Here is a 141,763-nt window from a genome sequence, read left to right on the forward strand (position 1 = left end):
CAAGCATTTAAAAACATAATTCTTTATTTACATACAATGTCTGTACTATTGCCCTGAAAAGATTCTCTTACTGTAAAATAAGCATTATTTGGGATTAAAAGAAAATGTCTATACTGCATAGCTTTAGCTGTGATGAGTGGAAGATATGCTTGACTATTTGCATGTCTTATCTATTTATGCCAATCAGGCAATAAAATCCCTTTCAAATTTCTATTAAAAATGGTAAGATATAGATGGCTTTCAATGAGATCAAGATACACTATCCAAATGAATGCAATCCTTGTTGCAAAGGAATACAAATAACAGTGTCAATGATACTCAGGAGGACAGAAGGTGATGGCATTTGTAACAATAGGTTTTGAGTAAGCCGAGGAGGAAACAGATAGCCAAAGCCATTCAGAAAGAAGGATGAGCGACTGAAGGAATGCAGATCAAATACTCAAGAAAAGGACTATCCTTATTTATAAAGAAAAAAGGACAGATTTGTTGTACTGGAAACAAACTTAAAACCGATAAGGTAGATCCTGCCAATTTCACAAGTGCAAGTGGCAGCATTTAGGATCTGTTTACTGGTTTATTGTTGGTATATATTTGATTTGGACTTTACAATGATGGAAAATCCAATTAGGCTACATAGGTATCAAGCATTGTGTGAAAACGTGTGTGAGTACACTAAACATGGAAAAGGAGAATCATGGATAGCAAAGCTCTTGTAATAGTATGGTAAACCACTTATTAAGGGGTTGATTAAAAAAAACTTGTAATCTAAATGGAATAAGTACAAAAAATAAGGGGAATTGAGAAGTCTTAGCTAAAATTGATCAATTAATTCTTGAAAAAAAGGCACAAAATACATTCAGGCCCTTGCAAGTCCTATGTAGGCTTTGAACATTAAACTGGATTCTTTGGCACAAAGAGAGTACACAGGGCTACACATAGTTATTTGAACTTTATGGACTTTTATGGCTTTTTTAAGATTGGATGACATCACATCATTTTACATATGCACTTTTTTCCCTGATTGCTGAAAAGGAAATACAAGTGTCAGATGTTTGAGTTAATGTTTGTCTATTAATATTTATTGTTTATTAATGCATTTCCTGAAACACTAGACATTACAGAAGAAACCGTTCATTTTATAAACAAGAAAAAATCTGTCTTGGCAGTCAGAAGTGAATGCAGCGTGAACTGGATGCATTTTATATAATCCCGCAACACATGCTACCCTTATTCAGCCTCGAAAGCACATCACAGGAGACAGGTATCCACGTCTCCTAAAATTCTACCGATGGGACCTTATTGTGCTGTTTGTCAATGAGTTCTTTGACTGCAACTCTTTCCTGGCTACTAAGCACAACCACTGTTATTTTTTTTCTGGCTCGTAAATTTTGGATGGTGTTGTCCTGAGTTATAGTGAACAATCTAAAAAAGCAAGCAACATAAGCACGAGCGAAGCTAGCATAGTATATTAATTTGTATAGGATGCATGGAATAGATGTGTTAGGAGGTAGGCACAGAACAGTTCGGAGCAGGAAAGTCAGCTACGAAGTTGCTTTTTGATATAATACTAATAGTAATAATAATTTAATTATATATTTAAGGTTTCTATTTTATTTAATTTAGATTTATAACATTTTTCCAGCCTAGATTGTTTTCTGCTATGGAGATTGCTTTGCTGCTGAAGTAATGAAAGGACAGGTTAGAATGGACAGTTGTTAATCATTATGTTAATGTTTTAGTTCTGCATCTGTTGTAAGTTTGTGTGTGCTAAAATGATTATAGTAAAAAAATAAAGAAGAAACAAGGGTAAAAAGGATACAGCAATGGCGGCAGATGATCACTGAAGCTCAGTTGTTTCTTAAAATGTAAAGTCATTGGAACTCAATGAAGAGCATATGAAGGCTAAGTTTATGATGTGTGGGTGAGGTTATGGTCACAGAATGTGAAAAAAAACCAGAGCACTGGTTAGTAAATGCAAGGTTGGAAAAGTGGCTGACTTTGTGGGTGCTGGAAATAATCCATTGGGTGGAGGCTTAAAGGGGATGTGAGAGGGAGGAGGCAGTGTCGGTGGACATATTTCATCACCGTTGTAGCTTAAGTCCCTCAAGAGAAGAATGGGTGAGTCAGAAGACGGAAAAATATAACCAGGATCCCAAAGAAATAATGTAATAACACAGAGTAAGAGAGTTGCTACGGGAAAAAATCTATTCTGACATATATTCTAGGTGCAAATCCACATGTCTTAACATGTCCCTCACATGCTTAATTTTACCTTATATTTACATAAATAAAGCTATGAGCATTATAACTAATATATCTCGGTGAGTTCACATAACTGCATACCTCATGGCATAGTGATATTAAGAGCTTGCAGTAGGATTAACTACTTGTAAGTTTGATAAGTATGTTGCCTTACATAAATTATCAGTTTCCTCAGTGCGAAGTGGGAGGCTTTTTTCCTCTGGTTGGTGTTGGTGAAGAGTAAAAAAAAACTAGCTATAGAAGACTAGTTATATTAGGGCTCTAGAAACCCCAGACACCAGGTTGCCATGGCCACTTGGCTTCCTGGCACCTAGTGTCTTACCTGGTGGACACTATAAAGAGCTGATTTTTAGGTCTAGCTGATGGCTCTATACAGATCCAAAAGCATTAGTAGTCAGATTAGTAGTAGTACAGCTCATGGTTTCTAGATTTTGTCATAAACTCCTACATGAGATTGTCATCCGTTGAGTACACAGCAGTGTGGATTAGTCTAGATGGAAATAGAATAAAAATGGAGGTGGGTGATCTTTCAGGGAAGTTAAGGAATATAGATTAGTTTTGTGCTCCTGAAGACCTTGCAAACATGCTAAAACTGATGGAGCCACCATAGGACCCCAATTTTAGCTCTTGCCACCAGAGCTGCTCTTTCTACAAAACCCCTCAATTTAAAGGTAAGTCTAGAATTACATCTCTGTTGAAAATGAAACAATTGTTGGTGTAGAGTTGCTAGATGGGTATCTGAAATTTGCAATAAATATCTCAGAAGCCTTCAAGATTACAGCTTCTGACTTGGCATTGTAACGTGGTTGTTGCGTTTTATTGTTTTATTACAAAGTCAAACTGTGCATAGCCCAGCAATTCCCACCATTGATTAAACTCACAGCCCACAGCTGCCGCTGTTAACACATACATTGCTGTGCAAGTCATAGTATCATACAATGCATGAGTATACAGAGAGGGTAGACTCCCTAGTAAGTTCAATAAAGTGTAAAAAGTAACAAGGTAATGCATAGTACAAAATAATTTCTAGCAGGGGTGGTGCTAAAAATGGATGAAGATTTCAAGTGCACAATATATTTTAATCTAGATATATATAAAAGGGACATTTGTGGATATATGTGTGTCTGTTTGAAATGTTTAGCATACCTCCCCACATGCTACAAACTTGAAATGTGGCATTTGGGTAGGTTCCATAGTGTAGACAATGTAAAACGTATAAAAATAGATATTTTTTTAAAAATTTGGGGGAGGAGATGACCATGAAATATGTGGCTTCAACCTGCAACCCTCCTGCAATTCTTACCCCTCTTCTTGCCACAGTTCCACCAGCTGATAACAGCATGGCTGGAGATTTTAGCTGGTGCTTCCTCCTAGTTGATAAACCTTCTCGGAGTTTTAATAGTTAACATCACACAAATACGCTGACACACAACAAAGTGGCAGATAAATTTCAGGGATTTAAATATCAGCATGCCAGTTGGAAAGAATAGTAGAGGGCAGTGCGTATGTGCATGTGTATGTCATTGATTCAACTTTATACCTTCTTTTGGCCCACCCTGTATGATAGCTCTGTGGTTATCATTTGATCTATACACTGGGGGCTATTCACTAAAGAGGGTGTTAGTGGGAGAGCTAAATGTTTCCACCTTTGATACCACTAAACACTACAAGGGCTTCTCCTGTAAGCATGGCTGAGCTGGTCTTACAAATGTATTAAGAAAACCACCTTCCTACTGTTTGTTTATGCAGGACCAGCTCAGCTATTCTTATAAGAATACAGTTTGTGGAGTTTGAAGTTTTTCAGGTAACAAAAATTACTGTGCAACATGTATGATCATGTATATTCCTTCATTGAATTAACTTAAAACTAGGACTAAACTATGAATTTCCATGTGAAGAATGGGTACACCTGCTAGTAAAAGAATATATTATTTAGTGATTTTTTTGCTTGCATCATGTGCAGATCAGGAAAAGATCATGAAAAGAGAATATTTTGTTTGTTGTTATTATACAGCTTTGCATGCAAACTCGTTTTTAAGACCACATATACATGACACAAAGAGCGAATAGATGTTAAGCAAATGAATTGATCTGTACATATCCTTGGGATTCGGCTAGCATATTGTATGGATCATGAAGAACAAACTTGTACAGGTGCCGCTCATGACGTCTTTGGCTGGCCATAGTTGTGGAAGATCATGGGATTATAGTTCTTGTGCAACAGAAAAGCTACAGTACCTTCTTTGCCTTTCCAATTTCCAGAGTTGTCTAGAGACATGGCTATGTGACTTTATGACCTATTGATAGCTGTGTTGTGTATGCAGTTGGGTTAGACATTTACAAGAACAGTGATATATTTCATTTACACAATTTAATTTCTAAACACATTCCCGCTGCTTCTATTAAAAAAAATGACCTTTAAGGCTGAGGAGCACTTTGATGCACGCATAACCACCAAAATTCTTGATATTGGAAAGAGGGGCATCAGGGGATGAAAAAAGGGCAGCAGCTACTGGGTCCTAAAAAGGGATACCTGTATTAAGAATCCTGCATTGCGCCCCCTGACTTTGTCTAGTCCATACCAAGACATATTAATAAAGCTCTAATTAAGATTCTTATGGTTCTAAAAAACATTATTAGCTCAAGCATTCCTATTTAGTGAACTCCGAGTGTGTCTGTTAGGCTTGTAGCTGCAGTATATAGACACAAGGACAGAAAATAATATCCTTCCCTTCGTGTAAAATAGTTTGTTAAAAAAATGTGTAAATGTCAGCTCCTTCAGAGTTGTATCAGATAGTGCTGAATTATATTCTTACAATGGGCAATTGATTGCAGCATGCTTAGAAATATGTTGCTGCTCAAGTTACTTCCGCTGTGAACAGATGTATGACTGTGTAAAATCCACATGTGAACAGAGCCTTTCCAAAAATGTAGATGTGTCAACATTTAACTGTTCAAATTCCCCCAAATAATCTTCTTCCTTCTGTTCTCTCCTCTTCAAGTAGCACATCATTGTTGGGCCAAATGGTATTATTATAATTGCTGTGCTTATTATTTTATAGTATATATTTATTATTAGAAAAGAGAAAAAATAAATGTTGAGTCATAAATATTTAGCAAATCATTACAGTTTCATACATGACAAGGAATCTGTTATAAATGCTTAAAGTTATTTTGGAAAAGGTTCAAATTCTTCTCATTCTTTAAGGCAAATAACAATTTTCCTTGGTTTGACAATAAAAAAAAGCAAAACACAGAATTCAACTTATATTTCTATGACTATTTTGACTGTTGCCAAAGCACCCACTGTATTTGTGGAGGTGAATTTCATATCTTTACTGTTCTTACTGTAAAGTATGAATTCTTAGCATGAGTGAAATCAATTCATTACAAAATATACAAAACTGAAAAAGGCTGAGGGGGCCCTTCAACCCAATAAAAAAACACTCAGGGACCCTTGCCCTACATGATGCTACTGTATTCTGCAGTGTCTCGAAGTGTCAGAATTAGAATGATTTAAAGAATATGACATCATTGCCTCAAGCAATATTAGATGATGTCATATGGGATGGCATGTTCCATTTTGACTCAGTGACAATGCAGCTCTGTGTCCTTTATGCGAAGCTGGCATGGTTTGAAAGAAAAATGATCAAACCAAAACTGACCAAAAATCTGAAGATCAGAAAAATCTGAAGAAAACGGATATAAACATTAAAAAACTGGGCATTAGCCCTTACTGATCCTTTAATGTGATTTTACTGAATAATCCAAAGAAAACAAACTGAATGTTAGCTGCCTTGGTCTGTTTGAATTGGCAGTACAGACAGTTCTATCAAATTGTACCATCCAGAAACCACCGATAATAATCATGTATTGTCATGCAGTAGCAACACCATCTATTCTGAAACATGGCAGCTGACAAATATGCCCTTCAATGTATTCAGCATTCATTGATGTGTTTCATGGAATCTATTGACCGTTCTAAACATAAAAAGTCATTTTACTGGTATGTGGTGATGCTTTGTTTATTGGAGCAAAGCTATATGAGAGAAGTCAAATATTCTGTCCCATTTTTCACTTATTTTAAGGGAAATTGCTCAAGGTCCAAATAACCGGAGTATGTAGGAACAGATCCGTGAGGGATGATGTTTCATACACCTAAATCATGTCTACAACTGGTAGTTAAAACTACTTTGGAGTCCTCCTACATCCAATTGTATAATGGAAGACTCTCTTCTTTGGAAGATACTTTTGTAACATGAAAACCCCTTTTACGTCATATAGGGTTTCTTAATACTCTTATTACATGGTTGACCACCTTGAGGTTTAACCCACCCATAGAGTCTGGCCCACCAACACAGGAAACTAAATGTTTGCTTTTCACCACAAGACATATTTATTAATGGGAATGTTATAATATCTTTCTAAAAAGCTTAGTAAGTATATCATCAAATCAATTGATGACATGGGATTTCTAAAGCAGTCTGTTCCCTTAACCAACCTCATATAAATCCATTGAAATACCCAAGGGGATATTATTATGTGACCAAATACATTTTTCACATCTGCCAGTTACCACAACTAGATTTGCATTTGATATTAAATTATGTGATCTCGAAAGGGTTTTTAACAAAATAGTTGTTTTAGATAGCATATTTTATTATTGAATAGTTGAGGGTATTTTTTTTACGTTCTTGAGTTATGTATACTGTATGTAACTGCTTCAATAATGAGTTCCTCTAGAACTCATTATTGAAAAGGGTTCAATGTAGATTGTAGAGTGGGTTATGTGAAACACATATTTCATTGGGTTGGGACAGGAACATGGTTACGGAATGAGCAATCGTATCGGTGTGGAGAATGGATAGAACATGACCACATATTGACAGAGAATGGGTTGAATATAGATGAATCTGGAGGAGAATTGAGTCTTTAATAACTGTGCAGTCCCCAGAAGTGAATTTTTGGTTCTCCTGACAAATCCATCAGTCGGAAAAACTCATTTTTATCACATGTGTGACCTCGAAAAGTAGGCGGCACATGCTATTGCACTGAAAGGATATTACACATTTAGTTGGTCAGACCAAGCTAATAGATATAGTGTAGGAGACCCTGCTTAATATAATTTTTGTCAAGTGACAAAATATATTGCGAAAACAGATTATTCCCAAATGGCCGTAATAAAAATAAGTAAATATTAATAACAAAAATTCTCAATTTACCCTTTGTTTAAACGTCTTTTGCAGCATGTTTAAGGAAAAGGACTAGTATGTATATTTGATTTTCCCTATGTTAACTTGCAATCTGTCTGTCTGGCTTGTTCCTAGAAATGTACTTTTTTGTTCACTCTAACATGCAATTGAACAGTTTAACAAACAGACAAAGTGACAATTTCCAGACTATTTGTTCCTCGGTCAACCAGCTGTGTACATTCTTCTTGGTCTTGCTCATGTCTCAAACGATTTATTTTCCGTAAGAGCGCTCATTATTACCTTGTCAAGCAAGCCATGGCGTAACCTAGATTTCCATAATGAAATGTCTTATAAATGTATTATTTCTTTTTTTTTTATGTAATTTTTTTCAGCAGTTGGAGAATCGTTACACTTTTTGAAAATGTTTTCATTAAAAATGCTATTATGTTTTACTTTCTCGACGATCTAGTTGGGAAATGTATTTTTGGTCCAAAGCGTAGTGACATAACACATGGTCAAATATGCCATTATTATGTGTAAGTCACATTGTGTGTGTGCCGTGGGGCTGTTCTCATGCAAACTAATAGGCGTAAATATCTAATATACATTATTTTAATGTTTCTAGGAAGGCAGCTGAGGAAAATTCTCCATGAATGTACGTCACAATGATGATGACCGACCAAATCCCACTGGAGCTGCCACCCTTGCTGAATGGGGAGGTGGCAATGATGCCACATATAGTGAACGGAGATGGTTCACAGCAGGTGCGTTGAGATGGTTTGAAATAGTTTTACACCAGAATTATAATTGATAAAGTATACATACAAAAAAACAAAAAGGAGGTTGAGGTTGCATGAGTATGTAGATTCCAAAGAACGGATGGTTTGCACTTGCTCTAATTTGTCCTGTTGGCCTATTTGTGTTCTAAATTAGAACAATGAAAACTATAGCAAACTGGAGTCCAATTATTACGGAGTTATTACAGTTACAGGAGAAAGATGGGATTGAATGCTGTACTTTGGTATACAGAAAAGCTGGAAGTACAAAGAATCACGTTGTAAATAGTGCAGGAATGCTATAATTTCATCCACATATTTGGTCTGGCCTTAGTTTATTTTGGCCTGTATAATAAACCTTGAACATTATGCCTGACTATGGTCCTTTTCTGCTCTTTCTTCATATAGGTTTAGGCGTTTCTTTGTTCATGTCTGAAAAATGTTACCGACCACAATATTAAATCATTTTATGGTTGTTTGATCCCATTAATAATTCGAAGGTATTCATTTAATGCTGCAGTTTCCAGTTCCAAGAACTGAGTATGAATTAAAAGGCGAATTATATTTTTTAAGTCGTCAAAACTAGATGCTTCAAACGGCAACTATGCCTGATCTTATTGATCAGTACGTTATATAGACTGTATATATAGCTACTTATAACTGTGAACCCTAATAAAGGGATATACCTGACCATTTTTTTTTAAAACTGGTTGCATGTTTCTATATTTTTAGTTTTTTTTTTTTTTTTATTTAACTTGATTTATCTCTAGTCCAAGGGGAAAAATCCAAGTTTCTAGACACCATATGTATTCGCCCCTTTCCATTCCTCTCAAATATTTGCCGTTACTTAACACCAAGCAGCCCCAGTGCTGTCTCTACAAGTGTTCTGGTGGGATCTAACAAGATCCCCGATGGTGCATGCACAGAAAGTGCTGCCATTGACTTAATTGGGACCACTTTCATGCAACTGGCTGCTTCAGGTAAGTGATGTATTTATTCTCTGTATAAAGAATGCATATTAAGTTCTTAGAAAGTACATTAATTTGCATTATTTGTCCCGGAGGCTGCCTGGGACACTGGAGTGACCATTTTATTTTATTACGTCCTCTCCGCTCAAGTGTCAGATAAAATCTCATCTAAATCCAACATCTTGTAGCAGGGATCTTGCTACTAAACTGAGATAGAGAGGGACCACGTGTGCTAATCTTTAACCAGCTTCATGTCTGCAAATACCAGGTCCACCATGATGTTCTCGGTCACCACACACTCTGAACGGCTATTAATTAGGTTGCAACGCTGGTCTTCTTATTTCCCAGAATATTAAAATAATACTTCGAAGGTGACGGGCATATGTCCCTTCAAAGTGACCAATAGATTAACACCTATTTTCAGTGGGAGAGTTGGTGGATGCCTTATGGCCCCCCCAGCTTTTCCTTATGGTTACAGTGGTTCCCATCCTTGGTCCCCCACCAAGTACAAGAATATCCAGCCCTTCTGCAGGCCTTTCGGCCAGGGAGAGAAGGAGGACAAGGCATATCTTGTCAGAAGATTCGCGGAGGTTCTAGCTTCTGCTGCGGCTCTTAACTAAGCACACAGAGTCTCTCACAGAGAAGCACGGCACCTCAGGCATCAGAAAAAAAAAATATTGATACCTAGGCAGGTGGGACACGGGAAGCTGGGGAGACACCAAGGGCTCTCTGGAAAAATGAAACACGAATATACAGTGAGCATTACATAAAGCATACGGTATAAACAACCCAAACAAACAGAGAAACTATGATCAAATTGAAATAACTTAAATAATCACATATTAACAGGACTGTGTGATAACGTTTGGGTTGTTACTTGGCCTTTGTTGAATAGCCCACTATTAGAAATAAACTATGGGGTAATCGGCAAGCATACTTTATCTTTCCACCATCATTACATTTTACATATACTCATATCCATCCATCCATCCATCCACCCAATCGTTGTCTGTTTCAGCATGGGTGTTTTCCAGTTGAAAGCATTGATTAGCTATAATGAGAAGACTGTCACAGACTGGGTCCAAACAGATGACTGAAAGGACCCAGCGCACCCGAAGATTGTATGCAGGAGTTACAGTGCAGTAGTGGAGTTGAACAGGGCCTGGTTGCAGGGGGACCACACTCACCCAGGTGTTGAGTATCTAGGGATGTGCAGCCAAACACCAGTGCCCTGATATAGCAGCGGATGTAGTCCAGAACAAAGTCAAATCCTGCAGGCACCCTGGAACAGGCATGAGACATCACACAAGACATCACACATCACACTCTTATGCAGGATGCTGCAGGCTGGGAGTATGGAAGCTAAGCAGAGAAATATAGCAGACACATAACAAGCAAGGGACAAGGAGACCAGGCACGAAACATAACCAGACAAGACATACATGTTACAGGGCACTACAGTGAACCAAACAAGGAATAAACATTACTAGACAAGATATACATGATACAGGGCACAACAAAGGACAGGGAACAAGGCAAGGAACACAGGGGAAGGAGTGAGGAGCCAGAATCCTCGGACGCTTCTCCTTTAAGCAAGGATAGGCCATATTAACTAGGACATAGGGAGAGGAGAGAGGAACCAGAATCCACAGATGATACAGGGAAGGATGGCAAAGGTACATAAGAGACAGACAAACATGAATACAGGAACTAGCCTAGGACTATATGATAACAATTGGATATTCCGTCACATCATATGGCCATAGTATGCTTATCCCACCACTACGCCAAAGTACTCCAATGACGGTGGGTCCTAATCCTAGTCCTAATCCCTGCTGACAGTGGTACGAAACAAACCAAACATGTAAACCAAACACATAGCACGGAGACATACCTTAGACTGTAGACTGAGACAAACAGAACACACAGGTGTGGCACACCTTATAAAGGAAACAGAGCTGAAGCAAAGAGCTGAAGCAGAAGCAAGGAATGGAAGATCAGAACAGAGCAAAAGGAAATCCAGGAATGGATTGAAGCAAAACAGGGAAATTTAAACAAGAGCGAGATATGCAGCTCCGCAGCCTGGGAAGGACGTGACAAAGACACAACGTTTTGTTGTTGCCTGCATTAACTGGCTTGTGGGTGTTATTAGGAAAAGCTGTTGTGTGTTTTGCCATATAGTGCATGCAGAATACTTGCCAAGTGTGGTGATCATTAAAACATTTCCTTTCTATCTTTCTGTGCATTTGGGGATGCGGGGTGGGGACTGAGCATTCTTTTTTCGTTAAATAATTTAATTGCTAAACGTTATGCACCAAGGAGGTACTAAGGGTGCTGTTTTACTTACTTTGCTGAGTTTAACACTTTTGTTATTCAGGATTAGAAGCTTAATTCCCAGTACTTGTGAATGCCCTAACCCTTCCCACAAATAATTCTTTCATTATGTAAAAATTTACGTCACCTGACACAAAAGCAGACACTGATAAGCCATTGCCATAGAAACGGAAAATGTTTCTTAAGTATTTCTGTTGATTTATGTAATAAATCCCTGAGACCCCCACTACAGAAGAATGCATATTATGGTACTTTAATATACATTTGTCCAAAATAAAAATTAAGCACTTACTTGACCTACCCTTACAAAAAAAATACTGCAGTTTTTCTGAAGTAATACTGCAGTTTTTGGGACATGAAAAAACTGCAATACTGCACTTTTACTGCAGTATTACTGCACATTTACTGCATTTGTACTTCACTGTACTGCAGTTTTACTGCAGTTATTTTTGTACGGAAGTACAAATGCAATAAAGCTGCAGCACATTGAAGTACAACTGTAGGTTTGCAATATAAAAAAAAAGTGCAGTAAATGTCCAGTAAAACTGCAGTACAGTGAAGTACAAATGCAGTAAAACTGCAGTAAATGTGCAGTAATACTGCAGTAAAAGTGCAGTATTGCAGTTTTTTCATGTCCAAGAAACTGCAGTATTACTTCAGAAAAACTGCAGTAATTTTTCGTAAGGGTAGAAGCTGCAGTCCTGCTGCAGAAGCTTCCACCTCCTCCAAGGCCTGACATTTCTTGTCACTGATTGGCTGCATGGTGCAGCCATTCAGTGACTATAAAGTGCTCCCATTGAAATAAATGGGAGGGCTTTCCATGCATGTGCAGGGGCTACTCTGCCTGCAATGTTCCTGAAGCCAGAACTGGAGCTGACTGGAGGTGAGTACGGTATGTTATATGCAGGTACATATTTAAAGGGACCACACAGCTGTCATATGGAGAGTTCTGAGTGAGGGGAATATAATTTCTAATCAGAAATTGAATATAATTGAATTGAATGGTTTTACTTCTCTGGTGTGATTATTCTACTCTATGTTTGTCCTTTGCCAATACTAGATCATTGAGGATAAACCCATTGGAAAATGTTGATCGTTTCTTGGCACACAAACAATTCTGTTTGTATAGCGCGCCCCTGAACAATATATTTTCTTCCTGCTCTGACATCACCCTGCGGTACTATATGGAAATCAGTCAATGCTCGGAAGTCGCATTATCTAAATGGTCCTGGATTAACTGCGCAGGATTCCACTTGCTCTATTTTTAAGATCACAGTGGTTTTTTAGTTACAGTGACAAGTGTGATGCAAAATGCAAAGTGTCTGCCAGCGGCTGACTCATCCTACTGTAGTCTGCCATGTTACACAAGGACAAGTTTTTTTTCTCCACCTTGACTCATAAAAGCACATTTCATAGGCTACGTTACCTCTGTAGAATAAAAATAATTAGTTGCACCCTTACATATCCATCATTGTCTAGGTACATATTGATGTAATGATTTATATATGAATGTATCCTTCTTTTCTTTGTATTTAAGTGATAGATGAAACAGGATACATTAGAGCTGTGTTGCCTTATTCCATTTATTTGCCTTGAAAGGTGTTTTTCTTCTCCATGTGAACCAGTTTAAGAAGATATGGTTGATATTTGTAGCTGTTTGAAAAGCAGACATGGTTTTTAGAGCAGACTATAAGTAATAGTGAGCAAAGAAGGTTGATAAGAAGCACAGGATGTAAAAGCAATAAGATCAGAAGGAACCACGAGGTCGCTCATTAAAATATGATGGAACACAGCTAAGTACTAAGCTACGCAGCTAGCTGCTCTTTAAATGATAAATTAGCAGCCGTCTTAATGCCTTTTTATAACATTACACTGCACAGTCGATCATTTTTTTTATATTCATGTAAGGCTCTTGATTATAATAAATCAGGCTATGGTATTAACACTTTATAATAATTTGACTCAGTGTACTTCATTAATCCATTTAATTTTTCACTCTCTGACCCTATTTATTATATTGGACAAGTAGTATTGAGAATAAAATATGGCTTTGTATTTAGAGACTAAAATATAAGCTCATTATCTTTGAATCATCTGTTATTAACACTAATCAAAATGGTGCTATGGGTTGATTGGGCACCGTCAACAGCACCGTACTTAAATTGGGAATGATACTTTAATTGCTACTTTGATAATGTTACATATTTAGCTTGTTGTGGACAAAAAACTGTGCCGACTCCTATTGTTCCCATTGCGCGCTGATCTAAGATTTAAACATCTGTATAATTGATATGCAGAAACATTAAGTCAACTGTTGACTGGGTACTTGCATAGTACAGAGGAGAATGTAATTGTAATGTCTTGATTTGTCCTGTAGAATATACAGTATAGTGTATGTGAAGCTCGAGGTGGGTGTCCACATCTTGGGCTATCCATACAACTTCTTCAAGTGTAGCTACAAGCTTATGTCTAAGAGTACAACTTTGACCCCAGCCCCAGTGAGCTTCAACATCAGAAATAGCTTGGATGGTCCTGTATAATCCATAGTTAAAGCAGTAAGATTTCTTGGAAGTCACTTCACTGATTGAACAATTCATTATGCAGGGCCAACTCATTCTGGCAAAGGAACTTGGGATAGCCCTTATAATGCACTGCTTCCATTTATACCGTAAAGTGACGTTTAATCAGACATTAGTCCTGACATCTCATTATAATTACAACATATATTCTAACACCAATTCTTATATTTACTTCTATGTCTATTACTGTTCAGTCCACAAAAAGGCATCACAATTGTTTAGTAAGGATACTATGGGTATTACGGCCAGATTTTGCCATTAGTACTTTTCTGGTTTAAGGGAATTAAGCTAGTTTTGTCCATGTATTACATAATTTGTATGATTCACCTCAAGGAACAAGCCTTTTAAAGGTCTGTGTTAGATAGACCAATATCACTAATCTCTTGTAAAATTTGATGGGAACACTTTGAATGATGAACATTTAGGATTTACCTAGGTACTGACTTGCTGCATTAAGTGAGATTTGTCAAACTATGACATCATCCATGAGACCAACATCCTTTCTCCAATAGAAATACCAGATGTCATCTTGTTCTGAAATACTTTCTTTTCCTTTATTCTCACAGGTCATACTAGTTCAGGTTAACCCAGGAGAAACCTTCACAATAAGAGCAGAAGATGGGACTCTGCAGTGCATCCCAGGTAAAATAAATAAACACATACATAAAAAGTTTCAAAAATACTATGTTTTTGCACAAGGATCTCGGTTTTAGGCCTTTACACATGCGCTTAGGTCTTGCGAGTTGCGGTGCTACACCAGCTGCCATGAAACAGGCTGTTCCACTGTTTCATAGATGTCTATACCATAATGACAAGAAAATCTATTATGTAGAGTGAGTTCATAAGGACGTAACAGGTTTTGAACAATTTTACATACATTTCATAAAATAACTGTTATATATATATATATATATATATATATATATATGTGTGTATATGAGAGAGAAGAGTGAACACTTTGTGTATATCATGCTCAATAAACTGGCAAATTATATGGATGGCATCCTTTAACGGTGGCAAAGAAAACAAAAACCATATGCACATAGGCTATATTTTTTTGTTTCCTGGGAAAGGCATTAAGTAGCCTCAAGTTTTATGAACCGAGAAGCTCAGCTTTCTTAAACAGTCCTCTTAGTACCATAAGCTGGCTGGCGGTCAGGGGGACTGGCAAAAGTCTATTAAATTATATGAGCGAGAAACTGATTACCTATTTCAGCATGAAGCAAGTATACGGCACTGTATTATCTAAGCCTAAGGAGCAATAAGCAAGAGAGCTATCTGGTTGTACAATTCAGAGGCTCATTTTCATGATTTAGTGAAGAGGCTTCACGAAATCAGGTTATCTGCCTGGTATCGATGTTCATGATATAGACCGTCTTTTCCTTAGAGAAAATCTGGAATCTATTACCAAATAGATAAATGATCCACAAATCACTTCTTTTATGCCAAATCTTTGGTGAAAGTATAACAGAAAATATAACTAAAAGGAAATGTTATGATAGGGAGAAACATTTAGATAATATACTATGCTGATGATATAGAAATGAAAAACTCCAAATTTGATGGCTGTGCGAGTTTACTTTTCCCACAGCACTGTTTGCTCTGTCATAGACTGCAGTGCTTGGGAATCCACGCTTGCAACAAAAGTGTGACAGAGCACACAACATTGTGGGTGCGTAAATGTAGACACACGGCTAGAAGAGGGGAGCGACAGGTAATTTTCACTTTTTAACCCGACATGTGCTAGTAATTAGGCAAATGGACCATGCGATCGGCATGCGGTGGATGGCAAGTCCGCTTTAATGTTTTCTTTCTTGTCTTTTCTCTATTGGTATAATAGTTTACAGATTGTGCATGTATTCGGGGTAATAGGACCTCAACACAGGTCAATCTTGCATCTTCTTGTGTCTTAGGTAATGAATCCTTTGGAACGGTTTAGTCATCTGTCCCTAGTTTAGGAGATACAGCATATCGGTTTTCACCAATGCAGTAAATGAATATGTAGGGTTAATTATGGAAATTAGGTCAAGATGTATGGATTCTGTTAGGTAATAAACCCAGTTATAGGGATTAGAGGCAGCGGTAGCATATTGCACATCTTACTTGGCAAACCTTAAGACTTTTGATCTGAAGTATGATATAGTCCACTGTAATATGTTTCCTAACACAAACTGAAGTTCGATGAGGTTAACCCTTCATACTGTAAAGTAAAGCCAGTGAGGTGAAACCATAACTGAAGTGTATGCTCTCCTGCAAACTTCCTTTTTAGTGAATATGCCCAATTGTGAATCGATTTTTTTTTTTCATTGAGACCCACATCGTTTACAGAAGCTTTCTCTCCATGAGAAGGATGCCACCAATCTTGAAGCAAGCCACCAGATTACACCAAGCCACCAGAAAAGCATGCACAAATGTTTGGCACACTTACGCACGTAAAATATCCCGTCACATTTGTTAACTAACAAAAGCAGGATGGAGTCGGGAGATCAACACTATGGCAGAGTTTCTTAGAGATGTCATGTGTAAAACTTGAGAGTGTTCCTTAAAAACTATCTTTATTGCAGTTTGTTAGAATTAAATAAAAATGTATCCACTGAATACATGATAAAAGTATTTAGTGTAAATATCATCGGTATGCACGTCAGATACGGAGGTCTGCTTTTCTTTTGGTGGCAAATGACAGCATTCATTCCTTTTTTCACTAACCAGCACTAGAGATCTGCTATTTTTATCATACTTGACCTGTCTACATTTGTTTGTGTCGCTTCTTATCTTCTGTTTCCAGAGCTACCCAGCCTGGGTTTCTCTGGACACCATCTTGCTTTGTTCCAAAAACACGTGCCAAGTAATTGTTTGCCGCTCAACCTCTTTAAACCAGTGTGTCAACTCTTGCCTCCAGGTCACGCACATACCTCTACTTAAGTGAATCGTGGCAAGCTTCTTGACATAACACGCATGCTTTTTTTACCTTTGTGAGACGTGATACCTGGAAGGTACGTATTCTGATTTTCACAGGTCTCGCTATTCTTACCACACCTGATTGAATAATTCCTAATTACAACCTGGGCATTATATATGCTTCTTCATCTCATTTGATTTTAGAAGAAATTTTGCGGTTTCTATTAATAAAAGTTTCTATCTATTATTGATAGGTAATCCCATTAACAAACAATACCCCATTTTTATTATTTGAGGACACACAATGGTTAACCGTAGACTTCTTTCTGTACATAGACACAGATATTTATTTTACATGCTATTATTCTCTTCATTGTCTAGAAGGCTACGAAAACTTTCACCCCGAAGGCAAGCCCAGCTAAATCAAGCAGTCATTTAGTATCTCAAAGCACTTTGGCTGACAACATTAAAATGCACCGGATATTGCTCTGTCTCACACATTTGCACTGAAAATCTATAAAGAGAGCAAAGAAAGGACCCAGTCAAGGTATAAGTGGTGTCTACATTTAGTCCAGACACTCTGGTGGCAAATATACAAATAAGGGGCCCAAAATATTCACATAACAGTGGACTAGGGGTTATTTCCCCCTCCCTCCGTTGGAGTTTGGATGGCGTACATGGACAAATAAGTAATATTTTTGTTTTGTTTCTTACAGTGGACATGCTATTAAACAGATAAGTGCTTGGGCAGTTAGGAGGTTCATAGGAAGTCAATAAGTTCAAAGGAATGCGGCCGTACTCATTCCAGATGTGGTTGCATAACAGGGAAAATCGTTTATATGGAGAATTTTATGGGGAAAATCACTTCTAAATGTGTTTCTAATTTTCCCAATCAACCCATTTGCTTTCTACGGAACATTTCTGGAAGCTGGGTTACCCATGTCACAGCTTAGAAAACAGTTATTATTTATAAAAAGGTGTTTAGTGCAGCATAAAATAGAATAAATACAGGGGCCAGTGCAATTTTCTTTTTCATACTCTCCCTTTCCCAACTTTACCATCTCTTACTCAAACCCTGATCATGTTATTGAATCCTAGTCAATATAACACCCACTGTTATAATGCTTCTCTATTTCTCTTGTTCTTTCACGACCCCCCATTTATTATTGTCCTCCGTCTGCACCTTGTCCATTTGTATATTCTGCCTAGGTATGTTTGCCCTATTCCCCCCAATTGTATATTTTTGCTCCCTCTCTCCTGCCCATTTCTCATTCACTTCTGCCCCTTTTATGAATTCCTGCCCCCTTCTTTCCCGTTTGCATCTCTAGGTCCTGTGGTGGATCCTACAGTATATACTATCCCCCATATGTAGCCCTGTTTAGTATAACATATCTTTTGATCTTCCTTTTGCCCCTTTCCACGAGAATACGTAAATATTTTCTGTTTAATCGGAGGAGGGGAAGAAGACCTATTTTTAAGTTGGATTAAAATGGTATGCAAAATTAACGTAAATGTGCATTTTAGCACCCTGTACTGCTGGACAGGATTACATTGATTACATACAATCCGGGGCACATCATTTTGGTGACTAGAGCCTAGAAACTTTAGGTTATTTATATCATCAAATTTTCCGAAATAACAGTAACATTACCCAAATCACCCATCTTCCCTTTTTGTCGTTTTTACAACACTTTTGTGTATTACTAAATTATACATTCATGGGCATTAATATCACTTAAATCCAGTTTACAAAAACGCTACGTAAAAGCAAATAAAACAACAACTGGTGTATTTCCACTTTGAGCTAAGAGGTTGTCTGGAGTTTGTTGGAACAGCAAGATGTCTGCTCCCAGAGACATAACAATGGCCAGTTTAGTCCAGAAGGTGTGGATGCTGAAGGACCGGCGCGCTGTATAAAGGTATTTTACGTGTGATTTCCTTTTAGCATTATATTAGGATTCCCAGCTCAGTTCGTGTATATCTCTGGCCTTTGCTTGTTTTTAGGCTTGGAGCGTTTGCAGAAACCAACAGCGGTGGATTGCGCTGCTTGCTGGCTGCTCCAGACGGTTATGAATGTGACCTGGCAGCCAGCAGGGTTTCCTGCCGACGTGGCCTCCCACTACCCGAGCAGAACAGAGCAGCCTCAGTATATAGCACAGGAGACGGTTAAAAGATGAATCACTACTGCTAAGGAAAAAAAAGAAATAAGGCTGAGACAGAGTGTTTGAATCCTGAAAAACAAAGAAAATCCCCAACCTCAGCAAAATGTAGAAAACGTATGCTTTTATTTATATTCCCGGCTAAACATATTTGGTTATTTAAATGACACTGATTATAAGTGTTGTCGAAAATAAGTTTTTTAACTTGACATTGTCAAAACTTTCATGGCTTAACTTAACCCTTTGTGCGCCTTTAAATCAAAGGGTGTGCTAATCATAAAACTTTTAACACAACAGTCTAAAATGGCATAGATTACATTTGTATGGTTGAGATATTAGTATCCTAGTTTTCATAAATAAAACGACTGTTTCATATCTACAGATAAGTATGGATTTAATCCATTTTACATTTTTCACAGCTTTGAACCAATAACATGGAACAGGTGGTGTTCTTAAATAGGGTCCAATCATGACCCTATCCTACCATAATTACGATTTATTGAGTTATATACCACCATCATATTTTGCAGTGCTGTCCCCCACCTATTTTCTAATTTCTCTGCCGAATATTTGACATAACTTCCAGTCTCCCCATACAAAAACTGTAAAAAAAATTCTGACACTTGTGTTCCATGCTGAAGGTGAAGAGGTTAGGTTAAGGTGGTGGGAGCATAAAGTCAACCTCTCCAAAATGTAACTTGAAGAATGACCCAGATACGGGTTCTCTTTTTTGCTTACTCAGTTTAAGTATTTCATTGCCAAAGTGTGAGAAATGCACAGCTCAACACTTAAGTGATAAATAAAAGAATGTCTGTAAAAGAATAATAAAATAAGAATTATTGGAAAATAGTTCTTCTTTCTCATTAATGGAAATTATTTCATTATATTAGCATTAATATTATGAAGCATTGTGCATCTATACCCTTTTTAAAATACACATTCAACTGTGGTTTACCTATTTCCTAGAAAGAACACTTTAAAACAGACTTCTTTACTTTTAAATATCTTGACCTGTGGGGCATCATCAAATATTTGTTACTAAAGTTCTTCTATAACATGATCTTTCTTCCCCATGTGGTTATTTACCTGCTTACATGGTACCCAGTTTAGCTCAGTACTTAAAATACCAAATGCTGCATTCTTATTGTGGAAATTCCACAACTGTCACTTGGTCCAGTGTAATCTGTTTATCTAACTATGGTCATTAGTCTACTTCACCTCTGTGGTCTTTTAAAGTTTCCTATGTTTGCTTGACCTATGACATTAGGGTCAAAGCTGCTCAGATTACTGTTCAGAATTATTGCCATTATGCATTTTGAAGGGCCAACCACAGTGAACCCCTCTTGGAAGAAGTGGTAATGGGACACATTTGGACAGCTTACCTTTAAACCATTAGGGTCCAAAACAGCTACTTATTTAGAAACGTCAATGTTGTATTACAGTGCTGTCTTAGGTTTGTCTTAGGGCAGCTCAACCTACCATCCTCCAGAACCAGCCTCTGAGGCCATTTTCCTCTCTATCACTACTAAAGGAATGGACCTCCATAATGTGAATGGTCCTATTGAACAGATACATATGGAGAAGCCTGAAACCCTTTTATTTGTGGCAAAGAGGTTGCTGATCCCCTTAGTCCAGTATTTGCCACTGGTTGTCACATTGTCAGATGTTTATGTGTATGTAATAGCACAAGTGCAAACACAAAAACAGAGATACACAACAAAAGCTTTCACAGGGGCACATACCACGCAGCTCCGAGGATGGTTGTAATGTTTTGGCCGGAGAGAGAATGTCTTTTCCCTAGCAATTTCAGGACAGTACCCAGCATTAAATGGCTATAGGATACAGAAGTGCACACATTCACATCAGTTTGTATATTCTTGGTTGAAATCACATAAGCTCACCCCAGTCGGGTGAAATGAGTTCACTGGCAATAGGGAGGAGGGAGACACAAGTCCACACAACGAAATCTGAAATCGCATTACTTTCCTACTCTAGCACCGAAACCTCCTTACAGAGCACAGACTTGTGGAAATTTCCAGCCTTGGTCTCAAGGTCTCACAACTACAAAGTGGCTTTTATCACCAGAATGCCACTTAGGGAAATGTGTGTTTCCTTATTCATAGCTATATGACCTCCCTAGGAATGCGACAGACTGAATGAAAGTGTGAAATGGAGATGGGGCTTCTTTTAAATGCATTCCTTTCATCCTTTAAGCCTGAACCTTAAAAGACCTTTTTCCAGGGGACTCTCTCATTTTTTCAGCTCTGCAAAGGCCATTTGAAAGACAAATTGTAACTATTGTTAGTTAAACCTGCATTTAACAACACGGTTAGTTAAATCTGCTCCCAAAGCAGGAAAATTATTGTAATTGTTTCATTATTTATACATCTTGTGAACTGTGATGTGCAATTAGAGTTTTCTTTTAATGATTTGCAAAATGAAGCTCATGCTTCTACATTTCTCTTAATGACAAGATGTATCATATACTTGCCAGTGGCCCGATTCCCTGCAAATGAGTAGATCAAAGGATGTTTTTACTTTACTTACCTCTGGGTAAAACTATGCCATTATTCGTTTAAATGCCCCTGCTTAAAGTGTACCAGTTTTCAACTCACTGTGGGGGTTTTAATTGAACCTAGCGCAAAGTACGCAAATTGGTCTTGTCATTTTAGCAACCCAGGGATTCTTTCTACTCAGTGGACCATTCCATTGGTTGCTATAGTTATAAGAATCACTTTTTTATACAAAACCACCATTGTGCTCTGCACATTTTAAGTGTGCCACTGGTGGATTTTGGGAACACATGGGCTAACTGCTCAACAAACTCATCATTCTTTATTGATGTGCAAAACCTAGCTTCGGTAGGTTGTTCTGCAATCCAGCTGTGTATCAGTGTCGGGGGCAGATTCTGATAAAATAGCCCCAATAAGCTCTGTGATGAATCTGCAAGAGGGGATCCTGAGATTTTACCCATATATATAAATATATGTATACACACATACCCATTTCTCATATTTCTGGGAAAACATAGCTTAATGCCGTTCAGTATATGAGATGCATATGAGAAGCATCAGTGATGGATCAGTGACTGATTCCACTGTGTTAGTTTATATAGTTACATACTGCAGGCCAACACTCTACATGTGTCCTGGGAAAATGGCTGGTACTAGTCTCCCTAGTACCAATATTGCAAAAGTATATAATATCCAACTTCAACTGCCATCGTATAGGATGTGATATGATCTAGATGAAGGTAAGTGGATTTAACAAAGAAATGGCCCATCTGTTCTACCCATTTTTCTTGATGTAAAGACTCAGACCTTAATCAGTCCCTGGTCTTGTCTTAAAATTGGGATCTGCCTATTTCTTGCATTTTAACCTTGCTATTTTATCCTCTACCACTTCCAATAGTGAGCTAGTAGAATCTTTAAGATGTCCACCACCTTTTAAGCCATGTAATTAATGATATTCCTAGCTTTACTTAAAATTACATATGTTTCTCTTTTTTCACTTGGCCTGAAAATAATTGTGATGTTTGGCTATGAAGCTGCTCACTGGATTGTGAAACCTTGGGACAGTTTTGGAAAGTAATAAAATAAAAATATTTCATGAAAACCAGCATAAACAGCAATTAGGATATATTTTTTTAAAAGATGTCTTTAAACAAAGCTCAAATAAGACTTTCTAATTTACTCAAGAGTGACCCAGGTGGCCAGAGAGTCTGACTGTTATAGTTACAGACAGGAGCTACTGAAAACCACACTGAAAGCGAATATATATATTCCAGCTTTTATACTAAAATGAGGATGTTTTATATTGGAATGGAATGTCCTGTTTACATTTTTCCTTCCAAAGAGTCTATGACTGCCTGTGTCGTCTTTGCCACAAGTGCAGCCATTATCATTATTTGTTCTATTTGGGGAGCACATGAATTATTAAACTTGGCCTCTGTAATGCGTCTGCAGGAGGATCATGGGATTTTATAATGCGCGGAACTAGTGCCATCTCGACTGAAAATTTCACTCCGTTTCCCCATCAACATATTAGTTGTTGCATGTCCCTTTCATATGATTGCTGTACAATTTATACAACTCAAAAGCTATACCAGTCGGAAAGAGTATTTGGTGACATTCAGAATTCTGAACAGAAAATTACACATGACAATCCAAAAAGTGCTTACCCAAACAATGGGCAAACAACAAACTTGATTAAGACACAGGGTATCGCTACTTGTGTTCATCGTCCATGATCACTCAAAGCACTTTTAGAAATGCACGGTGATTATCTGCTAAATTCATTATCCAGTAGCAGTGTTGATATTACTTTAGGGGCCAGATACAGAATGTTCTTGGATCATATTGGGGAAAGCTTTTGAAGTGAGGGTAGTAAAGCAAAAAGGAGAGGCAGTGCAGCCTCATAACAGCAGTAGACCTTTGCTTACAGCAAAATAGAATGGGTCAAAAATAATAATATTCATTCTAAGCTTTACTTGTTGGGGGGTTGAGCCCACATATATAGGGGATATAGTTCTACAGAAATTGTATTATTGAATGGCCCTATGGCTAGATGTTTGGGCCCTGTTATATTAGTATGGGTAGGCACCAACATTGTTCATGGTGGGCCTTTACAGGGTATGGGGGACAATTTAATGATGTTCTATGGACCTTTACAAACCTTGCCACGGACATTGGTGCATTGTACAGACATTTTACTTATCCCTGAATACTAGCTGAAGTCCCGTACATAGGGTGTGCAATTGTCCGGCCAAACAAGACATGATCACATATCCAGTTTGGTAATGATCAAGTGTAGCCTCTCATAGTACAGATGTCATTAAAGTGAACACTCACTTGGGTAGAAAGAATAATGTGCAACGTGACTAAAAGATCGAGTGCTGCGTACAACAAATTAATATGGAAAAAATGGTGAATATTAATGGGGGTACTTTCCATACTGAAGACGCAAGGATCCCACACTTAAAGGGGAAGTACCCCCATTAATAGCTACATTTTTTTTTTTCACGTATTAATTTGTTGTGCGCAAAACTCAATCTTTTGGTCACATTATACATGCTTATCTACTATACCCATGCATGATTGAAAAGATTCTAATGTAGCTCTATAGTATATATATTTCCTGCTGGCATCCACAGTAAAAAAAAAAATATGGTCATTCTTACTTAGATACCTCTCCAAAAACAGGCATCTAGTTCTAACTTGCCACAGCTATAGAGCTGATGTCAGCAAGGTTATAAATCCCATTAGATTTGACATGAATGAATACAAAGTTCTGAAAAGGAACCTCTCTTTAACCTTGCCATTGCCAGAAGGCTGTATAACACATCGCAGTGTCAGTCACCCCTCCACCCTGGAAAGGTCTAAACGGTATAGCAAGTAAAACGCGGTAGTTTCCGATACCTGCTGAAAGCTGAAAAACACATACAGAGATTGCAGACTGTATGAAAGGAGGTCTCATTGAGGGACAGAGGGGTTTTTGAATAACAGCAAGGATTAATCTCTGTAGACTGAGTGCACAAAGAGCTTCTGTGTATGTCTTCCGTAGCTTGACAAAGGCTGTCAGCCAAGCTCCCTGTGGAGTTTACATACTATAAAAAATATTTACAATTTCCCATGTGTTTACGTTATTAAATCTCTAACTTTTGTGCATCGAGTTTGTATTATTAGCATTATTTTGTGTGATTGACATCATATTTAAAAAATAATAGGAACTGAACATATGTATTTTTTCTAGTATTTTCTGGAGATTGTAGTGAATAGTAAACCTTTTGATATACCAAAATCAGGTCTATGAATGTATCTATCTATCTATCTATCTTATCTATCTATCTATCTATCCATCTATATGTCAATTTTTTTCTCCTTGTCCCATTAAGTAACAGGCAGACATGCAGTTTTAGTTTTAAGAGCTAAACTAATTTTTGTTTTGTGTAGCATCTTCATTAAAAGCATCAGAAGAATGTACTTTAAGTTTAATGGATTGTGCGCCATTGTACATCCTTCTGGCACTTGAACGGTAAACGCACATAAATGTTCATTATTGGAGGTCCAGACCAGCTACTCCAATTGCAGTGATGGAACCCAAATGTCTTCATGACAGTTCTGACTGTAGGATGTAAGAAGCTTCTTTAGTTCTTTTATATCCTAAAGATCTTTCATTGTGTTCATTTTGATGAAACAGAATCCCATAAGATAATTCATCAGAATACAGCAGCAATTTTGAAAATGTCCTGTAATATTCACAATATATATATATATATATATATATTTATAAATATATATATATATATATATCTGTCTCAACAATGCTTATCGGCCATTAAAGTTAAGGCATTAGCTCTCATTTATTACTAACTTGCATCTATGGTAATTAAAATTAGACATGATGAAATAACTGATGTGGAGGTCTTTAACATTTCAATTGACCAAAGGGACACATTTTAGGGGTGTGCAGTTAAGTGACCTGTTAGTAGCAATTTATGTAGTGGAGGAAGAATAATGTATTTTACTTACAGCCCGTGATTCCTTCTTTTTTTAGTACACATTGTGACTTTTAGGGATGTAGAACACTGTGATACACTCATGCCCACCAAACATTCTGCGATCCTAGGAAAGAAAGACGTTTAATTCCCAAATAAATAGTGTGTCCTTCATAGAGAGAGACACATGGAGGTATGGAATAATAATATAGAAAAACATAGGATTTGATTATTCTTTTATACCAGTAGGCAAAGGATGATTTAATAGCTGCCTGCCAGTAAGCACTGTAACTTAAATAATAATGTGAATAGGGTTGTCAAGCAAATAACGGGAAATACCTGTTTGGTTAAAATTGAAAATATAGTAATATTTGAGTACTGATCCGGTGCTTTCCGCTCACAGCTCTCAATAACATGCCAATCTGAGAGTCATTTCCATGTAGAGGTTGACTTTACCCTGCAATCGGGCCCCCTTGTTAGTTAAAGGGTCAATGGCAAACATGATGCAGGCCATATGGCCACATAGCCAGTGTACTCTGTAAATAAACCACAGCTAAGTTGTGTTTAACCCATTCATTCCCAGAACTTAGTTCCTCCACTATGAATGCTATTGTATACAGTGCATAAGACCCCCCACATAAGAGGAGCGAGGATTCGTTTTTGGTAAATTGATTGAGTGCAACTAGAAAGAATATTTATGCACTTTTTATGTCTTTTTTTGAAAATCTATTAATTGCGTAGGTTTTGTTAAAGGTGGTGCAGCTGGGTGACACATATAAACTGAGGCTTGTATTTTGAAGTTTTCTGTAAAGAATAATGCATGTTGTACCTCCTTATATAAATATAGTCTTGATCACTCAACTAATGCTTCACAAACTTTGTAATCTATCCTTTTCTTGTAAGGATAATGTTTCGGATACCTTGAAATCACATATGGTTTCTAGTAATGTGGAATGCCTCTTTCCCAATAGGTGTAACCCTTAGAGTGCCAGGGGTGATTTGCTTGTTCCTTTGTTTTTTTCATAGGCCCCTTGCGTCCTCCGCATTGCAGGGGGCCTAAGGGCTATGTGCCATATGATATTGGAACTCCTGCTAAAGATTTAGTTGATTATTGTTTGTAGGTGTTTTGATGGCTTCATATCAATGTATTATTTTTTATTTAGAGCTTTGTGGAAATCTACACACACCAGTTCCAAATGCATGCTCACACGTTGACTTTCTACAAGACTCTTTAAATCCTCAACGTGAGGTAACCACGGGGAAGCTGCAGTCTCAAAAAAAGCATTTTGTGTTACTCAAACAGACCTTTTCTGCAGTACAACTGCCTGGTGCCGAGGGTATCACAATAGAGACAATGTTTTTATGTCACAATAGAAGTAAGTATTGCTTTCAATTTTGTGAATTCTATGAATCCTGAAACTACTTATCCTGCTTAGTTTTTCTAATGTTCATAAAGTATAAATATCGGAACCAACTCTTCCAAATCCTTACAAAAGAGAGGAAATACAGAGATGCAAAGTCTTTCACACTGTGAGCTTCTGAAAGAACAATTGATTTTGCAAGAATTAACAGAAAACTGTTATTCTCTGAAAGTACCACATATAGCTCACACAACATCTTAATGTTCTTACTTTTTATTTTGTTCTAAATAAAAGAACACCTTTTAGCTGACTTTGCAGAATCATGGGTTAATGGCTTTGTTGCTATTGTGATCTTTACCGAATGGTAACAAATACTTATATGTGCTTCATACAGTGTCTCCCCTGTTGTATTCTTTCTTGGAATTTTCTTCTTTTTGGAGATGTTGTTAAAATGCTGGCAAGACATGCAGGTAAATGCCAAGGTTCAGACACAATGTCTGTCTGCGGTTTGGCCAGTAACCTTGAATTCCTGAGATTGTGTCGTCTTTGCTACTCTTTGACCTTGAAAGATTGGCATGTTAATACCCTGTCTGTCCTCAAGTTTCCCATTGCGTAGCTTCGTTTTTATGTCAGTGGTTTGTCTTCTTTTTTTTCAGAAATGGAAAATGTCCCAAATAATGAGCCCTAAATATGCACTACATTGATACGCACAATGTAGTTGACTAATCTAGAACCCTAAGCTAATTTGCTTGGAAGAGATGGCATATTTAATTGATATAAGTAGAGGGAATAACTAGTTCACGTTACTCGATGGTGCCTGATATGCTATCAAGAAATTAATAATGACACTCCTTGAGAAAATATAATATAGGATATGCAATATAGGTTTCTTAGCAACATCTTGACCAAAGGTAAATTAAAAAATATGATCAATGGATCCTTAAGCCAAAAACCAGGTCTCCATTGGTAGGTCATTTTAGTTGGGTTGCCTAAACAATTCTCAGTGTTAGAGGTTAAGTGCATAGGAACTTCATGCCCCATGATGCTTTGCTCAGACATTGACACTGTCCGCTTGATGTATAATGTCGAATAAGAATCTTTAGAGGTGTCGTTTCAAAACTTGTAGGGAGTCCTACTGAAACTGAGAAAGGGCTTACATGGGCAGTGTTTGGCTGCAGAGCTGTTGTAGATCATTAATTGAAAAATATAGAAATAAAGAAAATGTTTTAAACCCTATGATGTACACTTGTGTTTACAGAGCTGTGATATGTACTGCATTTGTTAGTCAAGTTTTGATTTTAGCCTACGGGTTGTTTGATAATACTTGAGTTTTTTGGACACACCATACAACCAGGGAGTTCCTGATTACGAAAATATGTAAATGTTGTTTTTTCTTTCACACAGATGGAAATACTTAGAGGGAAATTATCACCTTGCTACAAATTATTTTAATTGGATCTAACAGCCCATGAAATGTTCTATGACAATCCTCAGACTTAGAAGGGAATCGTACATGAGAAATGTATATATTTCTTTCTTGTATAAGTAACTGTTATGTACCAAAAAACAGATTTGCTGATGTTGCAACACCAGGATGCATGTCTGTCTGCGCCGCACAAATTGTTTGTCTTTGGGCTGTAGCTGGATATGCCGTATAACATCCCATTTATACTAGGAACTGTTCTTATATGGTTAGATAGCTTCTTTTAATGACATATTTTACATTACATAGAACCACAATAGCCAACCATCTCATGTTCAATCATTATTAATATCATAGTTAATAACAAATGGTAACAAATGGATATCTTTAAATGTATTTTTATAGTCTAGCGCTAAATTGGTAAACCTTGTTTTGCTCTCTAACTCCAGATATTAGTATAGGACAGAGAATTTGGCTTCATAATTGTTATATTGTCAGTGAAATCATCAAGCACTGTACTTCATTTGACTTGCAGATATATCTTGTCCCTTTGTCAAGAGCTCAATGGAAGACTTCCTTTAAACTAATCCATATGCGCATGATGTCATCAGAGATGAAAAAATGGTATATACAAGGGAAAAATTATATTGGACTATACATCCACCCTGAAAATTGTTTAAACTAGAATAAATCCAACCGGTATGAGGTCTCGATCGAAATATCTATAAATTACCAGATGTTAATCAAGAACTCTGAATTTCAAGTATACAATGCACAAAGATTACCAAATTTTAGATTGAACAAGGGAACATCGGTTTTGAAAGGCACAAATGACACTAAACAAAAGCTTATTAGAAACCCTCTGGGCTCCTATTCAGCAGACATTTTATTTCCATGCTAATCCTCTTTTTTTAATGTTAATCTTCTCTTTGCCAAATTGCTTGAATTTTATGTAGCAACCAGTAGAATACAGATTAAATGTAAAATAGATGAGCATATTTAAACAGTTAATTGAAAACTAGAAAATTAAACTTAAAATGCATGTCTTTTAGTTCGCATATATAGTCTTGAATGTAACCCTTCCAGTATTTACCATCATTTTTCTATCAAATAAATGAATTAAAAATAAATTAAAATAGACGCACATCTGTTAGTGAACACTTGAAGGATGTCCTGTAAATCACATCATGCAAAACTGGATGTAAGTTTTCCTGCTCTTCTGCTTAAAATAACCAAAACTTACCTAGCACACATTGCTAGGTACCCTACTGACACTAATTGTTGGATATATATTTAAGTCATTCTGCAGCATTTGTCCATATCCTGACTTGGGGGTCTTCTTGGGCCGCAATAAAAATCTCATACTTTCCTTGTTCTTTACCAAGGACATTAATATATTCTGTGCTGCTTGTTTACAATGCTTGCGAAAATGTCCAAAGAGTACCGTGCTCCAGTCGTAATCTACTTTTTTGGAACTCCTTTTTGTGGAACAGGGAACTCCTGGAATTCCTCCAGAAAATCTTCTGCATTTTCTTGGTCAATCTTGATCTGAACTTAAATATCATGTGGACCTAAGAGCCAATTCATTATTGATCATCATCTTTTATCCTTATAACCTATCCCTAAGACCCACCCTTGGGCACAAATATTGATGCCAGCGCCTGAAGGCACCTTGTGGTATTCAACCTGGGAACAGCACTGCTGGAACAATTACAATATAAGAGATTTCGTCTTCTATGGTTTCAAGATGTGTTTTATTTGGAATTGATTTTCTCTACATTAACTTAATGGCACAAATGGACTATTGTCCAAGCTGATGCAGCATACCAAACAAGTCAAAATGGTTAAAACCACAATCTTTGCTCACAAGCTGGTGGGGATTTTCAAGTAAGCGTTTCTCAATTTTCTCCAGTGCCAGTTACACACCAAGAGTCTCTGTGAACTATGAATAGACACACAGACTTGTTTATGTGAATGGCTTATACAGTAGCACCTGTATGCCTTTTCTGAAACTCAAAGAAATGAGAAAACATCCCCACGATCAGGAGTTTTAGGTAATTATGCATATATGAAAGTATAATGCTGACATTTATATTTGCTATAAAACCTCTCTATGTAAGTCTAGCACAAGAAAGAACCTAATAGAATGTATGTAATGAAGGCAATTATATTAAATCTATGAACAATAATCAGTGATATGGTCATATGATCTATGTAATAAGAATATGATTAAATTTTTGTATTTATTAGCAATATCTGGGATGTGGTAATTCCATGTTACGAGATTGCTATTTTCTTTGAATTGCCATCAAACTGCACTCAAAAGCCTCCCATGATTTTCTAAATTGTTCTTTATGAGCAAATTAAACATCAATACATTAGGCTATCCATAGATGCGCAGTAGGATAGAGAATGGATCTGATTGAGCCCTTTGGGTTCCTGTAGTCCCTTATGTCTGCAGGTCCCTTCCCTGGCTATTCTGCTAGTATTTCTACCCATGGACCTTTACGATATTGTTATTCCAGGTGAGCTCAGTGATGTCAGGTGTTTTTGCTTTACATCTTCTGATATTCTGATCGATATTTATAACATACAAAGCAATGGTGGCGTACCTGAGTATAATACTTCTACAGTTGAGTTTTTAGATAGTTGCCATCTAGCCGCTAAATCAGAGCAGTGCTTTACAGATGGATAAACTACATTCTACAAATATATTATTATTGATGCTTTTTATTTAAAATACAGCTATATAAATTACTTAGACATGCACGAGAACGGATAAGAATGGTAAATTAAAGACAAAGAGCTTGCTTGTCTGAATTCTGTCCTGATGTGGGAACGCAGTCTGCTTCTTCTTTCTGTGGGCTAACGGGAATCCTGATGTTTGCTGAGTGGATGGCTGGACATACTGTCCAAACAGAGCTATGTTTGCCAACTGAGAACATATTGCAATCTCTGTGAGGCTCCCTATCATAGATTGAATAGGTTCTGTTGTGCTCAACGGGTTGACTGTCAAAAGGAAATAACTTTTTTTTTCTGCTTGAAACCTTCACTGTTGCTTGTCTGAGAATTTGAGAGTGGAGACCTGTGAAAAGCATTGCAGGACATAGCCATCGGAAGGCTTCCATAATTAACCCCCTGGGCACCACAGGGTTGCACCTTTCTACCAGTATGCATACATGTTACCGTATCACTCCTGCTTATACTTATTATTAGTGACCAGTGGTGTACTTGGGGGGGTCCACCCCATGTGACACTGATCAGGTGGGTGCCACACTGACACACACAGGCCCCAAGTCTGCCAAAAAATTCCCTCTCAGTGTCTCAATACCTTCTCCACTGAACGTTTCAATGTTACTCTCTACTTTCCCACAGCTCTACTTCTTATCTTCTTGTTCTTCTGCCAGACCGGTCAAGGCTTTGTGCATCTTAAGCATCTATAACGTCTTTCATGCTCTGATTGCCTGGCCTTAATTGGCCATTGAAATGCCTTGTAGTCTGGTCGCCAATGTAAGATTGGTGGCTGGTGGCAGGTCCTATTCTTGATACACAAAGATACACATGCAGATATATAAGAACGTAGACTGTGGCCAAGTGTATCCAGCAGTCGGCCTCACGTACGGCCTCACGTACATGCCAGAGCCAATTTTCATCTACAGTCTGGCCCTGTTTATTGGCTCTTCATAAAAGCAGGCAACCACAAGAAAGGTAAATGGCTATCACTATTTATAGCTCATAAGGAAAGATCATTGGTATGAGAATCTCATGAGTCTGTTAAAGGCACAGTAATGTAATTCTTATGTTAGTATAATTGTTTTGTGTCAGAAAAGTATTTTTATAATCACGTATTACGTTGTAAAGATTATATAGATTGTAAGAACAACTTGAGCTTTGAAAACAGAATTAGTTATTGATCAGGTAGAAATATAAAGAAATTCAAAGGTATATTTTAACAGTAGGTTTATGCTATTGACACTATTTACCCAGGGATTTTCTTATATTAGTTCACAAGCTGGTCATATGTGCTGCCATAAGTGTCAGGGAACTAATTTTCCATTCAATTTTTGTGTGATGTCTTTATTATTCTACCGTTATTTTTATAAAGTATATATGGATTTGGAATTTTTGACAACATTGCATTTATTACCTGTTGCACAATTCATGCCAAAGCAGGCAAGGCTTGATTGAGCAACAATCCCCTGAAGTAATATTAATTCAAACTTCAGAGCGGCCGAATTGGGGCAGTATAAACACTGCTGTGCCTGGTGTCACTAGACCCTACATAGAAAATATTAGTTTTTCTGCTTCAATGACATTTGAAAAGTCCCAAGGGTATCTCTATATTAACACAGAGAATGTGATTTAATATATGTAAAATGCATTTTTTATTACAGTATATTTATCTTCTGTTAAGTCGCATAGAATTTTATACATTTACACTAGATAGATGGTGTAGACAAGACAGCTGAAAAATTACCTTTCTGGCTGTTGTTGAACTACGTCCGGTGATCCTGATGCATTTTCCATCCCATTTTGTCTTTTGTTATCAAGGTATTAAAAATGTCTTGGTATGCATTTGTAAGATAGTTTTTCTTTTCTTTCTTCGTTTGCCAAACGAAGTAAATACATTAAAGGATCTGTTTGCTGAAGATTAAGCAGTTTTATCTTAAAGAATAATACATACCATTGGTGGACATTACTCGATATAATCTGGTGAGCAAATGGAACTTACAAATGAGAGGTGCCTCTAGACAATAAGTAAAATTCTTGCAATCATATGAAAAGAATGTAATGGTCATAAAAGAAGGGAAAACGTTTCTGGAATATGTAATTGGTGTAGAATATATAAATCACACTTAGGGAAATTGTAATGAAATATTATATGTTGCTCTGTAAAGGTAAAAAAAAAATACTGTTGAATACTCCCAGTTGGGAATCTCAGACGTCTCTGCAAGCCTTGAACCAAAACTGAAGGACCATAAACGGAACTGGCTTTAAACTTTTTGTCAGGACTGGGTTGAGAGCTTTAAGGCAGGAGGAGTAGAAACCCACAAGCAGGCATCCCTAAAACACAATATAAACAAAAGCAAGGACATAAGGGGAATGATGAGTGTAAAAAGACACCACAGCTTGGGAACACTCGATGGGGCAAGGGCTAGCAGCACTTATATAGGGCTACAGGTGATCGGCACCTCCCAGTACCTTCAAGGTAACTGGTTTCCTCAGAGGAGGATTGACCAGGTATTGAATTTTAACCAATGAGGAAAGTCTGGGATAACATGCCATGCCCCCCGCCAGCTGCAGTTTAATCACTCCACTACATGTAAAGTTTGGAGAGTTCTGGGTCAGGGATGTGGTCTATTCCATACAACTGGAGGCCGGGGATGCGGCCTTTTCCGGGACAGCACTGTGAATGCGACGTGCACACCGCTTGAGACTAGGGATGTGGCCTGTTCCGCAACTATGCGGCCATATCGGGAGTGCAAGGGGAGCTCAGGGTAAATTACCCCTGTGCCATGCTGACCTCAGGGCCTAACACTTTTTAATACAATGTTCTCATCCCTCTTACAAGCACAGACCAAATCCTATATTTTGGTTATGGTGGAATCATCGGCATAAGATACATGTTTAGGGAAACTTGGACACTAGGTAGTACCTAAGTAACTAGGTAGTTTGGACCTGAAACATGGTTTTCATTTGATATCCTGTAGACCTTTGAGCAAAACAGTTTGCAATACTGTCCATGAAAATGCCTTAAAAGTTCCACTCAGACAAAACCTTTTCGGAAGCTTTTGTATGCTACTTTGAATACAAAGCCATAGTTGAGAATTATGTGCCATGGTTGGAAAATGCATTAGGTGCAAGCACTTGTGTGATCAGAAGGCAGCAGTAAAGCAACAAAGTAAACAGTGTTTCACCTAGAAACTTCTTCTGGAACCCTTTAGGAAATGGAGAATGTAAATAGGGCTTTTTTCACATGGGTTGTCTTTCCTGACACAGGCAGCAGCAACATATTCTGGCTTAGGTCACGGGTGGTATTTCCAGGAGGGTGGTAGTGCCCCTGCAGCAAAATCAGGGGGCAGATTGATTTTAAAGTCAGCACAGCCTCCATAGGATGCAGTAAAAGGCACTGCATGCCATTAAGACATGGAGCAGCATAGTGAGGACAACGGCTGGGGTTGTGCTCTTTGTCAGGCCATGGGCAGCACCCCAGGTAAATAAGCAACTGACAGCCACAAGCTATTATGTAACGTGCTAATATGTAGCTAATAATTCACAATATGTGTCAATTAGTATTAGTACCTAGTATGGGTTAAGATGGAGACAAATTAACACATAACATACAGAGTGCTCTGTTCGCAAGCCTAAAACGTTTTCTCTCTTCCCTTTATTTCAACAGTTAAATATTTCTTTCTCTGTTTAAAACCCCATATAACGCTCATATTTATCTTAAAGTACTTAAGATAATTGTATGTTAAGTTATAAACATGATTATAAAAGCAGAAAATGTGATTCTATTAATTTTCTGTGCAATGTATTTACTTTACTGCAAGTCAAATATTTTCCAGACAAAGAGAGGATACCCAACACTATTTAGTCTGAACAATTGGTCTTGATTTATAAGTTGTATAAATATTTGTGACACTGTTTTTCTACAATTAGAGGAGGAAGAATTACTTGGTCCTCTTAAAAAGCCTACTGTTACTTCTTCTCTGAACGAGGATACACATTATCTATCAATCCAGGTTTTCAATCAGGGGTAGCAGTATTGTTGGTGCAGTGTCCTCAGATCCTATTATGGAATGAATGAATGTTTCAAAGGTAGCTAATTAAGACAATAATCATAGTGTATTTGTAATTTGTGGTTATAGTGTTCCTTTTTATCACTTTCATATATAGATTTATCTAATAAGCTTTGTTTTTGTTGTAGGTCCTGCAGAGGTTCCTATGATGTCTCCTAATGGATCCATCCCCCCAATACATGTTCCTCCTGGTTATATCTCACAGGTATGAGCTGAGTTTTGCTGACACGTAATGTCCAGCTATACCAACAATTTAACATTTTAAGAGTCTTTCCTTCTTGGATGTTGGACTCCAAGCCTCATGGGCCACAAAGCAACCAGGATTTGGGGAAATCCTTGCATTTACAAAAGTAATTTTATCAGTTCCAACCTAACTAAAAAATATGGTTGTAGCTCAAAGGCCTGGAGCTTAACACCTCACTTTACTCTGATATCAGTACTGATTAAATTTATTATTATCAGTTTGATCCTGCAACACTAAAGTGTAGCATTAGCGTATCTAGATCACTAAGCAGGTATCTTTGCTCTCCAGCTAAAGCTGAGTTATAGCATCTATCGCCATTCGTCAAACAGGTGTCAGGTTTAGCATGTTGGGATGCTCCAGTAATGTCCATGGCTTGCGTGATCCAGCTTTAATCACTTTTGCTGTTATGGAAATTAGGGTAAGGCAATCATTTCTGGCGTAATGGTAAGTTCACGTAAACAGAGCAGCAGACTTCTGGAAATCCGCATGTAATTGCAAGTTTCCGTAGTAACCATCGCTGGCGTGATATGCTTCTGTAGAACAGGAAAAGGGAGGAACAATCGTTTTGTTGTTGCAAATCAGACAGAAATAACATAAGCAAATTAGGAAATTTTGAGAATACTGAACAGGTAATCAAGAAAATACTAATTCATAAGATAAATTTTTTGCTAACAAATAGGTTTACTTATGGCATTATTTGTCGATGTAAGTAAAGTAAGAAAAATCTGTTTTGATATCTCATGCTGCTCTACTTTCACTCGCTAATATCTTTTACAAATACATTGAAGCAGATCTGCCATTTAATGTTTTCCTGTGCAGGTTTTAAGATGGTTCTTCCAGTTTCTATGACAACAGCCTATCGGTGCATGCTTTTATACCACATGATAATTAAGTCTCCCCAGCAAAAATTATGAATTAAGGCAAACATTTACTTGATTCAAGAAACATTCTGGGAACGCTTAGATCATTTAGCAGTACTAGGAATGACGTTTCTAAAATTACATTTAGTTACAAAATTGTTCTATTGAACTGTTTAGATGCAACCTTTAAATGCAATTTAAAATACACAGAAATGAACTAGCCCTTAACTAGCCATTCATAATGTCGACTTGGGTGTTTTGGCTAGTTCGTTTCAGAGCTTTTAGCATCTGTAACAAAATCTATATTATTGGTCAATTGACAAATTTAACATTTTGCTAAGTGCACATGAGGTCATCTAATGTAAAGCACAACGTGTCCTTAAAATACAGTAAGTATATGCATATATATTCAGTGGTCAACCAGGTGTCATGTTACTTGCAAAAATCATACTTACACTGATGAATAGTAAAATTCAGCAAATTGGACTGTTTCCCAGTTGCGAAGAACTGCACAAACCTTTGGCATTCAAGAGGAGTTTGCCTCATGTGTATAATAGTCAAATAGCTGTGACTGATATTAAAGCGGGAGTTAATTTTAGAAATTGTTTATTTGAAAAAGGTTTCTTTTTAGAAACCTTTCCTTCATTTGCTTTAAGAATATATCAACGAAGATATATTTAATGTAAAGGGTACATTGGTCATGTACTCAGCATGCAGTACTCAGGAGGGCCAAGCTTTGGGACAACCTTGAAAGATCCAGTGAGTTTTTGGCTTTTATGACTTGGTGGAGCTATACATTTGCCCCAGATATTGCCTCCAGTAAATGGCAAGCCTCTATACATTGACTACATATTAAGAACACAGAAAGGTTTTAGAAAGTATGTTTACATTATATACAAGATTTGGGTTTTAATGTTTTACATGATTTCACAAAATTCTAACGTGTAAAGAGCAACCATCTTTGTTTGATGACTGATCTCAGAAAAAGAGGTTATTGTAGATCAAATTATTTAAAGTCAGATTGCGTAACACAATCATATGTTAAAAACTTTAAAAAGGGGTTATTTCTCTGTTGCATTTCAAGAAGGCACTTCCAGGGTCCTCAAAGCTTTAGCAGTTAATTATCGTTCTAAAAGTTTTCATTAACCACCGAGATCCTGAACTCTTCTGGAGTAACAAAGCAATATTTACTTTTCTCATTTGTCACAGTGGGGTTGGACAAATCCCTGTTGAAGATAAGAGACAGAAACAACAATTTAGGAGCCAATTTGCATTTGGTTTTAGGAGCCTGGACGTGATTCCTTCATAGAGATTTAGAAATCTAATATATATATATATATATATATTGTAGGGGACAGCTCACGCATGGGGCGGCAATGACAGTTTCACACAGGTTTCCAACGTAAAAGCGTGTTTATTTAGATGTTGTAAGCACAGAGCACCTTGTAAACAAAACAAACTATAAGCCTGTCCGGCTCTAACTAAACAGCAGGATACCTCTCTAGCAGCCTAAGGTCTGACGCAAAGCAAAGTAACCAGTTTTGTATGGGGTAAAGCTTCATACCTGGTGGGCTGCAGCGCTGGCTGTAGCTGCTCCTTCATTCAGTGTCTCCCTCCCTCTGAAAACCTAACAGCCCTTTCTTTTAAGGCCTCCTCCCCAGTAACGAGCTTGGGAAGCCTCACCTGAGAGCACCTGGGTTTGCTACCAGGCCTGGCTGAGGTAACCAGGCGAGACATATATCCCATCAACCACTCTCCCATACACTTTACCACAATATATATATATATATATATATATATATATATATTATACAGCAATATATATAATATAGTACTGTATATATCAATATAACTGTACAAGTTCAGTATCAGCAGTCAATGGCTACTCTGGATTTAGCTCCAAGAATCTTGTAAAGCTAATTCCAGACATATGCATGACAAGGTTATAGCTATGTACAACAAAAAGACTGCTGTTTGTCCTCAAGAAGTAATAGTGTCTGATACTCTAAGTGTTTTTCACTTATTACAATAATTTTGCTTTAATTCTGTGTTGCAGGTGATGGAGGATAGCACAGGGGTTCGGCGAGTAGTGGTTACACCCCAATCTCCAGATTGTTACCCTCCCAGTTATCCTTCAGCCATCTCTCCAACTCACCATTTACCTCCTTACCTTGCGCATCATCCACATTTTCTTCATAACTCGCATTCCCCGTTCTACCCGCCAGTTACTGGCCCAGGAGAAATCCACCCCCAGTTCTTCCCTCATCATCTTCCGCATACAATATATGGAGAGCAAGGTAAGCCAAATAATCCTTCAAATTGTCTACTTAATGTCACTCCTCCGGCTCCTGATGCGGCCGGGAGGGGGACCGACCGCGGTTCACGAATGCCGGCCGTTCGGGACGGCGGGCGGTCCTCCGCCCGTGGCACATGTGGTATTAGCGGGAGGAGGGTTGGCCGCGGGTCGTCGTCCCAGGAAGGGGAGAACCAGTTCAGGGAACAGCAGTTCCCGGAGCTAACGTTCTTACCTGTCCTCCGGTCGTCGGTCTGCCTCTCTGGCACGCTGCGTGCTGCTGGGGAATTGATGGACGGCCGAGGGGCGTGGTTTTGGTTATTGTCGGGGAGGGGCTAGTGAAGTGGCGCCAGATTTAAAAAGCCAGTTGTGCTTCTCACAGGCACCTTGTTGTGGTCTTTACAGTTTGTGTATTGCTGCTCTTGCTGTCCCTTATTGTGTTTTGACCCTTGCTTGCCTGACACTCCTTTGCTCCACGATTTGGTACCGTTGCCTGTGACTTCTGTTTACCGACCCGGCTCGTCTGACTACCCACTTAGTGAATCTGACCCCTGGCTCGTCTGACTACCTGTATCGTGTACCTGACCCCTGGCTCGTCTGACTACCTGTATCGTGTACCTGACCCCTGGCTCGTCTGACTACCCGCTTAGTGTATCGGACCCCTGGCTCGTCTGACTACCGGCATCGTGTTCCTGTTGCGTGCTGCGCCTTGCTGTTTTTCCTGCTGTGCCTATCTCCAGCTGGCGGGAGGTTTTCCACTGTTGGGATCATCTAAGTCCTGGACTACTGTTGCCGGGAGCTCCTCTCTCAGCAGCAGTAGCTTGGGCAGAAGAACTTCTGCGGTGAACACCCCCCTAGAGACCAGCGTATAGCGACATTTGCCACTTAACTAAAAAAAATGCCACAAAAAATACATTAAAGCAGTTTAATAATTTTAAATTGATTCATTTCCGTTATCTAGTCCCTTCGAAACTTGGTAAATTCTCCAAGACCAATTCAAACTTATGTTGGCACGGCAACAGCCAAAGCCTGGAGACTATATATATATAGACATTTGGTGGGAATGTGATATAGTCAAGAACCTCTGGAATATGGTATTTGTTAAATTAAATTAAATCAGCTAAATAAGCTCATATTGACCCAGACTCCACAGATAGCATTACTACATCTGAAATGTCCTAATAATAAAACATCCATTATAGTGACACACTTCTTAGTTGCAGCTAAACTCCTGATCCCAAGGAATTGGAAAAACAACTCCCCTTTCCAATGGTACCAATTAAAAGATCAAATTCTATTCCAATGTCAAATGGAGAAAGGTCTTGGATGGATGAGTACTAGGGCTAGACGGAATGGATTGAATGGTTTACAAACACTAGCTGGTAAGGTTTTAAGGAAAGCTTTAATAGATATTTGGGTCGTAGGGTGAATGCAGGAGTTCCAATAACAGGATCTAGATGTCTCTCTCTCTCCATTCTGGGTAACACCGTGTTCTATTTTAATACTTTCTAATTCTATATGGCATATTTCCTATATCAATATATATTAGATATATTGAATGAGCCATGGTTTATGTCCTTCTTTTCCTTTTTTATCAATAAAGAATTATTTAAAAAAAATAAAAAATTAAGCAGTATGATTTGTTGAGGCTTGACAAAATTCTAATTTCCTATCAGAAATAAAAAATAAATCATATTTTTTTAGTATAAGCCAAAAATACTGATTAGAATGTTTATATTTAAAATGTATAAAATGTTGTGTGTAAAGTGTAAGTATCAATTAATTTTGTTTATATTTACCATGTATAAAATGCTGAGTGTCAGATAATTATTAAAATAATATACATCCATATCTATCTATCTATCTATCTATCTATCTATCTATCTATCTATCTATCTATCTGTCTGTAGCAGAGACTTGGAAAATTTCCGCTTAAACTAAAATGACGTAATGGCTGGTATTTTGGTATCATCATCTGGCCGTTTATTTTAGTCATTGGGATTTGCAATGTCCGGGATTATGGCATGTATTGTTATTAATATGTAATGAGGCAGCATGCGTTGTCTGGTCTGTACAAGATATCAAATATATTTACAACTTTACCACTTTCCAGGAAAATGTCCAGTAGCAAGTGTGATATAATTGTTTTTATCAGTCTGTAATTTCATCTGTATCTGTTTAAGGGACACTCCAGTGTCAGAGGAAGCCCCTTAACAATCAATGCTTACCAAAGTACTTTGCATATGCATTCTTGACCTCTCTCAGCTATCGTCTGCATTAAAGTCCATATGTTGTCTGGAGTGTCCCTTTAATTGTGGGTTGCTTTATATTCAATAGACTAAAAAAGTCCAGTATTCCAATTCAGGTGTCTATTCCGAGACTAAATAAGTAGATTTGTAGTTCTTATATAATATAGAGTTTGCATTTTTTTTTCTTTTTCCCAGGATAACCAGACTTTTCCATGAAAAAAAAAATGTTTAATGTTATATTGGAGGTATTAAGCTTTTCTCTTTTTAGTTCTGTGTTTTTAAAGCTACCTCCACTAGACCCCTGAGGTCCTGAACCTCCAGTAATGTTTAGTTCTTCACCATCTTACAATAATTTTTCCCAGTGTTTAAGAAGACATTTAAAGAATTTATTGGATTTTACATTGACTTCATTCAAGTTGATTTACTGCCGAAATACTTTCCATTGAGCTGCATGTCAGATATACAATAGTAACAATGATAGTTTAAGAGCAACCCCATCCATAGACCACCAGAAGTACCCTTTGAGCCAGATTGCTGTGATATGCAGTACAATTTAATGGCCAATCCTACAGCAACCGCTGGGTTAACACACCATTGAGAGTAAGCATAAAGGGCATTCATTTTAATGACGTTTTGTCTGTTTTCAGCAAACAATGTGAACTGTACTAGCAATTACTTGGACATATATTACACTATAATTATAACCATGTCTGCAATTTTTTAGATGTCTAAGTTTGATAGTTATAATTTTCTTATTGTTTATTTAGAAATTATACCACTGTATGGGATGTCCAGCTTCATCACACGAGAAGACCAGTATTGTAAGCCACACCACAAAAAACTTAAAGAAAGACAAATAGACAGACAAAATGGACTGAACAGTCCACCATCCACTCTCTACAAAAACCACCTGGGGAACTGTACGACAGTTTTCAATGGCAACGGGAAAGTTTATAATGGGGCTGGCTGCGGAGGAGTTGGTGGAGTAACGGGATTGAAGAAGATAGAGCGGAGAGCGAGGAGCAGTCCAAAGTCGAATGAACAAGATGGTCAAGGTATGTCTAGTCTCATGGTTTGCTAATAAACATTGTCTCTCTCTCTCTATATATATATCAATATATCTGAAGAAGAGACCTCTAAGGTTCAAAAGGCTAATGTAACTTAAAGGGACCTTGTTTAAAATAACATTTTGGTTTTGGTTTTCACCTTTTGTTTCTCAGCTCTGTGGTTCCAAGGATAATTTGTATCATTGCATCAGCCATGTGATTTTTAAAAGGAGATGCATGTTTTTAATGAATGCTTATTAATATAATGTGTATTCTTTACCGGCGCTGTCAAGGATATTTAATTGTCCCTTTCATTTGTTCTTGATATGTACTTGAATTGGCGACACACGGACAGGATTTCTGCATGTCCTTAGTACCCCCATCCATCAGTAAAAAAATACATAAAGGTTTTGTTAGATTCTTAACAGCGCCATAATCCCACACCTTGTGGTTATATTATATCTATTTAGCCATAGAGCTGATATTAAGATATAGCACCTCTGTCGGGAAGGGTTTCCTGTCTAATGTTAAAAGGGTTCTGCAGTGGCCATGAATACAGTTTTCCTGCTAAGCAGATATCCTGATAGCCACTACCATGTAAAAGAAAAAAAGTCATAGTGGATGGATTTAAAATCATTCAGTTGACACACACAGGAGGTTTTTTTTTCTTTTAAGAAATAGCATCAATTCTTCTAGGTAGATTTGCACAAAAGTCAGGGATTTTGTAGGCATATAGTTATGTGTATGATTAAACAACTATACCAAGCAAGTTCTTATAATCATCAATTTAATATGTAGATTGAAACACAAGCAATAACAGAAACAACTGTGTAGGATGTATAAAACTGGGTGTGGAACAGCCAAACTCGCTAATAATGTGAGGTTACTGGAGACGGTTTAATGTCAAAAGTAATGTACCATAGTAAGACTAAGCACAGCAACAAGACACAAGGTGGTTGTACTGCATCAGCAATGTCTCTCCCAGGCAGAAATTTCAAATCAGATAGGGGTTTCCAGATGTTCCATCCAAGCTCTTTTGAAGGAGCACAAAAAATGGGCAATGTTGAGGACCATAGATGCAGTGGTCTGCCAAGGAAACTTAGTGCAACAGATAAAAGACACATCATGCTTACTTCCCTCCACAATCGGAAGATGTCCAGCAGTGCTATTAACTCAGCATTGGCAGAAATCAGTGGGACCCTGGTACACCCATCTACTGTTCAGAGAAGTCTGGTCAGAAGTGATCTTCGTGGAATACTTGTCGCCAAAAAAGCCATACCTCGGATGTGGAAGCCAAGTGACTTAACTACTCACAAAAACACAGGAACCGGGGTGCAGAAAAATGGCAGAAGGTGCACTGAACTGATGAGTCAACATTTTAAATATCTGGCTGTAGCAGAAGGCAGTATTTTTGCCTTCTGCTAAAGAGCTAAAGAGCGGTACAAGAATGAGTTTTTGCAGGCAACAGTAAAGCATGGTTCATTGCAAGTTTGGGGCTGCATTTCTGAAAATGCCAAAATTAATGGTCTCCTGCAATACCATCAAGGAGGCTTCTGATTGGCCCCAAACGTATTCTGCAGCATAACGACGGCCCAAAAGATACAGCCAAGTGATGGTATGGCCCCCACAAAGCCCTGATGTCCACGTCATCAAGTCTGTCTGGGATTACATGAAGAGAGAGAAGTAACTGAGACTGCCTAAATTCACAGAATAACTGTGGTTAGTTCTCCAAGGTGTTTGAAACAACGTACTTGATGAGTTCCTTAACAAACTGTGTGCAAATGTACCTAGAAGAATTAATGCTGTTTCGAAGACAAAGGACGGTCACACCAAATATTGATTTGATTTAGATTTTTCTTCTGCGAACACACTTTGCATTTTGTTAAATGATAAAAACAAACTATTTTAATGTCTATTTAGGAAAGCGTTCTTACTTTACAGCATTTAAAACAGTTCTGTATACAATCACTTACCTTTAGCTTTCCGCCTCCTCCTTTCTTGAGTCTGAGCCTTAGTGAATAAGCCCGTATTCTGTGTTTTATTTTAGGGCCAACATGTTTTTTTTTCTGTCTAGCATTACCTCAAATAAGCAGGAGTAAAGGCATGCGTGAAGCACTGCCAGCATAAAATGATCTCTCAGAGTAGTGATTGCATCTTTTCTGGATTTAAGTGACTGTACGGGAAGGACCCAAGTTCTTAGACCCGTTATTCATTGCCCTGGAAAATAAATGTGCATTGATGACTATTCATTTCCCAGCGTAACAGAGAGATAATTGTACTACAGAGTTGTATACAGCAGGGAAAATGCTCATGGAGGTGAAGCAAGGAAAATTTATACTGCTAAAAATGTAAGGGATACAGTGGCTTTTTTGGTTCCAAGATATGACTCAACCTAATCTAGCCATGATGCTGGCTAAAAGTTTACTAGCAGTCATTACCTTGGCGTTACATGTTATAAAAGGTTACAAGAATCCTGCTTTGAGAGCCCCGGGTTCAGTTCTAGCCCAGGCCTTGTAGTCCTGTGCTCTCAAAGCAAGAAGCAGGGTGAGAAAAGGGGCAAAATGCATATGGGGGAATTATGCAGAATGCATTTGCAAGGGGGACGCCACATAAGTTATATCATATGCATTAAAGGCTTAATGATGACCGGAGTGTTCCTTTAAATACAGCTGAAATATGTAGGTAACTTTAGAGAAATGACAATGTTATCTGTGTACATCTGAAGAAGGTGCATTTTAAGACTTGAAAACTTGTGTGAACCAACACTTATTCTGTTAAAGTTCGCCGACTAACAGGTATCATAAGCTTGTTAAGACTCTTCAAATTCTCTTTGGACTTTAAGGCAATATTCGTTCTATTATTATTATTTATTGTTTTATGTAGCGCCATCAAATTCCGTATCGCTGTACAATGGGTAGACCGGACATAACAAGTAGTAACAATTTGACTTACAGAAACAACAGGTGGGAAGGGTCATGCTCATATGAGTTTACAATCTAGAGGGAGTTAGGGTGTATTACATTATAGGTAAAAGGTAAAAGTGCTATTGTTAAGGATGGACCAGCCACACTACTATAAATATTGCAGGAGAGGGCCTAGGAGAGGTGAGCTAAAAGAATATGGGGGACGTTAATGTGCAATGTTGTAAGCAACCTTTAAGATTTGGGACTTGAGGGATTTTTGAAGGACCGAAGGCAGGGGGAGAGACGGATAGACCGGGGGAGGGCATTTCAGAGGATAGGAATTATTATATAGATATAGATAGGAACTATTATACTTTATAAATGATCGTGCATTTAGGTATATGCTCAAATTACCTTATAGACAACACAAGTTACTAGTGTAGGTAGGAAATTATAGCAGGAGCCTAGACTCTTGTGTTTTTCCCTCCACAGGAGTAATTTCATTAGAGCTAGGAATGGTTTCTTTATTCTGAACTAACTAGAATTGGACAGCAAACAAGTCCAGCCTCTTAGTTAGATTGATTAAAGTTTTTACCCTTCTCTTTGTATCCAAGATGCCTTCTGCCTCTTACCTGTGCTCTTTCATTATAGCATTTAACATCTCTCCAAGGAGGATGCCCCGTCAATCCTTTTGTGCATTAAGCAGGATTTCCTAATGTTTATCCAGAGGTCCTAACCCTCCGGTTTCAGATCACACTCTTTGTTTAACGCCTAACATTAAAGATCATTTGAATTGTACCCTTAAAGGATTATTTGTCATGCTTCTTTAATAGCTTTTTTCACGGCTCACTGTGAAAGGTAACACTTTAATTCTCAATTATTTAAGCTGTAACGCAATCAGTTTTGGTGTTGTGTACACACTGTAGTGTGGTTTCCAACAATGCACTCGGAAGCCAGTAAGAAATCCTGTATAGAGCACACCTGTGCTGTTGTAAATGCCTTAATTCTTATGTCGTGGATGTCATTGTTCTTTTGTAATAAAATGTTACCTCACAGGATGAAGAAATTTTTCTACGTATTCTAAATAGGAGTACTCAATTTATATAGTTATAGGAACAGTTGTGTCGATGCTATTTTATAGGTCTGTTTTTGGAAAGCCCCCAACACCCAATATCACTGTAATTGTCCCCGTCCCTTTTTATGATTACTAGCCTGTTAATCAAATTTGGTTGCCCATGCATTCCACGGACAGATCCCGGCAGTTGTACATGTATATGCAGAAAATAGAATGAAACTGTACAGGAGATAACCACTGTGAAAATAAAAGAACAACATTTTAAGTAAGGGATGAGTGTGTAAATTGCAATAAAATAAAGTTCTGCAAAGTTTGTATAAGTGCCAACATATACCTGCGCGGTACTTAGTTTGGCAAAGAAGATGGAGATTAGTAACCCTATTCTCCTTTTCTTTTCCATACATGCAAAAAAGAAATAAAACCATTTTTGTAGACTTCTGCCCTTATCAAATGTTATATTCTAGTGATCTTTGCACTAGGAAGTAGGCTTGCACACTAGTACTTTTAAAAGTTTCGGTTTTCAATGCCACCACCTTCATGATTTACTTCTAACAGCGGCATCTTAGAGCTTATGGAGATAGCCAAGCTAGATCTTTCATTGCAGGACCATCAGCAGCCCTAAACCAAGACACATGAGCAGCATACTATGAGACTGAACGTCAGCAAAAAATTACACCAGTTATTGAAATTGATAACTCAGAGTAAGGAAATGGATCTGCAGCATCAACAGCAGTAGGACCTTGGGCAGGCACTGGCAGACAAACATCCAGGCACATGATACAGGACTACATTTCCCCCAACAATTGTACCTTTATAAATACTTGATCCCTCAGATCCCTAAGGAAGCTGGGAGAGCAGTAGCTAAAAGAACACCAGAACAGGTTGTGATGGCACCAAAATGAATGGACAAATTGATAACTTATATCTGGATGTTTCTCTTTGTTTTCATTTGTTTCGTTGTGGGTCCCTCCTCATTTTAGGAGATTTATACGAATGCACAAATTAGGCAAAATTCATTAAATATGGAGTTTGTATGAATCTGAATGCCCAAGTCTAATATGTGCATAATACACTATATTCAGTATGTATACATTTGTGGGCTGCAGGATTTATACACAATTATATAAAGGAAATTTTTTTGGAGGAAGCTATAAATGGGTCCACATGGGTTAAAAATGGGTGCTGGCTACAGGATTTGAGGATATTTGGTGAGCTAACATCTTCAAGTTTATTTGGCAGGCTTGTTTTCAGCCGTTTAGCGTTGCCACTTAGGCTGCCAAAGGTGGTGCTCTGGGAGCCCCGTAAATAACTGGTGAATAATATCAACCTCAGAAACTACAAATCTAGCAGCTGAAATAAAAAATAAATAAATTAAAAAAGCCAATAGGCAAACAACCCTGGTTCATATAACGCTGCTATGTGACCTTCTCATGCATTTTGGAAAATTAGCCATTTTTGCGAATATTGGAAGACTGTATTTTATGGGATATGTAAATTATAAATTGTGCTTTAGTAACAGACCAATGAAAAAAGAAAACGCCTAGTAAATGAATTAATATATTTCTGCGTTTTGCAGTATTTGAAATGTCATCTGTCTATGCATTCTTATTTGAATATTTATACACTTATGGTCCCGTGTTTATTAAAATACTTAATTGCTTTTTTTTTTGGCTACTAGGCAGTTTCAGATCAGTTTTAGATAAGCAAAGTCTTGTTTATGTATGATGCTATATTCGATATTAAAGGGACAGTTTGCTGTCACATACAGCCTCACCAATGAAGAATGCTTTGTGCGTACTTTAACATGCATTTTTTAACTTGAGAAAACAAAATAATTTACTTACCTTTAAGAGAAGCTGTCATAGTGGGAATTCTACAGAATCCCTCCAGGTATTTGAAACATAATGTTTTATTGTAAACATTATTTACCATTATTAAAACATCCAGAGTATTACAATCACAGACATATTACAAAGCAAGGTACACCATCAAAAATGTTTATTACATGAGAGCGAAATAAAGTTCTTCGCCCCTAATTATGGCCATCTAAAGTACTTGGATCCATATTGGCCCGACTGTGACTCCTATAGAAGATGTCATGATCGCTTCTCTTCCAGCATAGATGACCTCAAGATTTTGTTATTTATTTCCTTTGCTTTGAGCATATTTGTATCTTAAAATAAAATATAAAATCATGTGAGTACGGCATTAGGGGACACACAGCTGTCACGCGCATTAAAGTACATATGATGGCTAGAGTGCTCCTTTTATATTTATGACATTTGGTAAAGATGATGCCTTTATTGGCTAACTGAAGTATAATAGACTGCTTTTAATACTATCTAGACCTTTTTTTGGCATATTATACGTTCAGTTATGGAGTAACATGTATATAGGTATGAAAAGTATAAATATCATGCATCATATGAAAGAGAGAGTTTTATTACAGCCCTGCAAAATACATTTAGTATATGCGTTCTTAGTTATCAGGAAATCTGCTCGCCTTATATTAATGGGATTTTTTACTTTAAATAGTTCCTTTTAGCTGCTGGTAACATTCCAGATACCATGATGTCACGCGTCTTACATTAGGAAAGGCTTTGTAAGACCACTGAATGGAAGCCATGATGTATAAACCTGCCTGACCTTCCCAGAGTGTTTCCTGTTAATTTTCACTTTTTTCTCTGTATAACCATTTATGAAATACATGAATATTAAGTACCACAGGAAATAACAGCCGGCTGCTTGACTCCCGAGCCAATGAATAATTGCGAATAAATGAAATCTCCCTTAAGGTCTCAATGAGTTTGTCAACACAGAGTCCTTTTAGTATTATCTGGAGTAATGATGAAATCTAGAAGGAATTCGTTAGCCAGATGTGTTGAATCAAGCAATGAAAAATCTTGGACAGAGACACTACAGTTCTGTAGAACATATATAGTTATTCTTGAATTGTACTTGCAGTGGACACAACACAAATAATATTGTTTACAGATGACTATGCTACGAATTCACTAGAAAACAAACGTGTGTAAATCCAGATGGTTACGAGAAATCAAAGTGTACTAGATAAATCCATTCAATGGGTTTGTAGCGAGAAACTTCAGGAAACTTCAAAAGATGCAACAGTTATTTCCCCCCACAAAATTGAGAATGCAGCTTGTACTTTAGAAGCTACAAACTGTTTTTTCAAGGAAACCAGCCGTGAATGGCAAAGTGTTTACCAAGATTGGTAGAAGGGTTTTTAATTAGTTCCCCTTGACCCTTTTTGAGCCAAAATTGGGAATGTTGGGCAATTTAAGTAAAAAAAAACAACATTCTAGGTGCTATGTGCCATATGGTCCTGTCTAGGGCTGTTATGATAAGACTGTAGAGATACTGAAACTAATTATAATATGCTATCATATTGGATCTGACTATGGCTTCTAGCCTATACCAGACTGCAGAAGAAATGTCTTGTATTTTCTGGATAATTCAACACAATAGGCAATACTAAAAAGGCAAATGATCTTAAATTAACTGCAGAGGCCTAGGGTAGCAGGCTCATGGGGATATTTTGGGCAATCATTTGGGCAAACCACTGGTGTATCACGGTTTAATGGATCACTTGGGAAGATCTCTGATCAACCTTGTAACCGTTCTCTTCACAATATAGAGAATCAAAATCTTACCAGGTTTATACGGTAGGGGCCAAGTTTAAAGAGTGTGTGATGCTTCCTTAGTTCCATAGTAAGGTTTAGAAAAAAGACATAGGACCATCACGTTCACCCTTTCCAAAATATTCTAGTACTGATCTAGCTGAAGACATCTAAACACATGTCAGTTTTAATCAGAATGGAGAAAAAATCCACTCCTAATAAAATGTACAGAGAGTATAAACCCAGAAACAACAACTTTTAAATTACTATATTTATGCCTGAATGCCTTTTCTTGTCAAAGTACAATCTAATTAATTCCTAAAAGGTTCCATTTTGAAGCTCTTCTTTGTACTCCAGTTCAATCACACCTTTCTCTGAATGGTGCCAAAATTGATCTGTATATTCAAAAAGAGGGTTCCTAATAAAAGGATAATAACTTCTTCATTGATCCTAATTTGTTTTGTGTAGTTGCAGCTTGACATTCTGTATAGTTACTGATTTTAGAGTCAACTGGAACCCCCAAATCTTGAATAATTTGCCTGATCTGACCCTTTCTATCTCAATCTTGAAGGGTTTGGCCATTCAACAGCAGTAGGAACAATGCTTCTCATGTTGTATTTAGTTACAAAAGTTTTAAAGTCAAGTATTTGGAACTGCACCTAAGCTTAGTGTGTGAGTTGAGTATCATAAAACCGCTTGACTGACCTTTCAAAGGCAAATCAAGTGAAAAATGTTCCCGTTAACATGCAGTTTCCAGTTTAACACAGAAAGAGGGTTCCTTCACATCATAGCCAGTGCAGCTGGAGGCAGAACTTGACATGCTCTTTCGCTCTTAGACTGGAAAGTTACCACCTGTCAATGAAAATTGTTTACACTGCCTTTCATATGAGACAAATGTCTAAAAATCAGTTCTGGCAGTGAGTGTGAAGCAAATTTTTTTTTAAGTTCTGGATTCTCAGGGTGCAGCGCAAGCTGCAGTTATTAGACAGGATTAAGAAGCACAGCTGGCGGGCAGATGGAATGTTTGGTATTCAAAGCAGAAAGCAGTCAGAAACCAACATTTGCGGGACAAAAAAATAACAATGCTACTTTATTAGATTATTTTGTATTTTTTTCCAATAACATCATAACTCTAGCAAGACCACCAAAAATGTATAGGTTGATTTTATTTAGTTTAAAAAAATCCTTTTTTTTACAACCTTTAACAAAGGCTTCTAATTCCTTACTTGCCTTTATTTTTTTTATCAATTCAGTTTGCTCCCTGATAATATTTTAAACATGCGGCACAACTTTCTTATCACTTTTTCTCCTTATAGTTTATTGTCAGTGTACTCAGACGTAACACAAATAGAAAATATATACTATAGTGTATAGATCCAAAGAAGAACTTCCAGTATTTCGTCTGATATCCCTAATCGCCCCATAATCACCTCCATATGTTAGATATTGGAAATGATTCTGTACACCATATTTTTCAACAAAGGAACACAGTGTTTAAATAATTGTCATACATATTATTCTGTGAAAGAACATCGGTTTCTTTATAAAGGCCTGGTAGCCTTTAGTAGCACTAACCATTTTTTTAAAACATGCCTAACATTCAAAACTCATACCTTGTAATATTGGATAGTATTAACATGATAATGTTAATGCCTTTTATTATGAAAAACTAGGTAGTTCACGTGCTTTACCAGATATACAGTTTGTAGGCTGTTTGTTTACGAGTAGCTCAGACCTGGATCGAGTCCGACTGTCCTACACAATGTCTGACCCAGCGATTAGCATACAATGCGTCTATGGGGACACCCTGAGCAAGGGCATGCTGGGCTCCTGTCCCATACACCGCACATAGATGTCCTGCTGATGACTGTTCCCTGACATTAGTGGTCTCTCCATGTCTGAGTAAAGTGGAGCAGTGAGACACTGTGTCTTCCCCAACACTCTGTTTCTCTAAGACCTACAGAGACCATGAGCGTGAGTGAGACCTGGACCACAGCCAGCTGCTTCCTAAGAGCAAACTCTTCTTGTCCAAGATCCCACAAATCATGAGGGCAATCTTGTGCATTAAAGTCCCCTTTCCGTCCTAACGGTTGTACTCCTAGCACGCACTATTTATGATCATATAGTAACCATGCAAGTGTACCGATGTTTATTGTCAGAAAATCAAAATTTTTGGATATCTCATTTATATTCCATTCTATGCTTTGGGGCTGGTTGATTATTCTATGAATGAAATAGTGTACGCTTTTTATGTTGATCTTTAGAGTGTAAAAAGATTGATTATTTTAATAAAATGTGTGTTATATATGTGAGTTCTTTTATAAATGTGTGTTCTTTTGTTGGTTTGCCTACAGCAGGCTTTTCAAGTAGATTTAGTTCATTGATTTGATGGACAAGGTGAACTGCCAAACGCATTATTTTTTGGCTGGAGACCCCTTTTCATCCACGTGAAGCTAAGGCACCCATTGCGCACATTTATGTTGTGCACACAGGGTATTATCCTTTGTGGACATTTGGATTGAGACATTTTTTGTTTAATCCATGCTTTGTGGAATCTTGTATCCTATTGTTTCATGCATAATAGGTTTACAAACAAATGAACAAATAGAAAGCTTTACCTGAAATCAAAGATACTTTTTATAATGCTTGTAACTACTCACGGTGTACCTTATTATGCATTCTTCTACAGTAGGGGTTCAGGGACATTAAACTGTCCCTTAAATACTCAGCTAGGGATGAGGATGAAGTGGTTCCATTCTAATCTTTTGAAGTCAGGTGCACCTACGCACTGGCCGCAACAAATACTCCCTGTTTTATGTATTGTATATCTTTTTTATTCAAGCATATGCAAGTGATTTTACTAGGATGATGTAGGTATTAGAACCTGTCTTGGAAATTAAGTGAAATGTAAGTTTAGTTTAAAAAATATTTCTAAATCTATTCTTCTTTTTCCTAGGTTACTGTGGCTTTTTTTTAAAATTGTTCTTGGGACGGGGGTTTTAAATGTTTCGTAATCTAACTCTGAATATACTTCTTAACCCAAATGTTTTCCGTATTCCTCAAGTTTTCTGATAATAAAGCCTTGTGACAAGTGCTCAGTAATGGAGGTATAAAGATCACCAGACTGTACTGAGGGAGCTGTGTTGGAAATCTTAATTCCTGGATGCCTTTGAAGTCCAATATTATTCTGATTTCTTTCTAATAGCAGAGGGAGAAAATAAAAGGCTAAAACCAATTTAGGCACATCATTTTAATGACATGCAGTATGCTAGTGAAATTATTTTCTATGATTAAACAAATCTGTGCTCTGTATTTATTGGTAATTCTGCCAATCCACAGTCTACATGCAGATTTGGCTGCTATGAAGCTGGATTCTGAAAGCTGCTATTATTAAAGGAAGAGTGTTCCAGACTCTTGGGAAAATGCGGCTCTGATATGACTGATAGCAGGTCCTTAAGAACTGGGTCAAGGTGTCTCTGGAGATGCAGAAATTAGTCTACACTGCTCCCAGATAAGATGACGTTGCTTTGGCAACAGAAACACACAATTTATGACCTCCTTCATTTTGTCTACTTTTCTATGAAATAGACTGTAGGAAAAAAAGAGCAATTTATATCTCAATTGCTGCATAGACTCTAATGAACAATTTTGTTTGTGCAATAAATAGATTTTGGTCTTCGTTAAATTGAATGCAAATCTAGCAGACCTGAAGCTAGCAAGGATTTTAAAAGTTTATTGAAAATGCAGAATGAAAGAATCATGTTCCCGTGTTTTGGTGTTCTCACTCCCTTTTTCCTGGGACGAAACATATATCTGTTTTTACAGCTCCTTGGCCTCCACTATATGTAACTGGTTTGGGTTTTCCTGGAAGAGGTCCGCAAAAGATTTAAAAGCCACCTGATGCAGATATAGGAAGTACATACTCACAAAGGGTGTAGCGTTATCAGTGGGATTCCTGCAAATGTTAAGCATTTCTAATGGACGACTAGACGTTTGGATTCCGACTATCTTGCGCTGATGTCACTGTGCAGGAATGGAGAGTTGCTGTAGATACAGTAAATAGACAATGCGGCCAGCAGCTAAGTGTGGAGCTGGCACTCTTACTTTGAGAAGATAAACTACTGATAAAAACATATGGTTTAGACATTGCCGATAGAAACGGTGATATTCGTATGAGCCAAACCAAGAATTTTTTGACTGGACAGTTTATTTAGAGGAACACGCAACCCAAACAAAGCAGTTCCATTTCACTGAACACTTTAAAGACAATACACCTATAGAGGGTTTTGGCTTTCTTACTCACCATTGTCTCCTCTAAATGTATTATTTTTATTATTATCACCTTTTATTTATATAGCGCCAACTATTTACGCAGCTCTTCATACAATACATATATTCAAGGGGTATGACAAGACTAGATATGGCAGACTAAGACAAACCGATACATTAGGTGGAGACAGCCTTGCTCGCAAGCTATAAACTTGTGCTCGTTTTTGGTTGAATACCTCTGGGCATGGAGGTCCTCCATCAGAAAGGAAAGACGATTGTCCCTCTGTGTGTTAATGCTAGTTAACCGCAGAGCACTCTCTATTAAAGCACTTTTACAGGCCAGCTGTACTCATTATAGTAAGTGTTCTGTATAAAAATCCACTTCATATCTAGCTGTTACTGTTCCTCTAACATGCTCCCTAATAAATAAAGCAATAACAAGAAAAAACAAATTGATTTTTTTAGCTGAGTATAGGAGCTCAAACACCAGTGGCATATTTAGCTTGGAGCTGCATATTTATATGGAAACAACGATGGAAGAGTTACTGCAAATCAATGTAATTTATGATTTTTATGTTTGCGTCTGTGACTGCTGGTGTTTCATAGCATCTGGCACGGTCCAATATTATGCTTTGTACATGTGGCATAGAGGGGATGGAAAGAGGAGCAAAGGATAGGATTCAAGCACATTTGATTCCGGCACAAACTGATGCAGTTTCTTGCATTGCATCAAACTACAGATTACATCATCTTCAAACCCTGTCCACTAACTTTCTTTAACTCTCAAGTCTGCAGCTGTAGAATCACTTATGACTTTGAGACAGACGCTTTTTTTTCTCTTGAAACAGGTCCTAGAAGTAGGAAAGCTACTTGGAATTTTGAGATCAGACTGTGGCAAGGCTTGTGAGCTTTAGAATACTATTTATTAAGCATTGTAGAATGTATATATTAATGGGTCAACTGGACTACAGGTAAAGGCAAAAGTAAAATACTAAAGTAGAATATCCATTTGCATACAATTACAACCCACCCACCCTGAACAGTAAAACGGATTGTGTTGACTAAATAGTATTGTCTAGAGGACATCCAGAACTCGCTCTTAAAAGTAGTAACTGTTCCTGGTCTAGCAGTTACAGAAGGTCCAAGTGTGCTCATTAGACTTGTGTAAATGGACCATTCATTTTAAGTCAACAAATTTTGTTTCCTGCCCTTTTGATTCAGACGAAATTTGGAGGGATTTCTCCATTTGAAAACTAAATTTATTGTCACTCACCCTCACTCACACTCTCTCATGCTCATGTTTCTGCACCTCTCTTTCTCTGCAAATCCATCTGCCTCTTGGAGTACTTCCGCAAATGGACAGAGCCACGGCACCACCACGTGAACAGACTCTCCCCTGTCCTGGGGAGAGAGCGTGCGTGGAGGCTCCCCCTTTTTGCAGACACTCTCTAGTCGGCCTGATTAACATATATTGTTGGCCAGTACAGGTAAAGTGCTTTTGTGTGAGATGTAGGTGAGAGTCATTTGTTCCTTACCTTGAATCTACCCAAATCATGGTTGCTAGACATATGGTTTGACCATTTATAATCTTTAGAATTAGACCTGATTCATTAGGCAAACTTCAGAGCTGGGAACCCTTCTCAATATCAGGATATGAAACACTACTGTGGATGTAAGAGCTCAAACCAATGAGAGGACAAAATGACCCTTCTTGCATCCAGAGGACATTTTAGATTAACAAATCCCAAATCGCTCAATATGGGCTGTATCAGAATTTATTAGCAGTATTTTTTTCTGGGCAGTTACCTTGTCAGTCTTTTTTTTCCCAGAAGAGAGCTAATGTCTTTCAAAATAAAAACGAAATGAGCAATTACTCATGCCATTTCTCGGCATTTGAATGGAGGAAGGGGTGGAAGATTTGTTGGGTTTTACACAACCTATTAGAATATCTTATTTATTGTCAAATGATCCAACTTCTTGAGAGGTACCTGGGTGCCCAGGCAAAAGAGTTATGAAAGAGTTGCTGGCACATGGCATTGTTTGTGGATAAGTAATTGGGAAAATGTTTTATGCTTGGAAAAGATTAAGCAAATGAAACCAAGACATGCTTTATATTAAAGTTTGAGCTAAAAATTGTAAATTGTCAAATTCTTACAATAATCCTGATAAAGCAGATTAACACAAATTATACTAAGTATATTTATACTTTTTAAAGAAGGTACAGCTGTATGGAAATAGTGACAGCCTCAACATACATATGATCTTGGCTAGTGGTATCAAGGGCCTTAAGTGTTTATTCACTGTATCCGTTACTCTTTAGTTATGCATTGGCTTAAGCAAACTTAAACTATTAATATGTGCTATTTGATAACTGCGTTTACATGAAGCCTGCAGCAACACCAGCTCACCAGGGAGTTTCAAGAGCAGATGTTGTACAGAGACACCAGGCAGACCATGTTCACCAGCAGCAGGTATAATGTGCCTGAAGAAGAGACCTAGGTAGTTTTGAAAGCTTGCAAAACTACCTCATTTAGCCGATAAGGGTAAGCTCTATATGAAATTTGCCTTTTTTTGGCTATGGCTAACAGGGTACAATTCTATACATATAAAAGCTGCAGAGAAGTGTGTGACCATTGTGAAGGACAGCATGTTATTGAGTAGACCAAGAGGTCTATACAAAAGACACGGGGTCATCAGTTGAGACTTGAGGAAAGGAGATTTCAGCATCAGCATAGGAAAGGGTTCTTCACAGTAAGAACAATACGAATATGGAACTCTCTGCCTAAGGATGTTGTATTATCTAACTCTATGGATATTTTTAAGAAAGGTCTGGATGCTTTTCTGGTTAAACATAAGATAAATGTCTACAACTGTTAAAAAGACAGTCGTATTAGTAAGATGATCCAGGGAGTAATCTGATTGCCACTATGGAATCAAGAAGGATTTTTTTCCCTTTTGTGACATAATTGGTAATTGGCCCAACTTTAGAACTAGGTATGTGTGAAAGGTTGAACTTGATAGACTGAAAGCTTTTTTCAACCTACTATACTATACTATACTATACACATATATACATACATCTTTAACACTGGTTCACTTCTTGTACTTATAGTCTCTTCTGACCTCTGCTGGACAAGATTATTAATGCAAACAGAAGGCTGCTCAAACCAAATAATCATTTCAATGCCAGCTGATTTATTCCTTCTGTTAGAACGACCTCTTGTGTCAGATCCACTTCTAAATTGTCTCTTCGAGTGGCTCTACAAAATCTAATTGTGTATACTACTTTGTAAAGGTTTGCTGATGCCTCCTTTATTAGATTGGGATTTGCATCAATATATTGATGATGCAACTAATGCTGCTCTGAGCTCACACTGTGTGAGTGTAGCAGGCTTAGAAAACAAGTACTATTCCAGCTGTAGTGGAGCTCCCATGATTCTATCATAAACTTACACTCATAGTGTTGGCTTCCTTTGGTGTATTGAGTATTCAGTGTATATAAGAACATGTTGTGTGTGTGTTGTATCTAGTTCAATTTGTTATTACACATGTATGGCTAATGTTGGAAAGCTCTTCAAGCAGCAATGGGAATTGATTTTTTATTTGATTTTTTTTAATAATGGATGGGTAGTTCTTGCTAAAATCTGTGTCTGATGATATTAGCTATAAATGTAGATACGTAACCCAGTGAAAGATGGTTGGTATGTGACTGTATACAGCGTACATGGACAACAACCCCACATGCCATTCCAGAGATCCATTTGCTAGAAATTATCAGCCTAGTATACATTTATTACTCTGCCTCTGAAATACCATCCAGACTAGCGCCCTAAATGGACCCCAAGTTCTAAAGAAACTTGATCTCTGGTGATTTATTTTCCTTTCTTGATATTTCCCTCGTGTTTTTCAAATTCTTAAAATGGGTCTCAAACATTTCCTCAAGTGCACAATTAAATGAATGTTTTAAATGGACACTGCAGCTATGCTGGACTTCTTTTTGCTTTTCAATGACACGTAGAGTTAAAGCAGGGAAGTGGTCTTCTGCAGTAGCTGCCAAGAATCTACCCACTGGTGCTACCTGTCCTATCTGGTTATTAGGAATAGTATGTCTTATACCAATGCTGTGATCTGTCCACTGTTACCCAAGGGACATTAGCCCCATAGCTTTTGGCTTAAATAGTTTGTTTAAAATATTCATACAGAAAAAGTCCCAAGTGCATGATTGAACTTGTTGAGGCCTCCTTGAGTGACTTATTAACCCAGTCTTCTGTCTGTATGTTTGCAGACAGAAGGGCAGTTCTGGTCTTCCTCCAGACACATTACCAAAAACCGGTGTGCTCACAACCTGGAAGAAACACATCAGGGTGCCAAATGACAGATAATAAGCGATTTAACATCTGGCTGTATTTTAGCCCAGATGCCCCTCGTGGTAATGTCTGGAAACGCACGGTTACGTAATAGTAAATCCTGTCTGGGATTCTTACCACGTGTTGAGGTTACCATTTAGTACTCAAGCTAGTTACATATATAGTTTGGTTTCTAACTAAAGTCCTGCATATTTCAAATGATTCTTTATGGCTAAAATCATTTACTTTTTTGTTAGTTTCTATATTCTCAAGGCTAGATTATGGCTCGCCAATATTTGAATGGAACCCTTGTGTTTTTTGTAATATGTGAAAGAAAAGTGCAGCTAAATGTTGTGGTTTCCAGTAAATACATATGTAAATGCAGCACAGGGCCTGGGAGAATAAGTGAATTCCTTGGGAAGGCTTTTCCGCTAAAGATTTATTATTTATTTATATGTTTTGGAAATGTTGCTGTGCATATGTTTCTGAAACAGATTATATTCAAATTCCTGGGATCACACAATCAGGTCAGACTGTGGGGAATAAACGCCATATGGCAAGTTTGACTATTCACTTTGAGATCTTCTGCCAAAACTGACTCTCCACCCCAATGTGTGAGTTCTGGGGATACGTCCAGGGTCTTGTTAAAACCAGGGTAATTTAGTTCATATGATTATAGCTAATAGAACAGAATTACTATTGGAAGCATTTTTGTTGAATAGGAACACATTTGTAACAAATTGTGTTTCTAAAACAAGGCTAGAGGCATTTTAGGTCTTTATTACACTTTATTTTATATTCAGAAGATGCATGGTCACGTATGGTAGGCAATTTTCCGTTTTAGAACTGCTTTGCATATTACGTAGACATCCGTTTACTCATATGGGCTGTAACTTTGCATAAAACTGTATTTTTTTCTAATGCAAGTTTACATTTATGATGTGATTAGCTTGATGAAATGTCATCCATGCAGAAAAATGAATCCTGGTGTATTTAAAAGATTAAATAGCATCTCTGATGAAGTAGATCAGAAAAACAAGTGAACCTAAAACCCAATTTACTAAACTGGGAGTGAGCTTGTCTTACACAAAGGGTTATTATACAGTATGTGGGAAGGTTTCTTGTGTTGCCTCACCAATTATACTTTATACAGGGCTATTTTAGCCCTTCATCCAAGCAAAGCCAAATGAGTTTGACCCTCCATAATGCATAACGATATAAGAAATGTTTTAGTCTCTTGCAAACTGATTTACTCAATACACCCCCCACTAAAAAAGTTATGCCGTAGTTTGAAGGGCTGGGAGCTAAAGGAATATATAAATTAAGGATCCATAAAGTCCAGTTATATAAAAACTGCTTATCGATACCCATTTTTCTCTTTCTCTTTATAAAGTACAGTATGATGTCTGCTTTCTTCCATATGCTTATTGTTATTTTACAAAGATAATATACAAATAGTATTTTATTACAAAATAAATGACAACCTTCCTCCATGTTCTTTTAACTTTTGAGCACAATCAACAAAGCTCACCTAGGTGGGCTAAGTAAACTTTTACTAAAGTTGCTACAATAAAGAAAATTAAAAATAATAGTATAATAATATATCAATAATAGAGGCTATCAATATAGTACAGGTTTGGGACGACATACATTTTATCAAATTATATATATGCTATATAATATACATTTATTATACAATATTATTTTTTCTTTAAAAAAGTTACTTTTAACATTCATTCATTCATTGATTTTGTTGCAGAGTATGAATCAGAAGCAAAGAAAACAAATGAAGTCCTTTCAGGGATCGAGAAGCTTATGGTAGGTGAAATAAATGACTTTCTATCCGTGAAATGAATAGCTTTTTACCTTTGTAAAGTCTTCCAAACTCAATAAACCGACAATAAAGGCTACCTGTGTGGAGTCGCACAAGCCATCCTTTGTCTATAGGCAAAATTGCGAAGGCAGATTTCTCATTCATGTAACACTGGTATCAATGAGATTAAAATCTTTAATGAAAGATAGAAATAAGGGAGTCTGCTTCAACCAGACAACTGGTTGTGTGAATGATTGCATATATTGCATATATTGAATTAATATTATTGTATATTGTAAGTTTTCTTTTTTTTTTTCTTCATACCATCTTATTTTAATTAATTAATCTAACTAAATGTTCCTTTCAGTGGTAAGTGTATTTAAGACTAAATTGGAAAAAGTTTCTATTAATTCAAAGTGAAACCCTAGCAGGCGTTCTGTCGGGTTAGATAAGTCTAATTTTTTAGAGAACAGCTGTAGGTATGTATCGGCAATAACACATATTGTAATTCTGAAAGACGTTCTGTTCGCCATTAGGTGTTACTATAGTACATTGACAAAGTTCTGAAATATAATGAGGATGTTTTTTTAGTTCATGCAAATCACAATAACACTGATGCTTTTTCCCTTACTTATGCTGAGTTAACTACATTTAATGCGGTTGTTATTAAGTAAGAACAACACTAGGCACTCTCCCAAGGTCTCCATTAAAAGATATTAAGCAGAAGAAATACACAATACTCATGATATATATACAATGCAAAACAAATAATGATCTATGATGGGTAAATTAGTTAATTAGGATTTTAAACCCCAAGGGGGACTTCTCTGAATATTCACATAAGCAAAATAAACTCCAAAAGGTATTATAGGGACACTGGCGCCTTGTTAACTAAGATGACGGCTGTGTGCTGGGAAATATATTCTGGTGCTGAAGGAAATAAGTCTTAATAGATGGGGCACATTGTTATCCAGATAGTAGAAAGATCCACCATCAGAGTCGCTTTGGGTATTTACAAAAGAGATAGGGCAGTCTTCTCAACTAGCTGTTGATATAGTCCAGGTATTTACAAAAGAAGTTCTTCAGATAGGCTGTGTGCTTCGTCAACTTTCAGAGTAGGAACTAATGGCAGGACTGCCATCAGGAGTCTGCAGCAAGTATAGCTGGATAAGGCCTAAAGCCCAGGGTGACCCTGGTTCCCTCATAGTAACACAATGGTGCACTTCCCCAATATCGATTACCCATACATGTAACCTGCAGGCAGAGGTACCTATTTACCACTGGGTTAAAATTAGTGTTTTAATCAAGGGGGCTTAGGTTGGGCTTATTGTAGTTTGAACATGAGGGCCACACAAAATGAGCATGGGCTTTAATATGGAGGACCCTTTGGGGATTAGCACGATGAGCTTTTGTAGGGGTCGATGCTTGCTCTGAGAATTTCTGATGGCAGCTCCTGGGTAGTGCCTTGGTTCTGTGCAAGAAATGTGCTATGCGGTTCCTGGTTAGAAAATTAATGTCATCTTAGTGTAGCAATTAACTTAATGGAAAAATCTCTGGTGTCCACAACATGTCTTGAACAAGGTATTAATAAATTGGTAACATTTACCTTCCATCCCAGACCTATAAGTGCTTTGCCATTTCTGTATTTATTAATGTATTATACAGAGACATTTATTAAAGATATTTGAATGCTCTAATGCAGTTTTGATGCAAGGTAGACTTGCTTGCTTCAAGCACAGAATCCCCATTGGTATAGATAATAATGGTATACATCAAGAAAATACTTACCTAACATTTATATAGACAATAACATATATTAATAAGCTCAAAAATAGCCATCCTCCAGTTGGTCTTATTAGCAGCACAGGAAACATCAATCCTTGTTCATAGAGAATATTTAGTGTGATCGTAGTTCTTATGTGCATTTTGAATGGTGGTTTAAAAGTATTTTTTCATAAAATAATAATAATTGCAGTTATAGGGTGCAGTTACACCAGTGATGCTAAATAAGTCAGGGGATAGGTGAATCAGTGCTGATCTGGGACACCTCAGTTAGCTCACCCTTTTTTAAGTGCCTTGCTATGAGTTGCCCTAACGTCTAAAGGGAATGAGTAGACATGGGGCCAATATAAGCACCTAAGAGGCCACGTTCACCCACCATTGACTATTCCCAAAATGTAAAAGGTGAAACACTTAATCTATATAAGATGAGGTGGGAATGGAGCCAAAAACCTTTCCTACAATAGCCTCATTACATAAGTGCCCCTTTGCCTTCTACTTTAAATATTCAATAGGCAAAGGGCACCAGACCCTTACAAACAGCAGTTTGGATAGGAATGGTAGGACATTGGCTAAGGGTTATTTTATTATATTTGTTTTTGCTGGAGATTATGGTGCCTTTCAAGTGCAGTCTGGAGCAGCAAACTATTTATCTAAGGCTGACCCACAGTATGACATCGTATGTCAATGCTTTGCTTATTAGTGATGCAAAGCACATGGAAACAGTATAATACGGAGGCTACCCCGGTCAGCACAGTACTTCTCAGTCAAAATGGACTGGCGTGATCGGACATCTCCCTTGTAACCGGGCTATTGCGCATCGGTGCACTGGGGACTCAGATCCCCTAAATGAAACCTATTGAGCCTGTGCCATGTATTTTTTACTGGGGTCTTAGGAACTGACCATCTTGGTCCCAGTACTTTTTTCTAGGTCATTAAATTTAGACACCCCAAGGAGAGAACCAGAGAATGCGAGACTAAATTGTTGCATTAGAATGTCAAGAACAGATTTTGGTTTCTGAATTGTAGTTGTTAATAAATGCAAGCTAGAGAAACTACACCCCCCCCCAAAAAAAATCACAAAATTGAATCTTTCCACTGATATAAGTGAATGAGTTTCACATGCTTGTCATAATCCCGTACATTATATACCGTATATCATGTTTACTATGATAATTTACAGTTGTGTAGGGTTTTCCAAATTTGTAACATCTGGAAGGAAAGAAACATTTGTGTATTTATACATCTGTCCTGGCAGATGTGCCAATAAACTACATTGCACATTCATTGGAACGGTGTTCTGCATACAAGCACCAGGAGTGCCGTCCTTTTTTCCAAAAGATCGTTTAAATCTCAGCTGTATATCAAGAAGAGCTTGCAAGTAAACAATACGTCAATGGGAGTTAAATATTTTAGCAAGCTAATACTTATCTGCCCTTTTTGCTGCTTTGTTTACATCTCTTCTTATTACTGCACTTCTTATTTAATGTGTTTTCTGTTTGCAGGAGATCAATTATGCATGTATTTTGTTAACCATTGCCATACTGTATGACATCATATGCAATAATCTTAAATTAAGTTGTTGGAAAGGTTTTAAGAACCAATCGAGCCACGAAAATAAAAAATGTTCTAAGATAAATTGGCTTTAGGCTCAATATTCCAGTCCAATACGTGCATTGTATTTATAAATACAGCATTATTAACTCAAAACGTGGCATGAATGGGGGAAAAAACAAGGTTATGGGAGCTTTTTTCAGGGATCTGGAGTATTTTATCTTTTATGTGTAGGGTAAGAGCTATCTAGATCCTATTCTTGTCTCAATTGTCTGCCTATCTGAGTTTTTTTCCTGTAAAGCAATTTGCTTCATTATTTTTGTGGGACATTTTTCCAGGAATAAATAAAAGAAAACAAAGCAAAAGAAATAGTCTACCTCCATTGTTATTTATGGGATGCCCTTTATTGAATACACTAAACATAAATGGTGACAAGTCTGTTGAAATGCAAAAAAGTGGCATGTCAATCTGGTGTTGTGTGTAGCTTGTCAATAAAATGAACATAATTGCTATTGAATTGCACTTACTTTTTTATTCTTTCTCAGTCATTGTATTTAGCTTTCAGTATTTTATATATATATATATATATATATATATATATATATTGTAACATAAAGCATGTATGTTTTTTTCTTTTTTAGCTTTTCTTATAACCAAGGTAGGAAAATTATCTGTATATGGACACTGGTGTCCCCGAAAAGGCTCAGGAGAGCTAGACAGCAGTCCAAATTTGAAATTTAAAACGTAATTAATAAACAATAAGAATAACAATAACTTTTCTTTTATTTGTAATTGCTGTCCAGATTTCCAATATTCAATCAAAATCAGCTCTAGTCACGTGGTCTCCTCCGAATGGTTATCCAAGTGGGGAGAAGCACAGTAATGGCCTCCCTTATGCCTGTAGTTATGAGGTTGCCTTATCAGACAAAGGGAGAGATGGAAAGTACAAGATTCTTTACAGGTAATAACTTTCACTGGTAATCTCTAGTGCATGCAAGGTGAGCACTGTAGCACTGATACACACCAATCAGCCATAACATTATGAGTACTGACAGGTGAAGTGAATAACACTGATAATCTTGTTATCATGGCACAAGGGTGGGATATATTGGGCAGAAAGTGAACATTTCGTCCTAAAAGGAAAAAAACAACTTTGACAAGGGCCAAATTGTGATGGCTATATGACTGGGTGAGAGCATCCCTAAAACTGCAGCTCTTGTGGGATATTCCCGGTCTGTAGTGGTCAGTACCTATCGAAAGTGGTCCAAGAAAGGAAATGCGGTGAACCGGTGACAGGGTCATTGGCTGCCAAGGCTCAGTGATGCACACTGAAGTGAAGGCTGACCCGTGTGGTCCAATGCAACAGACGAGCTACTGTAGTTCAAATTGCTGAAAAATTTAATGCTGGTTCTGATAGAAAGGTGTCAGAACACACAGCGCATCACAGTTTGTTGGGTATGGGGCTGCGTAGCTGCAGACCAGTCAGGGTGCCTGTACTGACTCCTGTCCACTGCCGAAAGTGCCTACAATGGGCACGTGAGCAAAAGAACTGGACCACGGAGCAATGGAAGAAGGTGGCCTCGTCTGATGAATCACGTTTTCTTTTACGTGGATGACGTGGATGGCCGAGTGCATCCACCTATCAATTTACAGAATCTGCTGCTAGCGTCTTGGTGTCATATACCACAGCACACCTTCAGAGGTCTAGTGAAGTCCATGCCTCGATGGATCAGGGCTGTTTTGGCAGCAAAATGGGGACCTACACAATATTAGACAGGTGGTCATAATATTATGGCTGATCGCTGTATATATACATTTAATATACAATGATAGTCATCAGCTTATTGCATTACAATGTGCAGAATGAACTTACTATGTGATTGATTGCTGTTTCAACTGTTAATTATTATTGCAAACAGCAGTCAATGTAATTGTCCATAAGGGTGTTTCTGTCTATAGATCTGTATCTGCTTAAAATAAAATGACAATAACATACTAATCAATTTGCTACTTAGAAAGCTAGTCTGAAAGTTCTCAGCTTGACAGGCTGATGTACAATCCTCTGTTTTTGTCTGTGATTATGGATGATGCTGCATTGAGCGAGGACAGCAGGCAATATTAAGTTTTCCCTTTGTATTACTCACTCCCCTTGTACAATTTGTTTCCGCAGCGGAGAGGAATTAGAATGTCATTTGAAAGACCTTAGACCAGCAACAGATTATCACGTCAGGTGAGTTATGTTTTTGTGCAGTAACTGGAGCTATAACTCTATTTAGACAATGCAGAGAATGGCAGTGCCTGGAGTGCTGCAAACATACAACGGCTAGTGCACCGATTTAGCCTAGTTTACTTTGCCTACTAAATTATTTTCACAACTTGTGAGGCATCTTAAAATTTGCCTTCATATTACTTTGTAACTGGTAGAACTGGGGCACAGCGGTTTAGGTTATAGCGTTAGTCTTTCTTGGGCATTTACGATCAGCTGAAGGAATCAACAGATTGGTTAGCAAGCATGTCAATTAAAGCATATTTCTATTTGAAGTAATATATTTAAAACAAATAAATCATGAGAATAATAATACATTCCAGACTTGAATTCTTGAGATGCTGTTCGCCTAATTCCATGGTGACCAAAGGTCAAAAAAATGGCAGATTAATAAATTCCAACCAAGAGTTAGGCAACTTGCAGAAAAACCCTTATTCTTTGTAAAATGCCTTACCACTAAACTATTACAATCAATGTACAAAAAATTATGGCAAGTGATACATTTGTCTTGAACAATTCATATAAAAAACTTCCCAAATAATTAACACAAAGCACAGAAGATAGATATTACATACATAATAAATAAATAACATTAATTAAAATGTTAAACATAAATTATAATATGAAGAACAATGAAATATATACAGTTCACTGGTGAATTACTTGATAATTCATTAATTAGGAAAAGTACATACAACTGTTTGGTAGACTGATTGATAAATAATGTATACATGTAATAAATATATGCAGACATGAGTTGTATGTTGGGTATTTGATCCAAAATAAGGGTAGATCCTCGAATAACACTTTCAGTCCATGTGGCATTTTCAACTCTTTAAGGTTCATCTGTTGGAAAGACAGAAATTGTAACTTAATCAGTTTTGCCCACATTAAGATCCCATGTAAGATTTATAGAACTAGCTCCACTGATGGGAACTTGCATGCTGGGAAGTTTTGGTAGAACGTTATAAACCCAATAAAGATAGTACTTCCAAATGCACTTTGTAAAGCTTCACCATGTTATTTCTTGTTATGGTTAACTTAGCGATAATTAAGCAATTTAGTATACCCATGTTATACCTTCAGTTTTGTGTTTATTCCTTAGAGTGTATGCAATGAATAAGTCAGTAAAGGGATCGTGTTCAGAGCCCATCAGCTTCACTACTCATAGCTGTGCTCCTGAATGTCCCTTCCCACCTAAACTATCTCACAGAAGTAAAAGCTCATTGACGTTACAATGGAAGGTAAGATGTTCCTAATGGCTTACTCGATGCACACTACTACTACTACAACTGGTCAGTGATCTAGTCCTTTTATTCTCACAAATCACTGAGCTGAAGATGTTTTTCTTCTGTTCCGTTTATGTGTAGCTCATATTCTAGTATTCAAAATCAGTATTAGACCAAAACTGTTTTTCTGATCATTTCGGGACCGAGTAGTCACTTAAAGTAGATCTTTCACATTTGGAAAGTCTTGTATTTGGTATTATAAATATTATACAGTAGGGTCTGCAAAACACAGATGCTGATAGCTGAATTCAGACTCTGTGCGCATTTTTGTCTGCTTATATAGAAAAATAGAACTTGAAGGCAGATAAGTACCATACTATTCTGATGCAAAGAATGCACTTTAAATCAAAGCCCCTACGTTGTCTTTACTATTTGATTATGAATGCCGATGTCATATTTTATAGATTTAACTAAAGCAAAAAGAGGGGATTTAACAACAGCAAAAAAAATGAGCACATCCGGTTCTCTGATTGCATGAGGTTGTCTTAGATCATGTCCTCTAATTTAAGAAATTGCGCTACAATCAACTGGAAATAGGCATCTTGTATTGCTCATTGATCTGCAAGAACACAGAGTCCAAATAGGCTTTTGTAAATCTTGCACAGTGGTGACCCAAACTGGCCATCGCTAAATCTTAACATTTTAGATTAAAACACGTGATGATTTGATTTACATCAATTTGATTTATTTTTTTTTTAGGCACCAATCGATAACGGTTCAAAAATCACCAGCTACATTTTACAGTGGTATGAGGTATGGGTAATTAAACATTTAATGGCATGTCTTTTCATATTTATTATTGCATACATTTGGACATGTTTGATTCTACATAAAATGGATTACAACGTAATGTAAAAATAGCACCGATACCAGTGTCATGGTGCAGTATCGTACAGTAATAAGTCAGGTTGTTTGATAAAAACATTGGCATCTGGTGGGTTCAGTTTCAGAGATGCTAGCCCATTTCTAGAATGTATAGGGTCCATTCATTAACATGAAATGGAAAGGTCATGGTGACAGAACAGCCGGGATATTTAACCATTAGTCAATGCCACTGTTGCAGACTATATGTAAATTTTTTGAAGGGCAGTTACACAGTGCCAATACATTCTTCAGGCTCACCTTTAAGCACAATGGCCAGTTTTGCCCAGGATCCCATTAAAATTAGAGGTTGCGCTGGCCTCTACCATTTAAAGTCTCCATAACCTCTCTGCTACATATAAAGTCATTCTGAGCATTCCTTTCTGCATCTATGTTGGCAATAATATGCTTTATCATGATTCAACAATAAACCACAATATGCAACAAAGAAGATAGTAAAAGCAATCATGGTTGTTACTTTTTGCTAAAAGAACATTTTAGACCGAAATTGTTGCTCAATTGGAAAGAAACGACGCCTGTTTCTACAGAATATTCAGTTAAAGCAAAATGGTTTTTTTATTGGTGCTAACAGTATAAATATACATTGTGAAAAATATCTATTAACTTCTAAAATTGTTAAAATTACCCCCGCGTGCACACACACATTGTCTTTCAAATGTTGAAATGGTTAAGAATGCCTTATGTTCTGAGAAAGAAATCAAGGAATGGCCATGACGTTTTTCATCTGTTGAGCTCATTAAAGTGAAACAGGATATAAACATAGACTTTGTGCAACTGACTAATGAATCAAGGTAGTGGAAAGGTAAACTTATGTCAAGAGAGAGCAATCAATAAGCCGGAGCGTTATGATTTCTTGCCGTTGGAGTCAGGAAGCCCTGGTCCGCAGTTCAGATCAGTAACATCTCACCCTAGAGAATTCAAGTGCTTCATTTGCGATCCCTCTCTGCAGGTTTTAAAGCATTTGTATGAGAGAGATAATGACAGTGTTCATCATGATGTATTTCAATTTGTCATATTGTCTCTGTATATACTGTGCCATAAGCAACAAGTGATTTGCCAGGTTTTGTTTAATTTTAAAAACATTTTTGTATATTCTGCATTAAGAACTGCTCATGTCTTGAAAGGCAAAAAACTATTTTGAATGTTTCACATTTAGAATTTAGACTTATATTTGATCATTATAAATATAAATTTGCTTTGGGGTGGTTTCTGCTCTACCCAAACAAGTTACAAATATTTGAAGACTTGAATGTTTTTGAAGAAGGTAATGATTCCGTAGGAACACAAAACTTCCATTGGGCAAGATCAGATTCTTATGTTCTGCGCTGTCTGTGGAAGGCCAGATATTAGTCTAATTAACATTAGTTGAATTATTTACAATAGTTTAATTGAGGCAGAAATTCCAGATTACAATTCAAAATGGACAAAGAAAGCAAACACTATAAAAGCAGGGGAGAAACATTTCCCGTTCCGCTAAAATAAACAGAATGGTTTGATTCCCATGACTAGTTTGCAACATTATTGAAGGGTCGGACGCTGTGTCCTGCTTTGAACAAGCATCTGATGATTTACTAAGCAGCTGCCCGCCAGTTAAGTCATTTTACACTTAAGCACAAGAAAAACATCAGGTGCTCTTATCGAATTGTCGAAGGAGGTCGGCTTTCTGTAAAATTCAACCATTTCTTACTGAGCATTTCTAGCACTGCATTAGTGAAAATCCATTTCTATCTCAAACACAAACTAAACTATATTACAAATGGATGACTTCTCCTAGCATAGTTATTAAAAACAATTCTGGCCTAGGCAGAAGCAGGGTTTGTGATGATGTTGCTTGCAGAATGTTGTATATGGTGATACCCATGGTTGGTTCTTGAATTTCTAACACCCTAGGCAACTTTGGTCTTTAACCCCTTAAGGACAATGAGCGGTCACTAAACCCATTGAAAACAATGCATTTTTTTTTTACAGAACTCAGTAAACAGGAGATTAATTGTAGAGCATTTCTCATTATAAATTACACCCAACGTATGCTAGAAAGCTGCTCCATTTTACTATAATTTCCAAATCAAATGTGAACATTACCATTGGCGATGGTGTAAGACACTATAACACAATACTTTTTGTAAAGGGTTTTAAAGCTAAACACATTGATATAATATAATAAATGGATAATGTTACCTGGATTGCCTCTTTACTAAGTCATTATGACATATACTGTTTCAATTCATTCCTTTACTAGGGAAAAAGAAGTACTGTATTTAAAGAATGTTATATGGGAAGTCAAAGGCACTACAAGCTTACAAAACTATGTCCAGCCGTGGGGTACACCTTCAGAGTGGCAGCATGCAACGACATTGGCAAAAGGTAAGTGTTGCTCGTAAAATAATACTGTATGTCTTGGACAGCTATATAGGCAGAAATAGCAATATAATTTAAATTGAAATACTAGTGGTGCTTGATCACTTAGAAAGGGTGTCTTTTTTTCTAACGGAAACTTTTTTTTCTAACGGAAACGAGGAATAGGGAATTTCTTTAAATACCTTAAACTCCTAACTTTACATCCCTGATTGATGTTTTTTTTACATCCCTGGAAATTGTGTTTTTTTTTCTTTTTTGTGTATTTGAAAAAGAAAAAAAAAAAGGTCTAAAAAAAATTAGAAAGGTTTTTTACGTCCGGGCGTTATTACAACATAGCCTCTGCTTGTTTCCAAAAGGATGGGAGATGCATAATGTGTTTGCATCTGACATCAAGCTGAAGAAGACAGCTAACCAAGCCATGACATAGCAAGATCAAGCAATACCAAAAGGGGTAGCGCTTCAGATGATGTTCCATTCCCAGGAAGAAAGGGTTCCTAACATACTTGTTTACATGGAATAGCAAAACAATTAAATTTGTATTCCTTTATTTGCTTTCCTAGTACTGCCTTCTGTTATCACACATACTGTAAAAAGCTGGGGACAGATGTGTTTTCGTCTGTAAGTCATACTAGGAAAGCATTGCATTACGTTACATTTATTTATATAGCCCCAGCAGATTCTGTAGCTCATTACAATAAAGTGTCAGTAGAATAAAGTAAAACAAACCGGTACCGGAGAAGAGGACCCTGTTCTTGTGAGCTTACAAACTAGTCAGTGGTCGAGGGGGAAGTGGTTGAGGATTCTGGCTGAGAGTACCATGAAGAAAGCTTGTATGCTTGTCGAAAAAGGTGGGTTTTCAGAGAGCTTTTGAAATTTGCATACAAGGGAGAAAATGAAAAGGTTCCCATGTTTAGTAAGGTTGTCACCCCACATATTATGGTTTATCCTGTAAAGAGTTTGTTCTTTCTCATGTTAATTGGTACAGTTGCATTCATTCACAGAACTGCAAACGTGTGCTTCTTGTAAGATCGAATCATACTTTAAGTGGTCTATTAAAGGTCCATCACATACCTCTATTGACAGAGCATCTGTAATGTTATTTGAGGAACCTCAGATATAGACATTCTAGTTAAGACAGTGTGACCATTGAAGGCTCACAGGCCACCAGTCTGAGGACAAGAAATTGATGAAGTAACCAAGGAAAATACAAAATTCTGGACCTTCTACAGCACATCATGCTCCAATATGAGCTTTTGGTGGCCAACGTATTATGTTTCGGTGTTACACAGATAGAGGCCAGGGGCTTTGGTGAAAGCATTTTTTTGTATTACAGTTTAAGAAAAGATATCTGTAGTATGTTTATTATTGATAACATTGTTAAGAAACAAATAAGCTGTTTTCTAGAAGTAAATTATCTCATACAAATTTTATACAACATGTCATTTTGACAAAGCTTCTTTGAAATTGCCTGCTTGTAAGGATATTTGAATTAAAATGAATGCCACCCTTTTCCACCCCTAGTGAATACAGCCAAGAAGTTGTTTATTACACATCAGGCAACATCCCTCAGACGCCATCTGCACCAAAGCTGATCCGAGCTGGAATAACATGGATAACGCTGCAATGGATGAAGCCAGAAGGATGTTTCCCAGATGAGGTGGTTTCTTACACCCTGGAGATTCAGAAGGATAACGTATGTCTTTTCTAATGGATAAATGGCAATAACATCTGTATATACCAGGAACGTAATACATAGAGGGAATGATGTGTATAGCTTTCTGTCTGTATCCACACCACAAATGTATTCTGTTACAAAACCCATACACATTCTGTCTTGTGCTTGGGAAAAAAACATCCATATTAAAATGTTAAGCTTATTAAACTTGAAATCTATTATGAATTTAGAATTAAATTATGTGTTCAAAAAGTTGGAGATAAGAATTTGCTTCTGTTGTTGTCATATGAGGCGAGAGTGCAGTGACATCATGATTTCCTTTTGGCCAAAGAGGCTCAGTAACTGGTGTAGTCATGATGCGTACCTCAGTTCATACTGTGGTACATGAACCAAGTTATAGTAATTCACAATGGAATTTGGTAACTTATATTACAACTAAATGTAGTTGTTTTAAAACATTTGAGGACCACTAGCCTAGTTTCATATTACTCTATAGTGTAGGTGGGTGCTTGGTTACTTTGGAGATGTGCTTGGTTTAAACATAAGTAATCTGGCCTTAGTGTCGTTGAGTTCCGTGGCAAACAGTGGTGAAACTGGCATAACAATTTATCTCCTATCCTTAAGCCCTTTCCTTTCTCCTATCCAGCCTTGAAAAGGTAATACAAACAAATTAAAATAATAGGATGCTAAAATCACCATTCCTATGAGCTATATGTAAAATAAATTATGTAAGTATACTGAACTGCAAACTGTGGTATTATAGATTGTGATAAACTCTTTTAATTTTGGTAGAATATAAGAATAAATGTAAAGAAAATGTGTTTGGTATGTTCAGAAGCAACTGAGTGAAAACGGAGGATGATACTGGACGATAGAGTAACAATAATCCTGCCAACTAAAGCTCAGCTAACGGGAAAACGACTTTAGGTTGATCTCCAGCAGTGTATACGTTTTGATCCATACGTTTAAACCTTGCATTGCTCATATTTCCTGTATATATATATAATTCTTCCTACATTCAAGTAATCCTATTGCTTCTTCAATATCTATTTTTATCGTACAGGACAGTGTATTTCAACCAACGTACACTGGAGAAGAATTAACATGTACTGTGAATAACCTCCAAAGAAGCACTCAGTATAAATTTAGGGTAAGTCCTTTATGAATCCTATAATCATGATCCCCAGTAGATGGCAATGTTTTATTCCATAATGTATCACCAGTATCTTATGTTATATCTCTCTGCTATTTATTTGGAAAGCTGAAAGGAAATATTCTTTAGTTCTACTTTCAGTCTTACTCACAAATATTCTGATGTCCCTTTGCCACCCAAAGGCGTGTAACATCACTCACAGCATGTGGACAACTCTCCGATGCCACCCTTCGCACCACCTACTCTTTTTCAACATATTTAGTGCTTGATTTGGGTACTATACATGCAGAGCTGCTCGCTGTCACAGTATTGGGACATCTGCCAGGACAGAAGAGAGCTGAGGCAGTCCTGTTGTTAGAACTGTTTATGGAAATTTAGGACTGTTGGCATCTATGGTTACAACCATTTGTTTCTTCAACTAATGTTGTTGTATTTATTCTTTCATAAATGTGCTTTTTATATTAGTTTAGACAATAGTCATCCATTATTAAATAAAAACACGTCCCAGCTCCACAAGTATAACATTTAACATTTTAATTCCACTGTGCTGCGACGAGAAGTACCCCTTTCAGAAAACTATTACACCAATATTGCAAAAATGGCAGGGGGACAGTTTAATATCGAAGTTGAAAGATGTTAAGAGATAACATTTTTTGTTCTATATAAGCTCCCCTATCCCCCTAATCTTTTAAAATGATAGCATTAACTCTTTGAGTGCCAGAGTGGGGCACGTATTGCCCAGTTTGAACAGTTTTGCTTTAGTGATATTTAAGTGAGAATCTTATAATCAGCTTGCACTTTACCTAGGGAAACAAGGACAGGTTAAATTATTCATGGTTAACCGTGAATCGCATAACAAGATAAAGTGGTAAAAATGTACAATACCCCAAAAAACATAATTTTCCCTATCCAAATTTCAAACTCAATAGCATAAGTAACAGAGGTAAAATTATATTCTTAAAATGTACGTGACACTACACAATAGGGAGGAAAGTTCTCTTTGAAATCAGTTGTAGGCAGTCAGGAGTTTAATGAGACAGATGTATGTAAAGAATACCTACTCGATATGCATGCAATAACAGTATACATTAAACGTAAAAAATTATAATTTGAGAGTAGATTGTTCCTTTAATCATATGGACCAAGCCATAGTACTTTCCTCATAATATTATACAATGCATTATTGCAACATATAATCTGTTATTTTATGGCATCTTGATCTATGCTTTAAATATACAAAAAAATAACCATTTATCCACTATCTCTTCTACAGCTTATCGCCTCTAACGTTGAAGGAAGTAGCAGCCCCAGTGAAATTTTGGTCTGCACGACAAGTCCAGATAGGCCCGGACCTCCTTCTCAACCTGTCGTGAATGGTGTTGTCACTGCACATGGATTCACTGTTGAGTGGGGTATGCAGAGAATACTTTCATTAGTTTTGTTTTATCTCTATAACTTTGTTTCCAATGCTCTTATTTAGCAAATATGTGATACCGTGTTATCTATTGATTTTTAAAACTGAAGCTACAAGATGTCATTTTTAGCCCCCAGTCATACAGTCAAGCTCGAGATTGTACTCTGCAGTGCAATGGGTAAGGATATTGGGTTCTTCAAATCGGTAAAGATGATATCTTTATCGTCTGACTGACATATATTGATATGATAATAGAGAAGTGCACAACCTAAAAAGTATAAAAGGCACAAAGATTCAGAAATATTGTGGATTCCGCCACACTATACAGTATGCCCATATATTGCTTAGCCTGCCACTGTGTCAAAGTAGCCCAAGGTTGGTGAGTCCTATCTAATTTTTCACAGCTATATTATTTAACAAGATGCTGACGTATAATGAATTGCAAGCTTTCAAGACTTTCTATTGTCTAGAATGTCTATTATTCAGGAATATTATATATATTATACCTATAATATGCCTGGAGAAGAGACCTAGAAAGTCTTGAAAGCTTGCAATTCATTATCAGTCAGTTAGCCGATAAAGGTATCGTCTTTACCAAATTTGCTTTCTCTCTTTCTAACATGTGTGACATGTATGGCCCTCGTGCTACAGGGTTTGTCACACATGGTACAACTCTTTTCCTTTTTCGGCATGGGTTATTAAAAGAAACTAAGTGAAGTTTCTTAATTTGAAATCCCATATTTTATTCCTTTAATTGGGTAGCATTATTTTGTAGTGTCTCCATCCTTTTACTACAAGAATTAGTCATAATCTTATATTTCAAAATAAGGAAGACCAGACTTTTGGATGATGTTGAAGTGAAATCACTAGAAAACATGCCCGGTGGCAAATTGTTGAATTTGATTTCTTGAAACTTAAAAATAGAGTTATGTAAAACAAGCAGTACTGTGCGTAATGGTTGTGCAGTCCTCAAAGCTTAAAGTGCACCTTTTACAGGTGACATGGTGTCACTTGATAGAGGGCAAATATTCTCCTACACATAAAATTGCCAGTCTGTATCTTCACGCCATCACAGACATAGAGATAAGAAACTACAATTATACACGTGTACTGCGAGAGCATGTAGTATGGAACATATAGGACCCAGCTGAGGCATCTAATACAGGGAGGAATCGTTTGGCTGGCTCAATATATTGACGACTTTAAGAGCCCTTTTTAGCCCTAAAATAAGAACGGGTTATTTTCAATAAATAACATTAAATAGCAGATGGCTACCCTTCTTTTTCAGACATCAAAATGGCCTGTAACACAAGACATTGAGTTCTTCTTGACCCTTTTAAAAGAATAAGCTTAATTGTAATGCATTTTGAATAAATAACAAATATCTGCAGCACCTTCATATGAATCCCCGTGAACTTGTACTTCTGTTACCAGCCGCTCTCTATCTAATTTCTCTCAAGCAAATTATTTCTGCACATGGTACATCTTGTACACCTGACAGAAAAGAAGGGGAGTTGCACACAAGCCCTTATATAAAATATATTATTTATTTTACAAATATTCAATTCATAAAAAACATTACATTATATAGACAACAGAGGTTATAATAGGAAAATAATCAGAGCATATGGAGGCAATATGGCTATGTATATATAAAGTGTCTTGAGTGCATGTAAACCATCATAAGAATTATAAAGTGCTGAATCATTCAAGTACAATTAAATTTTGCTCTATATAGAGTGCACCTATTTATTCTACAATCATAATAAATTTTACATGGTTCAAAAAACTTCACTATGGAGTTGGTAAATATATAAGGCACTTATAGACATTTATACCAAATATTAAAGCAAATCCAAAAAATCGGGATAATAGCTACGAGCAATGTGCTCCTTACCCATATTGCCAACCACTTCCCCAACGCCGTTTCGGTTCTCCTTTTTCAAGGGGTCGCTGGTACATCTTGTGGATAAACCCACTTCATATTTTAAATTGAGACTCCGAGACCCCCATTGCTATGAATGTAAGTTATCCATCACAAAGTTAACATTCGTTTTAGATTTGTATTCTCATTGGCGCGCTGCGTGATCGTTTAATCAAAACAAACCTGCCGTTCTTTTTTCCCTTCTTTTGTTATATAAATGTTTGCCCTCAATTCTGCTACTAGGAAAAACATTGAGCCACTTTGTGTGACAGGTTGTTAAATGATGTTCATTTTACAAAAATCTTCAAATTTCTAACAAAAAGTGGAAAATGCGCTACGTGAGGATAATTGCTAGGTTTTATAATGTTTTCTGTTCTTCAATTTTGAGTTTTTCCTTTTCTTTTTTGTTTTGGTTATATTTTAGATGCTCCTGAAGACAGTGGTGGCTCTGAAATTCTGAAATACCTACTGGAAATTTCAGAAGGGACTTTTGAAGGTGCGCTAACTGCAAGGACTAGAATACTATATTATTGTAAAGTTACTTTTTGGTATATATATATATATATATATATATATATATATATATATATATATATGAAGTCCAAAATTAACAATTGCACTCCAAATGCCAAGTTTCTGCCCGGTGCCAGTAGCTGGTTATGTTTATATTATTATATTTTTTCTGGTAGTTAAAGGTTTACTGCTAAATATCTGCGCTCAGAACATAGCATATATACAACATATATTGTGTAGTATCTCATTGTTTTTCTTTCGCTTTGGAACAGACGCTGCTTTCTTAGTTTCCGTGTCCATTTGAGTACAAGGTGTGAACACAGTCTGCAGGTTAAATCAAAGACACCAACATAAAAATGATTGTCCTTTTTTTTCAAACTATTCACAGTCTGTGATAACCCTGACACTCTCAGAGATGTACATCGTTTATATATCAACATGAGACAGGAGTGGACACTAGAGGAATAGCCCATCTAACCCACTTAGAGACCTTACGAGCAGCCCTGCAAACACATGATATGAGGACTGATGATACTGTCCCCTTCGTCTAGCTGTAAATATGTAACTGCATATCTGTTGGGAGATGTAGAGAGCTCATTGCTTCTGTTGGTGCCAGTATCAGGGTATGGAATTATAAGTTATATCCCACTGATGTGGTCACATAGGGGTCACATGAAATTCAGTGAAAAATAAAAAAAATCTAGGCCAGAGAAGACATGGGTCATGTATACTGTATGCAGGCAATTTAAATTCATGTTTTTTTATATGCATCATCATATAATTGGAAACCAAGACAAATTGATTCGATATTGGCTTCATCTATTGGAAGCAAGGTCAGCTTTCTGTGGTTATAATTTAGGAAGATCTTGTGGAATATTTAACTCTTACATATTAAAATCTAGCTACTTGTATGTACAGCATGGCTTTTCACATCTTGTTAACTGATCAGGTCAAAGAAATGTTTTTGCTTTTTTATAATTTATATGGTGCAAGTTTTGGATCAAGGTTGCCTTGTTCAGTCTCCCTTTTCTTTATTGTGTATTTGCCATGTGGTTTGCTTTATTTTTCACTTAGTGTTTACTATGGCATATGTTAGAAATGCCAGCATTTATCCTGGTGCCCAGAATGTACACACTTTTATTTTAATTATTCTGGAGGGTTATCTTGTCTCTTGTTGAAAAGGGAACATACGTGTGCCCAGAGAGCTTGTCAAGTTGAAACCCTCCATCTATAAATGTATAGTTCCTGAATATACGGTTTCTATTTATATTACATGCTTAGAGGAGCTCAAAGTATTAAAATTGTAAATGGATAATGGATGCAAAATATATATATATATGTCCAGATCAGACATTATATAAATATTTCCTTCCAATAAGATCTTGATCCTCTTGCGCACGATAAACTTAAAATATGGCTGTGTTTTGTCTGTATAAGATCCATTATTTCCTCTGCTTATGCTCTCAGATTTTCAGTAATTACCATTTATTTATCATAAGCAATGTTTCAGTTAAGCAGGGTTGCATCAGTTAACAGTGGCTTAACATCCTACGCATGGCTCGTGTGTACCAATTTAGTGATATTGTTTGTTTATTCCAAAGCCCAGGGTAAATGATGTCAAGATATAGAATACAAGCAGCTCAGAGGCCCAGGAGCCAGGATAGGATATCTAACATAGTCGCTTCCTATTACAACTAATGAATTCCAAGAAAAAGGTCACCTTAACTTAAAGACTGTTTTTTCCATGAGGTTTAGATTCAAGAGAGCTGCATAAAAACACATAGAATTCTCCAGATGTACCATGGAAGATAGTACATTACCAAGTTACTTGGTTCTATTACATATTATTTATTTGTTGTTATGATCAGAATGATCACCATTCTTTTTCAGTGCTTTGAAAGAAAATAAATCATTCAAAACATCCACCCTTTTCACTTGAAAGTCAGTTATCTAAAAAAGTTATAATATATAGAGTTATTACAGATTAAGAAATTAATGCAGATACAGGATAGTAGTGTAGAAAAATATAAATAAAAATACAGGATAACACTTGATGTCGTAAATATATAGACCTGATGTTATAGTTAAATGTACAGAAGGAGAAGCCTCTACAATGTATTTTTAGCTCTATTTGCCCTATGCATTAAAATTAATAAAGTCTATTTCACTGCCCTGCCCTATAGATCTTTGTTACCTCTTCACCTGTTATTATTCTTGGCTACCAAAAACAAGCAAACTTCTGATCAAGGATTATAGTAGCACTTCCCGCTGGTTGCTCCTCAGTAGAAGATGAATGAATGGACCAGATTTCAGATAATGCACACAGTTTTGGGGAAATTGGTTATAAGAATGAGGCTAACATACCTAGGTTGTTCCACCGACATGCTGATATGCTGTCTGCACCCTGACTATAACGTTAAATCCAGACTCAGCCAGCATTATCGGCTGTCAAACTTGCATCTCACATATGAAGTGTTTCCTTTTAGAATGTAAGCTCCGCTGGGCTCAAATTTGCAGAGAGTACTTTGGGATGATTCAGGACAATGTTTGCGAATGAATTAAATACGTGAAAAAATATAAATGTTTGGCATATTCATGTTTTACAGCAAATCAATGGAAGGTGGCATACAGTGGGTCTGAAACAGACTATACATTTAAAGACTTAAAACCAGGCACTTTATACAAACTTCGCGTCTGCTCCATCAGCACAGGTGGACACAGCCAGGTGAGCACAATCCTAAACTTAGGAATGTCAATGTCAATGAGACGTAAATGAATTAAAATGTTATATTATACTATTATATACATTTTCTTTTCCTCTAAGCAAAAAGTAGCGGTAAGATTATTTTAGCTCAGGCTCAAATTAGCTTTGTTTGACTTTGTTTGACATTATTTTAAACTGTTGCAGTTTTAGCAAAGGTTGGTCTTGTCACAAAAGACAAGTAAATGCACTCTTGAAGAGGAAATAGATCTCCAAACTAATGTATTTAGTATATCTCTTTGACCGTCCAGTATGCATACCTCAGTTATGGCGTCCAGTAGATAAAATTATTAGCCGTTAAATAACACAAAGAACTCGGACAGTGTGCATTATCTAGTCTGGCCTTGGGAGGCCTTCCAGGTTTTAGGAGATAATTGGGCTTGTGTCAACACCACCGATATTGTAAGTTTTAGCGAGCAGTGAGTATTAAAGTCTTGGACAACAAGGTCGAGTAGACCACAAGAAGGCAGCTTGAAGGTTAACTCCCATCTAAAAAGCACAGTAACAAAGGAGTCTTCACCTCCCCCCTGCTAAACTATTTACTCAAATAGATATGAACTTAAAAGACAATTATGCCAAACGTTTATCATAAATTTCTTTTTTATTTCCAGTGCTCTGAAAGTCAGCCTATTGGCACATTAAGTGTAGCACCTGGTCCATGCCAACCGCCAAGAGTTGTAGGCAAACCAAAGCATAAAGAAGTACAGTTACAATGGGGTAGGTAACCAGTGAATATTTGGCAATGATTTCACCTTGTTAAATTATCTCATTACACTCTTGCACTCTTTATCCTGATGGAGGCCATGAAACCTGCAGCCTGTCTAGGTATCCATCCTAGTGGCTCGTAGTAGATTACTGGTTAGTTTTACTACTAATGTTGCTGGTATAGATTTATTGCAGCCCCACTCCTCAGATTCAAATGTTTAGGGTCACTTGTTTTTTTAATTTTTTATCAGCGACCATCACTCCTGTTATTGGATATATTTTTTTTGTACTGCGCTTACCAAAGACTGAACAAAGCAGGTTCATTGGATGTTGTAGTAATATTAGAGGACGATGTAACAGTTGGAGGCTGCATTGTGAATTGAGTGAATTAGGTCTAATTATGCATCTGCCATTTTACTTGAGTAATCATTCTTCCTTGCCTTGGACCAAGCACCTTTTTTGTGTGAGGAATTTCAGTATAGTACAATATAAATAATATTTGACATGATGTCACATCGATTTACGTCTTTAAATTTATTCACAAGTAAATAAAATGAGTAACAGTGCTTACACGATTACTGTAATTTTAAGTACATAAACCTAAAGCAATAATCACAAAGTAACCCAGACATACAACACGTACACTCACACTATAAATGCAGTAAAGAGAAATTAACATGGAAGGGTAAGCATAATTTTATATCCTGTAATGTGCAGGACCAGACTTGAACTAATTGGGAGCATTGATGGTGAAGTAATTCAATTGAATCCAGTAGTCTTTAGGATAAACAGGATTTATTATGTCTAAGTATCTGGTGTGCTGGCATCCGTTATCGTTGTCCATTGCTGAGATGAAACACAATTTTCTGAGGAGAAGCAAGCTATTTAAAGATAAGAAACCTCATGCGTGAACCAAACCATGATTGGCTTCATTAAAGAGGACTTTCTTTTCAGATGCCCCTGTAACAGAGTCAGGATGCCCAGTGATAGAGTATAACTTAGAGCTCTCTGTGCCTGGAGGAGAGGACATTGAAGTGTATCGTGGTCAAGACATGGAGTATACAGTCAGTGATCTTCTTCCTGGAACAATGTATCATTTCAGAGTACGAGCCAGGAATGATGGAGGAGTAAGTTATTATATTAATTGTCTGCTTAGTGCTAACACACGCTCCATGCTATTTTTAAAGCCTATTTCTTAGACTGCCTTCATTATCCCTGTTTATGCTTTAGTTAGTTTAATGATTTGCTTTGTTTACACTGGGTATGCAAATGTTGCATGTATTTTTTGCCATGAATTCAATAATAAGAGCCACAATGATTTCAAGCTGGCCAAGGGTCATCAGAGTTTGTTTCATCAGTAGCTGTAGAGCACAATGTATAGAAGCAAGCACAAAAAAGCATAATTGTATTGTTTTATCTGATCTTAAAGGGTAGTTTGGGATTGTTTAATCTTTTGTCTGCCTCAGAGACACACATGCCTGATTTGCTAGTGTTGGGATTATGTTTAAAAAATGTGTATAATACATGTCTTGCAAAAGCATGTATTTTGCATAATGAACTATCCATCGATGCCAATTCATGCTTGTTCTTCCGGTAGCTTTTTTTTTTTTTTAATCATAGTAACCAGAATATAGGCCAATAACATATCAACAACCAAAAGAGTGATATGGTGCTCTTCATTAAAAAACAATAATTTACCCAATTATAGGTTGTAGTTGAGTCTCAAATATCCAACATATAGGGACATACATATGGCCTGTATATGCTGGATATCTGAGACTAAACTAGAACATATAGTTGAGTAAATGATTGTTTTTTATTGAAGTGCACCATATCACTCTTTCGCTTGTTGATATGTTCTAATGTGTGCGTGATTGAGGGAAGCACATGGATATTGGTGCTGCTGGTTGGTATATATTAGAGGCGCTGGTATATCTCACGTTTTTTGTTAAAAGCCAATAACTGGTTGCACTTTTAAATGGAATTCTCATTTGCTGTTAGCTTGGTAAAACCCCACTTAAAGGTTTATGGTCTATTAACATGGGGGGATATTATTGGGGATAATGTCATAATTTTAAATTTTTTGGTCTAATTGTGGTGTAACCTGACAAACATGACTTCAAAGCAAAATATCTGTATATTATCAGAATTTAAGGCATCTGGGCAAATAATCAGTAATGTGCTTGAAATAATATTAAAATAATAATAAAAATTGCCAGAAGTTAATTAATACAGATGTATTTGCGTTTCAGTATGGGCCTTATTCAGACGTCTCTGAAATCACAACCGCAGCTGGACCACCCACACAGTGCAGGCAACCAGCTTTGACGTTCCTGTCCGACACGTCAGTACTTATAAGCTGGGAGGTAAGGTGAGGGCTGGTCTGGGGACGCTATGATGTCATAAACGCAGTATAAACTTTCAACCCAAATCCTCTTGCTGTTGCATGCCTTTGACATGTTTGTGAAATAGATAAGTCACTATATGTCTTTACATGCATTATTTTTAACCTTTATTTAGCAAGCTCTAACATATTCCATGGGGTTGTACAATATGGAGCAAGCACTTAAAAAACACTTGAGTTACAACAAGCCTTAGTTCCCAGCAAGAGTTGTAAGCTCATAAGGGCAATGCTTTTGAGCTTACATTATAAAAGAAGTGTATGGGTAATTGAGACAAAAGGCATTTGTGATAAACACAAAGCACCACCACAATCTAGCCCACTTTTCATAGACCTACCATTGTCATCCACTGAAAAGGGCTGCACTGCGCCAGTGTGAGTTGGGTATACAAGGACAGCTCTAGCTTACACATACATACACACACAGCCACTCTAACACCATACATATACATGAACACGCACTTAACATACACTTGCATACATACGTGCATACATGCACACACAGCCACTCTAACGCCATACACTTACATTTACATACACACACCACTCCAACACTTACATACGCACACACAGTCACTCTAACGTCTTACACGTAAATACCGTATATACACAAGTTGATGAATATTGGGGAAACCGTCCTTCCTTTCTTAATGTTTTATTTAATAGGACAACAGACTGAACAAAGTAGTTGAAGCTTCAAAGAATAAAATAAAATCTTAACTAGATTGCATTTAGATTTGTATTATATTAGAATATGGCAATACAGTTTTATTGGTCATGAGAGAGAGGCTGTGCCAAAACAATTTAAAGTTTTCATTTGCACAAGCATTCAGTGCCCACTTACCTTTGCAACAGGAAAAATATAAGGTTTTTTGTGCACACCAACAACTTAAAAATAGAGTGAACATTACCTACAAGTTTTTTTCCTGTGATCACGTAGAACTGAAGATAGCCAGATGTATTGTTTACACATCCTCTAGGGAGATCATGAAAAAAACCTATGAAGTCTAATAGTAGGTATTGTGCATTTACTTAAAAAAACAAAACAGAATTGTAATCTTTTTCTGAGAACTGTCTTCCCACGAGTTCTTTGAATGTCTCTAATGCTCTCATTCACATAATTACAGCAGTGAATCGGTTGAAAGGGCTGATGAGATCATTTAAAAATAAGATGCACAACCCCTAAAGATGTTGTGTGTGACAACTCTGATTATATATTCAGGTGTTGACCATAATGCCTTTTACTGGAGACCATTACCAAAATTATGTATCATCATCTAGACTAGTTATCTTATACCATAAGGCATGCATTTTGTGTTTAATCAGTTTTTTTCTACCTATGCAAGTTCTGTACAGGGTTGTAAAGAGGCTTTAAACTTTTTCTAGCAATATTTATTATGAAAGTTCTGTCCTAATAAATAAAAGGAGATAAAAAGTAAATAAAAAGTCACTCCTTTCTGAATCTATTGTAAAGCATAAAATCATATCATGAGTGTGTAACTGCTCGGCTTCCCAGGAGCTCTTATCTTGGTCTTTCTCACACTTGCTTTTCTGATGGCTGAAGTGTCCTCGGTTTTCTGGTTTGCATTATATTAGAGACTTGAGCATGCACAGTGCCGTACACGCTCAGATAATGTCAGCGTAACCTGACTAAATGTTGGATCCAACAGAGGATCCCACTGTGAATATTCTTCAGCATATATGGTCCAAGCGTCAGAACAGAAGTGAGCTGGGAAGTTAGAAAACAGAAAGGATCACTCAAAATTAACTTCACCATTTTTCTTGCCAACATTAAATTATTGTATGTAACCGCATACTTATATCCTTACCAAGAGCTGTAAGTCCTTCCAAGGGTGCAAAGGACAGTGGCTGCAGAGGCAGTTTGTGAGGGGCAGCTGGGGTGCTGACCTGGGTCAGACCTAGGCTTACACTACATCATTTCATTGCTTTATAAACTTTTACTTAAGGTATTTTTAACTATTTATATTTTCATGCCTACATATTTGATTAATGTTGTCTTTGTATTTCCTTTTTTATTATCATCATTATGTATGTATTCAGAGCTTTTTAATTTCTACTGCTCGGCTTTGTAGCCATGCTTGATCAAAAGTTTCGAAGTAGAAATTCCCTGAAATTGTCTCCCTTGGCAATATTCACATATGCAGCTCTCTCTCCTTGTTCATGAAGGGCTATACATCCTTCCATTTCAGTCATTTCCTTCCCTGTAAACAGATCCTGTGCTAGGAATGTGCTGGTGTCATATATTTAAACAATACAATTATACTGAAGTATGTCTCGCCCGAACAATACAGTCAAAGTAACGTGGACCCATTTTTTTGTACCACCTGTATCCTTAAAGTCCTGTTCTGCTTATTGTTAAAGTAACAAATAGGTGTTCCTTGGAAATTACCATTTAACAGACTTCTGTGCTTCATTGTACAGTTTTGCATATTTTTATTAAGTTTGCATTATTTTCTTCACTCTTCTAACAAACACTGTTAATTGTAAAAGAAAAATATATATAAATGCTTTGGCCAAGATAGGACAGTTCCTTTGGTGTTCATAGCTACCAAGGACCTCTTCAGATAAGCACAGATGGATCTCAAACCATGTTACTTGAGTTTTTGAATTTATAATTTCTCAGTGTCTATCGTTTGAATTGTGCTGATAGAGAAGCCAGCTTTAGCATATCGGAAATATATATTGCAATATGCTGGCAATATACTTAGATACATCTTAAATTCTCTACAAGTAGGAACCGCCAACTCCTGTCAGTCTGTAACTCCTGCTACTGACAAGTTAAAATGGCGTCAGCACACTGATATATCTAATGCTTGTCCCCTCCCCTTGTAATTGATGATTGGGCAGAGTGAAAAAGTAAGGAAAAACTCCCACAGGTTGTTGGACCCATTAATCACATCCATAACAATCAATGAGACCACCCCCCATTTGGCTACTTCTACCTATCAGTCATTAATATGTACCGTCCTACACAAAGCCCCTCCCACTATACCTCAACGAGCGCCAAACCGGCTTGTAATGGAGCCAAAATGACTTGTAATGGCAGCTCCATGGGACGACTGGATGAATCTTTAGGAATTTTTGTCGCTTTTGCAGTTCGTTTTCATCAGTTTCGTAGGACATCGCCCTCGTTATTGTTGATTTGTACAAATGCACATAACAGGGAATTTTCGTTAAAAATAAAGCTCGTACGAAAATGAAGGCACAAGTCTAGTAAACAGTGTTAGGAGAAGCATTCTAAATTGGCAGATATGATAAGGTGAATACACGTAAGTAGTCAACACCACAAGTGGAACAGATAAAATAAGATAATGTTACTTCAACAACCTGTAAAAGTGCTTTTCCAGTACTTATTAGAAGTCCATCACCATAATGGGGCGCATATACAAAGGGGAAAAATATGACAAAATATAGTGTAATACAATTATGACACAAAGCTATATATAATGAATGTATGCAAGAAGGCTTTCTTCAAGAAGGCTTTGAACTTTAATCAGAAGAGTCCTCTATGCCTTTTGCTGGGGCCAACCCAGCTTCATCAGGAGGTTCTAAAATTCAATATTGTACTAGCCCGAAAAAGGTAAACTATTTCCAGACAGAAGAGGAGGTTTGAACTAATTCTTAGTAGATTCCCTCGTTCGGTCCCATCCATCCTGCAGTATGGAATTTAATATTACGCTGAATTGTGCAAAATGTTTCAATGATGTAACGTTTTCACAAAGATGATTTTTATGCCACTAAAAAAACCACCCATCCCGTTTTTTAACATTTTTAAACTATATATGTTTTTAAAACTATATATATATATATATATGCAAAACACCTCCTGTGAAAGTGTTTGTACAAGGTGAATTGTTGAGTAAATATAAATCCAAGTATCTTGGTAGCGGTCACCTCCGACACTAAGTCCGTGTCGGTATTGTATATGCATTGTAAGTTTAGTTTATACAATGCCAGCCATGATGAATTCATGTTGGACTTTGGTAATACAGCAGTTATGCTGTTTTTTTCCCTCTCGTTTTTGTCATTGGCACAGTGTACGTTATTTTAACCCATTCGTGTCTAGCGGCAGATATTAAAAACGCGACATTTCTTTTGCAGGGCTCTGAGCGCAATGGCGCAGATATCTCTGCGTACAGACTGCACTGGGCGAAGGAAGACGAGACCTCAGAGTTAGTTTACAGTGGCACAGATACCAGCTTTCAAATAGCTAATCTCTTGCCAGCCACACAATACTGCTGCAGACTTCAGGTATGACACTATTACATTGCTATTTTACAGATCATTTATTCACTAAACAGTGAAATGTAAGTGAATTGGCCATGCATAATTCAGGATTTTTGTGTGTTATAAAATTCTTATATTTTACTCCCGTTCACTCACTTAGCATTTTGTTAAATGATAAAAATGAACAGGTCTATTTTTGAAATCATTCTTATTTTACGTTCTTTTTCGCACCTGCCTAAAACTTGTGCACAGTATTAAATGATAGTACATTATTTTTTCCCTTTTCAGTTTTGTGTGCTGACCAAATTTAACAACACGTGTACAACACAATGATGTCACCTGCATCAACCAAAATAGCACCTCATTATGATATATTCACAAGTACAATTCTTATAAAAATAAAAAGATCAATAGCATGTCGGTCCAACACAAAGCATGCGCTCCTATTTGCGGAATCTAAAAGCATTTTACAATGGGCTGGTAAGGCTGGTAACTCTCGAACAGGCATTAAAGTAACAATTTATAAACCAGACACAAAGACTGTGCTGTTTGTTACTGTGCTGGAGCCACAACTTGCTTTTGAGAATACACCATAACAATATGGAAAGTCTGGAGTCAAGGCACACACACAGCTGGAAAACGACGTCTCCATTGACTAATTCTAAACCATACTGTACATTTGAAATAATATGAAGCCCCATTAGTGACGTAAGGAAAAATGCTACTGTTTTCACAGCGTGCTTTCCTTTCGAATTACCCAATCTGTCCAAATCAAGTGTTCCGTGTAGACATCCTGTTCTGACGATATAATCTTTAAATTGTAGGTGGGTACAGGGGGCCTTATCAAATTTTTAGATTTATCTCATTTGTCTGATTTTCCCAATTCATTGCCATGTGAGTCATCGCACTAAATGCACTGAAAATTGTAATATCTCACTCGAGATTAATGTAACCTTTTGATGAATAAGCACTATTATTCTCTCACTGCTCATTTTAAGAGAGGTGTACAGTACATAAGTAGACTGCCCTAAGAATAGCATGTTCCAGCCATATTATATTTCCACTGGGTAATAACATCAGACCCTCCACCATCAAAGATTATGCAAATGTTTTCAATTCCATTAATCTGATGACCAAGCAATGAGCTATTTATTTTTCTAAATGGTTGTGATGAGGGACAGCTTGGCTTTTAAACTTTATTCTTTTACTCAGAATTTAATGGATTGGATTTTTTATGTCAGCCAACTGGGCGAAACAGAAGGGTTTCTGTAACGTCGGCAAGTGATCAAAAACATTCTAGATGGCTTGAGTTCCATCAGTTTATGGAAATGTAAACACATATATTTCATAATTACAACAATGATCTTTGAAGTAGGGGAATAATTGTAAGTAAAAAGTAACTAGTAATTCAGTCGATTTTGTTTATCCCTGATTTCAAGTCTCAATGCCTGTAGCATTGATTGCTTTACTTGTCCTCAAGGATTAATCGGAGACATGCTTGAAATTCTTGGCAACCTGTGTTGATCAGTGTAGCTGTTTCAGAATGTAGAGTCTTACCATTACCTCTTTAGTTGGACAGGAGCATGAACAAAATGTCACAGCCACTTGGCCAATTCAACCGGATTGTAGTCTAGACCACTATAAACTGTGAAGAAATTACATTTCAAAAAAGTGATAGATTTGGACCCATTATATACTCCATTACAGTTTTTATCGAGTGGCCCTGAATTTTCTTATCTGCCATATAGACCCACATCTTATAGCTGATGTAATGAAATGTTTTGAATTATAATATGCTAATTACGCTGTGACAAATAGATTAATGGAGGATAATGACCCAAAATTAAGTGTTTTCAAACAAAGACAAAATAGAGTGACAACCTCAGTGAGTGTATGGGTCACTGCACATAATCTTGTGGGTAAGCCAGAAAATAATTTAAAGATTTTTAATTAACATAAAACACGGGTATGGAACACATATTCCATAGATTTATTCTTTTTTAACGGACCATTTAACAACACACTGGTACTTTTTGCTATCACAAGTTATAAGGCAGGTTCAGTAAAGAAATATTGTGTCTTGCTAGGAAATTTATAATGGAGTGTAATTTCACTTATCACTTGTCAGATCTTGTCAATAGCTTTGTAAAATGTTATTCTGTAAATGTGTTAGGAAAGAGCAGCCTCACTTACACAATGTTCTGTAAAAGTTTAGTGAACTTTGATGTATTTAAAGCCCACTCATTAAAGTGGAACTGTTAGATAGAATCACAACTGAATCCAGCACTGAACCACCTGTTTTATGTGTTATTATTTTTATTTAATGGTTGTGTTCTTTCTCAGATGGATAGTTTTAAACTCACGTGCCTCCACCAAAGGTATAGTCGGGGCATTTATTGCACATTTCTCATCAGTAAAGATTGTATGTCTACTGTCAGTCCAGGTTGAAAGTTGTAAGATGCCTCCTGGGCTGTATTGTTACACAATTCTTAGTATTTTTATCCTTTATTTGTTAAGCACAAATATATTATGCATTGCTGTACAATTAAAAAAAAGAGTGTACATACATAACAAATACACAACAAATATACATTTACACATATAGATAAAACAGGAGTTGAGTTCCCTGTCTGTGAGCTAGCCATATAGCCTTCTTTTTGTGCTAAAATCTGAGAATCTTCATGAAACATAAATAGAGGGGTTAATTCTACAGAGATGTTTGTATAGTTATTACTGACAGCAAAGTACAGACGTGTGTTTAGTTTAGTTTATGTTTTGTTTAAATAGATGAACATGAAGGTGGTTGGATATATACAGACTTGCACCTCCAATAGTAGGGATGACTTCTACTTAAGGCTTATTTACTTTTAGGCTGCCAGAGACTTCCCCGCCTGCAAGCTGTTCAGTGTCTTTTCAGTAGTTTTGAGGGATGCCAGGGTTTTATGCTGCAGGATTTCTTCAAAGACGATGTGATTTATTCTAAATCCGTAAAGTTCTACTCCGTAAAGCAACATTAGCTTGTTCCCATTTGAGAATTTGTCCATTTCCTGTTCAGTGACTGGAATATGATCCAGAAAATACCAGGATGCCAAACAGGACCAAGCTTTGGTTACAGATGTTCAGTTACTTATTCTGTTACAGAGTTCTAAAATTCTGTGCCAGGATGTCTTCTTATCTGCTTTTTCTAAAATGCTGGGTTCATTCTAGAAATAAAGGGTAACTCAATCAAGTCTCATATTCTAAAAAAATCCCTGTTTATTACATTACATTTATTTTATAGCCCCAGCAGATTCCGTAGTGCTGTTACAATCAGTGGAATAGTTTAAAACCACACAATAGTAAACTGGTACAAAAGGAGAAGTGGGTCCTGCTCTGGCAATTTTCAATCAAGTCGGTGGTTGATGGGGAAGTGAAGCAGTAGGAGAGGACTGCTTGGATGGGGATGAGTTGATAGGGTCATGTTGATCTGTAAAGGTTGTTAATCATTTAGATGCCATGATTAGGATGCTGGCTCGGTGTTATGAATAGCGGTTTTATGCTTCTTGAAAAAGGTGGGTTTTAAGACAAACGGGGTAGGGAATTTCAGAGAAGGGGTACAGCACTTGTGAAATCCTAGATACAGGAGTGAGAAGAGGTAATGATGGCAGAAGAGACGCAGTTCATAAGAGGAACAAAGAGGGAGGTTAGGATGGGTTTGTATAAGACGGCAGAGATGTAGGGGGGGTGATAAGATATTAGTTGGTCTGTTTTCCTTACGTATCCTGAAACACTAATTTATATAAGAAATCTTATACTTTTGCCCTAAAACCAACATTTTGTTGATGCTAGCAGTCTAGCCCATATAGTAGCCATCTGTGCCAGTGGCACTTATAGTTAATTGCTAATGTGACAAAAGGGCCACTGAGGGCATATATACCCTAAGCATGTAATTTAGCAGCATTCTCAGTTCCCAGTCAAACCCTCCTCACTTTACAGAGAGTTGGTGATCAGCGAAGTAAATTTAGCTTGCTTCACTGATCCCTAGAAAATGCCTTAGGGGACTACCACTGCCACCAGTCATCACAGGCCATTTATTCCTTGAATGCATATCTCCTGTCACATAAGTAGTTACAAGCTATTATGAACAATACAGCAGTACACATGTAGAAAATACAACCAAGCATTATCGTGTTTTATGGACTATTTTTGCGTTCTGCAATATTCACAACCCGCAGATGTGTATGTTGTAAATTATATGTTGTCAATGAAAAAATATGTTGTCAATGAAAAATATCGCAGTTCATAATATCATGCAAAATACATATAAATAAATATTTAGTAAGAAATTGCTGTTTTGCTCAAGTGGAATACAGGTTTGCAGAAACCAACTCTGCACATATAAGAATGGCATTCACACTTACAGCTGTAATACCATTTTAATGGGGGGTGCAGATTAAATGGCACCGCAGACCAGTACTTTAAATAATGAATCCTTGCAATATGGGCTATATTTATACCTTTCCTATTTAAGTCATTTAAGAATCTTGTTAACACTGTTGTTCTTTAACAAAGAAAATGTATCCTTTTAATGTATGATGCCTTTTATATAGGCCAAAGCCTCGTAATCAACTCAGTAGCAGAATGGTTTCATTTTAGCAAAGAAATATGGAGAGGATGGACATAATTCCATTTTAAATTAGGCTGTTTTGTAAAATGCCCAGATTTAATATGTAAAATGATTGCTAGCTAAACAGCAATGGACATACAGTAAATATTTAGTATAAAGTTGTTGTGCTAGTGGTTTAGTAACATTCTTAGACACTTACCTTCTTAATTTGCTTTATGCCTCGCTGCTTTATTTTTCAAATGTGAGCTTTAGAATTTCCAAATGGATAATACATTTAAACATGGAAGAAGCTATGCAGCTCTTAAAACTGGTTTGACCCATTTGTATAACCTAGAAAGTATAGTATCGTATTTGCTTGATTATAAGACGACCCCCCAAAATCTGAATATTAATTTAGGAAAAAAGAAAAAGCCTGAATATAAGATGAGCCTATAAGAAAAAAGTTTTACTAGTAAATATTAATTCATGTAATCTATTTTTTAATATTTAATAAAAGCTGTGATTGAGAAAAATATATTTTTTTGTTTTTATTTCCTTTTATTTGCCAACCTGTCCCCCCCAGTTATGCACATCTGCCCCCAGGCTTGCCACTCTGCCTCCCTGATATGCCTTATACCCCCCTATATGCCACTCTGCCTCCCTGATATGCCTTATACCCTCCTATATGCCACTCTCCCTCCCTGATATGCCTCCAGAAAAGCCTTATGCCACCCATACAATACCCCCCCCGACTTACCAGTGCTTCAGAATCCCTGGTGTCTGGTGGGGGCAGCGGGTGTTCCGCCCGAACTTCTATGAGCACCGGAAGGTCATGTGACGCCGGTGCTGCGTCATAGAAGCTACGACGGAGGTACAAGCAGTAGCGGGGGTTGTCTGCGTTCATCGAGCGGACGTTCGCCGGCTGGCAGAGAAGAGAATTCCCTCTCTGCCAGCCGGGGAAGGTATGCGCGATGCGCGTAGACAACCTCCGCTGCTGCCGGCACTTTCGCCAGCGCTCGGTGATAGACGCCCGGTGTAAGTGCCGGCACCAGCTGAGGTTACCAGACAGGAGGATCCAGGTCCCCTGCATTTTAGGTCTGATTAGACGACCTCGATTATAAGACGAGGGGTATTTTTCAGAGCATTTGCTCTGAAAAAAAACCTTGGCTTATAATCGAGGAAATATGGTATATTACAGCCAAGACTGGATTTACAAAAAAGTACAGTATAGTACAGTAAGGATTTGCATTATCTCCATTTTGTAGAGGTGCCCAAATCTTACTTTGGTTATATAAACCTTCACTTCCAACCAATCCTTCTTCTGCTACAACATATTTTTTTGGGTTTTGGTGGTAGTTGGGAGTAGTATTCGTGATTTGTAGATTGTATTGGGGTGTTTACCTTTATCTTTCTTTTCTTTGCAGGCTGTAAATTTGTCTGGAGTTGGACCTTTCAGTGATATTGTGAGCTGCAGAACACCAGCATCTGCACCTGATGCAGTATCTAACCTTTACGTGATGGATGATGCACATTTAGAAAACTGCACAATCCTAACCTCAGTGCGCCTCTTGCTGTGCTGGGAAGAACCATGCAACAATGGATCAGACATTATTTCTTACAACATTGACCTGGGAAATATCAGCATCTCGGTTGGGAACATAACAAGTTACGTCATTGAGGATCTGCAACCAGAAGCGTGCTATCAGTATGTAATTGTTCATTTCATATCTTTTTTGATAGATAAATCCTAGAAATTATTGGGCAGCATCCGAACAATAAAGACTAAATGTGCAAATTATTTATTGTGAAGAATCTTTACATCTTTGTATGTTTCAAAGAACTTCTTTCAGCATATTGATCTAAATATTTAAATATATTGATCCACAAATAAGTAATAACATGCCGTGCTTTGAGAAAAGAAAAATCTATTATATTTGATATAAATATATATATATATATATATATATGTACATTTATATATATATTTATATATATATATCGCTATATGCATTGTCTTAAAAATGCTATTAATTTTGCAATATTTATTATTCAGAACCCTGCTTTGCCTTCTGAAATATTCATCATTTCTTAATAGAGCACCCACTGTCATTTTCATGACATCTGCTTGAGGAAAATTTAATGGACATTACTCATAGAGAGAAAATGAATATATTTTGTTTTGCACAGGCAGGAGATTGCCTATTCCTTAGACAACAAGAAACAAAAACATCGAACTCGGTGAACACACCGCGTGTATACATGAATCAGTTGGGATTTAAGCATACTTAACAATGTTATATAAGGAAAGAGTTTAATTATTACACACATGGAAAACATCACATATGTGTTTCAAAATCACTACATGTAGCTTCCACACTCAATAAGGAAAAGTGATAAAAGTAAAAGGATCAGCAGCTACTTTAGCAGATCCTTAAAGTGGCACTTCAGGATCCCATAGAGCTTCGTAAAAAGAACATATTAAAAAATGTTTAAAGTTAAAAAAAATAAAATAAAAAAATTATTTTTTATCTTACCTTACTGGCAATAAGTGCATCACGTGCAAGGAGATGTATGTATTCATCCGAACATATCTCCTGCATGGAAAATAGATGGCGCAAGCATATGCGTGTAGAATACTCCTATGAATTGAATGAATCTTGAAAGTCTTGTAACATCCATACAGATTATTACTAGCACACATGTCTATCTGGATTTCAGTTGTCACTTACTGCACTGTATTGTAGTTTCTGTCTGTGTAAAGATTAGGGTTCCCACATTGGCGTTTTTTAGGACATTTACTGATGTCACAGAAGGGAGTTGATCAGCTACATAGGTTAATGCAACCAACATACTACACAGCAGTAACTAACATATTTATAGAAACATACATAGAACTTAACGGCATATAAGAACCATTCATGGAAACATAAAATTAGGCAGCAGATGAGAGAACCCTTCAGTCCACCAAGCTCATAGGTTTAGTGATGGGAGGAAGCAGGTGTGAAGCTGGTGTACGTGTAACTATATGACATTGTGGGGGTAAAGCAGGAATAGGGGCTGAGGGGCACTTAGCTGTACTTGCCCCATGGCCAAAAGGTGCCAGCGATCCCCTGTTTGCTGGTTAAGTTCAGAGAGTCTGTTACTGAAAATATTACTTCAGTAGAGTTCTCAAGTACCTTAGTCATAAGTGTCAGTTGTTGTTATACTACAAGCCACATCACCCTCATTGAATGCAGGTCACGTAAAGTAGGAAGACCGCATTTCATGGCACCCATCTGATGGTGAGGTGTGAACAAGTAATTTCAAACCTGTACGCTCCGAGCAAGTGCTCAAACCGACTTCCTTATCCGAAATCTTTTTGTTCCATTGACTGATTAGTCAGAAAAGTTATTGTGTTGGGCTACTGATTAGATTGCAAAGAAGGCATTAAAAACACATCTTTTCCATCAGCTGCCTCTGATGATAATGGGTACATGTGCTATGAGAATTGCGATTTCTCAAGGAGAAAGCTTTTAGTTCTTAGATGTGAGGCATGCTTCATAAACAGGGCTTATTTATTACTGCTCAGTTTACCCAGATCTGTGTTCTCCTGCCTAATCACGCTAGGCACATGTTAACCTCACAAGGATAGTTCATCAAGAACTCTGTGGGAATATGTATGTACTTTTCCAGTGTTAAGAACAAAAAAATACCACTAAACCTAATTTTAAAACGTCCAGCATTGTAACTACGTACATACTACGGTTTTATTTCATTATTTTTTTTGCAGTTTTTTTAATGAATAGAACAATTTAAATAAACCATGTGTTTGTAGGGTATAACTAACATTTCTCCTCATACCTACACCTAAGTGAGTTGTGTACAAGTAAAATACAAGCTTGTGTTCCATACACAGGAGATGAGCTTACTGACATAATGGACTGCATTTTGAATAAAAGAACATTGTCCATGGGTGAAGCTATTTATTTTTATAGCGCATTTATAATCTGCAGAGCAGTATATATATATATTTTTTTTTATTTTTTTTTTTCAGTATATATTATAAGCCATGGTTGGAACAGCCTCTCCAGCTTCTCATCAAAAGTCATTTTGATATTAAAAAAGGAGAAATTTACACATTTAACAAAATTTTATTATGCGACTAATTCAAGAATTAAATGGCATGATCGCACCCAAGTTACTATGCATATGTAATTATAATATTATATTTAATTTGAATTGTATTGCCCAATCGTGCTACACACATCTGGTAACATGGCAGTGATCAAAGCTGTCTGGCAGTTGAATGTGCTTACTAGCTTTATTTACAAATTAAGGTTGGGGGAGGCAGAGGATAAACGGCATAAACACAGTTGTTTTCAGCCTCATCAAAGATATTGATATAGACCTTGGTTTCCTTGCTTCATACACACAGCTTGAGGGAGCAACATTATAACAGATCTATTGTACAGTATGTCTTATTATACATTTTTTAGCCTCCCAATTTAATTTTTAATAAGGGACCATATTGAATTACACAGCTTGAGCCTAGGAGTCTGGTTGTCTCCAAGACGAATGAAAACCTAGAGCTTTGCTATAAGCATAGAAATTGCTGCAGTGATCACGAGTCAACACAGAAGATCACAATCAGCTTGATAAAGTGTATGTCTAGTAAAATGATAACTGATGTATGTTTCCCTAGCACTGGAAATTAGATTGTCTGAATTAAGCAATATGGTATGGCAGGATATTTGTCATTCATAGATAATGCCACACCTGCTGTATTCATTCAGGGAAAGCAGAATGGACATTCTATGTGGTTTCAGTTGTTTACAGTTGTGTTTTGATGAGTACAGGGTTTTTCTATACCACACAACCATGTGAATGGTTTGTAACCTCTGTTGGTCTTACTAACTTTGTACCATAAAACGTGACCATTGCATTATGAGTTGAATTCCTACCAGGAAATCCTACTTCTCCCCTGACATTATTAACCCTGGGTTCACATTTATTAGGTGGCATATGAAAAGGGGTTGATGACTAAATGAGAGATTCATCAGCCAGCTCCTTCAAGGTAGTGTGCATTCACACAGACCCACCATTAACAAACTATAGAGATGTCTTTGGCAAGAGTTACATGGAGTCTTATAAGATTACTAGTGCTCTTTTGACCATTTATGCTATTCACTATGTTTTCATAGAGATACAAAGAATGTGTTTTTAAAAATTATCTCCCCATGGATAGGTCAGTATAAAACTGATCACTTCTATATACAAATATAATGCTGCTGAATGCTGATGCTTTATTGTCTGCTGGTAGAGTGTCTTTCAAGTAGCCTGCCATGCCATCCACAATCCAAACTTACCAGTACTTTAGTGTTCTTTCCACTTTTACAGTCTGTACTATCCTTTAATCAGAAGGTCTGATTATTTTCTAGTTTACTCATATTCTTTCCTATGTGTCATACATCTTTGAAAACAATTCTTCATTAATAAATCCAGGCAGATCTAACTCACCTCCTCCTATTTCGGGACAAATTGACGTAAGCGTTGAAAATCTCATAATTTTGTAAAGCAGTCCACCAGTATTTCTATATCTTATATTGGCCTGTGCTACTGTCCTGTATGGTTAACAGGAATACTAATATTTTTTATGGCTGGGGGTCCATGCCTCCCATAAAGATTTTAAATATATCACTCCCTCTGTCCCCATTAACAGGGGATGGGTGATGGAGGTAAAAAAGAACATATATACCCTACCGGGTTTACTCCACTCCACAGCGCACTGTTGGTTAAAACAAGGCGTCCATCTTGCAGACCTTCCCCGGCTGTCTGAGAAGAGAGTTCCCTGCACTGCTAACGGAACCTCCTTCCGGCTGCAGCGGAAGTTGCCTACATGATTCGCTTAGACGTCTACCCGCTGCCCCGACTACACACCAGGAGGTCAGAAGCACTGGTAAGTTGGGGGGGTGTTAAATGGGGGGCATAAGGCATTTCTGTAGGCAGAGTGCTCTATGATATTCCTTTTAACCCCCTTTATGATGCTCTGCCTCCAGAAATGCCTTATAACCCTCTATATACCACTCTGCCTCCTGAAATGCCTTATACCTCCCTATATGCCACACTGCCCCATAATATGCCTTTTAACCCCCTAAATTCCAGAGTGGCATATAGGGGTATAAGGCATTTCTGTAGGCAGAGTGCTCTATGATATTCCTTTTAACCCCCTTAATGCCACTCTGCCTCCAGAAATGCCTTATAACCCTCTATATACCACTCTGCCTCCTGAAATGCCTTATACCTCCCTATATGCCACACTGCCCCATAATATGCCTTTTAACCCCCTAAATTCCAGAGTGGCATATAGGGGCAAAAGGCATATCATGGGGCACAGTGGCATATAGGGGTCAAAAGGCATATCATGGGGCACAGTGGCATATAGAGGGTTAAAGGGCATATCATGTGGCACAGTGGCATTTAGAGGGTTAAAAGGCATATCATGGGGCACAGTGGCATATAGGGGTATAAGGCATTTCTGGGGCAGAGTGGCAAGCCTGGGGGCAGATGTGCATAACTGGTGGGCAGGTTGGAAAATAAAATAAAAACAAAAAAAAATATTTTTCTCAATCATAGCTTTTATTAAAAAAAAAATAGTTTACATGAATTAACATTTACTAGTAAAACTTTTTTCTTATAGGGTCCTCTTATATTCAGGCTTTTTCTTTTTTTCCTAAATTAATATTCAGATTTTGGGGGGGTCGTCTCAGGAAATACGCAAATGCGGTATATTACTATAATATGGAAGAGTGTGCGAAGGCCATTTTAATTAAGCTGAGAACATGACAAATTATGTTCCAGGTCATGAATTGGTATTATTTAATAAACTTTATTACAGCATTACTAGAAATAGTAATTTGTTAACATTAATATAATGATATGTTGAAAAAAATTATATGCTTGTTTCTTTGAAGTTGTACAGCTGGACCTATTTTCTTACATAACTGCTGTGAGCGACAAGTACTTTATTTTCAGTAAACTGTTAAGTGGAGAAAAAAACAATATGTTCTTTGGATATTATGTGAATAACACGTTCGGTGATTGGTTTCCCAATTACAAGTGTCTTGTTCCTTTCCAGATTTGCTTCATTTGGTTTCTTCCTAATGAGAACATTCATAAAATGTCACAGCCCTTGGCAAGGTCATTTTAACTGGATTGTCTGTTAGGATGACTGTCAAATATACCATAAATAAATAAATAGTTCACAAATCATTCATTTAAGCTTAGCGTTGATCACCAGGGTAGATGACACCAGGGCTGAGTTACTAGGTTTAGGTTGTCCTTTTGATCATCTATGTCCCGTGCACAGTAAGGCCTGAATAAGTTGGTTGCTGGTTGCCGACGTATAACATCGTATCCCACACTCTCCAACAGCAGGGGGGTACAGGACGAAAGTGGTTGAAGAGGTCTGTGCCAGCAGATACATAAACCTCCACTCCATTGTGGCTTCTTTTGAGGGGACCCAAGGGATAGCTGTCATGAGCTCCTAAAATAAGCCTGTGCTTGAGTCAGCTTTCCCTTTTGAACAAATGATTGGGACTGGACAAGAATATGGCATTATTATAATGTCTATTCAATTTCTGTGATGTCTTTTTGTACTGGTCTTCAATTCATCTCCTCCACACCTTTTCCTCACAAACCATGTTTATGCCCGGGCTGGGAGGGTGTCCAAAGGCTTGCGTCATCTTAGGAAGGAAAGTAGAACAAATTTGACTAAGATGGATTCAAGAGAAACAACAGTGTTTTTATTAATATCTGACTTTTGCCTTGTTAAATATTTACAAAAAGTACAAAAGTAACCAAAGGAGTTGGTATGTCACTTATGCATTACAGCATTGGTTTATAATTAGTCTAAAATAATCTTAAACCTTAAAATCTGATCTCAAGTCCATGTTCCACTGCTGCAGACATGATATTTATTTATGTAGTGACAGATACATTCTAAAGAATATCTCTAAGTAACGTACTAGACATTATTTTTTTTCTACTTGCACTCTTTTGTGTAAACAAGCTTTGGAATCAATTACTTTATATACAAATTGAGCTGTGCTAATGTTTTTCAACCAATTTATAATAAGTGTAATAATAAGTAGTGTTTAGCATAAAATGCCAGGGACTCCGTGTTGAGTGTCCATGTGCACATGTGTCTTTTCACCCATGTTGAGTTGGTTCCCACTTATGTATGATTGTATGATGGAGCAAATAAACAAAAGGTGCCAGTAATGTGCCAAGAAGCTTTTTGGTTTACTATTTTACGTCAATGTATCTCTCCCTGTTCTTAGAATTCTCCCCTTATGTAGGTTACATGCTGCCCTTGTAGTGGCTTCTAGTCTCATACTTATTAATGACACAAGCAGAAAAGCTAAATATCATGAAAATGCTTAGAAGGGGTAGACGTTTGGGGTATTTACATGATTGCTTACATAAACATTTAATTATTTGATATTATTTTATGACTTGTGGGAAAAGACCTGAATATTCTTTGACTCCAAAAATTCCAACATGCAGACCGCCATCAGAAATCTTGGGGCCCAATACATATTTCTCCTGCTCTGTCTGTTACATAAAACAACACATAACTGGCCTCTTCTGATTTTGAATTCTCTGATTTTAAATTCAAGGGTGTATCCAGAGAACATGGGAGCAATTGGCCAATGTGCCACTAATATTGTGAACATTTTTGAAAATAGGTAGCCCTAAGAAATTTTATAAAGGTCATCTCCCCTTGACTAGAAGTGCCACTGTGCATGTGCAAGAAGTGTACACATGTAAGATTCCTGCTTTCAGTAGAAGCGGGGGAGTCAAATGAGATAGAAGTTCCATCTTCTGAGTAAGAATATATGCCCCAATTTGCATACTGGGGTCAATGTAAAATTTGCATTTTAAAGGAAAAGAGGGCTGTACTGGACCTTTAACTAATTTCCAGACCCACGTGTATTTTTTGTCAAACCTTTTCTTATTATTGGAGTTACTTAGATGGTGAAGAAGGTGGATTGGCAGCATGTTTTGGAATCTGGCACCCATCTAGTTTAATACCCTACTGTAGGGTGACCCTACAAAGCAAATGGGTTGATCATCTGGGAATGATCCTATCAATTCATTCTCATGTCATTCCACGTGATTTATTCACTTTTGCAATTTTATGTGGTTTAGGAACACTGTTAAGACTAAAATAGAATCATCTTAGTCATGTTTATATTGCTAGGTCAGGAACATTATTTTTAATGTTTTAGTGGCATTTTCTTGAGTTCAGAAGTTTGCTGGATTTGAACACTACTGGTCTCATGCAGCTTAATGTTTAGAAGACAGAGTGGGAAAATAACTGGAAGAATGAATTGCAAATCATGGAATTGAATTATGACTGAACTTAGTGTATACAAGCCTTAGCAGTTTAAGGTTTAAACATACAATAATTTTTTTGTTAAATGAGAAAATCCTGTTGTCTAGGTTATGAAACAGAGTGAAAGTAGTAATCCAAAATAAATTATTATTTATTGAAAATAAAGTACTAAAAATAAGTGAACAATTCACAATGAAAAGCCACAACTTTAAAATTATTTAAGTAGCACAACTATTACTTTAAGTTTTTTTAAGCTGTGCTAACCCCTCACCTTGGTAAGCTATTGATACTGTGGGCACACATCTAGCCTCCTTTTCCTGTTTATAGCCTTTAAGCAACAGCTGGAAGGGTATGGTGGCCAATGTGTTAGAGGGCAATACTAGCCATATTCCTGTGGCTTTGTGGAAGGCAAGAGTCGCAGACTGGGAAGGGCTGGCACCTTTGGGCCCGAGAAGCAAGTAAAGCCCATCTGCCTCTCCCCCTCCCAAATACGTACTGGCACACATATAATATGTAAACACACACATACAGAAACTTACACATGCATACTAACACTAACATACACGTAATTCTACTCAACACACATTCATGCTAGCGCACATTGCCTCGCACACACTTGCACATACACATTCATGCTCACACACAAATGCTTACACATACATGCTTATATACAAACACATACACATTCATGCTAACAGACACACTCATGTTCACACAAACATACACGTTCATACTCACACACATATTCATGCTCACACAAACATACACGTTCATACTCACACACATATTCATGCTCACACATACTTACACATGCATGCTCATATACATTTACATATTTGTGCTCACACATAAACCCTTACACACAAATGTTCACATTGGAAGCCTTGCATATACATGCTCGCATACAAACATTTACACATACATGAAAACACACAAACATTCTTATACATGCACTCTCATTCTCACTAACAGACATACATCCATTCATAAATACTCCCTCTCACCATCATTGCTTACCTTCTTTTTGGCACTCGCAACCTGTGTGAGCAGGTTTGCTTTTACAGCGTGACCCTGCTGCATCCTTGTCTCCCCGGGTGGTTGGGATGGATCTTTGTAGACAATTGTGGACCACCCCACCCTGGCCGCAGATGTTGTTACAGGCTCAAGGGGCAGTGGCTTTGTCCCAGGAATGACTAACTGCCCCTTTTGCCCTGTTAAGACAGCCCTGATTTGAATGATTTTCATCCTCCTTCTCTCCATGTTCAGGTGTTTTGCATTTCTCGGTTGTAACGATATGGGGCAGAGACATATGCCTGTTTTTCACTTGCATTACTACAAAGAGTTACTAAAAGCCAAAACTTGTTTTTTAGTGTAAATGACAACACTCTGGAAGGCAGCAGGATAACTATTAAATTTGCTGTGTGACTGTGTCATTTGTAGTCTGTTCATGCTTCAGTTTTGTTTTGCCTCCTAACCGCTGTCAAAACAAGTTATTGTCTGAAGAACAAAATATGTATTTTCAGTATCATCAGATAAAAGGACGACACAACTTACCATTAATCCTGTATGCGCCAGAGCTGTGTGTGGCATACATCCATCTGGCACAGAGAACGAATATTATTCTGGAAGAATAATTAAATATTACTTTTGAGATGCTAATGTGTGTAAATTCATTGTATTTGTCCTCGTGTTAAAAGATAGATGTTTGACGTTAAAAATTAAAATTGTAAATACTTAAGTGTTTATATCTTTACTGTCCTAGGACTGTAGGACTGGAGCAAGGCTTGTATTATGAGACATTTTCTTTTCTATTTCTTTAAGTCCAGGGTCATCCCTTGTCCTCTGGGAAGCCTTGTGTGGGGGCACCTGCATGTCGTAGGGCATCCCAGCTCCAGTTCTGAACACCCTTTTTTCATCTCAATCCTCGCGTTCTCTCTTTCTTCCATCTCAGTTGTACACAAGGACCAGCTGATTTGGCTCTGGGTAGCAGACCCTTTTTATTTAAAAACAGCCCTTACAGCCAGTATTGACCTGGGGTGCTTGTTATTTTTTTTTATATATATTTATATATATATCCGATTTGTACATGAGTCTTCATACCATGTTTTTATTTTTATTTTTTTTCTTTAGAATCCGAATCCAGGCGATGAATGAAATCGGAGCTGGACCTTTCAGTCATTTAATCAATGTAAAAACTAGTCCGTTACCACCTTTGCCTCCACGGTTAGAGTGTGCAGCTGCTGGACCTCAGAGCTTGAAATTAAAATGGGGCGAAGCTAGCACAAAATCCCAAGCTTCAGACGATCTCATGTTCATCCTTCAAATAGAAGACAAAAACAAAAGGTAGAGATATGGTTTTTTTTACATGTTAAAAGTATATTTATGTTCTTTAAAACAAAGTATTACAGAGGTGTATGGGATTGTCAGCCAAGACATTAGGGGCACTTTAAAAAGTAGCATCTGGCAAACACTACTGTTCTCTGCTTCTCAAACATCTCACTTGCTATAAGCACTTACCTTGGTTGCAGCAGGAATGTCCTGAGTCGAACTGCAGCTCCCGCTCAGGGTTGTCTGCATCCAAGCCTTACTCACGGTAAGTGATCACGAGACATGCAAATTAAAGCACAGCAACCATTTACCCTATCCCCGCCTCCTGGTGACCTCAGTTGAACCTGGAAGGAAGGTATTTAAGCATCTTCTTTTCAGTTTTGCCTTGCCCTTGGTTGTGCTAACCTTTGCGTGATTCTCCTGCTCCAGTCGGAGACTCTTGGTGTTTTGATCCCGCTACCCCAGTGACTTTGTTCCTGCCTCCTGATTTGGTTTAGAGGCTTTTGCATCTTGGTTCCAGACCGGGCTTGACCAGTGACTTTGCTCCAGTTTTTTGTTTTGGCTGTTGACAAAGGTAATTGCTTACAGTACCCCCTCCTCGACGATGAACAAAGGGGCAGAAAAGAGGACCTCTCAGCCGTGTAGGGAATCAAGAGTGGTAGGTGGGGATAAAACCATGAGCCTGGACACTGAATGCTGAAGCCCAGGAAGGATCCTCAGGACTCTTGCCAGCCCAATGGACCAGGCAGTAGAGTGAATTCCTATGGAAACGGGAGTACACAATACTCTGAATTTCAAATTCATCTCCTGCCACTGTCCTTACTGGTCCAGGACAAGGTGAAACAATTGGTTAAACAATTTAAACAATGAAACAATGTTGGTTAAACAATTGCACATGAATTGTCTAAGAAGAGACACATGGAAACGGCTTGTGATTAGGTTGCATCCTGGCCTTATTCGCAAGTGATTGCGTGACCTCAGAGACGATGCACGCACAAATGATGTCACAGTAACCATTTACCCTATCCCCGCCTCCTAGTGACCTAATTTGAACCCGGAAACAAGGTACTTAAGCATCTCTTCTTCATTTCTGCCTTGCCCTTGGTTGGTGTTACCCTTTGTGTGATTCTGTGGAGACTCATCTCGCTTCTGCCTCTTGGTTCTAGGCCTGGCTTGTCCAGTGACTCTACTCCAGTTTTCTGGTTTGTTTACTGATGTCTTGATTCCTGGTTCATGACTTGTCTTGTCCAGTGACTCTGCTCCAATTGGTTTCAGTCTTAGTCCAGCTCTGTATTCAGGGTTCCTATTGCTACCTCTTTGTGATGCTTCAGCACAAATCTTGACAATTAGAGCTGGGATATTATATCTAGCTGTGACCAGTTAACTATAAATGTATTTGTGCAGAACTAAACCATAATTTTACTGTAATAAGTAATCATAACAAAGTTATATATATATATATATACACACGAGTAAAGCGGTTGGGGGGGGTTTGCCCCATTTTAGCAAATCTTTATTATTTACCATTTTAGTCTTAATTACTTAATGTTGCCCAAGAAGACTCTGCAGAAATAGATTTGCTGGTTGTGCATGTTACACCATCATGCAGATAAACTCACAAATTAAAAGAAATTTGTTCTGAGTGCTCACTTTAGTTTTATTGACAGGTAGATATCTCCATCCCAGATAGTTCTTAGTAGTGTTGATAGTATGAGCTGAAAGAGCCCAAATGACCATATTATGTAATTACTGTTCAGTGGTCTGCAGCATGAGTTTGTCATTAGCTCTTCTCAGATGCTGCTGCGCAATCCAGATAATTTGTTAAAGTCTAAGTAGTTGACGAGCTACCAATATAGTACTTATTATTACTTGGAAGATGCCTTGTGTAACTGCTTGAATAAATATCGGCAAATATTCGTTCAACAGCACTCTGACTTGTTTCTCATATGCAATATATTGTAAATGTTAGTAATAAATTGTTATTTTATCACTTCAAATAAACATTACCATTTATAGCCAATGTTACCATCTTAATATATTTCTCAAACACTCCGAATCAGTTTGCAAGCTAAACTTACCAGTTTCCATTTACATTTTTGTTTATTACAAAATACAACCCATGTCCAGTAGGTTTCCCGTGAGTTCACCTTAAGCCATTTTAACTTAACTTGGGACATCTTTGTTGCGGTGGATCTGAAGTCATTGAATAGATCCCGTTTATGTCATAAGATGAATTTTCCATGTGCTATTGTTTTGTATCTTGCAACGTTTTAATGCATAATGCATATCATAATCACACACAGGTATGCTGCAGAGAAATTTTAGAGAATTAAACATATAAGTGTAGGTAGGTCCTCATATTATACCTTTTATGTTTTCATAAGGTTGGTTTGTGTGCACTTGTCAAGCCACCATATTTCTCATATTTCTTTCAGAAGCTAGTCTATCACCCACCCATACCTGGAGTAACTTATTGATCACCATTACTATTAATGTATATAAATGAGCAACTACGGGTCTGTATATAAACACTTTTTTGGGCCTGGGGCATCAGCCACCTATTTCTGAGAGTAAAGGGGTATAATCTGACATGCCTCATTATTTCTAAATTCTAAGCCACTAGGGACAATGTGGGGACTATGGGACTGGTTTGAAACTTGTCTCACTGTGGTTCCCCTGTATTCTACCATTTGTACGTATTCTACCATTTGACAGTCAGCCCATCTATATATAAATATATATATGTTTCTGATGCACAAGTCTTTCAATTTGATTTGTGTGCCAATTAGATTGAATAATATATTTAAGTACACTAACTTTGTTTCGTCACTGCCATATCATTGCCCTAATTGATGTAATACCTAGCAATATTACTGAAAGCTAGGGCCCAGTTTCTAGTCTAATTAACTGTCTTTTCATTTGTAGAACAAACTGATTCTGAAGACCCTCATGACCTTTTAGAATCAGAACATATCATTTTTGGTTACTAATGGATGGTGATGAGATGTGGAGTTCTATGGAATGCTATATTATGAATAGAATTATACTGATTCATACATCACTCGGGTCTGTGTAACAGCAGTATTGTGTGTACATAGTCCAAGCTGAAATTGGATTTCAACTAATCTTGTTTTTTTCTGCACAGTTTCTGTAAATGTTGGAAGCTCTAGCTTCTGATGTGCATTTTAGGTACAGAAAAGGCAAAATTAAAAAAATAAATATTAAAAGTTCCATATGGCTTTGCAGGGGCTAATTAATGTGTATGTATGTGTGTATATATTGTGATCCTGCACCCACACAGGGTACCAAACAGCACGGTCCTCTAGGGTATTAACGCCACATCTCAGTTAGGTAATCACCCACGATTTATTTGTAGTCCACGTATGAAGTTATTTACAGGATTACATAGAACACAAATTCCCTACAAACAAAAGCCTAGCTCGTCTGAGCGCTTACTAACATATAACTCCCTCACTACTAAGGGTCTAAACTAAAACAAAACATAATCCCACCAACCTCTTTGATGGTCTCTTTTGTGCATAGCAAGCTCTGCTGCTTCCAAACAAAACTCTCTTCTCTCCCTCTGTCCAACAGGTCAGGTTATATTGCAGTCAGTGCAGCTAATTACTTGCAGCTGACCAGTGCATTGGAGTCAGCTTAAACTCCTGGCCTGGAACCCGTGTCAATCCAGGTGCATGTAAACTGCGGGGTGGAGCACCAGCCTGCCCTATATGTCGTATAAAACCCTGCAAAATCGAGGGGGAATGTATACCCCTTCCACGACAACACCCCGCACCTTGTTTCAATATATATATATATATATATATATATATATATATATATATATATATATATGTATATATATTTAAATACACATACATATATATATATATATATATATATATATATATATGTGTGTATATTAACTTTTTTTACATATTAGGGGCTCCAGGTGTGGAATAAATTATACTCAGGAACAAAAAAAAAATGTACCATGCATTTGTCATAAATAATGTGACATGCATTTTCCTGGGCTTTTCAATAAAATCAGAATTTGTAAGCGTATAAATATGAGAGCAAGCCAGAAAAGTATCAACTACTGTTAGGTCAACATAAAAAAAATTGAGAATTTTTATGTCTGTTTCTAAAACACAAACCGAGAAAGAGATTGTATAATCACATATAATATATTTTGTTATGATGTATAGATTTACATAATATATTGCGTGTGGCTGTTTGTTTCATGCTCTGTGAAACAATCATTGGATGTGCTTGAGGATTCAGATGATGCAGCAGTGTTGGTGGTATGTATAGGTGTGAATGCCCCAGTAAAATCTTCCGTAGCGGTATAAGCATGTCCCTTTGACTTCCTTGTTTCTAGGAACTCAGAATATTTGGTGGCTATGAGTGTATTACAGCTCTACAGGTTGAAAAAAACACAATAATGTTTACAGAAACAGCAGTAGTGTTTTTAAATTAACCATGAAAATTACAGAAATGTATAAACCTTGACCATAGCTGGCTCTAACTACTCCACTTAAGGCAACTGATATGTTGGGAGTAAACAGAACGGTAGGGTGCGCTACCAGAGTGCACCTTAATCTCACCAAAGGTGTTTTATACTTAACTTTCATGTACACAGCAGGTGAGTACCCAATGCAGTTTAGTAATATATATATATATATATATATATATATATATATATATATATATATATGTAAAAAACAAAGAAATACAGAGAATCTCATGGCACAATAAAACCATAGCTGTGTATAAGGAAACAACAATAGTGGTGACCAAGGGTCCAGGAGCAACACAATCACATATCAACATGAATTGTGACCTTTTTTTTAACTTACTTTCTGGACTAGTGAATGTGTAAGCATTTTTAAAAGATCAAACCATTTGGCAGGGAAAGTAGTCCTGCAGGATATGTTGGCTGTGCTTTGTTCACTGGTGCTCATTACTCCAACACATTGGGGCATGAATTAGTAACTGATATTTAGGCTTGTCTTCTTAATTGTGACCTGTACTTGTAACATAAAAACTCAAAAGTATAGGATGGGTCTGTCTTTGGAACAATAATCCATTTCAGTGTTAAAACCCTACAAATCCAAAACTACCTTCTTGTGCTCTGCTCTTATGGCTCAGTTATGTCTTTCCATATCAGCCTTTGAACCAAAAACACACAAAGAACCTAGTGATAGATGCTGTTATTCAACAAGGTGTCACCATTATCTTGAAACTGGATTATATTAAAAAGCAGAGGACGTAATGCTGGAGTCTGTTTGGACGCTACTGCAAGCTGGAAAGGAGCTTATTTAATGGTATTAATTTGTCTGACCAGCCCATTGCACCCAACTCTTTCCATTGAGGGTGGTATGTGGCACAAGCATTGTATAATTCTCATTAAACACAGTGGTGACTGATGAATATTGTTATTCATCAGGATGACACTGTTATCTTAAAATTGGGTTGTGTTAAAAAGCAGACTATTTAAAACGATGTACTTGAGATTTAGTTGCACACTCCTGCATGCTGGACACATTTATTCTATATCACACTAAGTGGCATGGCTGCCTCTTTAGAACGTAGAGCTTTCTTCGGAAATATCAGATTTTTCAAATTCTCATATACCAAACAAGTGTTAATGTTGAGAGTGATGTAAGTGGAGTTGTGTTGCTTTCTTTGTCATGGGAAGACAAGAGGTGGGTGTAAACTCTAAAGTAACATTAATGCTTACGCCTTTAATCGGCTTTTATGCTAAACGTTCTGCTAGCGAGGAACAGAACATAACTCCAGAGCCTTGTTAGGACATCCAAGTTTAGATTTCTAAAGTGCCTAATTTTTCACTGCACGTCCACTGCCTTCATGTTTATTTTACGGAGGGGTCTTTGGGAATTACATTCAACTGTATCCAGCAAAACACTTATTTGCAGTGTTCATGACAAATGTTTGTTTGTGTCTCCTAGTGTGATCTGTTTTATCATTACCGACTGTCACTAATTGATTAAGAACAATGCAATCTTTTTTATTTAATTGCTTTAATTTAATAAATCATAGTAATACATAAATTTAATAGTAATTTAATAGTAATAAATAAATACACATTTTGAATACATGAATACTTATCTGGAGACAAATGTGAAATAGCTTCATGTACAGGACATAATTAAAAGTGATGTTATTTAGTGCCGAGGTAAAATGCTGCCAATCCTCACTCTTAAAGGGTTAAGTAGATTTTTCTATAATTGTCAAACATGCGCCACAACCCCAGTAAAAGTCAAGCTCTATAACTCTAGCTGCTTTTCAGTACAGATCCCACCATGGCCCATTACCCAAAGGTCAGTATTACAGAACATTCCCCATCGGAAAAATCATAAAACCAAAAATATACTTAAACAAGATAAACCTTTTTAATAAAGGAATGCCATATATGCCCTCAAGAAGACTTATAGTCAGAGTGAGAAGCGAGAAAGGACACAGAAAAAGTAAAAGTGTGTCCAGTTCTTAGTCCAGGCCATGTGCTTGTTCTGTTCATTTAATTAGTTTGATTGCCACCTCATCTTTTTACCCTCTTTGTGTAAGTACCTACTAGCAGCGACATGAGTATTGGAGCATAACCATTTAGTTCAGTGGTTACTACTAAGCAGCACTGTTTGTCTTTGGGCACGGTGTCTTCTGGCAAGTCATAAGGCAAGTGTGTAGATGATGACAGATGTTGTCATTTTATATAACTAATCACCCACTATGAAGAATGTGTCCAAAACTTCCAGTGGATGAGAGCAATAACATTAAATGAAGCCAAATAAGTTCTTCTAGGGTTAATGTAACAAGCTGCTGTAGTAATCTTTTTGTATCTTACTGCTTTGAAAGGTTGGTACAGTTTGTGATTAATATGCTTTTACTTTTCTCTTTTGTTTTAGAAATCCAAAAGTTTACAAAAGCTCATTCCTCTTGTGTATTTCTAATCTTGCATAGACACAAATGCCCGAATTCAATCACATACTTGTAAAGGAATTTTCTAAACAAATGTTTAATATGGTTATCTTTGTTTGAATTATTATCATTCTATTAGGTCTTCCAGTTTTGTCGATCTATTCTAATACAATGCTGCAAAACGACATTGGCTTCTTTTTCCACCCAAAAATACAATAATCAATTACATTATATTATTATTATTATTGTTGTTTTAATTCAATTACATCTTTTTGCTTTGCACACAGTAGGTTGGGTTGAATTTATATATCCATATTAATTGGGCTTTTAGATCAACAAGATAAGTATCATTAGTAGGATTCTCCAAGGTTCTTGGAAGTGAGAGACCGTGTCAAGTTGATTACTATTTAAACTAATTTTAGGAATAAGTAAAGTTCAGTTTGGCCAGGGTGACACTGTAAATGCAGTCTGATTAGAATGTTCCATACTGTGCCACGGGGGGGGGGGGACACTGTATGAATGAGAACTGAAAGATTGGGGGAAAGTTTTGTAATTGGATAGAAAACTTGTTAAAAGAATAAGGAGAGTTACCCTTTTGGGGTACCGCAAAGTTATCTTTTGGTAGCATTGGATACTGTATACCAGTTTTTGAAAGTGGAAAGATAGTATGCTTGATAATAAACTAAGAATGTTTTTCTCTGCAGAAGGAAGAGTGGGTAAGATAAGTGTGCACAATCAGGACATAATATTGGGTCTCTACGTTCTTGATGAGGTCTATTTCATTGAATGTACACTTTTGATAGACATTATAGAGCTGTTGAAAACAGAATAAATATGGGGAGCTTGTTTACTCTGGCCTAAAGGTGCCTCAGTGACGATGTGGCTATGAGACTCAAGTACAGAGTATTCAAACTGATAAAAAGAGCATAACTTTACATGCGGACAGTGGAAAAGAAATTTAATTTAAGAAAATAGGATAGCATTTTTGTCTTAATAGGAAGCTAAATTTGACATTCACTACAGAATTAAGCTGTTTTAGTAGTTTCAGATGGAACACAAAAAAGGTTGGAAACAATGTTATTAAAGAGACAGTTTAATGCTCTGTGAGTACTTTGATATGAATTCTCTCAAAACAAAGACAAATATTAAAAATAAAACACTTACCTGACACAGTTTGCAGCCATTTTCGTGACACAGTTTGCAGCCTCATGATCCAAAATTTCTTACCATTGGTTGGCAGCTTGAGCTTTCAATAAGCACCTGTAAGGTACTTCCAATTAAATCAATGGGAAGACCTTGCACATGCTTACTGGGGTCTAAACTGCATACAGCATTCATTAGAACCAGTGCCAGACCTGACTGGAGGGGAGTACATCACAAGGAGCGAGATGAATTTGGGCAAATTCTGCAGAATCCCTCATGTATTTGCAAAACAGACCACATGAAAATCTAAGGGTCATGCCCCTATCATATGCGTTGAAGTGGCCCTTTAAGCTGCCTTATTTGAATTGCTTTTGGAGTCAGCAAACATTTCTGCCCCTTGATATTAGGTTAGGATGATATTAGTATTTATGTATTTGTTTGTATGTTTTATTTATTATTCATGCTGTATATTGTATTTATTGTTTTTCTGCCTCAGCAAATATAGACACTTGAAAACGGTGAACTTTAAAGACCTACATCTAATTTAACCTAATTTAATATATATCTAGGCAATACAACAAAACATGCCAGTTTTTATTTTAAGAGCATTATTTTTATGTGATTCTCTGTTGGCTATTTTATCATATTTTAATATATATATGATTTTTTTTTTTTTTTGTAGGTTTCTTCCAATCTATCGTGGACCAAGCCACACCTATAAGGTACATAGGCTGACGGAATGCACATATTATAGCTTCCGAATACAGGCGGTCAGTGACGCAGGTGAAGGACCATATTCGGATATCTATACATTCAGCACAACCAAATCTGTTCCTCCAACTATCAAAGGTAAAATAAGCATTGACAGTTCTAGTCATATTCAGTTACAGATTGAACACACACAGCGACACAGTGTAGCCTAGGTCGAGTAGACATATGTCTAGAGTGGCAGGTCCAGGGGTATCTTAGGCAATCAGGCCCCATGGTGTGCCACTTCACAATGGGCAGGTTACAAGGATATCTATGATCTCCCAAAATGTCCCATTTACACTATGGCCCAATGTACACGCCATAGTATGCTGTAGAGCTTTGCCATGCACACACACTTATATACAGCATGTCACCATTTCTGCTTCAACGCAAATCATGACTTTCTTTTGTTACCTTGTAATTTACTTCTTGTACCATTAGCAAAAGATAGTTTCAATTTAGACAAAGCTATAACCCTTTAATTAACACATTTTAAATTCATGCCTATTTTTTTTTTTGCATGTTGTGCAGATGTTATTAGAAACCCACATTTACATTTGTCTCTACTATTATGTTGGTAATTCTTTTTAATGAGTGGTTTAGCCATCTCTCCTTATTAACATAACTGACTTCCAAGAAACCGTATTTTCTCTTGTGCTTTCCTGCTTGCATTCTGTGTGTGTATGTATGTTTTTTTACCCTTGCTCTTTGTACACCATTAGATTATAATACCAGAGAGAGGCGGGTAGCATAAAACAAAATTATCATAGATTATGGTGTGGGGGAGATAATACATAAGGCATTAGGGAAGGCAGAAAAGGATCAACGTGAGACCCGGAGAAATTCGGGAGAGATGATTATATAGGGGAAAGAGAAAAAGCAATGTATGTGGATTTTACTGTTAAAGGGAGAAAGTTGAGGAGCCATCAGGCTATAGATGATAGGAAGTAATTTTGATACATGTGTAGGAGTGTTTATTTCAAACAAGGAGGAACGTTAGAACAAGAGATCATAATCTAAAACTAGAGAGTAAGATGCATAGATGCAATGTAAGTACATTTAACTTTCCTACGAGGATGGTAGATATGTAGAACGGCTTTGCAGCAGAAGTTGTTGAGGTTAACACAGTAAGGGAATTTAAACATGCATGGGATAGGCACGTGCCTATCCTGAATTTTATTGAGATCAAGGACTCAATAAGGGTTTCACCTTGAAACCAGGGGGGGGGGCAAACAAAATAGGCAAAATGGTTCTTATCTACTGTCACATACTATATGTTTCCATATAAAAAAGATTGATGTAGAGGGAAGAGGGAGAGAAGCTCCAAACCTGGAAGCTACCATTGCTGTCAGTCATGTGATTTGTTTTCCTGCTCAAACACCACACTGAGCTGATTCTTTTATGTCGATGATAATAAAGTCCAAACAATTGCCCAATTAGGTAATGCAGAACCCATTGGCCAGTTGAATCATTAATATAGACAGTTGAAACTCTGATTATTTCCCAGAGCAAAAAGTGAAGCTACTTAAGTTGCGTGTTCAGTATATATATAATTATACTGTGCTCATATATATTTTTCTACATTGTTTAGGAAAAGAAGAAAAGGGATTGTTGTTTTCTGCTGCGATGCAAGATGCCTTTAGATTAAAAAAAGCATAATCGTAATCACTTTTCCAACTATTTCCACACTTTACTGAGACACTGCTCACCCAGTCTATCACTAATAAAACATGAAAAGAGTGGTTATAGTTTCTGATATAATAACTCAGATGAAATGCATTATTTGGTGTATAAATTCATGGTAAATATGAATGAATAAATCTTGACCTACTCCTTTTGAAGCCACACAATATCCTGTGTGAATCAATCGGAGATATAATCGAATATATGAAAAATTGTACAAACAAAGTATAAAAAGGTTGGAGAAAGACTGCATATATAAATGGATAAAAAAGAACATGGTTTAGAATGTACAGTATATTATAATATGTAGTAGTGTAAGATTACAGCCTTTCATTCTAACATGGAAAAAAATCTTTATGCCACAATCCCAACAGCAAAAGTCAGCTGTGAAAAAACAATAATTTATTTCTGTTTTTACAAAACATTAATTAACTAGAGCTCTTAATATACTACAGAAAACCCAATGTGATACAATTTTATTTCACAATTTTGATGGTTTTTTTGGGGGGGTAGGACTTTTTTTAACCATATTCATATTCTTATTTTTCATGAATAAAATTTTAAAAACTGGGATTAAAAATGCATTAACCCCTTAACGTCCATTGCCGGGTCAGGCACGTCATGCAAAACGGTCACTTAACGACCTATGACGTGCCTGACACGTCATCAGACTTAAACAAGCTTAGAAAGTGATCAATGATCACTTTCTAAGCTTAAACGGTGTTGCTGTAATGCCTCGATGTCGAGGCATTCAGCAACACCGAGATCGGCATGATGGGCCATGTCTGGCCCCTCCCCGGGGCGTCAACAGCCGCCATACATTGTATGGCGGCGGACGCCCGTTTTAAAAGCGTTTAGGAGGCGATCAACGATCACCTCCTAAACTTCAATGGTGTCGCTGGAATGCCTCGATCAGGAGGCATCCAGCGACACCAAACACTTACCTCTTGATGGACTGTGACCGCTCCGGAGAGCGGTCACAGCCGCAGCTGCACGCAGTCTTCACCATCCGCAAGATGGCGGCGGCCCGGGAAAAAAAATAATAAAGTTGAAAAAGTTCGCTAGACGGTCTCCTGACCTTCTAGAGAACTCTGGCTCCACTTGCTGGTTGAATACAGGTACTGCATTCAACCATACAAGTCAATGGAGGCCAGCTTTCTAATCACTATGTGATTAGTAAAATATTTAAAAAAAAAAGAAAAAAATTAAAAAAAAAAAAAAGAAAAAAAGAAAAAGCTTAAAAAAAACATGGTAACATTTAAAAATTATTATGCTTTAGAGGAACTATCCAGTTCCAGCAAAATGTAAAAAAAAAGTCCAAAAAGAGTAAAATAAATAAAATTAAAAAATAAAGTTTATTATTATGAGCAAGTGCTAAAATTAGCGCTGTATCTTCCCAAAAATCCTGACGTGGAAAAATTTAAATAAAAGCATTTCAAATACCCAAGGGGTGTCTAATTTAAAAAAATGAATGGTTTGATGGGGTAAATTGGAGTGGCCGGGCTCAAAGATAGGGCATAGGCACAGACTGACCGAAATGGGGGGGGAAAAAAGCGCACTTCCAAAATGTGGCATTTTAACCTCAAACACCAGACAAACCCATACATGTGGGGTATGACTGAAATCGGGAGATGTTCCTGAACACATATTAGGGTGTTGTTTGATAGTGACGTATACCTGGAGCTATAAATTTATACCCAAAATACAATTTGTGTGAAAAAAAAATAAAAAAAAAATATTACCACAAAGTGTGGCAAAGGCTGGTGGTAGAATCTGATGCATGGAAAGGGTTAAATACTACCATTTTAAGTACCTTGGGGTGTCTAGTTTTCAAAAATATATGGTTTTATGAGGTAAATTGTAGTGGCCAGGCTCAAAGATAGGGCATAGGCACAGACTAACCAAAATAGGGGAAAAAAAGCGCACTTCCCAAATGTGGCCTTTTAACCCCAAACAGCAGTCAAACCCATGCATGGGTGGTATCACTGTACTCGAGAGATGTTATTGAACACATATTAGGGTGTTGTTTCATAGTGACGTATACCTGGAGCTATAAATGTATACCCAAAGTACAATTTGTGTAAAAAAAAATACCAAAAAAATACTAACACAAAGTGTGGCAAAGGCTGGTGGTAGAATCTCATGCATGGAAAGGGTTAAAATACTAGCATTTGAAATACCTTGGGGTGTCTAGTTTTCAAAAATATATGATTTGATGGGGTAAATTGCATTGGCCGGCTTCAAAGATATCCGAAATGGCACATGGGGGGAAGAATTACCAGATTTGGAAAAAATGGTTTTGAAATAGCAAAACGCTACCTGTACTTAATGCTCCATAACGTGCAGAAAAAAGCAAAAAAACATAAAAACATTGGGTATTTCTAAACTCAGGACAAATAGTGGAATATATTTAGTAGGGTTTTTCATTAGCTTTTTTGGATGAGTAAAAGATTTTTGGGGTAAAAGTCAGAAAATGTGGGGTTTTTTTACATTTTTCATCATATTTTATTACTTTTTTTATGGGAAATTAGATAATATGATTAAAACAGTGGTATCTGAAGAAAGCCCTTCTTGTCCTGAAAAAAACAACATATAATTTGTGTGGGTTCACTAAATGAGTGAAGAGAAAATTACATCTAAACACGAACACCGCAAAAGTATTAAAACAGCCTTGGTCCCAATGGTACAAAAGGTAAAACACAGCCTGGTCCTTAAGGGGTTAATTCGTTTTTAAAGGTATATATACAATGCTAGTACAAATTTGAAAAATATCATTGTTCATTTTTTGTATCCCCTACCTAACCCTAAACCTATTTAATCCCCTAATTACTAACCTCCACCATACTAACCACACGATATAAACTAAAAAGCAAACATAAAAATTAAATTACTCTGCACTATGTTAATTATTTGGTACAGTTATCTTGTGTTTATTATTATAATTAAAAATAATATTTCTAATAATATTTCAGCTCCTCGGGTAACTCAGTTGGAAGGAAGCGCATGTGAAATCACATGGGAGTCTGTACTTCCCATGAAAGGAGATCCCATCGGCTATGTTTTACAGATACAAGTTGGACGAGAGTCTGAATACAAGCAGGTAAGAAATTAGAATTGATAGTAATAGAATATAAAAAAACACAAATAAAATATAACATACACATGAATTAAAAAAGGAGAGACAATAAAATGTAACCTCTTACATAACAAAGTAGTCATTTTAGCCAACAAAATGCTTGTCAATTGTGTAGGTAGTCCATCACTGATAAAAGTACAGCTCTCTCTCTCTCTCTCTGCAATTTTATTATTAGGGGTTTTTTTCCAGGGACAGACTGGAAAAAGTATCAGACCCGGGACCTTAATACCTTTGGACGATACATTTATTTCACTGAATTTGGTACTGTAGCGTGTTATCACACTAGTCGTACACTGAAATGTATTGTGCTGGTGTACATTTTTGCAATGTACCCAATGGCCTTTCCAGGCTGGCACCTATGCCTTTTGCAATAGCTTTTAGGCACTATATCAGCACAAACCTTTATCAAGTAGACATTATAGGTCCAAAAATATTTTTAAGAATTCAACAATAAATGCAGTTTTTATTTTTTGGAGACTGCACCATTTAAGTTGCAATATAGCAAAAAACTATTCATGGTTCCATAATGCTTGTCATGGACACCACTTGGTACCCTTTTCTACCATGATATATATATAGGAACTAGCCTTTATGAAATAAGTAAACCCTCCTCATTGTAAATACAATGGAAAACAAAAGACATTGTAGCACATATAATATCAGCTGGCATACACTCTCTCACTAATCATTGTCAATTATAGAGGCACAGTTTCCTTGTAATAGGCTTTTACGGGAGGGAAATTACTAATAGAACCAGTGTGTCAATATGATAGTAATCACATTTAACACTTTTCTGCTATAGATAACCCTGAATAACCGGTATTAGTGTAGGGATGAGCCTAGGATTAGAGGCGCCTGGGTGCAGTGTTTCACCCATAACTAACACACATACTAATGCACCCTAACACTCACACTCTAACATCATACACTTAGCCATATAAACACACACTCTCTGTCCTGCTGCTCCTCTCCCCTGTATTCCCTTCTCCCAGGTGCCAATAATCCTATGCCCACCCTTGGCACTCCAAACCCAGATGCTGACACACATACTCTTAATACACACACACAGATGTATACTAACACACACTCTAACACCATATGTTGGCAAAACATATTAATAGCTTTGAATCTTCTAGATTGTTATGTTTCACATAGTACCTTTTAATATCACACAACAGTTCATATTTTTTTCCGATGTTCTCTTGGTTTATTACTATAATCTTAATAGAAAACATTACAGGTTATATATCTGTATCTATATATGTGTTTATATATTTTAATGTTACTACATTATATCTCCAATCCATTTGAGTGCTACCATATTACCTTATGTAACTGAATTTAAGTGTAATAACAGTAACACAGATTAGGGAAATATGACAATTTTGATAAATTGAGCAGCAGAGTAAGCAAATTGCTGGCTAAATTTAGTTTCACGTGTCACAAAATGCGTATCTTTGCCATGACATGGAAAAGTGGAAATTGTGTTTAAATGGGAAGAGCTGATTATTTATGCATTAAGATGTAGTATTAACATTTCTATTATGTTACAACATGGGAAGATATACAACTCTCACAGCAGTTTATAAATATTTTTTGACACCACTTAATTGACTGTGAGATGCAATGATCCAGCAAAAGGTGCTAAGAAACACAATTTGATGTCATTCACAAGGCAGCTTTGGAGGCAGATAATAGTTTCCTTCACTGGAACTCTCTGATCCTACGCTTAAATTTGCATGTTCTGTAATAAGAGAACACTTGCAAATGTGAACTTGCTTACCCTTTAATGGCCAATCTTGCGGTTTATTCTTTTTATTTTCATATGAGGCCACTAATGCTTAAATATCGAGTATCTCTATATAAAAGAGTACACTGACAGGTCCTTCATTTTGGAGAAAAGCAAGATCATGAGAAGATCAGAGGAACACAGAACAAAACAAACATTTCTTAAATGTTTAATACAGTTGGGGAGTTAGTTCTGACAGTATGGAAACATGCATGGGATAGGTATATGTTTATCCTGAATCCAAGAAAGCTAGATTACAAATCCTGGTCAGTGAGCAGGCATCATAAGAACACATGAATGGCAACCATCACTACTCATGGCTAAACATGGCTACTGATTGAAAGCAATGAATTATTTAAAAACGCAAAGAATCTCATTACAATTCATAAGAATCATGCTTCAGATTACAAACCTCTCCAGAGACTTCATTTTGTTAGAGAGCAATTGAGATGTGGGTTTTGTCTCAAGCCTTTTTTATATGGTGGTGTTTTTTAAAAATGTTAAATATTTTTAGCTTGGCTGTCGTAGAAATCACTAGACCAGAGTTATTTTCATCCATATATTTGGGTTTTTTTTACACCAAAATAATAAAAAAATTACCAATCAGGAATAACATATCAGGGAATTTTATTTAAATCTATTTTATTCATAAGCAAAGAATAATAAATACCCAGCAAGATCTTAAAACATGCTTATCCACTGCAAAGTGTTGGCATAAAGTGCTTAATATTGATGATTTTGACTTTTTGGGTTTTTTTTAGATTACAGGTCATCTTTTCATGGCTTTAAATTAAAGACCATGTATACATTGCACCGTGTTCTGCAAAATAGATGGCTATACCAAAAAACCAGAACAACTTTTAAACGTTAAAACTCTATTTTTGTTTATTTGTAGATAAGTAAACTAGGGTCTAAAGAAAAACATCTCTAAAGCAGAATTAAAGCACAGTCTCAATAGGGAAGCACAAAATACATCGTTACATGTTTTATTCTTCTATGTTTCGCTCTTGTTTACATCATTGCAAATAACTGGACAGGCTGTCGTAGGAATTTACATTAACTGTCCTGCTCAATAACAATCTGAAATACAAGGCTGTAATACTGTATTACTGTACTGTTTAAATCATTGTATATTTTGTTGTTCTCTAAAAAATTTCTGTCTCTCTATATCCTTTTCTCCTTTTTGTGTTACAGAGCCCTTGAGCTTGATCTTAGTTACATCCCAGATACTTACATTTCTGCTTTTCAATTTACAATGTTGTTGAGGACATGTTCTCATTATCGCATTAAGACTGTGCCTCTGCTTGTTATTTATGTGAACTGTTGTTTACTTTACAGATATACAAAGGGGAAGACTCCTCATTTCAAATCTCAGGTCTTCAAAACAACACAGAATACAGATTTAGAGTGTGCGTATGCCGTCGATGTCTGGATTCTTCACAGGAGCTGTGTGGATCATTTAGCCCATCTGTATCGTTCACCATGAGACGGAATGACCTCATGCTTCCTGGGGATATATCAAATCTCGAACGTACAAAATTAAATAGCATGGTGCCTAATGACGAACAGTTTGCAATACTCATCGTTTTAGGCTTTGCTACATTGTCGGTTCTGTTTGCCTTTATACTACAGTACTTCTTTATGAAGTAAACATCCAACAAAGTTAAAACTCAAAACGTTAACTAATGCTACGCATTATACTCCAGACACTTATCCAAATATTCATTTTACAAGAAATACAGACATTTTTGTTTTCTACATTTTATATTCATGTTTTTTTACTGTTTTGGTTAGATGAATTTTCAATTTTTTTTTGATGCACCTTTTTTTGAGATGGAAAATGTATAATGCCATTACTTGCTACCAAGGCCTGTAGTGTAGCAGAACACCTTTGTTTTCTCTGAGCACTTGGAGAATAGAGGGTTAAATTACCTGCATTTAATAATGATATATATTGGTTTCCTTCTGAAATTAATGTACCAGCAAAATTGTACTAAATTTGTGTTTCACATAACACTAGCGCCATCAAATAGGCATTTTCTTTACTTTCTGTTATCTAAAGTAGTAGGACTCCTTGATTGTGCTGGCTGCGTTGTGATGGTGAAACACTTGGCTCTCCTTAGCTTGGGTATGGCAGTGGATGGTACATCATGTTGAAACTGGGAACTTAGCAAAATGCACTTAAATGGACATTTGCTTTTTATAAATAGTCAAAGCAGAATCTAATTTCCAATGAAATGAAAAGCAGTTTTGAGCCGTCAGCCTCTTTCAGCAAGAGTCATACTTAGTATATCACCAATATATACTAGTGTCTTTAAATGGGGGGGGGCAGTTGATGTATTGGAATGTTGTGACCAATCTTAGAAATATTCTTTATCCATCACTAATGGAGGGCCATGGGTATCTTGAAATGCATATTTTAAATCATAGTTAATCATATTATCTACAGAATCCAAAAGTCTCACTTTTCTTAGATGCAAGGTTATAATGATGCTATGGCAGACATCCCAACCTGAAAAAATTCATTTCAGGGAGGTGGCTTCACCAGCCACTGGCCGGCCGGGCTTTAAAGCCCGCCTACCGAGAAAACTGATAGGTTAGTTAGCACAAAGAGATACCAATCAGGACATGGCACAGAGGAGGACCAGAGCATAGGCACACTAGAGCGCAGTTTTTTTTTTAGAGTGAGCGTGCAAGAGAGTTATAATGAACGCTTTCTCACGCTCTCTCTATTTCCGGGATGTCTGTTGCAGTTTGCGGGCATCAGGGAGCCTCAACAAAAATGAGAGAGACTCCCGGAACTTATGGTAACATTATGGTAACCATAAAAAATCTTCATTTAAAAAGTTAGCACAGGATTTTTTTTTAGGTAATTTAATACTAAAGGGCATTGTGCAATAGATAATTGTGCAGTCTGAAATCTTTTCTGACCTTTGGCACCAATCCTAATTATCTTATTTCTCTGAGCTACATTTTAAGTAACCTAGTTGGTCTAAACCTATTTAGACCAATGTTTTTGTGTGAAATAGATTAATAATAATGAAAAGGGGCATTGTGTTGAATATGGTTAGGCTATGAGCTTTTTCAGTTTTGTATTAAGATACTGTTTTTTTACTGTTATAATAGCTGAAACTATTTAAACAATAGAATTTAGGAAGTTCCCTTTTTAATTCAAAGAGAGAACTTTTAGAGAGTGTTGTTAATCTGTAATTGGCACTGTGCTGAATATGTCAGTAAGCATACCTGGGAACTTCTTTACTCCAGCTACCTTGCGGGACGCAGCTAGGACTGCCCACTGACGTCGGTGGGCGGCCCTGATGATGTCGGCGGCAGTTCCCGCTGACATCTTTGGGAGTTCTCATTAACGTCATGGGCATTCTCGCTGATGTCAGCAGGAAACACCCCCATTTAAAGGGAAAATGGACAGGGAGCGGGGCGTGTCAAGACCCCGCGACCCGGAGGATTGGGATGTTGACCCGGAGAACCCGGTGAGTTCCCAGGTATGTCAGTAAGTCTCGTGCTTACAGGCTTACACAATAAAGCAGTGTGTTGTTTGTGCACTTTGCCTTGATTAGGGCAAATACTCATCTTTGGTGTATTATCGTCTAGCCTGATACGGGGAAGATTTCTCATGTGTGGGTAAGAAAGGTCAGAGATTTCCCTTGTAATCATCCCATATGCACAATGGGGAACTGTACCTAGCAGCCTCCATAACAAACTTACTCAGCACCACGTGCCAATAAAATGCAGCACTGGGATATGAAGTCTTCTCAGGCCTAATCACAGAGGATGGCCACCACAGATGAACGCACTGGGTGGGCAGCTGGGGTACTACCCTGGGTCACTCCCAGACAAAATGCCTCACTGAATATGGTTAGTTTACCAGACACTCACTGGACAAGTTGTTCCAAGTTGAATATATATTGGTTTCAGTGATATACAGTAGTTTTATATTGTTTGGAATAGAAATTTCCAAACAATAACCTGCATTGTCCAAGTTGCCACATTTCATTGACATTTCTTATGATTCTCACACGGGTCGGAGGCTCTTAGTGATTTGACCCCTCCTATTCCACGTAGCAATGTAAACCTGTGCATTTCAATCTAAAATATCAATAAATATGAGTACCTCAGGGAAATATAACAGCTGAAGGTGCAACTCATTTCTTAAAAGGTGCATCAAACTCACAACTTATACCCTGCTTTTTATATCAATATATATTTTGTAGATTCTTGCTGCTTTATTTTGCATTGTGATAGAATTTAACTGCTTTACATTCTTCAAGATATAATGATGTCATATTCCTAAAGTATATCACCTTGTAGCACCCATAACCAAAGTATCGAGGAAACCAACAATATATCGTTGTGGGATTTTTATTTCAGTATATTGCATACAGTACTTTATAAGCCAACGACAGTGCAATCTCTTATTTATTGTAAAGAAAAAATGTACTAATTTTTTAGCACGTTATGTTTTTTATTTTATAACTTAGGTATTTTTTTTTTTTTTACCCAGCAGCATTTTAAGTGTATTCTCACGCGTTTAATGGGTGTTTTTTTATTTGTTTTGTTCCATTTTCTATATGAGATATTTCAGCGCATGTAAAGCCAAAAAACATTTTGTGATTTTTAAACGTTTACATGTAACCCAATTCTCCAATCATCTCTTCGAATGAAAGTGTTAGGATCCACTAATCATGCTGTTTGCCTTTATCGATGTAGCATCTGTTTTTCAAATTTTTTTTTATTATTTTTTTTTTTTAGAAATGTCCTGTAATATATATGTAAACACTACATTAACCTAGCTTTGCAAACTAATGTTGCTGCCTAAATTGTGGCAAGTCAAGTTTTAGGTTTTTGTGCTATTTTTTTAATTATTTTTATTTAAATGTATTTTTAATGCAAATTATTCAACTTCTGTATTTTGTGAACAAAATATGCGCCGTGTTAATAAAGAGAAAGGAGCTTTTTGTATTTTATTTTTAAAAAAATAAAAAAGTTCAATTTTTGTCCCTTTTTGGTTAAAAAGAAAAATTGTGATTTTACTAATAAGCAGAGCTGCTGCCTTTAAAATAAACAAATAAAACAATAAACAAACAGCCTTTTCTTCCCAATTGAAGAAAGAAAGTTTAGTTGGCATGTTATATTTCTAAATACATTTTTAGAACTTTTTCGAAGCAGCATTATTACTTATATAAAAAGCAAGGTCTTTTAAATGGTTATAAGCAGAAAGGAACTTCTGTAGAAGGAAAGATGAAAGCATATAATGCCAATATTTGCAGTATGCCTTTTAATATTTATTACTCACTGGGTGTCGGAGTTCTTGGAAGGCACAATTTATACAGCTCTCGGAATTCTATTATCCCCTGTATAATTAACTATACATGGTGGTTCATAAGTATTTTTATTCTCTTAGCAAATATAAGCAGGAATTGCACCTTGTCTGTATAATTCCATGGGGGGAGGTGGATAAAGGGTATTTTAGGTACTGTAAACAGTTATTTATATTTTCTGAATATATTATGTAGTAATGCTGCTTTGATTTTTATATAAAAAAATGTCATTCTACAATCATTGTAATTAAACAAGACTCACAAGTGTTTATACTTTTCTAAAAAGCCACTATGGGAAAATGTTATCTACACAGCAAAACTAATTGGCCAGTTTTATTTAATTTTTTTTTTAATTCTCTCATTTTTCAAAACAGTGCCAACTAACAGAATAAAACAAAATGTCGGTGCGCTAAACTAGTCTCAGGCTCAAAGAAAACAAATGTATAATACGAGGCCTACCAAACTAACAAAATGACAGAAAAAATATATATTTTTATCTACATGACAGTTGTGGCAAATCCCAAAAACAGCCTGCAGGTGGTACATTATGGATTTAGTATGGCACATTCTGGCTTTATAGCAATGTGCATGCCTGTGTGCGCTTTCCCTAGAGCCTTTTGTCATTACAAATTACCAGTTTTATAGGGAAATCAGTTCTTTTCCAAGAGGATGGAGGTTTCGATTCTACCTATATCCTGGCTTCTTTCTGATAACAGGGATTGATTTGCCTCTCTGACCTAACTTTTCCCCTGCCTTTCTCCTACATGGAGCGGGTAGGGGTGAGATGCGGGTCAGCCAGGTATGTAAGTGTGTTCGAAATCAAATAACCTTAGACTTGCCTCTGTATTTAGGTTCTGATTTTGGAAATCCCTAGATACATTTTGGCAACGCCTGCTTCCTTACAAAGTGACGTTGTACATTGGTTGTGTCTGACTGGCTTCCTTGCACAATTTTTCAAAATTTAATTTTCAAAAATAGTTTTGACCTCACTGTTGAACGTACATTCCAAACATTTCATACAAAAAAAAAATCACGGTTTCTTGTATTGTAAATTTAAGACTACTTTGTATGCATTGTATTAAAGTCGCCATATCAATTTTAATGTATAGATTTTGCAAAAATATGTTAAAGTATGTAAGACGTAACTGTACTTCTAGTGTATATGTAATATATTTAAGCTCAATAAATGTTTTACTTTATATTGAGATGGTTAATGCGTTTATCTAATTGTATTTTTATGATTCGATTAAATATGATTACTTTAAGACTTTTAATGTCATAAATTTAAACAAATTGCAACATGCCTAAAGGGCCAATAATAACTTTAAGATGTCCAAATGTCACTTGTAACTTTTGTTACTTTTATCAAACAGTTGCTAAAATGTGGATACATATGAACTTTCCACCTTATTCAGTAACACAATGAAAGTATGCCATATCTCAGAGCACAGTTTCACAATTTCGCAAGGTAGCCATGATGAAGCTTTGGTTGACTTCACAGCTCAGTGGGCTGGTCAAGAAGGGTCAGAGGATTATTTAAAAAGAGGAGAATGTTAGAACAAGAGATTATAGTATAAAACCAGAGTATGGGAGGTTTAGTTGTAATATAAGGAAGATTTACTTTACTGCAAAGATGGAACATCCTCCCTTCAGAAGTTGTAGCTGCTAATACAGGGAGGGCATTTAAACATGCATGGGATAGGAATAAAGCTATCCTAAATCTTAATTCTTTCATCTGATTGTAACTCACTATAAGCAGTTGCTCACTTGGCCACAGACAGCGGCACAAGGCTGGGGAGCCAGGCAGGTCCACTGTACATGGGGGGCTCTGAATAGAAGGGGTGCATTGGGGCGAGGAGCGCAGAGCAAGGGGTGAAGTCTGTGCCGTTTGAGTCTCCCTACCTACTCCGCAGACTGCTTCTGCGTCTCTGTCTACTTTTGCCAAGCTCCACTTCTTTTCTGGGCTCTTTTTTGTTTGTACGCTTGTCCGTGAACCAGGCCTCCCGGAGCACTTCTGCAAAAGGGCGGCGCTTCCATGCACACCTGGAGGAACAGAAGAGAGGGTGTCCCAGTGGTTCTGGTCTTTTGCGGAAGTACTCCAAGAGTCCTAAATAAGAAAGAAATGTTTCTGCACCCCTCTTTCTCCACACAATATATACCATATTTGCTTGATTATAAGACAAGGTTTTTTCAGCGCAAATGCTCTGAAAAATAACCGTCTTATATTCGAGGTCGTCTTCTAATCAGACCTCAAACACAGGTCTGACTATAAGACTAAGATTCAGATCCCCTTCAGCACTGCAGGGGACACTGCAGACAACCTCCGCTGCTGCCGGCACTTCCTCTGGGCCTTTTATGACGGAGAGCCCCAGCAGAAGTGCCGTCAGCAGCAGTGGAGGTTGCGTGCATCACGCAGACCTCCACCTGCTGCCCCACTAGACACCCAGGAATAAGAAGCATGGGGGACAAGTCTAGGGATGCACTGGTAAATCGGGGGAGGGTAAGAGCAGCATATGGGGGGGCATAAGGGCTTTCTGGAGGCAGAGTGACATACAGGGGGTTAAAAAGAAAAAACAGGGAGGTAGGGTGGCATTTAGGAGGTTAAAAGGAATATCAGGGAGCAGGGGCGTACCTAGAGTATTTGGCACCTGGGGCGGATCCTGTATGTGGCACCCCCCCCCACACACACACTTTAAAACTGCATAGCTTCTATCGTTATATACTGGCGCAGACACTGAAGGTGGTACAGCATTACTGTTATTATATACTGAGGCAGACATTGAAGGTGGTACAGCATAACACCTATCACTATATACTGAGGCAGACAATGACGGTGGTACAGCATAACACCTATCACTATATACAGAGGCAGACAATGATGGTGGCACAGCATAACACCTATCACTATATACTGAGGCAGACATTGACGGTGGTACAGCATAACACCTATCACTATATACTGAGGTAGACATTGACGTTGGTACAGCATAACACCTATCACTATATACTGAGGCAGACATTGACGATGGTACAGCATAACACCTACCACTATATACTGAGGCAGACAATGACGGTGGTACAGCGTAATCCCTATCACTATACATTGAGCCAGACATTGACAATAGTGCAGTATATCTCTTATCACTATATAGTAAGCCAAACATTGATGTGGTGTAGGCCTACCACTTCATTGTCTGGCTTAGTAGTAGGGATGCACAGAAACAAATTCTGGACTGAAACCGAAAATGCAGCATTTACCTGGCCAAAACCGAATATGACCCCCCACCATAAAAAAAAATCTCACACTTTTATTTAAAGTAAGTAACACACCAAAATAGGACAAAAAAATTAAATAACAATATTAATATATATATATATATAAATATATATATATATATATATATATATATATATATATGATTGTTAACAGCAATCACACTCCTATCATGCCCAGGCATACCCAGATTCCTGCATGTACTAGCTGGCTTGGCATGATAGGAGTATGATTGCTAACAATGCATTCTCACAAACTCATTAATTTTATCCCTCATTCAGACAATTCATCCATTCTCTCACTCATTCTCACAATGCATCCACACATTCATTTATTCTCTCACTCATTCTCACTGTTTATTTATTCCAATATACTTTCTTCCCCCCTCCCTTCTCACTCTCTACCCCCCTCCCCCTGAATTCTTTCCTACCTTTCCTCCTCTTCGATCTCCTTCTTCTGTCTTCTCTGTCTTCTTCCGGTTCAGAGGGCACGGACGGCGGTGGGCGTGGCTTCAGTATTGTGCGCTGGGATCTAACAACAAACCCCGGCGCACATCAGCAGCAGTTGCCGCGCGCATCGCAAGGGAACAGTAACGGAGGTCTTTAACAGACCTCCAGCTCTCTTGAGTGATTTTAAGCCGGTTAAAGGGAGATCCTTGATCTCCCCAAACGAGCTTGCTCCTCCAGCGGCGGACATTACTGTCCGTCTCTGGAGGGGTGCCCGGTGCCGGCAAGTTGGCACCCCCCTGATGAGTGGCACCCGGTGCGGACCGCACCCCCCCACCCTCCGCTAGGTACGCCACTGTCAGGGAGGCAGAGTGGCATTTCAGGGGGGCAGAGTAGCATATAGGAGGGTATAAAGCATATCTGGGGGCAGGTTGGCAAATAAAAGGAAATAAAAACAAAAAATGCATTTTCTCAATCATAGTTTTTATTAAATATGAAAAAATAGTTTACATGTGAATTAATATTTACTAGTAAAACTTTTTCCCTGTAGAGTAGTCTTATATTCAGGCTTTTTCTTTTTTTCCTAAATTACCATATTTGCTCGATTGTAATATCAAAAAACTCATCTTATAATCGAGGTCATACCTGTAATCACACTTCAAATCATCCCCTATGATACCTCCGAATCCCAGCATTCTCAGCCGCATCTCTGCATGCACCAAGGGCGAATCCCAGCATCCGCATCTGCCACTGACTCTGTCTCTGCCTCTGTCTCCACGGCCAAAACACCACCCCCTGCTTCAGCATCGTCAGATGCAGCCGGATCACAGCATCCGCCGGAAGCTCACAACACTACTGTTAAGCGGGTCACGTGGGTCATGCAGTGCTCATCTGACACTGCTTCGATTTGTAAATTATGTGACATATCCCTGCCTATAATTCTATGCAAATCAGTCCTACCTGACAGTCTGTGCTCCTCTTCACAATTTGTGAAGAGGAGCACAGACTGTCAGGTAGGAATGATTTGCATAGCTGGTTCAATTAGGGGCACATCTTTGTGAACTACATTTCCCATGATCCCCAGGGTGTCTTTAATGTGACTGAGGATCATGGGGCACTCTACATATGCAATAAGATATGACAAAAACAGTGGTTTTGATTTTTTTCTCCATTAGGATAGTCTTATATTCAGGCATTTTCTATTTTCCCCCAATAAGATCCAAAATTTGAGGGGTCGTCTTATAATCAGGGTCATCTTATAATTAAGCAAATACGGTATTCATAGGAGTTATGCTGTACCATGGTCTATGTCTGGATCACTCTATGATGAGAGGAGTTATGCTGTAACCACCTTTTGTATCTGGGTCACTATGTAATGATAGGAGTGTTTGGTACCACTGTCAGGCTCAGTATATATTGATAAGAGTTATACTGTACCACTGTCAGGCTCAGTATATAATGATGGGAGTTGTGCTGTACAAGCTCAGTGTCTGGCTTTCTATTTAATGATGGGAGTTACACTGTACCACTTGTCATTGTCTGGCTCAATAAATGATCATGGGAGTTATGCAGTACAGCCATCAGTGTCTTAATCAATATACAGAAATGGGATTCATGTTGTACCACATATTATACCTCACTATATGCTTATGCTCACTATAAGCTGCACTGTAGCATGGCAGTGTCTGGCTGTTTGCAGATGATTACTATGCTATAACACCTGCATATGCATAATGGAGATTATAGTACATAACCTCTGGAGTGCCAAAGGTTACTTTAATGTACCAAATGTCCCTTTAAGCTCAAGCAAAACACTTGCTCAGGCCCCGACCAGCACAAAATGTGAATAAAGTGAATAAAGTTTATTCTTTGCAATTCTGATAAAATTAATTCGCTTGTTATCTACTTTCTTCAAAATAACTTCTGTAAAAATATAGTTGGGGACACAATTTTCTGTTCTTGCCTCAGACACAAAAGGAGATAACGCTGACACATTCAGTGTAATGCTGTTTGGGGGCAAATATGTCACTGACAATCTGGGGAAAAAAATGACACTAACAAGCTATTTGTGCACAAAGATGGCAAGGCATGTAACGGCAAAGATGATACTAACAAACTGAGGGCGAAGATGACATTGACAGGCTGTTTGGAGGCAAATATGGCACCGATAAACTGAGCACAAAGACTGCACTAACAAGCTGTTTGGGCACATGGATGGAACTGACAGGCTGCTTGGACACAAAGGTGACACCATAAAGTTTGGGGGACAAAGTGGGCACTGGTAAGATGGTACTGACAAGCTGTATGGCAGCAAAGCTGGCACTGTGAGAAGTGGGTGACATGTTACTTGGTGAAGTCACTGGGCCCAAAGGAGAAGTGGTTGCCATAGAAAATGGTTGTGGTTAGAAGTATTATGGGATAATGGAAGTTTACAAACGTAAGGGAGTTAGCAATATAGCCGCACCCACCTGGGGTGCCAAAAAAATGATTGTACCCAGACAAAGTATAAATACATTGAGCATCTTATGAGACTCTGGAAGTTGGTACTTTTAGATCTTGTGACCACTAAGATGTTTATAGCGGTCACTGCCCTTGGCCTTATACACGACAGCACAACCAACCTCCCTGGAGCAACCATGGCAAGGGTGTCCTTCCTGCAGAGCCTCACGTTGAGAATAGCCAAATCCAAAGGACAAGTATGGGCAAGTGGGTGAAATCTCAATACTGGGGTAAAATCTTATTTGTAAATGACATGAAGGTACACTTGCACATGCATAAATACCTAAATGATCAAAAAAGGCGGAATTGACTTGAAACATAAAAATGGCTATACCTAGTAGTTATGGCCTTAATTACAACCCTTGGTGCGTTAATACAGCTTTTTATAGAGTATTGTTTGACAATGCACTATGCTGCAGTGACTCGCTCGTAGCATTGAAATCAGTTACAGCACTCACTGTTTTAGTATTTTGTGGTTAAATACACTTCTGTTTCTGTTGCCCTTCATATGCTCTGTAGGTGACATTTTGCTGACATTTAACTGTCATGTAACTTGTGTAGGACGTTGTGAAGTGTCCCTAATTGGCAAAGCAAAAACCCCATATAAAATAATAAAATGTAAGGCATTGACACCTATCATATGTCATTATTTTCTAATTCACTTCACATACAGTAGTTCTTGAATAACCCCCTTCATAAAATCTTATTTGTAAATGACATGAAGGTACACTTGCACATGCATAAATACCTAACTTATTAAAAAAGGCGGAATTGACTTGAAACATAAAAATGGCTATACCTAGTAGTTATGGCCTCAATTACAACCCTTGATGCGTTAATACAGCTTTTTATAGAGTATTGTTTGACAATGCACTATGCTGCAGTGACTCGCTCGTAGCATTGAAATCAGTTACAGCACTCACTGTTTTAGTATTTTGTGGTTAAATACACTTCTTCTGTTTCTGTTGCCCTTCATATGCTCTGTAGGTGACATTTTGCTGACATTTAACTGTCATGTAACTTATGTAGGACGTTGTGAAGTGTCCCTAATTGGCAAAGCAAAAACCCCATATAAAATAATAAAATGTAAGGCATTGACACCTATCATATGTCATTATTTTCTAATTCACTTCACGTACAGTAGTTCTTGAATAACCCCCTTCATACTGTAAAGATTTGGTCATTAATTGTCTCAATGCGAGACAGACTGCAATACCTAAACCAAACCGTGTGACTGATCTATCTGACAGATAATTAAATACTGATATCAGAAGCCTTCACTGGTCAGTGTTTAATATCAATATGAGAAAGCATGTTTAACTAGTGCTGTTTAACTAATATTGTTTTTAGAAGAGTCATAGATTTCTTATCCCTTTCAAAAATTATTCATTATTTTATCCCGTTAATATCTGTAAGAATAGACAAACATTGGCAGTACAATGAGTTGCACTGAAGAGCTCAGTTACTTTAAACATGGCATTGTCATTGGATCCCACCTTCGCCACCAGTCAGTTCATGAAATGTGTGCCCTGTTAGGTCTGCCCTGTCCACTGTAAGTGCTATTACTGGGAAGTGGAAGTGTCTAGAAGTATAAACAGCTCAGCTTTGAAGAAGACCACACACTCACAGAGCGGGGCTGCCGAGTGCAGAAGAGAATAGTTCACAAAAATCACCAGGATCGCTCATTACAGAGATCCAAACTGCCTCTGGTAGCAACATCAGTACAAGCACTGTGCTTCAAGAGCTTCATAAAATGGGTTTTTGTGGCTGAGCAGCTGAACAAAAGCCAAAGATCACTTTGTGCAATGCCAAGTGTCGGCTGGAGTTGTGTAAAGCCACTGGATTATGAAGAATGGGAAGCATGATCTCTGGAATGATGAATCATGCTTCACTATCTGGAAGTCTGATGGACAGTGGTGGGTTTGGTGGATGCCTGGAGAATGCTACCTACCAGAATGCTAGTGCCTACTGTATGGCCTAGACTGTTTTTGAGGGTTTGGGTTAGGCCCATAGTTCCAGTGAAGGCACAACCTAAATCTCAAGAGTTACACCTGATCAGTATAAAAACATGCAGATCGAACACACACCACCATGCTCCAGAATAACAAACCTACTGGGTTGGAACATTTACAAATCTGACACACGTAAGGCAGATGGAATCTAATCTTCCACATCTTCCCTTTTGTTTTCATGGATTTAATGTCATGGGTCATTTGAAGCAGGTATAAAAATTACATGGATAGCAATCGAGTGAACATAACATTTATGATCTGAAGTTAATCACTGGAGCCTCTTACAGACTCCAATTCAATTGATGTTTTAATAGCTGCTGAATAACAATGGCAGATGCAGATGATGAGATAAGACAGGTCCTTGGATGTATATCCTTCGAAAAATTTAATGCAATGGCACTTAAAAATTGCTGTAATGGTAAATCAAAATACGGTATACAACAGAGAAAAATAAAAGCTTTATTTGTTTAATATTCTTGATTATATTGTATTACTGGAAGCAATGTATAAAACCCATTAATTTTATCTAACTATTCCTGAATGGAAATGGGAGCCACTGAGACTGAGATTTTCTGAATGAGTTAAACAGCTGTTACGTATGAAAAATTCTGCGAATACACTTGAAATGGGCAGTTTAATTGAGTACAAACATCTCATACTAAATGCCGTCATGCCACACATTCATTGTGAAGTCTATTTTGTTCAATTAACCATAACTGAGAAGATACAATGATTTGTTCTAGGTTAATTTACTCGAACAAATACAATTATGCATAAATATTATATGACGTTTTGAACACAGGATTCTTAGTTGTCAAATATTTGAGCATTTTTTGGCGACACACTGATTTTAATTAAGAAATCATGATAAAACATATAAAGGAACCTATGGCACATTACTTAACAAGGGTGATTGATGGTTTTATTAACATTTAATGTGATAAATAAAGTAAAAAATAGCATATCAAATTATTAGGCATTCATGGAAACAGAGCCACAACTCGGGATCTTGGTGTCCAGAACAGGAATCCAGACTAGAGAACAAGTTTCAGTTTAAATTTTCTGTTTAATGTCACTATACAGCATGCAAGAACCCCATATTTCGATATGTGTTTCCTACGCCAGGGTCTGGAGAGATAATATTACAGCTGCAATCACCCCAACATGCCCATTAATAGATAAAACAAAGAGGAACATAAAAACTTATATACAAGATTATAAGCAGGAACACAAGAAAGGAGAGAAGGTAATGAAGATGGAGTGGCAGTCTGGCACCAAATAGGTCACTTTTCTACAGGTATATCAGATTTCTGTGTAAACCCTGCCCCCCCAACCTTAAATTTTTCCTATAATAAAAGGCCTCACTTCCAGCCTCCACGTAGCGTCGGCTGGCTACTAGTGGGTTGATTTCCAGTTCTTGGAGCAAAGTGTGCTTTTCTGAGGATCCTCTCCCAAAATAACCCTACCGCTATTAATGACACACCAATCAATATGCAAATTAGCAAATATATATACATATATTTTACTGGAGAACAACATTGGCCAACAGGATAATCGTAAATCTGTGTAAACACACAGGACAAAAATCAGTTCAATAAATTTGAAGGTGAGACATAAGGACCAACCAGCAGATAAAAGGAATGGTGCCTACAATTTGAATTTGGAAGCATGAATATGGTCACATAGGCAGCAGGGAGATTTACAGTATGTGGAGGGTCATCGGTGCAAGGAGCACAACTGCCAACGTGCTTTGAGATAGAACACAGTATAACAATTATATAACACAGTAACATGGATAACATAACAGTGATAATACAGTAACATGGCTGGACCCTGTTACAGTCATAATGCACGGTGATAATATGTTTGAAATATGATATAGATGTAAAAAGGATAAACAATACATAGGGTTAAGAGAAAATAACGATGTGTGAAGAGATGAATTAAACATGAGCCTGTGAGCTAAACGGACATTGGCAGTATATGTGAGATGAATGATATTTCTAAAATTATGTTTGCACTGACTTCTTTCTAGGGATATTTAGAGGACTCACTCAAAGTAAAATATTTAAGTTAATGGAAAAAAAAGTTTAATATTTCCATTACCTATTGATCTTAGCAATTTGTAAAAATGTGAAAAACAGATTTGCAATGGTCTTACATTCATTGGTTTTATCTCATATTGGGTATCTTGTGCATGGAAATAAAAACACAGCTTCTCTTAAACCACTTAAAAGGAATCTCTGTATGAGAGGTAAAATGGTAACTTATGTTTTGTGTAGGAGTATGGCTTAGGTAGTGTAGGTGTTTATGATTGGTGGGGGGTAGGGGGGCAGGGGTATATATATGGGGAACCGTTTTGTGTTTTCCACACCTGTTTTTGTCCATCCTAGCGGTAGTGCATTTTCAGGCTTGGGAGGCTTTTTTCTGTCTTTTATGTCCCGATGAAGCTGGTTGAAGAGGCCCTGTCATCGACACGGCAGTGGTGTGCTGGATGGTTACAGGAGTAGCTGGTCCCACTGTTGGCAGTAGTTGGGCCGTGTTGGCCTGTTGGCCCCCGGAGACTGAGAAGACGGGATGAAGACATCAGAAATGGAACGTGTCAAAGGTGGCCTCAAAGGCATGGAGGAAAGTCCAGGCAAGGCTGCAGCAATTTGACATCACGGAGCATACAGCACACTGAGGCCTGCGGGAGGACAGTGTATGGGCATCAAAGAGCTGTTGTTTCAGGAGCAGAAATGGCGGAAGGGAGCATGCGGCAAGCCTTCAGAGAACGGGGGAGGCTGTTCGGACGGCAAGTGCTCACGGACAGTTGGGGTGCAACCCCAAGCGGCCTAAGTGGTCGGGGGTAGAGACAGGCCCTCGCGGCACAGGAGTTCTGTATGCAGACCCATGTATGGAGAGAATGAGTGGGGCAGCAGCAGGCCCTATTACATGTGAGGGTGCTGCTACATGTACCAGAGGACTGGCCGAGGGTACTGGGGGGCAACAGCAGGAGTTATACAGTTTATTACTATGATTATAATGAAGCTTTGGACATATTTTTTCCATCAAATAGGCATGTGTGAGGCTCACTGGGGTATTAACCCCTTAAGGACCGGGCTCATTTTTCGTTTTGTACCCTGTGGGACCGAGGCTGTTTTGACACTTTTGTGGTGCTTGTGTTCAGCTGTAATTTTCTCCTCACCCATTTAGTGTACCCACATAAGTTATATATTGTTTTTTTCAGGACAAGATGGGCTTTCTTCAGATACCATTATTTTGATCGTATCATCTTATTTACTATAAAAAAAAATAAAAAAACATGGTGAAAAATTGAAAAAAATATACATTTTATGACTTTTATTTGAAAAATCTTTTACTCACCTAAAAAAGCAAGTAAAAAAACTAGCTAAATAGATTCTACTACTTGTCCTGAGTTTAGAAATACCCAATGTTTTTATGTTTTTTTCCTGTTTTTTGTAAGTTATAGGGCAATAAGTACAAGCAGCGTTTTATGATTTCAAAATCTTTTTTAACAAATCTGGTCATTCTGCCTCCATCTCCTCTTTGGAACATCTTTGAAGCCGGTTAACTCAATTTAACCCATTCAAACCATATATTTTTGAAAACTAGACACCCCAGGGTATTCCAAATGCTGTTATTTTAACCCTTTCCATGCACCAATTATACAACTACACTTTGTCAAACTTTGTAATAGTAATTTTTTTTATTTTTTTTTCCACACAAATTGTACTTTAGTTATAGATATACAGGTGCTGGTATATGTCACTGTCAAACAACACCCCAATATGTGTTCAGCAACATCTCCTGAGTACAGCGATACCCCACATGCATGGGTTTGTCAGATTGTTTGGCTGGTAAAAGGCTACTTTTGGGGCATGCGTAATTCAGGTGGTCATTTGGTCATTGTGCCTCCCTCTCCTCTTTGGAATATCTTTGAAGCCGGTTAACTCAATTTAACCCATTCAAACCATATATTTTTGAAAACTAGACACCCCAGGGTATTCCAAATGCTGTTATTTTAACCCTTTCCATGCACCAATTATAGAACTACACTTTGTCAAACTTTGTAATAGTAATTTTTTTAATTTTTTTTTCACACAAATTGTACTTTAGTTATAGATATACAGGTCCTGGTATATGCCACTGTCAAACAACACGCCAATGTGTGTTCAGGAACATCTCCTGAGTGCAGTGATACCCGACATGCATGGGTTTGTCGGGTTGTTTCAGATTTAAAATGCCACATTTGGGAAGTGCGCTTTTTTTCTCCATTTTGGTCAGTCTGTACCTATGCCCTATCTTTGAGCTAGGCCACTCCAATTTACCCCATCAGCCATTTTTTTTATATATTAGACACCCCTTGGATATTTGAAGTGCTTTTATTTTAACTCTTTGTTGAGATTTTTGAGAAATTTTAGCACTTGCTCAAAATAATAAACTTTATTTTTTAATTTAATTTTATTTTTTTAATACTTTTTTTATATTTTTTTTACACATTTTGCTGGTACTGGATGGTTCATCTAGTGACATCACTGCATAATTATTTTTAAATGTTAGCACATTTTTTTAAATTTTTTTTTTCCATTTTTTATTTATTTTTATTTTTTTTGAATATTTTACTAATCACATAGTGATTAGAAAGCTGGGCTCCATTGACTTGCATGGTTGAATGCAGTACCTGTATTCAACCAGCAAGTGGAGCCAGTTCTCTAGAGGGTCTGGAGACCCTCTAGCGAACTTTTTCGTCTTTATTGTTTTATTTCCCGGGCCGCCGCCATCTTGCTTGATGGCGAAGATCACCGGCAGCGGCGGCTGTGACCGCTCTCCGGAGCGGTCACAGCCCACCCAGAGGTAAGTGTTTGGTGTCGCTGGATGCCTCCTGATCGAGGCATTCCAGCGACACCATTTAAGTTTAGGAGGCGATCGTTGATCGCCTCCTAAGCGCTTTTAAAACGGGCGTCCGCCGCCATACAATGTATGGCGGCTGTTGACGCCCCGGGGAGGGGCCAGACATGGCCCCCGATGCCGATCTCGGCCTTGCTGAATGCCTCGACATCGAGGCATTGCAGCAAGGCCGTTTAAGCGAAGAAAGTGATCCTTGATCACTTTCTAAGCTTATTTAATTTTTTGACGGTTCAGGACCGTCAAAGGTCATTTAGTGACCTTCTTGTTATGACGGTCCTGAACCGGCAAAGGTCGCGAAGGGGTTAAGGGTGGGTGTCAGGCCCTATTCAGGCTGCATAGCTGCTTCTGTCTTGCTGTAATCCATTCTTGGATTTCCTTGTGCTCTGCTGTTTACTTCTGATACTTTGTTTCAGTCCTGCTCTTAGCTTCTGTTTCCTTTATAAATTGTGCTCCATCCAGGCCCGGAATTGGACAAAAAATAGGCCCGGGAATTTCAGACTGAGCATCCCATTTTTATGAAAAAACATATATGTACATACATATACATAATACTTGGTCATTCAGCATGGGAAGCCTGAAGCCACAATTTAGTGCGACTAATCCTTGAAATAAATATTATAGCATAAATAACACAATACCTTATCTTTTCCACTAAATGATTTCAGGGCCTTGAATGTTTTGTCCCCTGAAGTCATTACAAGTTCAGGAGGGCATTTTATCTCTGGATAAGTAAAAATGAAATAGTTCCTACTGTAAATTAAGGAAACAGATAACCAAACACACACACCAGGACAGACTTTTCCACACCGACACCCAGACACACACATCAGGACAGGCTCTGCCACACCGACACCCAAACACACACCAGGACAGGCTCTGCCACACTGACATCCAAACACACACACCAGGACAGTTAAAACTCCCAGGTCCTGTTTGGCCGAAACGTTGCTTTTTTGTTTTGCTTTCTTTGAATAAAGAAACCTAAGGACTGATTGGAGTGCTGGGGTTCTTTTCTGTGTTCGTACACACACCAGGACAGGCTCTGCCACACCCACACCCAAACACACACCCCAGGACAGGCTCTGCCACACTGACACCCAGACACACACATCAGGACATGCTCTACCACACTGACACCCAGACACACACAGCAGGACAGGCTCTGGACAGGCACACCAACATCCATACACAAACACACACCAGGACAAGCTCTGCTACACTGACACCCACACACACACCAGGACAGGCTCCGCCACACCGACACTCACACCCACACACACACCAGGACAGGCTCTGCCACACCGACACCCAAACACACACACACACACCAGGATAGGCTCTGCCACACCGACACCCAATCACAAACACCAGGAAAGGCTTTGCCACACTGACACCAGCATCCGGAGGGTTTCCCCGGACGGTTTCAATCAGCCTGCCTGTGGCATCTTTGCCCCCAAAACAGCTTGCCTGTGGCAACTTTGCCACCAAAACACCCTGCCTGTGGCATCTTTGCCACCAAAAGAGCCTGCCTGTGGCATCTTTGCCACCAAAACAGCCTGCCTGTTGCATCTTTGCCCCCTTTACACATCCATGCTATCACACACACATATTCATTCACTTGTTCACAAATATTTATTCACTAATTCACAGATAATCATTCACTCATTCCGATATTCATTCATACATTGATACTCATTAATTCCCTCATTCAGATACTCATTAATTCCCTCATTCAGATACTCATTTACATATATTCATTCACTCACTCCTTCACAGATACTCATTAATTCACTCTTTCATTCAATCTCACATACTCCATACAGCCTCCCTCACCCACTTACCTGAACTGATGACGTACGTGCCGCTCGCAGACTTCCGTGGATCTGCACAGGGGAAGCAGACGCGCAGCAGGGTCATGTGACGTACGTGACGTACATCACAAGGCTCCGTTGGATTCCTGCATCCCCCTTGCGGTAGAAGAGACACTGCTCGCACGCGTCTACCAGGTAAGTAGCGGGCCCGCTGCTAGAGTTGCGGGCCCGGTCGCAGTTGCTGCGGGTTTAAGGGGCAGGTGCCTATTTAAGCTGCAGCTCCATTAGCCCCTAAGTCAATCCGGCCTGGCCCGGCCTACCGGGCAAATGCCCGGTGTGCCCAATGGCCAGTCCGGGCCTGGCCCCATCCATTTTTTATGTTTGTCTCAGTCAGCAGTCTAAAGGTATGTCCTTCTCGGTTCTGTGTTTAGATTTAATGTTTCGTTTCAGATTAATAGTAATTCAGTAGGCAGGGTTTAGTGCTAGGACCCACGAAATATTGGAGTACTTTAGTGTAGTGGTGGGCTAAGCGTCTGAGGATCTCGAATCCTTACTCCATCACTTGTGTTCCTTGCCTTGTTCCCTGCCCTTTGTTGTGTCCTGTACCATGTACCGTATTTCCCCAAGTAGGGGCCCGAAATTTGAAAAAAAAAATATTGCATAAAGTTATTGAACTGGCTGCCTGGGCATGATATGAGTGTGATTGATGTTAGCTGCTAGCAATTGTTAGCAATCACACTCCTATGATGCTCAGGCAGCCAGTACATGCACATCACTTTCAGCCTCCCTGTGCCCACTACACACGCATCCATGCTAACACACTAATTAATTTACTCCCCCACCCTTACCTGAACTGCAGATCTTCTGGTGCAGCTCACAGACTTCAGTGGGGGTCACTGTTTCCCTCTGCGTTGCTCGAACAGGAACAGGAACTGAGCGGAGTCATGTGATGTGATGTACATTCACGTGACTCCACTGGGTTCCTGTGTCGCCGCAACGGATCAAGAGACGCTGCTGAACAACACAGAGGTAAGCAGCAGGTCCCCTTTCCGGTAAAAAAAAATAATCTACCACCACTGTATACGTTTTTAGACCCCAAATTTTTCTAAAAAGTTGTGTCTTATACATGGGGAAATACGGTATGCCTTGTCTGTCTATGTTTCTTGCTCGGGCTTCCTGTTCCTCGCTCTGTCCCCCTTGTTCGCTCTGTCCCCCTTGCTTGCAATGTTTTTGCTATTACTCTGCTTAGCTTCCCTACTCTGTTGAGCTATGTCTCATGTCTGCTCCAGGGTGCCTGCAGGATATCACTCTGTTTTGTTCTGGACAACATCCTCTGCTATGTCAGGGCCCTGTTATGTGGCCGCACAACCCTAGGTGCTCAACACCCTGGAGAGTGCAGTCGCCCTGCACCAGGTCCTGCCCAACACCGCTACTGCGCAATAACTCCTGAATTCCATCATTGGTCCTTACAGTCATCTGTATGGACACAGTCCCTGACAGTGGGTTTCTGCTTCCTGTTGTGCCCACATGGGACTATCCATCTGTCATGTGTTTTACCAAGGATAGCGTGAACGATTCTACAAGCAGGCCTTACAATATGCATGCCCACTTGATTTTCATGGGACAAGTATATATTCAGAATTTGCTCTTGGGACACCCTACCATCAAATGGGATTCTTGCCTGTTTCTACAATCCTGTCATTAGGCATGCATCCCTTTGCATTTCCTTTCAGGTTTGTACTTTGTTGTATGGCAATATTTTGTCTCCTAGAATCCATCACAACATAAATAGTAAATGACACAGTTTTGGAATGAGATTTTTTATTTTTGTCTCTCAGATATTTCCCAATTTGTACATCACCTGGTTTTATCTACTAGCTTATCCAGCTTTCTATGAATAAAAAGTCACTTTGTGCTGCATGAATCAGGACAAATGTGTTACACAATGGGTGACTTTATACAGCTGTCCAAGCTGTTGCCTATCAGCCCTTAAATGGTCTTTAAAAGCAGCAAAAGCAAGCTGGCACAAGGCCGGCCTATTACAACAGCCTCAACATATTTAAAGCCTAGTTTGATATACCATGGGAAGGGATGTCAAAGTGTGATAGGGAGTCCAATATGCAGAGGAGTACACAGTAGTAGGCATCCAGTAGAATAACAAAGATAAATGCCAGCCATACCTGCAGGATCCGTGTTCATGGCACAGGTGCCTAGGCAGATCCCGATGGCAAGCAGGCATGGCAAAGAGAAATAAAGGACCAGGATACACACAATCATGAAACAAAAACGAAGATGAAATGAAATGAAATGAAACAAATAGCTTGAGGAACTGACTCTAATGCAAAACACGTGAAGTTTAGTTTATCGTGCAGTCATGAGACATAAACGTGTAACACTAGATTTAAACTAAAAATCAGAACACCAAATCTAAAACAGGGAGAACAGCAGTGGTGGTGTTATATACCTACAGCACCTATGGTCACGGTATCGAGTGTGGGAGTATCGCTCTGCTTCATTTTTGAATGGATGACCAGTTAAAAAAGAAACAGAGGAACAGGGTGGGGAAGGTTAAATACAAGGAACAGAGAAACATAGAGCAAGCAACTGGATACATACTACTGTGGTAGCGCACAAAAACATGGATCCTGCCTCCTAGCTGAGGTTGATGGGAATTTTATTCCAGATAGTCTTTAGCCAACAGAGGGGTACTCAACCCTCTAGAGGGGTACTGTGTACTCAAAAGGGATAAGTGGAACATCTATCATTAGGTTCACTAACATTTTTCCTTCATCGGTTCAAAATTTTGGGTTCTTCAATTTTTTAAAAATCCATGGTT

At 37.6% G+C, this 141,763-nt stretch overlaps 1 protein-coding gene across 1 annotated transcript; it reads left to right on the forward strand.

Moving 5' to 3' along the window:
• The first annotated feature begins 8,107 nt into the window (after positions 1 to 8,107).
• LOC149300407 (fibronectin type III domain-containing protein 3B-like) lies at positions 8,108 to 120,288 on the forward strand. The gene is made up of 25 exons (XM_089485356.1): positions 8,108 to 8,218; positions 14,678 to 14,753; positions 35,380 to 35,456; positions 38,412 to 38,652; positions 41,665 to 41,952; positions 59,934 to 59,992; positions 64,124 to 64,281; positions 65,491 to 65,550; positions 66,692 to 66,830; positions 67,575 to 67,628; positions 69,997 to 70,121; positions 71,637 to 71,808; positions 72,854 to 72,940; positions 74,217 to 74,355; positions 76,706 to 76,777; positions 79,401 to 79,519; positions 80,167 to 80,272; positions 81,215 to 81,387; positions 82,513 to 82,626; positions 86,784 to 86,933; positions 92,919 to 93,199; positions 103,001 to 103,213; positions 111,963 to 112,129; positions 116,686 to 116,813; positions 119,977 to 120,288. The coding sequence occupies exons 1-25, from the start codon at positions 8,108 to 8,110 to the stop codon at positions 120,286 to 120,288; spliced, it is 3,621 nt and encodes a 1,206-aa protein (XP_089341482.1).
• Positions 120,289 to 141,763: the final 21,475 nt, after the last annotated feature.

Source organism: Sceloporus occidentalis, unplaced genomic scaffold, assembly GCF_023333645.1.
Source record: "Sceloporus occidentalis isolate IW3139 unplaced genomic scaffold, rSceOcc1.0.p SCAF_25, whole genome shotgun sequence".
Classification (NCBI taxonomy): domain Eukaryota; kingdom Metazoa; phylum Chordata; class Lepidosauria; order Squamata; family Phrynosomatidae; genus Sceloporus; species Sceloporus occidentalis.

What these genes read in the sequence shown, in the direction of transcription:
- LOC149300407 (XM_089485356.1), top strand. Translation starts at nt 8,108, where the DNA reads ATGTACGTCACAATGATGATGACCGACCAAATCCCACTGGAGCTGCCA. An exon ending in GAATGAACAAGATGGTCAAG is followed by an intron (nt 41,953 to 59,933) that starts GTATGTCTAGTC and finishes ATTTTGTTGCAG; the next exon opens with AGTATGAATCAGAAGCAAAG. An exon ending in CATTGACGTTACAATGGAAG is followed by an intron (nt 66,831 to 67,574) that starts GTAAGATGTTCC and finishes TTTTTTTTTTAG; the next exon opens with GCACCAATCGATAACGGTTC.